The sequence below is a fragment of the Silene latifolia genome, chromosome 5 (genome assembly GCF_048544455.1).
Source record: "Silene latifolia isolate original U9 population chromosome 5, ASM4854445v1, whole genome shotgun sequence".
NCBI lineage: Eukaryota > Viridiplantae > Streptophyta > Magnoliopsida > Caryophyllales > Caryophyllaceae > Silene > Silene latifolia.
Genome location: NC_133530.1, coordinates 19043369 through 19187547, shown reverse-complemented (window position 1 = coordinate 19187547; position 144179 = coordinate 19043369). Strand labels below are relative to the sequence as shown.

Below are 144179 nucleotides of genomic sequence, written 5' to 3'. Positions count from 1 at the left end.
ACATTTGGGGGTGTCAGTATTCGATAAACCAGCATTCCTCGAACCTCGGATAATCGTGAAAAAGAGATTAATACTCGTTATTTTGGCCTTAAATCGATTTGGTTGACTCCTGAAATGACCTAGGACACGTGATTGGAAAATCGGGAGAAAAAGAAACGGGGTCCGGTATGACTTCCCGAATGGCTCAAATTGAAGTGTAGGAGTGTAATATACACGATTTCAGGGATTTATGGGTGCCGGAACAAAACTGCAAAAATCTCAGAGAAGGTTCCTTGTATTAGGTAAACTGGCCACATAAAACTTGAGGAGCAACAAAGGACATTTGGGGGTGTCGGTATGCGACAAACCAGCATTCGTTGAACCTCTGTTAATCGTGAAAAATAGATTGACACTCGTTACTTGGGGCTGGAAATGAATAGGTTAACAGAATAACAGCTTATTTGACCTCGAACACATCGTTTGATTTTAGAGATGTCAGTCATTAGATCAAAAACATGACGAGTGAGTTTTTCATTTTCAATTTTCAATTCAGATGTTGTAGCTTGAAGTTCTATAACATGTGACTCTAATTCTTTTGAAATGTAATCTTGTTCTAAAGTTATATTTGATTCAGCTATAATTTTAGAACTAAGTTTTTCATTAAGAAGCTCAAATCTCTTCCTTGTGTTGTTCTTTGGCTCCAGCTAGTTCATTAGCCATCTCTTTCAACTTCTAGGTTAAAGTAGCAATTCGACTGTTTGAACTACTTATACAAACCAAAACAGTACACTTTCCACAATGGGACCTTTTGTTTCCACAATATATACTCGACATGCATTCGTTTTATTTCCACAATTTATACTCGACTGTTTAACTGCTTACGAACCAAAACAGTACACTTCCAACAAGGCAACAAATTTCTTTCTTGTCTTTGAACAAAATTCAAAAACAAAGATAGCATTCCGTGATTCCAAAATAACCTGAATGTTCACATATGCAGATTTCGTGGAACTACTTGGACTAGCATTGCTAGTCCGAGTAGTTCTAGCAAGTAACAACAATGAACACCGGATGAACATCGGATTATTTCTACTTTGAACAAATTAAGGCGTCCTTAATCAACTCAAAAACACAGATATCACCTACTCGTAAATTGTTGTCCAATGCAAACTTTTTCCATCCTCCCCTCAACTTCTTACAGTTCATCGCCTTTATCTGTGAAGTAACTTACCCATCACTTTCAAGGCTGTATCTGTGAAGTGCAGCTGCAACGAACTCAATGTAATCGATCCACCCACTTCCATGTTGAGCACTGGAAATGTACACACAAATTCTTTTAAGAATGACCAACTTAGCTATGGCAAAAGACAACACTAAAAGAGTTACTTACAGCTTTCATTAGCGCCTCCACTTCACTTTCAGGAATCTTTAATCCAAGCCGAGCCAATCCCTCCTTCAACTCTCCATAAGTGATTGGTCCACTACCACCCGTGTCCATATTTTCAAACATTTGTTTCACCCTTGGATTACATCTTCGGAAGACTTTCAAAGAATCACCTATACCACATAAACAACAAGACAAGACTCCAAGCCATAAGTCATTAGAACACATCAACATCATTTGCGATATCTCACCTCCTTGTACGAATGGACAGTTTCACATACCTCATGTCCCAAAGAGCTTGGTCATAGCAAGTAATTTCCCCATCTTTGTGAAAATTGCACCGTCTCCGAGCAATGAGTGATCTGCAGTAAGGCAGTAGTCAACATTAAAAACTTGATATCTTTCAAAATCATACAAAGACTCTACAAACCAGGCTAATATCATCCCTAAAACAAAAGCAATTAGATGTACATACCAAAAACTTTAGAGTTCGTTGCAGCCACACTATCGGAATCAATGCTGCACAGCGAAAAAATTCAATGGAACGTTCATATAACCAGTCGATATAGGCCACTAAAGCAGCGAAGATAATAAACAACTGTCACGGTACAACAAACAACAATACGAAATGCATGAAGCGATACTAATTCTAATAGGCGAGTCCGACTGACTTGGGGTACGGCGCGCGCGCCGTACAACAACTAGTAAAAGGAAATGTAAGGAAACCAAACTAACGGAGAAAGTAATTTGTATTGCCATGTTGTTTTGCAATTAGTTTGGTGACAGACCCGTCAATAATTCCTACCCACATTCCTACTTCAAACAGATGGAAGTACTGCAAAATCGAACAGATGGTAGGCTGTTGAAGTATTGCTGTTAGGAGCTCACTCAGCTCGGATCTTCAAATGTGAGTAAAACCCCAACAGTAGAGGTAGTAATGAAAAAAAAAATACAGGAATAATCTGGAAAACCAGCTGCAAAGTACTTGCATTGAAAATCGTAGAAACTCTGAAATAGCTGCAGTAACTTACCCATCACTTTCAAGCCTGTATCTGTGATGCGTGGCTGCAATGAACTCAATGTAATCGATCGATTCACTTCCATGTTGAGCACCGAAATTTACACACAAATTCTTTTAAGAATGACCAACTTAGCTCTGGCAAAAGACAACAGTAAAAGAGTTACTTACAGCTTTCATTAGCGCCTCCACTTCACTTTCAGGAATCTTTAATCCAAGCCGAGCCAATCCCTCCTTCAACTCTCCATAAGTGATTGTTCCACTACCATCCGTGTCCATATTTTCGAACATTTGTTTCAGCCCTTGGATTACATCTTCGGGAAGACTTTCAGCAACCACCTATACCACATAAACAACAGTCCAAGACTCCAAGCCATAAGTCATTAGAACACATCAACATTATTTGTGATATCTCACCTCCTTGTACAGAATGGACAGTTTCACATACCTCATGTCCAAGCAGCTTGGTCATAGCAAGCAATTTCCCCATCTCTGTGAAAATTGCACCGTCTCCGGGCAATGAGTGATCTGCATTAAGGCGGTAGTCAACATTGAAAACTTGATATCTTGCAAAATCATACAAAGACTCTACAAACCAGGCTAATATCATCCCTAAAACAAAAGCAATTAGATATACAAACCAAAAACTTTAGAGATTTGCTTTTCATGATCAACACCGCTCAAGTCCTCTTCCATGCTTGATAGGATAATATCCACCAAAAAATTAAATCCGAAACTTTTCTCAACTACAGCTCCTTCCACCAAGTTTTTTTTATCATAGTTGGCTTAAAAAACCGTAAATCACGTCTTACTAATCGCCAGAGAAACACCGTGTTTCCTCTTCCCCTCCTCAAGTCTTCATGATTACATCTTGACAAAATGTCAGCAATAGTGTTGTCTTTTGAACGTAACCAAAAAATCTGACAAAATTCAACGCCTATCAAATGAAACCATATCGACTTAATGCAGATGGTTAAAAAACCGTGGTCGGGTCTTTGAAATAAATTTTCAGGGTTATTTGTCAGGTATCATTTAACTGTTTTGCTGTCCGTGGCAAAGTCAAAACTTGTAAGGTTGAGTTCAGCGGCAATAATCAATGCATAAGAAAAAGCGGTCAACTCGGCAGGCTGCATATCACCCTCAATTGGACGGGGAAAATTAGAAGGGACTAACGCAAAAATATTAACCACACAACTTTTAGCAACCAAGTCGATACCTTTACATTTTTGGGTATGTACAAATCAACCTCACTTTCAATAGCTTTTCGAAAGCGATTCCGGAAAACCTCCAAAAACCTACTATCTACATCAAAACCAAAAACAAACAAACAAATCAAATGGCTGAAAAATCACAAATCTAAAAAATCACAAATCTATCAAGCTAAAAAAATCACAAAATTACCTTTAGATGGTTTGTTAATCGGGGTATTGGCCTTGAATGTTACAGTTCGTAACAGAATAAAAATTTGGGGAATTTTTTGTGGCTTAAATTTAATCGGAGGAAACATGGTAAGGAAGGTGAATAACAGATGAAATCGCGGAATTAGGGTTGATAGGCGGGTGTGGCGGCTTAGGAGAATAACAGGCGAGAAATGATTGAAGGGAAGGGGGGGGGAATATAGACACTTGTTACTTGTATGACATGATTGACGTTTTAATAATACTCTCTCGCTACGGTATTTGTTTACCTTTCTCTACTTACCGTTGTCTAATGGCTTACTTGATCATTTAGTATTCTAACTAGTTTTATTATCCGTGAAATTCACGAATCTAGCTATGTTGGGACGTTAGATTGTTAATGTGTTATGCAAGCTCATGTTTGCGATCGTACTGAATACCGAGGACAAAAAGGCCTTGTAAGAAAAAAAAATCTATTAGTCAATACGTATATTTGTATAATGCCACTAATATTGCTACGTTTATTAGTGTTTTGCCACGATTATTGTTATTATTGTTGTTGTTGTCTTTGATTTTTTTTTTTGAAGTCTTTTTTTTTTATTAAACTCCCTCCATTCCAGTCATTTGTTTTATTTTATTGTTCCTTCATTAAAAACAGTTGAGTTACGTAATAAATTCAATCAAAAATAATTTTTCAAAATAAAATTTTTTATATTTTTATTTGCGTACTATTCCCTCCTATCTTCTAATATCTTCCACATTTTCTACAACGACCAATTTACTAAGATCTTTTATTTTCTTTATTAGTCTATAATTCGTCATTCTTAGGACTTATGATCCCACATTTTCTCTCTTGCTTTCCATTTCAGTAAGTGGATTATACATCTGATGTACTACCTCCAATTCTATAGTTTCTGAATATTATAATAAAAATTTTGAGTTTTGTTTTAAAGTTTCTGAGTTTTACTATAAAGTTTTTGAGTTTATTTACTTCAACATTAAACTCTACAAAATTACAATAAAACTCAAAAACATTACGTATAAATTTACTTAAATTTGAGTTTTGACGGGAAAAATATTAAAATCTAACTTAAAAACTTTAATATGCTCAAAAAAATACACATGCTCAAAAACAAATAAAGTTTGAGGTCATAAACTCAACAAAAATACATATATGCTCAAAAAAGAAAAAAGGTTGGAGGTACTACATCCGATGTATGTTCCTTTTTCTCTTTCCATTTCCTACATTTTCCACCACAAATCTCAATTCTCTTAAAAATTACTCGAAAAGCAATGTGGAACATCATAGTGAATAGGAGGGAGTACAATTCAAGGTAGATTAATCGGTCAACATTGTATTGAAAGAATATGGTGCGGATTATAAACGTTGAAAGAATAACGATTAGTTTATCCGTAAAATTTATTCTAACAATAAAATTTCAAAATTTATTTTTTATTTTTATGTTTAACGATTGTTTAATTTACTTTGAAAATGAAAAGCCAATTTTAATGATTGTGTTTAATCCTACAAACTCTTACAACAATTTATCTTTTTTTGCTAAAATAAAATAAAATAAATGCATAACGACGTGGTTTGCAAAATTTTTGTCAAAGGTAATGTGATGCTTTGTCATGCCTTTTTTTAGTATATATACTAGTTTAATTTCTCGTGAAAATCACGTAAATATTTTTTATTACTTTTGTAATGGCTTGATATTCACATAATTATGTTGAGTTTTTTTTGTGTGTGTGATTGTAACCTATCATTCTTTTATTTTTATTTTAGGTTTTGTTACAGAATTATATAAATTTTGTTCGATGACTGAATTATATTTTTCTTAGTCCAATTCTATCAAAATGATAATAAGAAGTGTTAAACTGTTAATCATAGGTATATACTTTTTTTTTTCTGTACGTTTGGAAATAACAATGATATTTTATAAAGTAAATTATTATTTTCCCTCATTTTCTATTAACCGTTGTAACGTTTAATCAAGTAAATACAATTTAAATGAGAAGTGTGTAATAGACAAAGCAAAATCAATACTCATGCAACATTTTTACATTAAAATTAAAAGGTATACTATTTATACAAAGAAAGTATAAATTTATTTTTAAGTCACTTGATAAAAACATAAGGAATACTATATTTACACTAAATTTGCTTTGGTTGATACATTTGTAATATGTTGTTAATATCAATCTCAAATTCTCAATAAATTAAATATACATTAACAGTTACGAATATATTAAAAATATCCCAAAACATTACATTGCTATTTAAAATGTGAGACTAAAATTAAAAATTATACAATTTGATCAAGTTAGGGTTTTATTCAACAAAGTTGGACCTCCATTCGGCATAATGGATGATTATATTTGATTATCGACGATCTCAAGTGTCTTTAACAACATTCGATAACGGCAATAACGAATTATACAATACAAATACGTGTCATTTTGTTCTCTTTTTTTATTCTAGTTCTCTTTTATCTCTTAATTTCTTGTCCATTAATTTGACTTCAACTCACCACAAAGTAAAAATATGATTTTTTTTTGAAAAATCAAACCAAAATAAAATATATAGGTAAAAATAGACAACCTTTTATGTCATTTTTTTTTCTAGGAATGTGTTAGATTTCTTATCATTTGATCATCTTTTTAGGCAAAATTTTATTGAATTGATCTCATAATTGTAGAATATGAAAAATTTGGCATTAAGTAGAGATATTGTGGTTATAAAGTGAAGTAATGCGTGGAAGATGATGATTTACATAATGTGGATAATTAGTATATTAATTGCTACTTTGTCCTTTCATATTTTTTTTACTTTTTTTATTATCTTTTTTAGTTAAAATTAATTTTGTAACCCGTGAAAATCACGGATTATCTCTAGGAAAACTAAAAATTTAGATAGTTCATTTTTTTTTGGTGAATATCAAATGAAATCGGAATTTATTTCATCATTGATCATATGCTTATTCTTTAATTTTGATCATCAACTAATAAAGATTCATAAATTTTAGAATTTGATTATGTACGAATTAGAAAACTTTAAAACCAAATTGAAATATTGAAATTGTTAGTTGTATAAAAAGTAATTTACTTGTGGAGTATGCATGTCATCAAGAGTTAGCCGCTAACCAAACGACTTCACCACAAGGTCTTGGAGGAAAACAAGTGAGACGTTCTTAAATAGGAGAGACTAAATAATGCTAATTTGGAAGTTAAATAATGTACACTAAAATTAGTGTTCACAAACTTTAAACAATTGGTCTCCCTTGTGACGGGTTACCATTTGTGACGGATATTTTGTGAGATAAAATGGTAACAAAGTGGGTTAGTGGAGAAAGGGGACCACATTAGAGGCGGCAAACAATGACACGACACGAAAACCCGACACGAACCCGACACGAAGTTAATGGGTTTGGGTTGAGCTTTAATGACCCATTTATGTAAGTGGGTCGACACGAACACGACACGAGATTTAATCGGGTTGGGTTTGGGTTGAGCTCTCTAAACACGAACCCGACACGAATAACCTATTTACTAAATTAATCATAATTTTTCTTGATTTTCCATCGCATAAATATACTTACACTTTCCAAATATAGACAAAACACGAAAACACGACACGAACCCGACACGAAATTAACGGGTTAGGGTTGAGGCTTGATGACCCATTTATGTAAGTGGGTCGACATGAACACGACACGAAATTTAATTGGGTCGGGTTTGGGTTAAAGGGTTCGTGACCCGTTTACATGTGACACGAACACGAACTCGACACGACCCGATCTGTTTGCCAGGTCTAGACCACATGAATAGTGTTGCAGAGAGAGAAAAAGTGGGTACATTGTGAGGTAAAATGGTATCCGTCTTCAGCTTGTGACGGATATGTCATGTCTTCAATGAGAATTTGTGAACTTTAAATGACATAAATATTTATTAGGAAAAATACAAAAGCATTCAAAATGTTGTATATAGTAGGAATTATTGCGAAATTAGTATGAGAGTTAAATGGAGTAACAGTTAGGGTAGGATATTAGAAGAGACTTGTGAGAAAATTCGACGATGCCTTTAAGAAAATCATTGAACTTATGTGAAAATTATCGTGGGTTGAACTTAAATAATGGTTGAATATAAAATGCCGTAATTTTACGTTTAAGAATATTATTAAGCTACTCATTTGTTTTTTTTTTTTTCAAGTTTGTGTAATTTGAAATAAATAAATAAATGTATAACTTTTATGAGCTTATATATTACTATGAAAAATGTTAATCAATTCACTAACATTTCTTTTTATTGTAATATGAGAATTTTAATTGTAAATTAAGAAATTTTGATGTGAATTTTGGTAAGTTACAGATTTTTTTTTTTTGGAATTTTTTAATTCAACCATGCAATATAGTTTGTAATTTGGAAGTTCATGAGTAATAGTTATTAAATGGAGGATTAGTGAATGAAAACTATTGTAGGTTTAATAGCCATTATAAACTATTGCTTTCCATCTTTTAATTGGCCTTTTTTTTTATTTTTGAGTTATGAGTATTATTAAATAAAATAATTCATTAGTGAGAAGCTCAAGAGGTAAAACAACTAGGAAAAAATGCTAATGAAAATTACTATTATTATCATTGATCTTAAATAGTGGTTGAAATAAAATGTCATACCTTTACTTTTAAGAATATTATTAAACTTCAGAATTATTTTAGTTTTAATTAAAAAGGTTTGTATAACGATCTTAAATAAATAGACGTAGGTGTAAATTTTAAGTGGTACAATTTCAGGAAAGTTAAGTTTAACTTTTTACCCAAAAAAAAAAATTACAACATTTTCAACCAATATTTCATCATATGAAAATAAACTAAAAAAAAGCCTATGAAAAAATTTAATCAATTCATTAACATGTTTTATTACAAAACATTGAATTAAAATGTTAATTTTATAAGTTAATGTTATGTTGTCAATTGTCATTAATCAAGTAATATAAATTAAAAATAATTAATATTAATCAATCTAAAAATGACACGTGGAATAAAATTAAATAGTATAAGTAGCGTTTTAACTATATAGTATATATGTCTGCGTGAAGAATGGTTTGGTAGGCGTGTGTCAATTTTAACCAAGGTGGCAATGTGAATGTCTATGTGGCTTTTCCACATCCTACGTGGCTTTATCTAGTTGGCATTTTTTAGGATGCCTTTTAATAGTATTTTATAGATTCCATAATTATTCACTTGTTATCTAATAACATTATTCTTAAAATGGTCTTATCATTTAATTAAAAGTAAAAATAAAGGTAAACTAATAATCAAGATAAAGTATAATGTTTGTACTATTATTTGGATAATCAACCCCTGATATTTCTTAATTTCATCAGATTTTCTATGGTGCTCCCATTTTAAAGAATAACAAATCTCCCTTGTGACGGGTAATCCGTCCAAGTTTGCAACGTATCAAATGATATCCATATGGGGTAAATCAGACCAAACAAAATGCTACTCCTAAACACTTTGTTTTTGTCTTATCTCTTCATGTGGGTAATATTTAACCCGTCGCAAGGACGAATATTCCGTCATAAATGACAATTTGTGTTTTAAGAATTGGCTCATGGTACTCTTGAGGTTTCATTTTTATGTGCATGGTACCCTTAGACATAACGGCTCATTATATCTTTGAGGTTAGAACATTTCTCATGATGCCCTTTACATTATTAATTTTTCCCCATATACCATAAGTTACAACAAAGAAAGCATTATGCTATGCTCACCATCCAAAATACTTCACAAGAGTTTATCTTTATCTAGAGTATAAGAGCACCCACAATAGAGAGGATGAGAGATCCTCTTAACACTCTCTTTCCTCTAAGAGCATGTACAATAGAGAGGATCACCCCTCCTCTTAGCACTCTCTCTCCACTAAGAGGAGATCCTCTCTATTGTGGGTTCTCTAGTAACCATCCTCTTAGTAAGAGGAAGATAGCTTCTTCCTCTAATTTTAGAGGAAAGCTCATCTTGGCCCTTGTGCCCACTTACTAGTTACCATTTTACATGTAGCTATCTTTCTTATTTTTTATTTTTTATAAAAAATTAAAATAATAAGAAAAGTAATGTAAGAGGATTCTCTCTATTGTAGGAGAAAAATTGAATAATAGAAGAGGAAGAGGATATAGATAGTGGAAAATGTAGTAGAGGAAAGAGATGATGAGGTGTCAAAAAATTAGAGGGAGAGATAAGAAATAAGAGGATGAAACTCTCCTCTCTATAGTACATGCTCTAAGAGGACATCCTCTATTGTGAGGCACATATAACATATCCTGTTAGCAAGAGGAAGATGCTTACTTCCTCTATTTTCCTCTAGTTTTAGAGCATCCACAATAGAGAGGATTGAACATCCTCTTAATACTCTCTCTCTTCTAAGAGGACATCCTCTCTATTGTGGAACTTATGTTAAGTGTCCTCTTAACAAGAGGAAGGTAGTCACTTCCTCTACTTTTAGAGGATTTTAGAGGAAAGCTAACTTTGGCCATTGTGCCTACTAATCAACCATTTTTTGCCAGATGGACAATAATTTTTTTACTTTTTTTCTTTAATAAAAATTGGTAGAGTAATTTAAGTAAGAGAGAAACATAAGAGGATCCTCTCTATTGTGTGAGAAATTAAAAGAAAGAGGATGAAGATGGTGAGAAATAAAATGAATAAAAGAGAAAATGAGGTGTCCAAAAATTAGAGGGAGTGAGGTAAAATAAGAGGAAGATAAGCCCCTCTCTATTGTGGATGGTCTTAGAGGAAATCTTATATTGGCCCTAGTGCCCTCAAACCAATCACTATTTGTCTTGTGCATAATAATTCTTTTATTTTTATCTTTTATAGAATTTTAAGATTATTTAAAGTAAGAGAGTTAATATGAGAGGATCCTCTCTATTGTGGAAAAAAATAATGGAAGAGGATGGTAATGGTGAGAAATGAGATTGATGAAAGAGAAAATGAGGTGTCGAAAAAATAGAGGAAAAGTGGAAAAATAGGAGGAAGATAGCATCCTCTCTATTGTGGATGCTCTAAGAGGAGCAATAGAGATGATGGTATGATCCTCTTATTTGTTCTTTCACCCTCTCATTTTTTGACATATCACTTTCTCTATGACCCACCTCCATTTCCACTATGTTTATCCTCCTCTCTATATTTTTGTCCACAATAGAGAGGTTCCTTTTATCCATCCTCTACCCATTTATGTACATTTTAACTTTTTACAAAAGAAAAAAAATAAAGGGAAATAATCCACATTGAAAAATATTATTAGATAGTTGGCACAAGTGCCAATGCTATACTTCCTCTAAAAGTAGAGGAAGTAGAGAACATCGTCTTGCTAAGAGGATGTTCTATATATCTCCACAATAGAGAGGACCTCCTTTTATAGGAGAGAGGGTGCTAGAGGGTACATCCTCTCTATTGTGGGTGCTCTAAATCACACCCTACATGGCTACGTTTAAGTTCGGTAATATCTAACATGGGTTACATGGCTATGTTAAAAAAATTGAAAGTAGATGAATATTTTGTCCACACTCGTATAATTTAGCATAAGAGCATCTCCAATGGTTACCTAAAAGGACTTGCTTGCAAATAAAAAAGATTTCAAGCTACTTGCTTAACCATTGGAGCACTCCACATCAACTAGCTTAAATTGAGCTAGTAGCTCCATGGAGCTAGTAGCTCAAATGGTCCCACAAGAAAATATAACCAATAGAAAAATAGTTGTCTCATTTATTTTTTTATTTAGTAATTAAGAATTAAATAAATTAATAGAAAAGAGGTCTCATCAAGCTAATACTAAATTGGATTCACCATTGGAGTAACTTGTAGCTTGAAATTGTTGTTACTCAAAAAAATGATGTGTCAAAGGTAAGCTAGTACCAACTAGCTTACCATTGTGGATGCTCTAGTATTAATTATGCACAATTGCACATGTTCCTATTTTACGTAATCTACTCATCTACTCACCGTCTCACCTAGTCACCTTACACTAAGGGTTCGTTTGGATTGAATGAATTAGAGAGAAGGGGAGGGGAGGGAAAGGGAGGGATTTAATTTCCTTTGTTTGGATAAAAAAATATGGGAGAAAGGAAATGGAAGGGGAGAGAAATGATAGGACTTATTTTCCCTCCTATAGAACAAACTATAATCTTTCCAATGGTGGCAAGATTTGGAAAGAAAACATTATTTGGACTCTAATTATACCACCAACATCCTTCAATCCTCCATCCATTCTTCATCTCCCTCCTTCCTCCCCTTCCATTTCCCCTCATATTTTTTGTTATCCAAACACCCACATCTCATTTGCCCTCCCCTTCTCTCCCCTCCCTTCACCTCCCCTCACTCCCCCTCCCCTCCCCTTCCCTCCTAAAATTGTATCCAAACGGACCCTAAAAGTCTCTAAGGGGTGTGTACTGTTCATATGAACAGTTTTAAACGCAGCATATGATGTCGTTTAGGCGTTGGTCTTTTCTTGCGCTGGGCTGCTTATGTGGGCTTGTTTAACGCTGCCCCATACAAAGATAACATTTAGTGGGCTTTACTTTCTGGTCATCTCCAGTCTCTCAGATTGACCGTCTTTTTTTCCCCTCTCTAAATTCTTTTTGCAGCCACACATTTTCTCCCTTCTCTCTCCAATTACCACCGCTTGAGTTTTCCAATGTGTAATTTCCTGGTTTACTACTTATGTGCATGGCAGCAGCAAAGTTTGACGGTACATTCTGCGAGACCAAATCAAAACAAATTAAACTAGAATCATTAATGTTGTTACGCAGTATTCTACTATTCTCTAGTAGTTTTACTCTTGTTTCGACATTTTAATCGCCACTGGACTGACATTATGACATGCATTACTGAATCAGATAACACAAATAACCAACCCCGAGTGTTAAAGCCTGAATCTAGCTTTGAGGAAACGCAATGACCGACCTACAGTCTTAAACATACAATTTGAGTTTATCAAGCATGCATTCAAGTTGAATTCTTACCAGAGAAAACATAAATTCCACATAAGTCGGTTGCATTCTGACTGTAAAAGAAGGGTTCTCAAAGCGCTGGGTATTAATCTTATTGATCATTTTAACGGTGAGAGTAACAAACTTCCTTCTGTATCGTCTCACCAAAGCACCCATCCCTTTTTCTGCAAAAAAGTGAAAACTTTACACATTTGATTCATCCAACAAATGATAAGAAATACTTGCAAACAACCCCATCTTCCCAAATTCTACTGGAAGTATCTGAAATGAACCCGTGACAGCGCTATCAAGTGATGGACTCAGCCATATCCTTCCGGCCTTCAATACTGTATCCAAAAGGCGAATGTGAAATGTCCAACAAAGAGACATACACTGTAATAATAAAGAGTTCATTTCGTCGTAAACCAACACATAAAAAGAAATGGAAAAAAAATGCACCTTTTGATGAAGAAATAGGTGCAGTAGATTTTATCTTGGTATTAACTTCACTCACTCTCTTCTGCAGTTCCAGTGTTCCACTGTTTCCTGAAGATCAAGAGGGTACTCAATCTCACAGGCCGTCATGTCGAAAATATACACAGTAAACTGAGACTTTCCTCCATAAGTAAACATCAAGAAATGGCCATGACATATTGAATAGAAGTTCACAACTTCAGGCCAACCATCTTTAAACCAAGCCCTGCCATTTTCTTTCAGTAACCCGACTTTCCATTTCTTACCAGTTGGAATTTTGAGGCTTACGACATCCGATAGATTGCTCCCATGATCTGCCATGAACTACTTTGGAATTCCCTGATACAATTATTAGTTTTCATTAACACCACATCAACACTTAGTACCTATGGGGTATATATTCACCATGCATGCAGTAGATAGGAATCGAAACCAATACAGCAACGCGCCAACCCCGAATGGAAAAATCGAGGATTAGTGTAGTACGTACCAATTTATGAAGGTCGTGTCTCGGCTCAAGAATAATCTTGAAGAAACTTGGAAAGTAAGTAGGATGATCATCAACAGCCATCCTAGTTTTACAATTTTACAGTGCATCTTGTTGTAGCTTGTATCTGCTTATGTGTTTTTCTTTGGACTTTTTGATTGCTTAAGTTAAACAAGTTACGTAAAATGGCCAATAGGTAATCATTGAAGTAAATAAAAAGTCTTTCGGTAATAAATTTCTGAAGTCCTGACTCCTGAGCATGTTGAGAGTTGAGAGTTGAGACTACAATCATTAAAGCTGACCTACTCTAAACACAAGCTGAAAGACGGGCTAAGTATCGCCATTTTAACGATAAATGTGACAATTTTAATGACAAACTGTTATAGCTAAGAAAATTGTCCTGCTACCTTTTTATCTAAAAATGGTTACATTTTCGTCTTAAATGGGTCACATTTTACCCCGTCTTCAGCTTGTGACAAAATGTTACCTTCAGCAAGACTTATTGTAAACCAAACTCAAAAAGAATTTTAAGGAAAATTTTAAAAATACCTTCTAATACTTCATTCTTTTTTGTTTATGTTCGATATCTCTAGGAGTATAAAATTAAAAGACCGGAAGGCATATATTCAAATAAAACGGTAATAATCAACCTTCTCTTATGTTAAAATATTTGCGAAATTCGATTCAAATTTTAAAGATGGTCCTATTTTTTCAATTCTAGTGACCGAATAAGCGAGGTCAAATGTGATAATCTTACGCTTATGTTAGCAAAGACTACAACTTTACTATAAAAAGTACTGGAATCAACAATCCTCTGGCTTTATTTAAAAATGGAGATGGAGATAACAATCTATGATTTTTGGTGATAACTATAACAATCTATGTTAAAATCTCTGTAGACAGTCTAGGATCACTTCTTAAGTTGGACAAGTCGGATTACGAACATCTTTATAGACGCCTATGGTGAACCCGTAAAATAAGTTGAACATGCAAGCTCAGCTCAGAAGCTCCCCCAATAACACTGATCCAGAACAAGTGATCCAAATTTCGACAAGTAAATAACAGTGAAGTAGGAATTTCGACAAGTGAATAAAACACGGGTTTTTGCCACAATCAAGCAAATATATTTTTATGTTAAAGATATAGTAGTGATGTTCATATAGTACCAAACAAAATAGACACAAATGGGTCTTTTATTCATGCATTGAACTTAAACAAGTTTATCATAGCTTGCTCATATAGTAGTTCTCAGCATATGGGAGATAGTCTAGACAGTGAATATAGAGCACATCACGAAAAACGAACAGACAAAGTGGCCAAGTACTAACAGTAGAAGCTCAGAAACCACCCCGGAGACGAAGGACAAGGTGGAGGGTCGATTCCTTTTGAATATTATAGTCAGCCAAGGTGCGCCCATCCTCCAACTGCTTTCCTGCAAAGATCAACCTTTGCTGATCTGGCGGGATCCCTTCCTTGTCCTGTATCTTTGTCTTGACATTATCGATAGTATCAGAGCTCTCCACTTCTAAGGTGATAGTCTTCCCAGTCAAGGTTTTCACAAAAATTTGCATTCCTCCTCTCAAACGGAGCACCAAGTGAAGGGTAGACTCCTTCTGAATGTTGTAGTCGGCCAAAGTACGACCGTCCTCCAGCTGCTTACCGGCAAAGATCAACCTTTGCTGGTCTGGGGGGATACCCTCCTTGTCTTGGATCTTTGTCTTGACATTGTCAATAGTGTCCGAGCTCTCAACTTCAAGGGTGATGGTTTTGCCAGTCAGCGTCTTCACAAAAATCTGCATACCACCTCTCAGACGGAGAACAAGGTGCAGGGTGCTCTCCTTTTGGATGTTATAGTCTGCCAAAGTACGGCCGTCCTCCAGCTGCTTACCAGCAAAGATGAGCCTTTGCTGATCTGGAGGAATACCCTCCTTATCCTGAATTTTGGTCTTGACATTGTCAATTGTGTCCGAGCTCTCGACCTCAAGGGTAATGGTCTTTCCAGTCAGGGTTTTCACAAAAATCTGCATGCCTCCCCTCAGACGAAGTACAAGATGCAGGGTAGACTCCTTCTGAATGTTATAATCCGCCAAAGTGCGGCCATCCTCCAGCTGCTTACCGGCAAAGATAAGCCTTTGCTGATCTGGTGGGATGCCTTCCTTATCCTGAATCTTAGTTTTAACATTGTCAATGGTGTCAGAGCTCTCGACTTCCAAGGTGATGGTCTTGCCAGTCAGGGTTTTGACAAAGATTTGCATCCCTCCCCTGAGACGGAGCACAAGATGGAGAGTAGACTCCTTTTGAATGTTGTAATCAGCGAGGGTTCGGCCATCCTCAAGTTGCTTTCCAGCAAAGATCAGCCTTTGCTGATCTGGAGGGATGCCCTCCTTGTCCTGAATCTTAGTTTTGACATTATCAATGGTGTCAGAACTCTCAACCTCAAGGGTGATTGTCTTTCCAGTCAGGGTTTTCACGAAAATCTGCATTCCACCCCTCAAACGAAGCACTAGGTGAAGGGTAGACTCTTTCTGAATGTTGTAATCAGCGAGGGTTCGGCCATCCTCAAGTTGTTTCCCAGCAAAGATCAGTCTTTGCTGGTCTGGAGGAATACCCTCCTTATCCTGAATCTTGGTTTTGACATTATCAACGGTGTCGGAACTCTCGACCTCGAGAGTAATGGTCTTGCCAGTAAGGGTTTTCACAAAGATTTGCATCTACACATAATTACAATCAGAATCAAAATTGAGACCTCAAACAGACAAACCAAATTCCTCTTAAACTAAGAAGCATATAATCAATATTGACCAACGATCAAGACATGGCCAAAATACAATTTTGAGGCGAAAACCGAAATACAATTACAATTTCTTACTTCCAATAGCTCGTAATATCACAACTCAATTAGTTGTTCATTCAATCATTAATAATAATCAATAATAATAAATAAAAGATCATTAAAACTCAAATTCATAACAATAATTGATCAGGAATTCAATCAATTGCTACAACTTTAGACAAAACAATCGCTGATCACAAACAGGAGGATAATCATCATCGTAAAATCAATCTCTAGCCAATTAATTAGGTAAAACACAAGATAATAATCAATCAATCAATAATCAATCTCAAAAGGATAATTCGTCACCGTAAAATCAATCTCTAGTCAATTAATTAGGTAAAACACAAGAAATACAAACCCTAACAAATTAATACTACGATCATAAATTTAAATTCGTAAACAATAATAATCAACAATTAAGAACAATAGGAGATTGATTAAAGGAAAAAAAGGAGAAAAGAAGGTTACCTTGAAGAGAGTGATTGATGTTTGAAAGAAGAATTGAGATGTTGAAGATGAATTGGGGATTTGGGAATTGATTTGGGGATTGTGAGATGAAGAACCTTAAGATTATGAGTTGGTATTTATAGAGTTTCTGGCCGACTTAATAATAATCTGATATGCAATATTATTAGGAAATAACCTAATCGCTCACGTCATCTATTCCAATTTCCGACCTTCTCCTCTAACATCGAGTCATAATAAGTTGTGTATTGTGAATAAATTATTACGAGTATAAAAATAGGGAAGCTAAATACTATTTTAATGGTATATTAGATGAGAGAAGGTTGGAGAAAATTCCCACATGTCAAAAAAAGGATAAATATTTGGTATTTTTCCTATTATTTTAGGGGAAAGTAAAAAAAATAGATTTCGTTTAATTAACTTATCTCTGGAACAAAGAAGGATTCGGAAACTTCTACAATTTGGAATCAGCTCGTGACTCCTTGAAAAACATATCTAGAAGAGTTAAAGATGGACAATTGACTAGAACTCTAGAAGAGATACATGTCGTATAATGAAAATGATCATCTCAAAAAAATTGTATAACAAAAACTTTGGAATAAAGTCGTTACCTATCGAGTAACGGTTTAATCGTGGTACAAAAATCAAATCAAAGTTGTTCTCTCATATACGAGTAGTAGTTTTGTTCTATGCTACGTAAAAAAAAAAGTACGTACTCTCTATTTAAAAATAATCGATTTCAAAGCACTTGAGTGGACGGCGTTCTAAAGTAGCAATTTTTTGAGTCAAGATCATCTCTATTTCCTTAGAGAATTCATTTCCTTTTAGCGGTCCAGATTGCATCTTAGCAACATCGAACATTTGTACATTTATGCATAGAAATAAAGAGATAATAGTGTTTAAAGGGGAAAATATTATTAAATGAGTTTGTAAGAAATTAATTGCTATTTTTTGATCAATTTTCTGTTCAAGAACAAAATCGCTAACTGAGATTGCGGCTTCCCTTCATAAGTCTCCTCCAATCATAATTCATAATACGGGCGAGGATCTGAACACGTTACTTTGATAAGTGTACAAGCCTACATGCTAGTCTTTAACTACTTGCCAACAAAAACAAAACAACTCAAATAAAGTAAACTAAGCTAAGACAAGCCACATTAGTCTTCCTTAGCATAGACCATTTTTTTTTGGCAAAGGCCTTAGCATAGACTTGATTGTTCAATTACTTACAAAACCAACACAGTACACTTCCTCCAACGGAAAATGAGATGGTGCCACCGGATGTTACCTGTTGGGTTCCTTATGTTGATGATCACATGCCCATTTGATTTGTGTCATCTTAGTTTACCTTTTCAGGATATATGATCACATCAAGCATGGATTAAGAAGTGTTGAAGTTGTTATTAATCCCATTGTAATAAGTCATGTGTCATCTAATGTACAAGTGAGAAAGTAGAGTATATTAGAGTAATAGAAACAGTCCAGACGATCATTTATTGCTTTTACAAACAACAAATTCTTGGATTGTTGCCACAACTCGAGAAACTTGAAGTCCCTTTTTATCTTTCAAAAGCCTTTCACGTGACTCATATTTTTCAAAGATAAGAATCAGATTTTTATTAAGGAGGTGGTCTTCAATAAAGAGTGGTTTGAATTATTATTTTCAAAATATTTCCTCTTTATGCAAATTCAACCCTTTGGCTCTTTAAGAAAACAAAGAATGCTTTTTGCCATTTTAGTGTTAACTTGTCATCATGTGACTTGTCTTTTCTCCCTTTGTTTTCTGATTTTGCATGAGCTTTTAAGGTTATTTTTCAAACCATCTTTCCCCATTCTTACCTTTGCAAAAGAGCCCTCTTTGGTGCAAGTTTTGGTGGTTGCTATTGCCCTTCACATGTGAGGTCTTTGACCCTTCAAAACCCTAGCAACCCCTTCACTCACCTCCTCTATATAAACCGTGTCTCACCTTTATAAATCCTTAAGACTTTTCTGAAATAATTCTTTCATGTTTGCAAATTGTTTTTAAAGCTTAAAATCGTGTTTATTTGCAAAATCCTTTAAAAGTCTTCAAGTGTCTTCAAGTTATTCTGATCGTGGCTCTTTGTTGCTTTTCTATACTAAACTCTCTTGCTTATGAATTGTTGATCTTGTAAAAGTTGTCCATCTCTATTCTTTGCTAAGAATATGTTAGTGGAAACTTGATCCTATAACATTCTAAGTGTGTTAGTAGAGTTTAGGACGGAGTAGTCTTTAACTCTTGACAACCGGAGTAGGTTGTGAGTTGGCAACCGGAGTAGGTTGCGAGTTAGCTTGTCATAAGAACGGAGTAGTTCTTGTACTAGCTTTACAACCGGAGTAGGTTGGTGTCTTTTATTACAAGGGTCTTTTAGTTGTCGGAGTAGATCACTAAAGGAAAGTAATAAAAAGGTAGATTGGACGTAGGCACTTGAGATTCTTGCCGAACCAATTCAAAAATCTCGTGTTCAAGTGTTTACTTTATTTCCGCTGCAATTTACTTTGTTTGTTTGTTTTGTTTCGCTTAACCTTAGAAGTAAGGGTTCATCATACTGTCGCATTTGGTCTGCAGTCATATTCCACAAACTGAGACAAATAGATACAGTCAGAACGATTGTTGCTTTCATACTTCAGCAAACATTCATCGTGATACTTGTTTAGTCTTTCAATATTATCCAAAGTATCTCCTAATCTCTTTTGTCCTCGTAACTCACTTTAATTCAATAAAGTTGAAGTTATAAATTTTTAAAATAGTACCTAATTCACCCCCTCCCCCTCTTAGGTACTTGAATCCATAAACTCAACATTACCCAACCCCGCTTACATTGCCCTATTCCTCAACAAAGTGACAGAAACATCACATTATTTGAAAGTTTAATCTTCACCTGAAATATTCTCAATCTTCTGTCCCGTCTTCAGAATTCATGGAACTACTCGGACTAGTAACAGCACCAGCAGCAGCAGAATCAGATGAACTTCGGATTATTTCGACTTTGAACAAACGTTTGGAGACCTTAATCAACTCAAAAACACAGATATCACCAACTTGCAAATTATGGTCCAGTGCAAACTGTTTCCATCCCATATAGAACTTCTTATACTTCAGTGTGCTGCCAATACATCTCACAGTCCATGTATCACCACTTGAATTCTCGAGTGTGTAACTTCTTCCTGGTTTTATACTCGTGTGCTCGCCAGAGTCGCCACCAAATGTTAACGGTACATTCTGTGGTACCAAATCAATTCAAATTAAACTAGAGAAATGAAATTTGCAGCAGTTTTACTTTATTTACTTCGACACCTCACTAAACTCGTAAGAAAAGTAATTGGATAGCGATTGGATGATTTGATGCTGATTGGATTTGAACCAGGTTATGAGCATCATTTCTCATAACTTTATTGACTGTCAACTGAATGACTTTACTGTACAATGAAATGCTGTTCTAACCAGTTAGAATTGCATTAGTGAGTCAGATTAACACGAATAACCGATGACTCGACTTTGAAAGCCCAAATTTTTAACATACAAATACACAGTTTGTCAAGCATGGATTCAAGCAAAGATATAAGTTGAGTGCTTACCACACAATATTTAGCGGACACATAAGATGGTTGCATTACGACTGTGAAAGACGGAATATCAAATTGATAGGAATTAATCATCTTGATATGTAATTGATTGAGAGTACCAAATTTCCTTATGTATTCTCTCACCAAAGCACCCATCCCTTTTTCTGCACCAAATATAAAACAACACACATTTGGTTCATCCAACAAACGATAAAAAATTACTGATAAAAAACCAGTATTTCTGAAATGACTCTGTCAAATGATGGACTTGGCCAAAACCCGAATACTTTACAGAATACATGAGAAGAAAAGATAAAAATGCACCTTCTGGTGAAGAAATAGGCGCATCAGAATTTATCTTAGCCTTAATTTCGCTCACTTTCTTCTGGACTTCCCTAGTTTCATGACGATCAAGAGGGTACTCAATCTCGCAAGCAGTCATGTCGAAAATATACACATTGAACTGAGACTTTCCTTCATAATTAAACATCAAGAAATGTCCATGACATATTGAACAAAAGTTCACAACTTTATTCCAACCATCATTAAACCATGCCCTGCCATTTTCTTTCAGTAACTCGACTTCCCATGTCTTGCCAGTCGGAATTTTGAGGCTTACAACATCCAATAGATCATTGCCATGGTCTGTCAAAAACTTCTTCGGAATTGCCTGATACAATTTTAGTCCCAATGTTACTATATACTGAGTATGGTATGTATGGTATGCAATAAAGATCGAAACTTTTAGGGCAGCGAACTAGTAATGAGATATAATCCTCTGTAATCTTGAAAAAATCGACAATTTCAACTAAAAGACACCACAATGATAATGAAACCGGAGAATGCAGATAAAAATACATCATATTTACACAATTCGTCATCAACATCAACGAAAATGGAAAGGGATAAAGATGTAAGACTGTAAGTATAATACGGAGTACCAATTTACGAAGGTCGTGTCGAGGCTCAAGAATTATCTTGAAGAAGCTTGGAAAATTATGAGGAAGATCATCAACAGCCATGGAGGAAATTCCGTTACTTTTGCAAACTAGACAGTTTAAACATTAAAGTGAAACGGAAGTCTATAGGCAATGAATTACTGAAGCGTTATATGTTAAGGGCTACATGCCTGCATTCATTAACAGCAGTCAGCAAGCCCAGGCCCAATAAAGTCGGACTCATATGCTGAGACGGTCTATTTTCAGAAAAATCACTAATTTATAGATAGTATAGTAATGAGATATTTTTTTTTATATAAAAAAACTGTTTCACGGTATAAGACTTCTTATTCTATAATTTGTGTTGGATAGCAGTAAAGTTTTGTTCAAAAAAATGGAAAAATGAAAATTGTTCAATTTAGGTGAATATTTCAATAATAAACAGTTAACCACTTGTCTTACATGCAAACAAATGATCTCAAGTGATACCTTCAAACAAAAAAATGATCACAAGTCAGAGTCTATGCAACATAGGAATGTACTTTCAATCCGTGATGGTACTGGAGAGGATCCTAACCTAGGTAGCACGGACACTTCTCTTAATCGGCCTTCTTGTGTCGGATACGACACTCGTGGGACACACGTCAAAACGTGTCGGACACTTGTAAAACCGTGTCTAACTTTCATCTTTTATTTGGGCACGTGTCCGACACGTGTCCATGGTATTTTGAGCCGTGTCCATGGTATTTGGACACACCTTCAAACGGAATAAAATTGAATTTAAGGTAAATGGTGTAAATTGTTATACGGTTGAATTTGGTGGGGAAATAAGTTGAATTGGGGACAAATGATGTTCTTTAGACTAGTAATGGGATGTCGAAATAGATTGATTATAAGTTGGTTTTTTGTTTTGGAAATGAGAATGAGTTATAATTAACGTCAAGTTTACCTTCACTTATTTAAATTTAATATTCAATACTTTTTCAGAAATAAAATCACACATAAATAACAATAAAATATATATTTTATTAAATTTAAATGACGTGTCCCGTATCCTAAATTTCATGGGAATTCGTGTCGTGTCCATGTCCGTTTTGGTGCTACCTAGATCCTAACTCATTACTTTAATAAGCGTTTCTGAACGGTAGTTTTTAACTCCTTACCAACGAAAATAAAAAACCACGCCTACAAGCGAAAACCACATTAGTTTTTCTTAGCACAAAATTGATCTTTCAGCTAGTTACAAGTTACAAAACAAAGTGACAGAAACACCACATTATTTTTTTTTATTTTTTTGGCAACTGGTAAAAGAGATTCCTAAGCCATTGTCATGGCCCGCCGTGCAAGCCGGTGAGCCGCTTCATTACGTTCCCTACAAACATAACTAAAACATAAACAGTGAAAGTTAGTCGACAAGAGAGTAATATCATCGAGGATGCCTGCAATTAGGTAATGTCTTGCTCCATTTCCTGCCCACTGGACCAGGAGTTGTAGGCAATCAGAAGAGACTTCCACATGAAGGAATCCGCAATCCCTCGCCCATTTAAGTGCCTTCGTAATAACCCCTAAGGCCTCTGCCTGTAATGGTGATTCAGAAAATCCCCTGCCATTGCCGTTACAAATCACATGGCCCCCCATCTCCAAAGCAATCCACCCCCACGATGCTTCACACGACTTCCACCAGCTTGCATCAACCATAAGTCTGATCATAGAGCATGAGCCCACCGTCCCCGTAACGTAAACTGGATTTCCATTACGGAGCATACTCAACTCCAGCCCCTAGTCAGTACATCCATTATCTTGTGTCTCACTAGATCCCTGACCCAAAACCTTTTTAGCTTATGTCCTAGCCTCCATGGCCACCCCAACTAGACGGTTATAAATCCTAAAGAAAACCTCAGGATAGAACCCTTCCCCCCTGAATCTAGCATTATTACGCAAGTTCCATAAAGACACTATGATAGCTAGGAATTGAATCGTTCGTACCTCCCAGTCCTCAAGAGTTCGTAAGTAATGAATCCAATTAATAATCCAGTCTCCAGCACTGATGTTTCCCGCTTGTGCAGTGTTCACTCCCAGCGGTGAGCCTGCCCATATCCTAGCTGCCACCTTACAATCTTTGAAAATATGGTCAATAGATTCAACAATATCACAGTTGCTACGGCACAGGCAACATGATGAAATCCATGTTATGTGACGCTTCTCAAATTCCTCTCCCACCGGGAGTGAATTTGAAAGAATCTTCCATACCAAAATTTTCCACGATTGTGGTCCAGGTAAATGCCATAGCCGAGAGCGGCAAAAATCCTTCCGTTTTGCATTCATTCTCGATCTATCCAACACAGAAGCTTTCCTGGTAAATAATTCACTACAAAGAATCCAATAGCCGCTTTTAACCGAGTATGCACCAGTTTGCGTGAATGGCCAAATGGGATCATCCTCAATTTGGTTAGGTCTTAGTAAAGTAGCTAAGATCCTATTGGTGGTGTTATCATCAAAAAGCAATTGTATGAATTGTGGATTCCAACCACCAGAGTTAAGCTGTAGATCCCTGATAGTGAGGTCCTTTAGGAAGATAAAATCTTGGCCTAATATTTCGTCTTTGGGATCCGGGCATTTCCCATTGACCCATTTATTGGTCCAAACGTTCAGCTTAGAAGATATCCCAGGCTGCCAACTAAGTTGTCAAGGATAAACTGTAAGCCATGTAGCACACTCTTCACCCCCCACGACGTGAGCCTTGATGGTCGTGGATTAAGATCACCAAAGATTTTTTCACGGAAAGTTAAGCTGAACAAATATTTTTCTTTCGAGACAATTCTCCATGCATGCTTAGCCAGTAAAGCTTTGTTGAGACATTCGATGTTACGAATACCTAGACCGCCCTCCCTCTTAGGCAAGCTGGTAAACATCCTGCTACACCAATGTATCGACTTCCCTGATCTAGTTCCCGCCCACCAAAAATGTAAAAGAAGAGCGTTGATCTTCTTAGTCACACTTACCGGAATTTTGAAAACCGATAGAAAGTAATTGGAAATATTTGATAGAATAGAAGAGATCAGAGTGAGCCTCCCTGCCGGTGAGTGGAAGACACCATTCCAGGAAGAAACCCGCTTGGTAACATTATCCAACAAACCCTTGAAGATTTCCTTCTTTGAACCCTGGAACTCCGCAGGCATACCTAAGTACTTCCCAATACCCTTATTGTTTTTGATGTTGAAAGTCTTAAGACATATTTGAATCTTACGTAGAGTCATATTTGGGCTAAAGAGAAATCCACATTTCTCCTCATTCAGCACTTGACCAGATGCCTTACAGTACTGACCAAAGATACCTTTAAGAACCCTCACTGCATTTCCTTTGTCCCGTAAGAAGAAAACTGAGTCATCCGCAAAGAAAAGGTGAGTGAGTGGTTTCACTCCTCTGCAGATTGGAACGCCCTTAAGGGCTCCATGAGCCTGAGCAGAAGCCACATTGGAAGATAACACCTCCATACATAAGAGAAACAAATATGGTGATAAAGGGTCTCCTTGCCTAAGGCCACATTCCGGTCTGAATTGTTTAAGTGGGGCACCATTAAAAAGGACCTCATAAGTAACTGTAGTGACACAGTTCATTACAAGTCGAATCATATTTTCGGGGAACCCGAACTTATAAAGAACAGCTTGAAGAAAGTCCCAACGAACCCGATCATATGCCTTACTCATGTCTGCCTTTAAAGCAAAGCTTCCGGATCGACACTTTTTCTGAGAATTAATCTTGTAGATGGCCTCATGGGCCAAAAGAATATTGTCAGTAATATTTCGTCCGGCAATAAATGCATTCTGAAAGTCCCCCACAAGGTATCCCATAATTTTGGTCAGGCGGGTGGTAATGCATTTTGTGACAATTCGCATAAAGACATTGCAAAGGCTTATTGGTCTATAGTCTTTCTCCTCCTCAGGATTCTCACTTTTTGGAATGAGAGCAATAAAAGTTCTTTTTACCTCACGGAGGACCATACCCGAATTGAGTATAGATAAGACCGCTTTCATGATGTCCTTTTTAATAAGATGCCAACACTTTTGGTAAAAAATTGCTGGTATACCATCAGGCCCCGGCGATTTCATAGAACCCATCTGAAAAACAGCTCGTCTAACCTCTTTGGCAGTAAAAATCCGTCCCAGCAGATCAACATCATCCTCCGCTACTTTAATATTCACATGTTGCAGGACTCCTTCGAAATCGTTTTCCGTAGTGCCATTAGAACCCCTATAGCGGTTGTGGTGTGTAGATGAGAATAATGTGACAAAATAGTTTTGGAAAGAGTTACCTCATTCGGTTCGTAAATCCAAGCACCATCACTTCCTTTGATGCCTAGAATAAAATTCCTTCCCGCTTGTCCTTTAACCCAGTTGAAAAAATACTTCGTACACGTGTCCCCATCAACCATCCATCTAATTTTTGCACGCTGCTTCCAGTAAATTGCAATCGCCTTAGCAAATTCCCGAACCTCCTCATGCACTCTCGAATATTCCTCTTCCGATCCTCCATTGATCACCTCCTCCATACCCTTCTCAAGCCTATTATAAAAATCATCCCACTTGCCCGACCATTCCTCCCGTTTATCCAAAGTCCATTTTTTGACACACTGTCTTACCCTTGATAGCTTCCTCATACTCGAAAAGCAGGTGAACCCACATCTCTTAAACACCATGTTTCCTTAATGCATGATAAACATTCCGGGTAGTCCAGGGCCCAAGCATCAAGTTTATACGGCTTTTTATTTGTATTTTTTGTAAGGTTCAAATCCACCTCAATAGGAGCATGATCAGAGATTTGTATTGGAAAGTGTTTAATACCCGTGTCCGGGAAAAGAGTGAACCAATCTTTCGACGCTAAAGCCTTATCAAGTCGTTCATAGACCCTTTTATTCCTTTGCCTGTTATTGCACCATGTAAACCGCGGCTCTTTAAACGGGATATCCAATAATTCATTTCTAAATTTCCAATTGATAAACTTATATGCCCCCGGAATTTGGCTTGAATTAGAGCTATGCTTATCACAAGCATATTCAACTTGGTTAAAATCTCCCATAATTAGAAAAGGATACGCAAGTTTCCCTAAGCTTTCCTCTAGTTTTTGTAAAATTGGGAATCGTAAGCAAAGTTGAGGTGCACCATAAAATAAAACAAGATACCAAGGAAGGCCATTATATTTCTCAACTAGAAGGATCACAAAATTAGGAGATGACTCCACTACACTCATAAGTGCCTCCTTTTTTCACCCTACCCATAGTCCACCGACCGTCCCCAAAGGATCAACACCGGCCGATTTAACGAAGCCTAAGGATCGAAACATATTACTTATACTTGCTACCTTACATTTTGTTTCAATAAGAAAAAGAAAATCATAATATTTATTATTATTAAGTGCTCTAAGTTTAGGAATTGTAGGGGCGAGCACATTGTTAAGACCCCTACAATTCCAAATTAGACCGCTCATGGTGATAGAGGAGGTTGAGAAGGGCCAACCTCCGCAAAGCCGCCATCATCATGTCCAGGGGAGGAAGCACAAGACTCCTCCATATCAAAATCAGAAATCTTAAGATGGAATCCACTCCCCACACCCTTATCCTGTTCAGCACGAATCCCCTCTCCCTTACAAGCTCGCTTACCCAACTGCCTTAAGAACTCCTTAGCATCCAGTAAAGTTGATGTTCCGGGTGTGATTACGGAGCAGATTTGTTACCACGTAAGCTTAGTTGAATGATGACTTTGCTTGAATTGTTCCTTTCGGCCTCTCCTGAAACAATGAACAAACTGAGGGCTCAGCTTGGTACCGAGCGTACTCACTCCGACGCTCAAGTCAGTAAACTTAAAGGGATTAAGTTGTGTGTAACTTGGCAAAGTATATTGTAGAGAGATAAGGGAGTTTATACCAGATTAATAGTGAGTTTAGGTTATATTTTTGGATCCTTTTCTCGTTGAGAGAAGTGGAGTATTTATAGACTTTCACCTTTTGTCACGTAGTGGCCAAGTGGCAGTGCAGGTGGAAAGACCGTTCTACCCTCGGCCGGGTGACCCATGGCAGGCCGGCTGGCCGGGTCGACTCCATGCCGAGGGGTCTTGGATATGAGTACGCGGATATGTCTCCCGGCTGGCTGATTGACCAGCCGAGACCCAAGTGACAGGTCGACAGGTTGCATCGGTTAGGCTGTCTAATACGTTGACTTGCTGTCTTTTGGCTTTGACCTTGCTCAATATGTTGACTCGGTCAGCGGTGCAGAATATGCCCCATCAATTTGCCCCCAGCGTAGTCTATGTCGTGGTATGGACCTTCGATGAGTGTTGAGCGTATTCTGCGCAAGTTGAATTTCTTCCCCGGCTTCTTCTTCCTCGGCTTGGTTCTGCTTAGGCCGTACCATATCATATCCCCCCTCCACATGGATGTGTAATGGACATCAGATGTGGAAACGAAAATGGCGCTGGCCGAGACCGAGGTTGAGAGTGCCGGAGCTTTTGATTGCCCCCCGGCCGGTGTTGCCAAGCTTGGTTGAACAGCGGGCCGTTTGGCAAGTAGATACCAAGGAGCGTGTTGAAGAAGATACGTCGATTGGCATTCTGTCAAGGAGCGTGTTGAAGAAGATACATCGATTGGCATTCTGTGGCTGCATGCTTGACACGTGGCTCGATGTTGATTGGTTGACGCTTCATGGGCTTTGCCCTGATTGGTCAGTTTCATGGGCTTTGCTCTATAAATAGAGCAGTTACCCCCGAATTTTTGGCCATCAAAAATTCATCTTCTAAAAAAAATTTCTTCTCTCTAGCTTTCTTTGACGAAACTTCTCTCTAGTTTTTTGAAGCGTTACTCGGCGTAGCACTTTTCCAAGGTAAACAAACAAATTTTTTCAACTTTCAATTGTTAAGTATTTGTTGTCATGTCTTCTGCTGGTGCTGGACCTAGTACTTCTGCGCCGGGGGGCTCCCCGTCGCGTCCTGATGAAGAGGAGGCGCTGGCCGCCACCCCGATAGGATTTGGGGGACCCCAGGTCTCCCTCTCCTGAAGTCGATCCAAAATATTTGGAGGATTTTGAGGATGATGATGATGAAGGGACCCATTCTGAGGGTACTGATGGTGAGGCGACCTCTTCTGCCGTAGAGAGGCCGCTTGTTTTGCATCACGATGATGCCTGCTCGATCAGTCCTGATCGTGCCTGGACAAATAAGTTCGCTAGCTGCTCCGGTTCTGAGCTTTTTGAACACCATTACTCCTTTGGCAGGGAGTATAAAATTGTTATTCCCGAGGAGGGTCGGTCGGTGGCATTGCCCTCCCAAGGGTCAGATCGGGCGTATACATCAGACACCTGGAGTATGGGCTCCGGTTTCCTCTGAATGAATACGTTATGGCCATAATTAAAGCCATGAATGTCGCCGTGGCCCAACTGCATCCGTTGGCCATCAGGACGATTGTTGGTTTTGCATGGTTATGTCTTTTCAAAAGGGAGGCCCCAACGGTGAACCTCTTCCGTCGGCTCCACCATCTTAGACAGACGACCCAAGCCGGCTCGGGGTGGTACAGCATACAGACTGAGCCGGGCTATATCACCGTCTCTAAGCTTACTTCTTGCAAGGACTGGAAGGGGCGGTGGGTATACGTTGAGGTTCCGGAGGATTATCCACTGCCCCAGTCCTTTCAGCACCGTGTCAACTTGCGGTGTGAGAATCGGGGGGAGCGTGAGAAATATGTCTCCCGGAGTAAGCTTAAGATGGACGCCATCATGGTCCATCTTAATGAGGACGAAAAACGGGCAATGAAGCTGTTTGAGGCTGAGAAGGATGGGACGCCGAAGGGATGGATGCCCCCGACACAGATCATTCTTCAGGATGAGCTACTCTGCCGCGTCGGCCTCATACCGCCCCTCGAACAGGGTGAGTGGGGTCGGTGTGAGGCCCATCTTTGCTTTTTAAGTTTCTGTTTTGGAACCCTGATTTATCTTCTTTTGTTTAACTCTTGCTTTGTTTCTTTTACAGACCGTTTTGGCCCGGATCTGTCTGTGGAGATCCTCGAGAAGTTGGGACTTGACCAACACGGGAAGGTTGCTGAGCTGCATCCTAAGGCTGATTCGCGTGATCGCAGACCGGCCCCCAACGAGCTAATGGACCAGCAGTTGAAGGCATTGAATGTGACGGCGGCTCAGGCGAAGATTGGCGGACGTGTGCCGCGCCGAACACCGAAGACAATTACTACGGCGGCCACGGCATCAACTCCAGCTCCATCTTCAGTCCCCGAAGTCCAAAAGGAGCAGGCGGTGGTTGTCGATATTACCGATGAGGAGGTCACCGTTGCGAAGGGTCCTCCTCCTTCAAAGAAGAGAAAAGAACCAATGCCTGCTACCACCGTCGCCGAGGCAGGGGAAAAGAAGGACTCAGCCGGCCCTTCATTTAAGAAGGTCCAGACTGGTACGGATCTAACTTGTGGCTCAGACTTAGCCGGTTCATTAGGCATTCCTGATGACAGACTTTCCGACGTGTCAATGAATGTTGACATGGATGCTCTGTCTGAGTTTTTTGCAGATCAACCGTCGTCAGTCGTTGCTCCTACTGAACGGCAAATGGGGAAGCGGCCAGTGCAGACAGGCAATCAGAACGCTGCTGTTGACTCCTCAGTCCTGAAGCCTTCCCCTGCACAGCTTGTGGCGGAAGGCACAAGGTTGTGCAAGACGCTGGCTAAGTGGAATGAACTAGCCGGCGCTCATATTATGGAGCAGGAAACGGTCATGGCTCGAGCTGCCCCTGCGCTTGAACGGCTTAGAACCGATCTTGCCGCTGCTAAGAAGGAGGCCGAGAGAGCCAAAGCTGAGGCTGCGGTGGCTGAACAAAAGCTCAGGGAGGACGCTGAAAAGGCAGTCTTAGCCGAGAGAGCCAAGGCTGAGTCTGCGATGGCTGACGCCGGTAAGCTGCGGGAAGAGCGGGACAAGCTTCAGGCGGCTTATGACGCCGCGGTTGGTAAGAGGGAGGAATGGAAGTCTCTACATTCGGCTCAGGCGAAGGCACACAGGAACACAAGGGCTATCCTCGCCCAGAGGGAGAAGGACATTGAGATGCTCAAAACTGAGGTCATCCCTAACATGTGCGCCCAATATCGGGACCAAGCCGAAGAGGCTGCCAGGGAGGCAATCAAAGAGCTCGTTCCTGAAGGCTTCCCGTGGCCGGAATTTGATCGGCTTCTGGATGAGAAGGCCGATGCTGCGGAGAAGGCAGAGGCTGCGAAGGCCGCTGAGGAGGCTGCGGAGAAGGCGGCCCATGCTGCAAAGGTGAAGGCGGCCAGGGAGGAAGCTGAGAGAGCAAAGGCAGCTGAAGCTGCCAAGTCGGCTTCTGGGTCGCCCAGTGATGGTGATGCTGCTACTGCTGCTAATAGCCAGCAGAAGCAGGCATAGGGAGACGGGCGGTCGTCGCCGGATTCACCCGGCATCTCGGACAGTTTCAGCTGTTCGGGGGCCAACTATTGAGCCTTTCCTCCCTGCCATCTTTTTTGGCGCTTTCAATTCCTATGTCTGTAACCGTTTGCTGTTCCTTCTCTTTTTGTAAACTTTGGTAGGTAGTGTTTAGGCTATCCCTACGGGGACGGCCGTCGACTTCTTTCTTGTATTACCTGTAAACATTTCAATAAGAGTTGGTTTATTTTGCCTCCGGCTTGGCCGAGGTCTTTATCTCATTTTCATCTGAGTTGTCTTCTTACGTTATTAATTGAGCGCTTCTTTTTCTGTTTCTACCATCGGCTTGGCCGTGGCAGTTAGAATGCGTAACTCAACTGTACTTAACGTTTTTAAACATGTTGGCATGTTGGTCGCGTCCTCCACCACCTCCGGTCTCAGCCGAGGCGATCATATTTGCTATCCCAACCACCGTTGTGAACATGTTAGCGTATCGGTCATTGTGTCCCCGTCACTCTCGGTCTGGCCGAGGCAATCAGGTTAACGGCCGAGGTGTTTGTATCTGTAGACGTGTTGATCGCTTCCTCTGCCACCCCCGGATACATACCGTCGGAGTGACTAGAATTGCGTCTCAACAGTGCTTATACGTTCCTAAGCATGTTGGTCGTTGTGGCGAGTAACAACTGTTGTTGGCAAATCGCGTGTTCCTCGTCACTCTCCGGCTTTGGCCGAGGCAACCGAGTTTTACGTTTCGACTGCTTTCCGTATCTATAGACATATTGATTGCTTCCTCTGCCACTCCCGGATACATACCGTCGGAGTGACCAGAATTGCGTCTCAACAGTGCTCATACGCATTTGTACTTCGGTAGTGACTGCCCGACTTAATTTGCGGCGTCTATTCTGGCATGACTTATGGAGGGGACAAGTATTTTGATGGAAAACTTGAATTATTCTTCATAAGGTGTAATCATGCGTCGGGGTGCCCACAACGGTCTTGGACACCTCCGCCGCTATACGAAGTATTTCCTTAGGTTATCCGTGTTCCAATGACTCATTAGGGGAACACCCTCCATGTCTGTCAGCCGGTATGTACCCGGCCTCATTTCTTCAACCACTTTGTAGGGTCCCTCCCAGTTGGCCGTCATCTTTCCATGGATGTTTCCTTTGTTGGTTGCGGCTGACTTTCTTAGGACTAGATCTCCTACTCTTAAGTCCCTTTTGTGGACCCTACGGTTGTATGCTCTTCTCATTCGGTTTTGATATACTGCCAAGTTAAGCCGTGCCGTGTCTCGGCTTTCTTCGACCAGGTCCAGGGAGGCTTTCATGCCTTCCTCATTTTCGATTGGGTCAAAGGTTTGCGTTCTGTATGTCGGCACCGCTGCTTCAATTGGCAGGACGGCTTCAGACCCATAGACAAGGTGAAATGGACTGTATCCCGTTGCTTCTTTCTCCGTGGTTCTAAGGGACCATAGGACGCCGGGTAGTTCATCAGCCCACCTTCCATTTAGATCTTCAACCTTCTTTTTTAGCCCGTTTAGGATTGTCTTATTAGCTGCTTCCGCCTGCCCGTTACTCTGAGGGTGGCAGACGGAGGAGTATGCAAACTTGATACCGAGCTCTTCTAGCCAGTTCATCACCATGTCACTCCAAAATTCTCGGCCGTGGTCAAATACCATGACTTGGGGTAACCCAAAACGAGTTATGATGTTTTCCCAGATTACCTTTCTTACGGCCGCCGTGGTCTTGGCAGGTACCGCGACAGCCTCGACCCATTTGGTGAAGTAGTCAACGGCAACGATTAGGTACTTCCTTCCTCCGGAGGCCGTTGGAAATGGCCCTAGTAAATCCATCCCCCACTGTGCAAATGGTAGGGGGCTAAGTACTGGTTGCAAGTCTCGGGAAGGTGCGTGTATCACCGGAGCATGCATCTGACAATTCTTGCACTTCTTGGTCTTAGCTCTGGAATCCTCAAGCATGGTGGCCCAGAAGTAGCCGGCTCGGAGAGCTTTGTGGGCTAGCGTTCTTGCCCCCATGTGATGTCCACAGATGCCTTCGTGAATCTCTGTCAGTATTAGCTCCGCGTCGGCTGGGCCGACACACTTCAAGAGTGGCCTTATTACGGACCTTCTGTATAGTTCTCCTTCGAACACCAAGTACCTTGCGGCGATCCTTCTTATCTTCTGGGAGAGACTGCGGTCCTCCGGTAACTCTTTTGTTAGTTTGTATTTCATTATCAGAGTCATCCACGTCGTCTCGGCTTCTATGTCGCCCACCATGCCGACGGTCTCAACGATGCTTTTAGCATTCCTGATATCCACCAGCACGGTTCGGCTGACATTCTTGATGCTTGAACTGGCAAGTTTTGAGAGAGCGTCGGCTCGGTTGTTCTCAGACCTGGGGATGCATTGAATTTGGAAAGATTTCAATTTTCTTTGTGTCGCTTTTACCCTTTCCAGGTATCTTACCATCCCATCGTCTCGAGCCTCATACTCTCCTCTGATTTGGTTAGTCACCAATAGTGAGTCTGTCTTTAACACAATGTGTTCCGCTCCGGCAGCTCTAGCTAGCTCGACTCCAGTTATCACCGCCTCGTATTCGGATTCGTTGTTTGAGGCCGAGAAGGTAAATTTCAAGGCATACTCAAACTCGTCCCCGTTTGGGCTGATGATAAGGATGTCGGCTCCTGAGCTGTTCGTCGTGGAGGTTCGTCGTGGAGGACCCGTCGGTGTATACTTCCCATACCCCGGGATTTGGTTCTTCTTTATATGTGCACTCGGCCAGGAAGTCTGCAAGTGCCTGCCCTTTTATCGAGGGCCTCGGCTTGTATTGAATGCCGAAGCCGGATAGCTCTACTGCCCATTTGATGAGCCTGCCGGATTTTTCGAATTTTTCCAATGCTTTCTCCAATGGTTGATCGGTTAGGACCGTCACGGGATGTGCGTCGAAGTAAGGTTTTAGTTTCCTTGTGGCAACGACGACAAAGAAAGGCGCTTTTTTCGATCGGTGGGTAATTTCTTTCGGTGCCCGGCGATGTATGGCCGATAAAGTAGATTGGTCTGCTGCTTGTCTTCTTCTTCTCGATGATTACGACACGACCGTGGCCGAGGTAATCGCTATGTATAGATACGGCGTCTCCCCAAAGATCGGCACGGACGGGGTCGGGAGAGTTTGAAGATGAGCTTTCAGTTGCCTGAAAGCTGTGCTCTGTTCCTCCCCCCAGCTGAAGTCTTTATTCCCCTTTAACACTTTGAAGAATGGGGTGCTCTTGTCGGCTGACCGGGAGATGAAACGGGCAAGAGCTGCCATCCTCCCGGTCAACATCATAACCTCTTTTCGATTCCTCGGCTCCGGTAGGTCCAGTATTGCTTGGACTTTCTCTGGATTGGCATCAATTCCCCTGGCACTGACAAGCACGCCGAGGAACTTACCTGCACGGACACCAAAGTTGCATTTCATTGGGTTAAGTTTCATCTTGTATTTCCTTAGTGAACAAAATGTTTCGCTCAAGTCGGCCAAGTGCTCGCTGTCAGATTTGCTTTTTACAATAGCGTCGTCGACGTAAGCCTCGATGTTTCGCCCTTTTTTATCTTGAAATAATTTGTCCACCAGCCTAGTGTAGGTTGCGCCAGCGTTTTTCAAACCGAACGGCATCATTTTATACATGTATGTGCCGTGTATGGTGATGAATGCGCACTTAGGCATGTCTTCTTCGGCCATGAATACCTGATGGTATCCTGAGAAGGCGTCTAGCAGGCTCAGCATAGTGTAGCCTGCCGTTGCGTCAATTAAACTATCTATTCGAGGCAAGGGATAGCAATCTTTGGGGCATGCTTTATTAAGATTTGTAAGATCAACACACATCCTCCACCCCCCTGATGACTTCTTTACCATTACAACATTTGCTAGCCACTCAGGGTAAGTACAAGGCATGATAAAGCCTGCCTCTAACAATTTATCTACCTCGGCCTTGATGGCCTCATCTTTCTCGGCCGAGGAGTTCCTCATCTTCTGCTTGACAGGGCGAGCGTTGGAGAGCACCTTTAGCTTGTGAACGATCACCTCTCGGCTCACGCCTGGCATCTCGGCGGCTGAGTACGCGAAGACGTCTTTGTTCTTCCTCAGTAGGTCTAGGAGATCGGCTCTGAATTTTGGCTCCAGGCCGACACCGACTGTTACGGTGCGTCCTGGGTCAATTTCTTTTTCTTCGGTCTCGGCTCCTTCGACCATGCCGACGGTGTTCATCGGATCACCCTCCTGTTGTAAGGATGGGCTCTTCCCCTTCTCTGATTTCTTCGCCACTTTGAGGGATTGCATGTTACACCCTCTGGCAGATATTTGGACGTTGACAATCTCGTCTCTCTCGTCCTTTGAAACGAGCTTTTGTGCCTCCCCCCGGTCCGAGACATACATCAATGTCAGGGCCCGGATGGACATTACAGCATCTGCCTCGCTCAAAGTAACCCGGCCTATTAGGACATTGTAGGCGGACGAACCATCAATGACCACGAACTCAGATAAAACATTCTTGGCCGCATCTGCTTGGCCAAACATCACCGGCAACCTGATTGACCCCAGAGGTACCAGGCCGGCCCCGGAGAAGCTGTATAGTGGGTTGGTGCAGGGGCTCAGGTCCTCAATCTTCAGGCCGAGATTGAGGAAGCATTCCCTGAACATGATGTTTGTGTAGGCGCCTGTATCAATTAGGCACCTCTTGACCAAGTGGTTGGATATGTCCAAGTGGACCACCAGCGGGTCGCTGTGCGGTGCTACGACTCCTTCGTAGTCTTTCATTCCGATGGTTATATCGGGGACGGTGGAAGCGGGGGTCACTGTGGTGGGCACAAAGTTGATGGCTTGGTAAAGCTCATTTAGGTGCCGTTTGTGCCCATTAGCTGACCCTCCGTTCTCGTTTCCGCCGATAACCACCTGGATCACTCCCATCCTCTGGAATACTGATTTCTATTCGCCCGTCGGAGCTCGATTCCGGGGCCCCACTACGTACTTGCCGAGGGCCCCCTTTCGGATCAGCTCCTCGATGGCATTCTTGAGATGCCGACAGTTGTCGGTCTTATGGCCGGACTGGCCGTGGTAATCGGAAAATTGGCTTGCGTCGCCTTCCGCCTTCATCTTTGGGGGTCTTGCCCACTTCTGCCCTTCGTTCTTGCTCAGGGCGAAGATCTCGGCCGGTGATTTGACCAGGGGGGTGAGACCGTTGTACCGCTTCTGGGTGTATGGTCCCGAACTCCCCCCGGCGCCCGCCGAGTTCTGTTTTCTATTGTATCTCTCAGGCCGTGACTTATTATTGTCACGGCGTCCTTCATCTCTGTTATCCCGGCAGCTGCTCCTCTCTGGGTGCCCAGCTTCGCTATGGCTTACCCAGGTCTTGTGGTAGTCCTCCACCTTTATGGCTCGGTCGGCCATCTTTCTGGCGGAGTCCAGGTTGAGGTCTTCACACTTGATGAGCTCATTTTTGAAATCGCCTCTCGGTAGGCCTTTCATCAGTGCGAAGGCCGCCAGTTCAGTGTTCAGCTCTCGGATCTGCTGAACCTTGGCGTCAAATCTCTTGACGTAGCTCCGGAGGGACTCGTACTCCCCCTGTCGGATAGTCAGGAGATCTGATGTTTCCACGGCCCTTCGCTTGTTGCAAGCGTACTGGGCTATGAAGTTATCTCTCAGGTCGGCATAGCAGTATACCGAGCCATTGGGTAGCCCCTTGTACCAACTCTGGGCCATGCCGTGGAGAGTCGTTGGGAAGACTCGGCACCACACTTCATCGGGTTGCTCCCACACCGACATGTACGACTCGAAAGCCTCGGCATGGTCGGTTGGGTCACTATCTCCTTTGTACGATATGGCCGGCAGCTTCAGCTTAGTTGGCACCGGGACTTCTAGGACAAAGGCGTTGAGGGGCTGTCTGACCACGTGCCGAATGACACGCGGCGATCGGCTCCTCGTAATTCTAGTCCGGCTTCTCTCCCCGTGACGGGAAGGGCTTCTTGTTGTCTGACTTTGGAAAGTCGGACTTCTTTCTTCACTTCTTCGGGGGTGGCCTCGTTGGTGCCGCGGCGACGCTATCCTCCCACGTGGTGGGGAAAGACTTTGGTCTGCCACTGACATCACGGGCACCGCCGGCGTCCTAGTATGCATGGCTCCTTGTATTGCCCCGGTCAAGTTGTTCGGGGTCACTTTATGGGCCCTGTTCACCTGTGGGTGTGCTGCCGTCACCGTCGTTGCGGCGAGGGTGATCGGCGTATTACCCATCAGGTCTAGGAATAGCTTCAGTTTGGCTGCATCGACCACATGTCCCATGACGGTGATTTGGCCGTGACGCGGTGTTCACTGTAGTATCGGCATCCCGTACGCCGGTTGAATTACTCGGCCGGTAGGGGACTGCCCAATCTCAGAATTAGGGACTGTGTCATCCTGGTAGAATGCAGTCTCGTCGCTCACAATTACTTCTGGCTGCTTTGACATCTTCTTAGCTTGTTGGGTGGGTTTTGTTTTGTGTTTTTTTTTAATAAGGGATTTAACTAGCTTTTAGTATCTAGTCCCCACAGACGGCGCCAATTGTTCCGGGTGTGATTACGGAGCAGATTTGTTACCACGTAAGCTTTGTTGAATGATGACTTTGCTTGAATTGTTCCTTTCGGCCTCTCCTGAAACAATGAACAAACTGAGGGCTCGGCTTGGTACCGAGCGTACTCACTCCGACGCTCAAGTCAGTAAACTTAAAGGGATTAAGTTGTGTGTAACTTGGCAAAGTATATTGTAGAGAGATAAGGGAGTTTATACCATATTAATAGTGAGTTTAGGTTATATTTTTGGATCCTTTTCTCGTTGAGAGAAGTGGAGTATTTATAGACTTTCACCTTTTGTCACGTAGTGGCCAAGTGGCAGTGCAGGTGGAAAGACCGTTGTACCCTCGGCCGGGTGACCCATGGCAGGCCGGCTGGCCGGGTCGACTCCATGCCGATGGGTCTTGGATATGAGTACGCGGATATGTCTCCCGGCTGGCTGATTGACCAGCCGAGACCCAAGTGACAGGCCGACAGGCTGCATCGGTTAGGCTGTCTAATACGTTGACTTGCTGTCTTTTGGCTTTGACCTTGCTCAATATGTTGACTCGGTCAGCGGTGCAGAATATGCCCCATCAGTTGAAACCTATTCTGTTGGAATCAGTACATCAGATACCTCAGTACAACATTTCCTCTTCCTCGCCCTTATAATATCATCCTTGTTCTGCTTACCAAACTCATTCTTATTGTACAAATCCATAAGCCCCATACAGCCATCTGAATTACTTTGAACTTCAATCTGAGAAAACATACGAGCCATATTGCCCACTTCTTGAATGTCAAACAATCTCACCAGTGATTTACCTTTCCCATAGCCCTTACCCTTATTCTGAGCAGCAGCAGAAGAGCACAAATCCTTATTCATCAAAGTTTCAGAGATTTTAAAAACCTCTGGCAGTGGCATCACATAGTCAGATCCCTCCTGCAACTCTTTCCCTTTGGACTCAATTGCCACTGACCTGAGATCCATAGGGACTGCAGCCTCTTCCTGTCCAACCATACATATATCCTGGTCTTGTTCTGCAGGAACAGTCAGTGGAGGCGCCATTGTCTCCCTCTGTGCACCACCAGAAGCATGACTATCACGAGCAAAAGGATTCACTTCCTCTGAAATCTCAGGAGTGATGAGATTAATAGCCTGACTAAACTCAGAGGAGTTATCATCAGTGTCCCAATTTATAGGGCTCAGAGTTGAGGAATGCTCAGGCATATCATGCTCAGATTCAGAATCACTACTTATATAGATTACCTCATTAAAATACTGGTCTATCTGACCCAAGACAGCAGTGCCATTATCAGGCACACTAGCATCACTTCCTTGAACAGCAGTTGCTTCCTGGGCTTGTACCCCAACTCCCACTTGAACAACAGTCCCATCAGGATAGTGGTGGATTACAGGCATCCCCTCAGGTGGCAAATCAAAGGTTTCATTAAAGCCCCTATTATCATCATCCAACCTAATCCATTCTATGTCCCCCTGAAGTCTTCCTAAAATTTCCTCCTGAATACGCTGGTTATGATCCAGGACCCCAACAATGCTACCATGACCAGCATATGCCAGATATGGGTCATTTTGTTGCAGATGAGCCAAATCCCCCAACTGAACTCCTCCCCTATCTCCTGCAGCACCATTTTCTTCAAAATTCTCCTTAACACTATGAAACTTTTCAGCCAGAGCATCACTCTCATCAATCCACCCTTCTGCACCCCTGACAGCATTGCTACCCCCAGGCAGATTAGCTTCCTGTACAGGATGACTCTGGTTTGGAGCATTCCCAGTCCTATGCAAGAGGTCCCCTTCCCCAACAGCTGCATTAGCATTACTGGTCCAAGCAACATCCTCCATAACCACATCCCCAGTTACAGATGGTCCTACTCCTTGGTTTTGATGTCCCTTCCCCCCCCCCCGGACTCACATGGCCTAAATGAAACAGCACAGGTCCTGCAAAAGGCTGTGCTATCACAACAAATTTCATCCCTGGCAAAACCCTTCCCCATGTGGTTAGACCCAAATCAAAATCAACAACACGCTCAGGGGACTCCCTTATTCTCCTATCATGTAGATTCCTCCCATTTCTCAGTCTCACTCTAGAATCCACATACCTAGTAGTTGGTGGAGTTGCCCTCAAGTCCAAATTAAACATTGTATGTGTACTTTGGGTTTGAAAAACCACAAAACCCCTTTCCTGGATACGGTCAAGCATTCCATTAACACTAGAGACAACAGTATTAAGGCTTTCCGATCCCGACACTGTGCACACTTGTGACCCACCTTACCACACCGAATATAGTATTTGAACACCTCCTCATACCTAAATTGGACCCACAATAAATACCCCCCTTCCATAGCCAGAAAGAACCCAGGCATCAGTGGTTCATTTAGTTTAATACAAACCCTAATCCTCAGAAAGTCATTATCAGGTACTTGGTCAAAAGGTTCAACAAAGAAGTTCTGGCTAAGAAGCTTACCAGCTACCATTGAAACGTCCATAGTGAGGTATTCAAAAGGGAGGCGGCACACTCTGACCCACACCTCCGCAAAAGGAAACCTTACTGTCCGAGGGACAATGTCCTGATACCACTTAGCAAAAACCATAACTACTCCATCTAGAGTAGCCGTACTCCTTTCCAATAACCCCTGTAAGTCCTCCATATCAGAGCAGTGCAGTACGTAGATATCCCCCATTTTAAAAGCCTTAACCTTATCTTTCGTACTCCATCTCTTCTCAATAATGTCATTAACTTTTCCGCTTCAAATAAGCGATAATCCACTAAGAACCCAAGGATACACTTACCCCAGAAATCCTGAGATTGACCAAGCTGGGCAGGGTCAATGTTGATCACCCCACCAGACCTTGGGAATCTCCATAAATTCACATGTAGAGGATTCATAGGTTGGAAAGCAGCATTTTGATGAGTTTGGTGAACATTTTGGTGATTGTGATTGACATTGTTACTGTGATGTTGCAGACTCTCCCCTTGTCCCTCAACACCATTTGCAAAACGCCCAAATTGATACTCAAAATCCATTTTTCTGGCTTTATCTTTTAGAATTTGTGAATAAATGAGAGATTTATGAGTAGATGATGAAGAGGTAACCGAAGATGATTGAGAGGAAGATGGAGTGGACTGTTCCATTTCCTCCATTTAAATAGGGAGATCACAAAGTCACAAGATTATGCAGGATGAGGCCAAACTGATGGAACTGTTGACATATGAGGCAGTTGAAAATGCTGTAAAGAGAAGAGTTGAAACGAATGCAAAAACATTTGGATTGCAGGGGCCCGTCAACCCAGATGCAATTGCCGAGTCTGAACCGGTTTACAAAATAACACCAAGCTTAGTTGCTGATCTCTATGGCGACTGGGCATCCAAGAAGGTCAAAGTCGCGTACTTGCTGAGAAGGTTGGATTGAAGTTGGTGCTACTATGTTAGTGCTTACTTGTATTGAATTCTCAATTTGTGCTTGTTTTATTTGTTTATGACTTTGAACATCATCCTTGGTTTGATTTCAAGAAATGAAGTTGTTTAGCTTCTCTATTTGGCTTAAATACTTTTTTTCTCATGTTTTCTGGACAAACTAGCATATTTATGCGACTAATCACTTTCGAAGGCCAAAGCTTTTTGATTGACCAAATGCAAGTATGCAACTCAAGTACTCAAGTTCAGTTAGAGTCGACACCAACCTACCAAAATTGATACTCATAGGCTCATAGCCCTCATAGGTATCAGTGATGGGGCTCTCATCTCTTAAGCAAAAGAGAGACTCGAATCACGATTCTTATGAATAAAAATACCAAACCTATGAGCGTCTATCCATTAAAGAATTTAAAGTGTCTTCAGTAACTTGTAGGAGATTGCTTATATGTTGGCATGGCGCACTCGAGTCTTGATCAACCAAAAAAAATGAAAAAATGAAAAAAATAAATAAATAAATAAATTGGCGATCATCTAAACCCAATTAAGATTCTCTCCATTTCCTAAAAGAAATGGAGAGGCCATTTCCTATAAATGGTCTAGATTTCATTTTGTAACGATCTAACGGACCCGATTTTAGTATGAAAAATAAAGGTAAAAGCAAGTGGAATCAAAACAACAATATTAAATTGTTTTGTGAGAGGGAAATGGACTCTCCATTTCTTTTAGGAAATGGAGAGGATCCTTGCTCATCTAAAACCTCACCTAGTTAACATGAGAATTGTGCAACACCTGAAAAAATTCCGAATGCCTTCTTGTTTTCAATCAATGCTTTGGCGATTGAAGAGATTAAGGATAGAGTCCGGAACTACACCATATAATTTCAAAAAACCCTAGGGTATCACGTAGAAATCCGAAGAACTTCCAAGATATAGACTCCCTATTGTTCTGTATCTGATAATACGAGGTAGCACCCTGAACACATATTCTTGCATACACAAATTCTCAATTGTGACGGACGATATCCGTTACAAACTTGTGACGGGTCAAATAAAATGTAACACCCCCATACTCCAAGTGCCTTACCAGGACCACTCAGGTATGAAGACATTACCATCTCGGTTACCCGAGGCAATGATAATCAAACAACAATGAAGAAACAACATTTATTATAAATAATTAGCGAATATATACAATCCTCAAAACCAAACCAAAAGTACGTTACATGTTCTCAACTGACTGTCTAACTGAAATATAAATAAACTAAAAGCTACAGCGGAAGACTCATATCATCATGTCGTGGCATCCCAGCTATCCCAGTAATCATCTCAATACCTGCTCAATATCTGCTCACCATCCCCGAATGGATCACCGCAGGTTTACAAAACAACACCGGGGTCAGTACTAATCACACAATTCAATATATATTAACAATAAGACAAACAGACAGCTTGACTATCACACACACACAATCACGCCAAATCCAACCATCTCAATCACTGACTGTCCACTGGACCAGCCCTGCCAGTGGGGGACCGCAGCCGTACCCACCAAATCCCCGCTCCACATAGTGAGCGATAACCCTGTCCATTAATGTGCACATCCCTTCTGTGGCGGGTTCCACAGAAGGCGAAACTAGGGCGTGAAGCCACTCCCGCAAGTGACCCCACTCAGCCGAGGCCACGCCTCGCGAACCATCAACAACGATCACAACCACAACCACAATACAATTATTATATCAAACAACCAAATACAATACATCAACCAATATCCCATTATGGGACTAATACTGAGTAGGAAATCCTACCTGATATGCACACAATCAGACGGTCTCTACAGCTGAATCAAAAAGCCTCTTCTATGAACCCTCCTCCTATCATACAACACATAGAGGCTACCAAATCACATACTACACATAAAACCCCCAATCTCTAAATTAGGGTTTAACCAAAACAAAGGAAAGACAATAAAAAGGGTACATAGATCTTACCCTCGACGCAAGGAACTCAACGGTATAAACAACGACAAGAACTGACCGCCTGAACTCCGGGAATTGCTAAGAATGCGATTAAGAAAATGAACTTGTTTGCTTTCTCTCTTAAACAGAAATTTAGGTTTTGCAAAAGTGTTTTAGAATAATGACGACGATGCTTAAATACCTTAATCGCATAATTAACAAAACCCGAGAAAACTTCCCGTAAAACCGGCTACTCGATCGAGTACCCAAGGATACTCGATCGAGTACCCCCTACTCGATCGAGCACCCCAGCTACTCGATCGAGTACCCAACAGGTCAGAAACTATTTTATTTCGCAACTTACCCTTACTCGACAGAGTAAGGCCTACTCGATAGAGTACCCCAAGACTTATAAATACGGAGTATTACAGTCTTCCCTCCTTAAAAGGAACTTCGTCCCCGAAGTTCAAACCACTACTAAACAAAGGTACTCCCATAACATTCCCGACTCACAACCAAAACAAAATTCAACCTAAAACATGTTACTAACCCACTCATCCCGACAACCATACTGACACAACATACAAAGAAAGGTATAAAAACTCTTAAAAACCTTAAAAACTGCTCGTGATCATCTCCTACCCCCCTAAAAGAAACAAGGTTACGTCCCCGTAACCATACATACCTGATCAAAAAGGAAAGGGTAACGCTCTTTCATGATATCCTCTGCCTCCCATGTGGCTTCCTCAGTCTCGTGGTTAGACCAAAGGATCTTGAGCAGAACTGTCTCACCACTCCTAGTCTTTCTAACCTTTCGGTCTAGGATCTGCTTAGGCACCTCAAGATATGATAAGGACTCATCTAGCTCTAAGCTCTCTGCCTCTAACACATGTGACGGGTCACTCACATACTTCCGCAGCTGCGATACATGAAACACATTATGCACTCTCTCTAAAGCAGCAGGTAAAGCCAGACGATAAGCAACCTCTCCAACTCGCTCTAAGATCTCATAAGGCCCTATAAACTTCTGACTCAGCTTGCCCTTTTTCCCAAATCTCATAACCCCACACATAGGAGACACTTTCAAAAGAACCTTGTCCCCAACTTGAAACTCTATGTCTCGGCGATGTAGATCTGCATAACTCTTTTGTCTATCCTGAGCTGCTCTCATTCGTTCCCTGATCATCTTAATCTGTTCTACCATCTCATGCACCATCTCTGGTCCTAAAACCACTGCCTCAGCACTATCGTCCCAACAGATTGGACTCCTACATATCCTCCCATACAAAGCCTCAAACGGTGCCATACCAATACTGGTGTGATAGCTGTTGTTGTAAGAAAACTCTATCAAGTCCAACCTCTGTTCCCAGCTACCACCAAAATCCATGACACAAGCTCGCAACATATCCTCAAGAGTTTTGATTGTTCTCTCGATGCCTGCCGTCGTCGTCGGGATGAAATGTTTGTACTCATCTTCAAAGTTGTTCCCAACGATTCCTGCAACTCCTTCCAAAACCTCGATATAAACCTCGCATCTCTGTCAGACACTATGTCCTTAGGGACTCCATGTAACTTAAGCACGTTCTTTCGATAGGCCATAGCCAATTGTGCCTTAGTCCATGTATCTTTCATTGGAACAAAGTGAGCTGACTTGGTTAGTCGATCCACTATTACCCAAATCATGTTGTTACCTTGTTGACTCTTTGGCAAACCCACAATGAAATCCATGGAAATGGATTCCCACTTCCACTCAGGTACCTCTAAAGACTGAATCTTACCTTGTGGTCGTCGCTGTTCCCCTTTAACTCTCTGGCATGTCAAACAACGGGACACAAACTCAGCTGTCTTTTTCTTCATCCCAGGCCACCAAAACGTTTTCTTCAAATCCTTGTATAGCTTGTCTCCACCTGGATGAACTGAATATGGTGTACAATGTGCCTCTGTCATGATAGTCTTTTTCAACACCTCGTCATTAGGGACACACCACCTACCATCAAACCTCAAACTACCATCTGTATGAATGAAAAAGCGGGACACTGTCCCTTTCTCTACTCCAGCTCTCCACTCCACTAACTTAGGGTCCAACGCCTGCTTACCTCGAATATCATCATAAAACTCAAGCTGTACTGTCGTATCACCCATGGCATCTCCTTTCTGCATCATATGTATCCCAAAACTCGCTACCTCATCTCTCAGCCTCATCAAAGATAGAGCTGTACACAGAGAATGTACACTCTTCCTACTCAAAGCATCAGCTACAACATTGGCCTTCCCTTCATGGTAGATGATTTCCATGTCATAATCGCCAATCAGCTCCATCCACCTCCTCTGTCTCATGTTCAACTCCTTCTGCGTGAAGATGTACTTGAGACTCTTGTGATCAGAAAATACCTTAAAGATTGCTCCATAAAGGTAATGTCTCCAAATCTTGAGAGCAAACACCACTGCACCCAACTCCAGATCATGAGTAGGGTAATTCTCCTCATAAGGCTTCAATTGCCTACAAGCATAGGCAATCACTTTACCATTCTGCATCAACACACATCCCAACCCATTCTTCGAGGCATCTGTATAAACCTCAAAGTTCTCGCTCCCTTCAGTAATGCTAAGACTAGAGCCGTGGTCAAACGCTCCTTTAATGTTTGGAACGCCGTCTCACAACTCTCATCCCAACGAAACCTGTTCTCTTTCCTCATCAACGCTGTCATAGGTCTAGCTATCTTGGAGAAATCTTTCACGAACCGTCTGTAGTATCCAGCTAAACCCAAGAAACTCCTAACCTCAGCAACATTCTTTGGTGCTTCCCACTTTGTCACTGCCTCTATCTTCGTCGGATCCACAGCTACCCCATCTTTAGAGATTACATGTCCCAGAAAAGCAACTTTCTCTAACCAGAACTCACACTTGGACAGCTTAGCATACAACTCATGCTCCCTCAACGTTTGCAACACGATCCTCAGATGCTCCTCTTTAGTCTTAGAGTAGACTAAGATGTCATCGATAAACACCACCACAAACTGGTCCAAGAACTGTCTAAAGATTATATTCATCAAATCCATAAACACTGTCGGTGCATTAGATAACCCAAACGGCATCACCACATACTCATAATGGCCATACCTCGACGCGAAAGCTGTCTTTGGTATGTCCACCTCTCTAATCTTCACCTGGTGGTACCCCGACCTCAAATCAATCTTAGAAAAGACTGTTGCACCACTTAACTGATCAAACAGGTCATCTATCCTTGGCAAAGGATACTTGTTCTTTATCGTCACTCGGTTCAACTCCCTGTAATCTATGCACAACCTCAAACTCCCATCTTTCTTCTTCACGATAAGAACTGGTGCTCCCCACGGCGATACACTTGGTCTAATGTATCCCTTCTCTATCAAATCATCCAACTGTTTCCTAAGCTCCTCCATCTCCTTAGGACCCATACGATACGGTGCCTTAGAGATTGGCCCCGTCCCTGGTTTCAACTCCACGGTGAAATCTATCTCCCTCCTCGGTAGTAACCCCTAATCTCATCGAAAAAACGTCAAGAAAACTCTCCCACCACTGGTATCTCATCAACTGTCGGACTCTCTATCCGGTCATCTCTCACATGGCACAAGATCAAAGGACACCCCTTCCTCAGATAAGACTTCAAGGTGACAGCTGCAATCAACTTGACTTTGGGTTTGACTAGAAACCCACGGTAAGACACACTAACTCCCTTAGGACCTCTTAAAGACACTTTCTTTTTATGACAGTCTATCTTAGCTTTATACTTTCCTAATCAATCCATCCCGACTATCATCTCAAAACCGTTAAAAGGAAACTCTAGCAAGTCTACAGAGAAATCAACTTGCCCAACTATCAAAGACACATCTCTGAACAATCTCCCACAAGATACAGACTCACCCGAAGGTATGAAAACTTGCTCACTAACAGACTCATATACTCTCAAACCCAACTGTTTAACATGACTCGAAGACACAAACGACTGAGAAGCCCCCGAATCAAACAAAACAAAGGTAGGAATACCATTAACAAGGAATGTACCGGTGATAACGTGCGCATCTTCCTCACCGCTTTCTTCTCCATCATGAATAACTTGCCATCGGTCTTCCGTCCACCTCCCGGACAAAAGATTAGGCGATGTGGTCGGCTTAGCACCCGACCCTTGATTGTTGTTGTTATTCGTTGGTGGTTTCGATAAGAATTACCGCCGTTGCGGTTGCCTCCACTGTAACTCGACCTCCCGGTTTGGCCATGATCCAGCCGGTCTGTTGCTCGAAGCTCGTGCGAGTCTCCGGAAAGATCCCGGTGCACTGGTGCACTCATGTCTCTTGTGGCCTACACCATCACAACCATAGCAGGTCACTCCCCAACTACCACTAACACTTCCCCGGCCGCGCCCAAAGGAAGCCCCCGCCTCAGAACCACGACCCCGGAAGAAAACCCCTTAGACTGATTGTGGTTGCCTTTCTTGTGATTAGATTGGCCACCACCCTCGCTCTCGGACTTCCTCTTCTCACCACCGACCTCTCCCGAGCCATCTCCACCAACCTCTCGGCTCTCCCGGCCCTCTCATAAGCTTCCTTAACATCGCAAGGATCCCCACGGGTAACTTATCCATAATCTTGGTGGTCAACCCCTCTCAAACCTCAATGCCAGATTCTCCTCACTCAAACCCATATCATACCTAGACTTCTCATTGAACTGCCTGTAGTACTCGGCCACGACATCTCGGCGGTCATCTTAAACGCGCAAACTCTTCCCTCAACTTACTCCTCACATGCTCCGTTACGAACTCCTTCCTCACAGCCCTACGAAACTTCTCCCAAGGTATAGCAGGTAGACCTTGGTTTGTATAAATCTCCTTAGCACTCACTTTCACTGTATCCCACCACTTGCCACCGCCTCCCTCGGATAGAACGCCGCTTGTTCCACTCTCATCTCATCGTCGACAAGAACCAAATCCAATATGTTCTCCATCTCTCTCAGCCAACTATCAAGAAGGTTAGGCTCCCCAACCCCCTTGTATTCTTTCGGGTTAAACCTCGCTATGTAGAGGCTGATTTTAGAATGATCAACCTCCTTCTCCTTATCCTTGTCCTTATCCTCATTCACTTTCTTTAGGGTCTCTGTAAGAGCATCTTGGTGCTCCAACATCTTAACAATGTCATCCATGGTCATAAGCTCAGCTCTCGCATACAAAGCAGTCTTCTTGGGCGGCATCTTGAAACTATATGTATATAAGAAAGGGTAGATATAAACACACGTACTAAACCTCAAAACACGAAAACACGCTGCCCAGACCCTACTCGATCGAGTGCCCAAACCTACTCGATCGAGTAACGGGCTACTCGATCGAGTGACCCTCCATACTCGATCGAGTACCCAAACATCAGACCCAAACAGACCTTCTGATCTCTAACATACTCGACCGAGTACCCCAAAACTCGATTCTGAACTCAAAATCGTCATAAACCCACCCGATCAAGTCAGTCCCACTCGATCGAGTCACGCAAATTCAGAAATGCTACCCGCATGCTATGTCATATACTAACATGCTAAACTTATAAACCACATTATATCATAATAAACATACTACGCATCTTTTCTACTATCTACGAGATCATTTCATCATGTGATTAAATGCCACATTGTAAAACATTCAACATGCTATCATTCCATCAACAAGTTTCTATATATCATCACTTTTCTTTCACATTCTCAACTTTCAACTTCGAACATCCAACAATCAACACATTTCATCACATTCTTACACAAGTTAACCAAACACGCATACGACTCGACAAACACTCCCCCATGTGACCGGTTCAAAGTTGTAGGGCGACCCCGCGACTTTAGGACGTCTCCCAAGCCTTTGCATTAGCTCCTACAACTTTTACCCCGGGTTCATTTTAATTGACTCCTTATGTTCATTAGGTTCATTGGTTACAGGTTTCAGGATCGTCACTCTGATACCATTTGTAACACCCCCATACTCCAAGTGCCTTACCAGGACCACTCAGGTATGAAGACATTACCATCTCGGTTACCCGAGGCAATGATAATCAAACAACAATGAAGAAACAACATTTATTATAAATAATTAGCGAATAGATACAATCCTCAAAACCAAACCAAAAGTACGTTACATGTTCTCAACTGACTGTCTAACTGAAATATAAATAAACTAAAAGCTACAGCGGAAGACTCCTATCATCATGTCGTGGCATCCCAGCTATCCCAGTACTCATCTCAATACCTGCTCAATATCTGCTCACCATCCCCGAATGGATCACCGCGGGTTTACAAAACAACACCGGGGTCAGTACTAATCACACAATTCAATATATATTAACAATAAGACAAACAGACGAAACCTTGACACACACACACACAATCACGCCAAATCCAACCATCTCAATCATCGATCGTCCACCACCCGACCATGACTTCCCCGATGGGGGACCGCAGCCGTACCCACCAAATCCCCGCTCCACATAGTGAGCGATAACCCCGTCCATTAATGTGCACATCCCTTCGTGGCGGGTTCCACGTAAGCGAAACTAGGGCGTGAAGCCACTCCCGCAAGTGACCCCACTCAGCCGAGGTCACGCCTCGCGAACCATCAACAACGATCACAACCACAACCACAATACAATTATTATATCAAACAACCAAATACAATACATCAACCAATATCCCATTATGGGACTAATACTGAGTAGGAAATCCTACCTGATATACACACAATCAGACGGTCTCTACAGCTGAATCAAAAAGCCTCTTCTATGAACCCTCCTCCTATCATACAACACATAGAGGCTACCAAATCACATACTACACATAAAACCCCCAATCTCTAAATTAGGGTTTAACCAAAACAAAGGAAAGACAATAAAAAGGGTACATAGATCTTACCCTCGACGCAAGGAACTCAACGGTATAAACAACGACAAGAACTGACCGCCTGAACTCCGAGAATTGCTAAGAATGCGATTAAGAAGATGAACTTGTTTGCTTTCTCTCTTAAACAGAAATTTAGGTTTTGCAAAAGTGTTTTAGAATAATGACGACGATGCTTAAATACCTTAATCGCATAATTAACAAAACCCGGGAAAACTTCCCGTAAAACCGGCTACTCGATCGAGTACCCAAGGTTACTCGATCGAGTACCCCCTACTCGATCGAGCACCCCAGCTACTCGATCGAGTACCCAACAGGTCAGAAACTATTTTATTTCGCAACTTACCCTTACTCGACAGAGTAAGGCCTACTCGATAGAGTACCCCAAGACTTATAAATACGGAGTATTACATAAAACCCACTTGGGAAGATAAGGACAAGCCTTTTGTGATTACCTAGGCACTCTTACTTTTGTTTTATCTACCCATGTGGGTGATACTTGACCCGTCACAAACTTATGACGGATAATCCGTCACAATGGAGACTTATTGGCAAACAAATTACAACTTCATTTCCTCAATATCTCCCATCTAAAAGTTTCACATTCAAATTTTGGCGTCTTTTGATTCTCGCACCCTGGTGCGTGCGCCATTACGTACAACGCATGTTGAGGTAACATGTAAGCAGAATTTCACCACTTCTTCTCTTTCCACCCAAAGTAATCTTAGAGAACAGTGTTACGCTCAGAAACACTTCATCAGAGCAACTACCACTGCAACCGTCTCTCAACCGCATCCTTTTGAAGTGAATAATAATCTAGCAGATTAAAGTTGAAACCAAAACTAGCGCTACAACATCTATTAAACACCCAAGTTTCCTGGCATACTAACTAGTAACTCCCCTGAAAATCGACATAAAAACATAACCATGTCTGATATCCTTCGACACATCTACTATGTACTGAGGAATGAGGATAGTGGTCACGAGCAGGACTAGTTATTGGCAACCAGTGCCTCTTCAACAGCGCTGTTGTCAAGTTTTTTGATGACCAGCTTGTTTTGTGGAGGAAGGTCTTTACCCGAGGGTGCTGTTCCCACATCGACAATTATAGTGTCCTCTTCCACGAAATCTCCCCTCAACACTCCCATAGCAACTTCGTTCTCAACCATCTGTTGTATCACCCGCTTCACTGGCCGGGCCCCATAGTTAGGGTCAAACCCTAATGTTGCAAGGAGTTCAACCGCTTCCCTTGTGTACTGGAGATCAATCTTCTTTTGCTTCAGCCTACCTTTCACTCTCTCCATCTGCAAGTAAGACGTCCACAATATGGATCAAAGTACATCTTCATTGATAACAACTAGGTTTACCCTAATTTAACTATACGTAGACCTTCGGGCCTAGCAAAAGGGTTTTCTGGAATTAGTTTAGATCTGTCATTATGAGTAGGATCATTGCGGATGCACCTCATTGGATCGGACGGGTCACCATCGTCTTCGGGTCAATGGATACGTGTCTGGTCAAAGGGTCACTGACTCATTGTGGTAATTATATTTTTGTTTTGTTTCAGGTTAGTCATTCAGACCCATATCGAGATATTGTTTTGATAGGGTCTATGCACGCCCAAGTCTACTCCTGGTTGTTCTTTTTGGGTTCGGGTAGACTCAGCTAGATCTACTCTCACAAACCTAGCGCAAAGTTTGGAAACTCTTATATCCCAATTCCCGGCCCATATGGATAATTAGATTAGTCTACCAGAAATGGTCCCATAAGGAATGAGCAATGACAAAATAAACAGTTTGATAGATGATAAACACTACTCCATAATGGTAACTGGTTTTGTTTTTTTACCTGTAACTCGACAATTCTGCTGATTTCCCTGGAATCCAGAGGCTGGAAAACTATGTATTCGTCAACACGATTCATGAACTCTGGTCGGAATGTCTGCCTAGCCAACTCTATAACCTGCCTCTTCATCATATCATAAACTGCATCCTTAGAATTCTGTGTATCCCTTAATGTTTCCAAGATATAGTGGGAACCAATATTAGAGGTCATAATCACCACACAATTGGTAAAACTAACGGTTCTTCCCTGAGCATCAGTTATGCGCCCATCATCCAATAGTTGTAACAAGATGTTAAACACATCATGATGAGCTTTCTCAATCTCATCAAATAGGACGACTGAGTAAGGTCTTCGCCTAACCACCTCAGTGAGCTGTCCACCTTCCTCATATCCAACATAGCCAGGTGGCGCACCAACTAGTCTGGAAACTGCATGCTTCTCCATGTACTCGCTCATGTCTATTCGGACAAGAGCATTTTCAGTATTAAACAGGTAACTAGCCAAAGCTTTCCCGAGCTCGGTCTTTCCTACGCCAGTTGGGCCCATAAACATGAAGCTTGCAATGGGCCGATTCGGATCCGACAGTCCGGCTCGTGAACGGCGAATGGCATCAGCCACAGACTTGACAGCCATGTCCTGTCCAATAACCCTTTTGTGAAGCACATCTTCTAAAAAGACCAGTTTCTCTCTCTCTGACTGCTGTAGGTTTGATAAGGGTATTCCAGTCCACTTGCTCACAATTTCGGCAATGTCTACATCAGTTACTTCTTCTCGAAGTAACGATTTACCAGACTCACGATATTCAGAAAGGTTCTTTTCAGCTTCTTCCAACTGGCGTTGAAGGGTCGTCAAGGTTCCATATTTTAGCTCGGCAGCACGACTGAGGTTATACTCACGTTCGGCAGCTTCCATTTCAAGATTGACTCTGTCAATCTGAAAAGTAATAGCACCAATAGTAAAGATACATCACACGATTCTACACCCAACAACAAGAAGTCTCTCTTGTAAGGTAGTTTTGCCTAAAAAATTCTAATACAATACGGAATAATTACTTGCCAACAACTCCCTCCTTTTTTCCGTTTAACCCCATTTGCTATTTTTTGTGAGCGATATAGTATACGGTATACATTATAAACTTAAAAACTAGCATATCCAGAACAAACAATATAAAAATTGAAGGCAAAAGTAGATACCTCTTCTTTGATGGATCGAATCCGATTCATGAGAACCTTCTCACTTTCCCATTGGTCATTCAGCTCTTTCTGTTTCTCCTTGAACGAATTTAGATCACTTTCCAACTTGTGGAGCCGCTCTTTAGATGCTTTGTCAGTGTCGTTTTTCAGAGAGAGTTTCTCCATCTCTAACTTTAACACTGCTCTATCAACCTCATCTAGCTCTGTAGGCTTAGAAGTGATCTCCATCTTCAACTTTGCAGCAGCTTCATCAACAAGATCAATGGCTGCCACGTACCAGAAATAAATTGAGATAAAGCTGAACATAACCTAAAAAGTTTTTTAATAAGACGATTTAAGCAAGTATCTTTTTTTTTTTTTTTTTTTTTCTGAAACCGCTCCTTTAAGCGGGGCTTATTACCCCATTGATTGCACTCTCTTTAAACCTTATATCATATTTCTCACTACTTATATATGCAAAACTCTCTTACATGAGACTAAAAAAGTTATGCGTTAGAACATTGTTGGAGATCAGCATAGGCACAGAATAAAATGAACCTTTATCGGGTAAGAACCTCTCGGTTATGTAACGATCTGAAAGCACAGCAGCAGAGACAAGAGCACCGTCAGATATCTTAACACCATGATGCAGTTCATAGCGCTCACGTAACCCACGGAGAATTGAAACTGTGTCCTCCACAGAAGGCTGGCCACAAAACACTTGCTGAAACCTACGTTCAAGAGCAGGATCCTTTTCTATGTATTTCCTGTACTCATTTAAAGTAGTTGCTCCTATACAACGGAGCTCTCCCCTACCAAGCATTGGCTTCAACAAGTTACCAGCATCCATTGCACCGCCAGTAGCTCCTGCAGATAAGTTCTACATAATAAGGTGTATTTTACATAATAAGATATAGTATTAATTTAGGAACACCAAGGGAGTGATGCCCATGTACAAAAGATATTATAGAGATGGCGCCCATCTACAAAACGACACATTGGGTGAGGGACATAGACAAATAGACACCCTAAATGGGATCAGACTGAGAGATGGATAAATACACGCTCAAACTATCATACAAAATCTTATAAAAAAAAAGGCAAGATATGGCTCCAAATATATAATGTAACAACTACAAAATTGAAACCAGAACGTTTGGGAAGCCCAAGTTTGAAACCATGTCATTCTTAGTCATCAGAAGTTGGAAAAAAACATTGAAACCTGCACACAGCAATTTATTTTCAGCTATCAAGATTCCACATGGAATTTCCCATCTACTGCTAGAAAGAGAAGTATACATTGGCACTCGACCAAAAACACGCAAGAGTATCTTGTGCACAAGGCATTCTAGGCAGGGGATTTGAATCTCCAAAATATATATTATTCTCACAGAAACCATTATAAATCCGATCTTCGTATTGATATGAAGAGGCAATATAATCAAAAATACAGTTTTACTGTTCAATCTATGTAGAGGAACACATTTAACATTAAAACCCTCTACCCGAATACCAAATACCCATCAACCCACTAATTTAGACATGGTGAAATTCAGTGTATTTCGCGGCTCCTCCAAACAGGATCAAAACAGAAATGCAAATCGATAGAGGAAACTTATTAAAAAAATAAATGTGGACACATAACAAATGCAGATTTTATTTGAAAAGTATCAAAATTAAACGCCTTAAACATAATGCTACCAAGCTAGAAACAAACCTGCTCCCACAACAGTATGAATCTCATCTATAAACAGAATGATTTGCCCATTAGAAGCACTGACTTCTTTAAGTACAGCTTTAAGCCTTTCCTCAAAATCACCACGAAATTTAGCCCCAGCCAGTAGCGCGCCCATGTCCAAAGAAATTAACTGAACTCAAATTGACAAAAATAACCATTAACATCCCAAAAAGTATAGAGTAAACGAATTAACAAAACAGTACAATTAAGAACTTCAAGGGCAAGCCTAAGTAAAGCAGACACTAATGTTACTTGTGAAAGTGCAGTAGAAACACACCTTTCGATTCATCAAGGGCTCAGGGACATCCCCACGAATAATACGTTGTGCTAACCTGCAAACCAGAAGTAACATCAAATCACCAGTTGCTAGAAAGGGTACAGACAAATGCATCCATATATATCCAACCATCAACGAAAATAGTGTCACAACGAGAAAATTAATTAACTAGCGTACTCGAAAGTCTAAGAGCAACTAGCTATTAATATCACACAGAGCCTCAGTTACAGACCATTAACTCATCTAACCGTGTCAGATTAGCAGACGTTCATCCTGCTATAGACAAAGATCAGAACAGAAGGATAAATACTCAGATGACATGGTTATCAGGCCATGAAGTGTCAAAAAATGATAATATACTCTCAACACGATCTAAAATTTTTCATTTAATCAATCTGTATAGAAAGTAGCACAAAGGACTGGGAAACAGGTCACTGAAATGGAACTAGAATTAGTCTTCCGAAGAATCTCAGATAATTTACCAAGCAAAAAGACTACATGATGCATAGTAGTCCATATAACCAAGTCTCAGTGACCTTACCCTTCAGCAATAGCTGTTTTGCCAACTCCGGGCTCGCCAATAATAACAGGATTGTTCTTGGTTCTTCTTGACAAAATTTGAATGCAACGTCGTATTTCATCATCTCTCCCAATAACAGGATCAAGTTTACCACGTCTAGCTAACTCAGTTAGGTCACTTCCATACTTCTCCAGAGCTTGATATTTCCCTTCCGGGTCTATTAAGCAAGAAAGAGACAATTAAGACAGCCAGTTACTTCTCTTAACTCATGCAAAAAATGGCCCTATTAGTGCCGACGAAGATCACAGAAACAAGAAATTTAAGCAATAGCCAAGAGTCCAAGACATACCTAAAACATGTCATTCTAAGTCATCGAAAAGTTATGAAAAATTTGAAACCACTGGATCCAACAAATATAAAACATGCATACAGCAATTACATTTCAGCCATCAAGATTCCACAGGGAATCGCCTAGCACTTGAAAGAGGAGTATGACACATAAGCCTGTCCTGTGAACAAGGCGTTGAATAGCCAAAATACACGCAAATTTTGATTTAAAGAATGGGAATACAGTATAATAGAAAAACTTACTCTGATCTGTTACTCTCTGGCTTCCACGAACAGCTTGAATGGCATCCTTGAGATCCTTCTCAGTAAGGTTGAATTTTTGGAACAGCTGTCCGCCAAACCTTGGATCTGAATGCGATGCCAACACCAAGTGCTCCACTGACAAAAAATCATCTCGCATTTCCTTTTTGTGCTTCCGAGCTCTTTCTATTAGAGAGCTGAAGTTTGAGCCAAGGACAGGTCCACTAGTGTCACTTACCTGCAATACCGAAAGTAACCTTGTTCTCTCAATCATGGGAGCAATAATTATAGTGATAGTACATAAAAACAAAGAAGCCAGATAGCATCACTCCTGGACATAAGAGAAAACCGGTGGACCACCATGCTCCTGGGTATAAAATCCTATCCACTGAGTGTAAGCAACATAGCTCATACGTACTGTGCTTCCTTTTCACATGAAATAAGTGTTGTTTGATGCAATTTTCAACATAATTTTAGTTAGGTTCTCAATCAGCCTCTGTGTCAAGGTCAGGCTGCATACTTCTGACTCCTTACATTTCGCCATATACGAGTTGTCCTTCAGGCCAGGGCAACATTGTGTTCTTACTGACCATAAGTCTACAATAATATCATTTTTTCTGGAGCAGTTGTATCATACCTTGGGCTGCTTTGAAATAAAATCATCTACAGCTTGCAAAACTGATGAATTGTCAAGTCCAGCCTGTGTTAAGATTCTTCGAGCTAAACCATCCTTCTGCTCCAAAAGGGCCTTCATCAGGTGTTCAGTTTCTACAATTTGCTGTTTGCTCTCCCGGGCAGCTTCTACAGCCCCGACAATACCCTCAAATGCCATTTCAGTATATTCTGTTTGGTTAATCTGGCAGAAATAAACATTTGAAAGAAATTACAAGAAGCACAAACAAACATTTTCATCAATCTTCAAACTTGGAAATTATTGAACAAAATGATAAGAGTAGTGAAGAATGGCTGAGGGGGTCATGAGGGAAATTATCGATATATTACTCCCAAATGAGGGCAACTGATACGAGTAAGATATTTCCTTCCTCTAGCCACCACCACCGCCACACCTCCCACTTTATTGGTATGTTTCCTCTATTACCTCATAGGTTCGTATAATAGTTACCCACTTACCCCAAATCCAAACAAACCCCTAGCTATTAGGCGTATACCCTACAAAATTGCAAAGTACTGGGGACCTCGTTCAAAATATTTTGTACACACTTACGAAATAATTCACTTTCCGCAAGCACTAGCCCAATTATAAGAACTCTCATGGCAAACAAATATGGACTCACCTGAAAGTATACCATCATTGCTCTCCTGCTTTAAATTAGTTTTAGGAACGCACTCAAGCATCAAAAACATAAAGAATACTAAGATCTATTCAACAAAATGCAACCACCACATAAATACATCTCCCGTATTGTTTGGTCAATTGCTTGACTACACTAGCACAACCCTCAAGAAAACAAGTCTATACACTGAAATCCCACATGGTCGAATATTGCAAGTGTTTAACCACATTAAGCACCCAAAAATCTAGTATAACATACCTCATTTTGTAACACTCAGCCATCATTGACTAAACTTATCTTAAAAGGAAGCTCAACCATTTCACATACAAAAGGTCGATGACTTAACGGAATTGTTTTTCTTTCTAAAACGCTACCAATCTTCTTCATTTGCACCAAGAGCTTCATCATCGAAACAAACATACCAAACAACAGGTTACTACCTTCTCCCTAATAGATTACCACCTAAGTTCAAGTTAAGACGAGCATAAATCCCTTTAAAAAATGCAGTCCTACTAGTACTACATAAGATTGCATATCAGCGTAATGCCGATATAGAGCACTCGAATCCAAACATAATTCAACACAAACTACAAAAACTGTCAACTTTACAGGTTCATACTACAGAATCAGGCTGCTGTATTACTTATTATGCATACTACAGAATCAGGCTGCTGTATTACTTATTATGCGGAAGGTATATGTCAACATAAAAGAATATCATGATCATTTCACAACTAGCTCAATTCAACTTGTAATACTTCAGCCATCGACTATACTTACTTCCCTATGTACTGAGCAAAATACTCCTCCTCCTTGCTCCTTCCGTCCCGCTCAATTGTTGTTCGTTGGTTTTGACACAAAGACCAATAAAAGAGGAGGAAGCCAATTATTAGATGACAAATGGACCAAATTGAGTGAGAATGATCAAATTGCTCATCAAATACATTCCTAAAATAGAAAGGACAATAATTGAATAAGCCCACTAAAATGAAAAAGGACAACAAATGACCGGGACACAAAGAGTATTATTTTCTTCCCAATTCTCCTCCCGGAATTTGAACAGAGGGCAGAAAACAAGTCGGACAGCATACATAGTTAACAACTTCGTCTTCCTTCATTCTAAAAAACCCTCGTTAGCGTACTAGTCCGCCCCTTAGAATTTTCGATCAATTGTTTACATTTGCTTAAAATACCGCTCAAAAATACTCCCTCCGTCTTAATCATTTCTTTACCTTTTATTTTCGGGTCGAGTAACCAAATATAGCAGATAAACAAATAATTGAGACGGAAAAGATAAACAAATAATTGAGACGAAAGAGATATAACGAACCGGGCCGGAACTGGGAGTGGCGGAGTGAGCGGAGAAAAACCGGCGGCTCATCAACGAGGACGCCGGCCATAGGCCCAGCCCAACACCATTGACGGAAGCGGACGCATTGGGCATATATAAAGGCCCATTAGGGGTCCGGCCTACCGCGGGGGAGGAGAAAGAAGGTGCGGTGGTGGAGGAAGAGAAAGATCTGACGGTGGTAGTGAAGGCGGCGTAGGCTGATCGTGTGAGTCGTCTGGTGGTTGCTGTGGCGGCACGTGCGATGGCCATTGGAGTGTGTTAATTAGTTTGTTTTTTATCAAATGAGGCACAATGCCAGTAGGACATATCGGGGAAGAGGATTTAAACCCGAGACGATATCTCCGTCTTAACCACTAGTGAAACGGCTTTTAGGGTGGAGTGTGTGGATTGATGAGAGTGAAGAGATTGTGTGTACCGACTACCGAGTATGTGTGCGTATGTTTGTGTTTGAAGTTGAAGGAAGTAGAAGGAAGCTTGGAGAAGGGGAAATAAAAATGAACCCCTTGTGGTAGCTTTTAGTGCAGTTTATGGACTATACAACTGGATGTATATATTCAAGGTTATTTTAATCTTAGACTACGTAATTCAATTCAACTCCTCTTCTCTCTCTAACTGCTTCTATATTTTGATCTCCATCTTCCTCCATTATGTAGTTAATTAATCTTCTTCTTTTAAATTATTTTAACAACTATTATATCTCTCATTCTTCAATCAGAATCAATATGAATTTAATTGAATTTTACCATCACGGTGAGAGGGCAGATGAAACATCAAAAGGTATCATCATCAATGGAAAAAAAAAACTTTGAAGGAGCATGAAATAATCAATAGAGTTTTTATCGGGATTTAGATTATATAAATAATGGAATCTCATCTTACAAATCTGTTTGAATTAGCTCGTGTTTTTTTTAAACTATATTTCCTATAAATTTAAGCTCGAATTCTTTTCATAATAACTCATATTCTTTTCTTAATAACTCGTATTCTTTTCATACATTACAATTTAGTTCAAACTCGTGTTCTTTTTATAATAACTCACATTCTTCTCATAATAGCTCGTATTCTTATTAGCTCATTTTTTTTAAAAAAATAGCTCGTATTCTTCATGTGCGTACAATTTATGAGTTCATAGACATTTAGTTATGAAATACGATAACATCTGAAACATTATTTGGTCGTGTTTTTTTGAAAGCACATTACATAAAATTTAACTCGAATTCTTTTTATAATAACTCATGCTCTTTTCTTAATAACTCGTAGCTTTTCCATACATTACAATTTAGTTCAAGCCCGTGTTCTTTTCAAAGTAGCTCGTATTCTTCTCATAATAGCTCGTATTCTTTTTAACTTGAATTTTTAAGCTCGTGTTTTTTGTATATAATAATAACTCATATTATTCATGTGCGTACTATTTATGAGTTTATAGACATCTATAAATATTATTAAAAGGCTAGCCTAAAAATGTCACGTAGATAATGCCAAATAGGATGAAAAAAAGCCACGTACACAATAACAATGTGACTTGGCAAACTAATATAATATGGATTATCCAATTTATTATTATATTGCATTAATTTAAAATACTTATTCCCTTTAAAAATCCATCCATATTCCATTAGCTTTAAATTTAATTAACTAAAAAAACAACAATAAAAAACACGCATTAATTATAGGTTAATAATTTCAAGATATTTCATATGGAGTAGTATTATATGTATTCGAAATTAAAAAAAAAATTGAATACATAAGAAACTAATTCACTACTTTTTTTAAAGACATTAATTCACTATTGTCGCCACTATAACTTTGTTGTATATAGAAGATGTTTTACATAACTACTTAATCGACAAATGAGTATTAAAGATCATATAAAATATTTTTTTAGGAAAATATAAAATATATGAAAAAGAGAATATTTAATTAATTTAAGTTATTTACAAACAAATTCTGTAAATACTTAAGTGAAATTGAACACTAATAATAGAATTTTAAAAGGGTAGTAATATTGTGTATTTAGTTCATGAAATTATTTCACGTAATGGATAAGGTTTTGGAAAATATAAAATATATGAAAAAGAAAATATTTATTTAATTTAAGTAATTTACAAACAAATTCTGTAAATACGTAAGTAAATCTATACAATATAGTTAAAAGGTTAGATTAAAGCATTTAATTTAATTTCACATGGCATTAGCATTTAATATTTTATACCCCATTAATTTCTATTAATTTTTATTGATTATTTAATTATTTATTAATTATTATTAGATTATTGGTTATTTGATCTAATTCTTATAAAAAATGAATGATTACTAAAAGTCCTTACAAAAATGTCATTACATATTGTGTAACATAAAAATAAAGAAAATCAAAAGACATCATTAATATTCTTAAATTAAATGTATATATTAAAGATTTGATGAGCTAAAAAAACCAAAAAAAGATGTAACTTACCAAAATTCACATAAAAGTTTCATAATTTACAATTATATTTCACATTTTAATTGAAACTTTTGGAAGAGAACATAGATGTTAGTGAATCGGTTAAATTTTTTCATATTAACACAGCTCATAAAATTAAAGTATACATTTATTTATTTCTTTAAAATATATATAATAAATAGTATAAAAAGGCTAACATTGAGTACATTTTTAAATGACGTGTGATATAACCACATGATTTCAAGAAGTCATATTACAAGTCTCATCATCATAATTATTTTCTTTTATGTCCCCTAATATTTATTCTTACAATTACAATATTAGAAATTAAATAAGACAATAAACTTTTTATCTTCTTCCACTTCAATACTTTATTCAATTCACCACAAGCATTTAACCATACTTTTCATCTTCTTTCTCCATAACTCATTTCTCAAGTTTCTTTATAATGATTCATATTTTTAGTTTACCTTAAAACTTTTGATAATATTATGACTTCTTAATTGCTACTTTTTTTTTTCTTGATATGATAATGTTTATTCCATTAGCACAACAATAGACAAGCATTTTTATTATAGTTTTTTTATCAACCTACAACTCATTAGTTTTTCTCATGTTCTCTTTTCAATTATAAGATTTTACTATATTGGTCAAACTCATTTGATAATATTTTAAATATACTCGGTATATCTTATGCAATTTTGTATTTCATGTACAATTGATTTTGGCATAATACTAATTTGTACAATTGATTGAATTTTCAGGACCATGATATACTTGGAGATCAATACGTGCAAATGACAATCGATAGGTATGTGGATTTTTTAAGAGGATGATGTTTCTATTTTTTTTTTGGGGGAGATTTTCCTATTTTAATTATTAATACAAAACTCATTTGATAATATTTTACATATACTCGGTATATCTTATGCAATTTTGTATTTCATGTACAATTGATTTTGGCATAATACTAATTTGTACAATTGATTGAATTTTCAGGAGCATGACATGCTTGGAGATCAATACGTGCAAATGACAATCGACAAATATGTGGATTTTTTAAGAGGTAGCATGATGTTTCTCATTTTTTTTCTTGGAATTTCTTTTTTTTTTTTGGAGATTTTCCTATTTTAATTATTAATACATGACAATCGGTGAGTACAGAACACAATTTAAGAATTATCAATTTTTTTATTTCAGATATTAGTTCAATATCAGTTAACATGATAGTTGATGTTGGAGGATGTGTTCATATGGATGATCAAATCTGAAGGTCTTGAATGGAGTAATCACCATTATGAGGACGTATTTTTATGTCGTTGACCATTTTAATTGATATTAACCTATCTATTTTTGTTCCAATAATTTTGCTAAGGTTTTTAGCCTATTAGTTATTCTTGGCCTTTTAGTTGTAGTGATAGTATCGACACAATATTGACGGATAATTCTTACAAGAGAAAAAAAAAACCATCAAATGATAATTAAATTTGAAATGGAGAGACATGTATTCAATGTACTCAATTACTATATTAGTCTTACTTCATTCACTTTGTTAGGCTATTTTTCTTTTAGCTATTGAAGGACAAAAACTTGACCGCTTTTGGTAAATTGGCGGTTAAGAAACTCCTCAATCTTCGGAGCATCAATATCTTGAAGTTACATAATACATAACCCATGTATAAGTATTAATCATTGATTTCTATATAAACAACTTATGTCTATATACATGTAATTAGACTATTTAATTTGAGTATAATGAATTGAGAATGCAAATCATTACTGAATTTACGAGTTAGCATAAATAATGAATCATCAGAGCAATGAGCAACGTCATCCGTTCAACATATACATTCAAAAAAAAACTCTCTATTAAATGACTAAATCCCATTAATTTACTATGTTGTTAATAGAGGAGAAGAAGAGTTACTCATGATTAGATTTTTTTTGTGTCTTTTACAAAGACTTACATTTTAACAACAAATACAATGCCTCTATTCCCCACTAATCTCATATTATTATTATTGTTTATATTACCGTGTTATCATTTTCAATCTCATAATTTACATCCTATTTTATCGTCTGCAATGTTTTCAAATCAAAATATATTTTATACAAGTAGTATTAATAAAAAAAGGAAATTTGTATAGGACCCGTGATTTTTCACGGGTTTCAAAACTAGTTGAAATATTATATAAGATCAAATTTGGAGGAAAGGAGTACTTTTGCTAAAGAGAGAACTACACTACGTTAAGTTTTAGTTGTTGAAGTAAAATTTTTAAATTTTTTTTAATGGGCTATAGATTGTTAATTATATATTATATGGGCCTGATGTACAATGCTTCTGTACAACAGGATGTATAATCCTATTTGTGCTTCTAGTGTGAGGTTGCTCCGGTTTTTCTTTTCTTTTTAAAAAATAATGCATATTTTCTACTACCCCTTAACTTTTTCATTTTCTAAAATGTACCTCTTTTTTTTCAAAAAAAAATTTGACGGTCAATAAGTCTTGGCTACAAGTTCAAAGTACGATAATTTTTTTTCCTAAATTGACCGTTTTTGAGAAGTCTTCTATTTGAAAAAAAATTCACCGATGTCTCAACTCGTAATCGGGAATTTTGGTCGGTCAGAGTTTATTCGTTAAAAAAACTTTGACTAACCATAACTACCGGGTACAAGTTCAAAATGCGGTGAATTTTTTTTTTTCAAATTCAAGGCCTTAGGCCTTGACGAGATAATTGGTTTGAAAAAAAAATTACTGTTTTCTGAACTCGTAACAGATAATTATTGTCGGTCAAAGTTTTTGTGCGAAAAACAAGGAGTACACCTTAGGAAACGAAAAAGTTCAGGGATACCCGAGAGAACACCCCAAAAAATAAATATTGAAATAACAATTAGTCTCATTTAAGACTGATATATCCGTCTAAAGTGAAAGACGGGCCAAATATGATTAAAGTGGTGATATTTTTGGGCTCATCATGCAATTTGTTGCTTGTTTTATGCTTGAAGTGGGTAGATATTTGGCTCGTCTATAACTATAGACGGATATCTCCCGTCTATAATGAGAATTTGTGTTGAAATAAATTGTTAAAGCTGAAGGATTAATGTCCCGTACTTTTGTATGAAATTGGCTTGAATTAAATGGACATAACTGAAACGGACTGAATTGAATTGCTGAACTCAACTTATAAAAACTGAAATTAATTCTAAAAAAACAGGGTTTAATAGTATATAATTAACGAAATTTATTTTATTGTTGCCTACTTGTTTAATATCGGTTAAGAATAACCTTTTTTCAAACATAATAATTTAAATGGAAAAATTAAATTCATGGCCTATGAACTCTACATGTGTTGATTTGTTATAATTACGCGATTGTCCATTTGAGAGGGTGTACTCTCGCATTAATCAAGAAATGACACTCGTCGGACACACGTCAAAACGTGTCGGACACTTGTAAAGCCGTGTCTAACTTTCATCTTTTATTTGGGCACGTGTCCGACACGTGTCCATGGTATTTTGAGCCGTGTTTATGGTATTTGGACACACCTTCAATCGAATAAAATTGAATTTAAGGTAAATGGCGTGAATTGTTATACGGTTGAATTTGGTGGGGAAATAAGTTGAATTGGGGGCAAATGATGTTCTTTAGACTAGTAATGGGATGTCGAAATAGATTGATTATAAGTTGGTTTTTTGGTTTTGGAAATAAGAATGAGTTATAATTAACGTCAAGTTTACCTTCACTTATTTAAATTTAATATTCAATACTTTTTCAGAAATAAAATCACACATAAATAACAATAAAATATACTCCCTCCTATTCACTCAATTTGTCCCTTTCATTTTGTGCACAAGAATTAAGGGACGGATTAAAGAACGGTGTTGCTCTTTCACATACGCCTTTTACTCTTTCACATACTTTTTTTCATAAAATTTCCATACTCTACCCTTTTCCTAAATCTAAACAAATTAGGTTTTTTATATACCATTCTCCTAAAATTAAAACCTAATCTTCTAAAACTTGAACATGGATTACAATTCTTCTGTAATACCCGTCCTTTTTAGGGACCCTTTGACCATCGTTGACCGACCTTGGGAGCGGAAATAGTCTTAGGAAGGTATACCAAAACCTGTTTGAGCTGCGTGTAAGAGTGGTACTCGATAGAGTAGAGGCTACTCGATCGAGTAGCTAGGGTACTCGATCGAGTAGGGGGTTACTCGATCGAGTATGTTGGGTACTCGATCGAGTGCCCAGTTTCCAGCGAGGGTTATATATCGCGTTTTGTTAAATCCGCAAATCACTTCCGCCACTTTCCTCCTATCCTTCAGTCGCCCCTTTCCTTTCCCTTTCTCCTCAAAACCTCCATGGATGCCCCTTGAAGATCCTTATGCCTTAGGAGAGCGTCTCTTGAGTCGGGTAGCGGTCTTTTGCCTTGTCTCTCCCTTATAGGTATGTCATAATCATCATCCGTGCCTTTGTTCCTATAGCTAGGGTTTGTTCGTTAGTAATAGATGTTTGTATGTCGGTAATAGGCTTTGCTTGGTCGCTGGAGATGTTGTCTGTCGGCGTGGATTGGTTGCGGTTGCATAAAGGTAGGTTCGCCTACTCAGTTTCTGTTGACGGTCTAGTGTGTCGGTCGTTGTGGTAGTGGTGTGCTTGTTTGTTGTAGTATTTGTTTGTGTTGTGACTGTGATGGAGATCGTTGTTGATGGTTCTCGAGATGCGTTCTCGGCTGAGTGGGGTCACTTGCGGGAGTGATCTCACGCCCTAGTTTCGCCCTTCGTGGAACCCGCCACGGAAGGGGATGTGCACATTAATGAGCAGGGTTATCGCTCGTACGATGAGCGGGGCTTAGGTGGGAATGGCTGCGGTCCCCCACTGGCAGGGCTGGTCCAGTGGACAGTCAGTGACAGGTTTGGTTGGATTATTGTCATTGTGGTTGGGACTGGTGTCGTTGTTGGTATTGTTAATTGTAGTCGTCGTCGTCTTGCCTTGTCTCAGTACTGACCTTGTTTGGTTGTTTGTTTGTTATGTGTCTGCCGTGATCCCTTATGGTGAGCAGTCGGTCTTAGCAGGTGTTGGTGTTGATGATAGCTGGAGTCCGGGCAGGGATGAGTCTCCTCGACATACGATGGTCATAGCGAGTAGTCCTGAGTGGTACCTTGTATTGTATTTTGGTTTAAATCACTTGTAACACACTTAATAGTTCTTTTATTGACGTTTGATAATTACTTACCTCGGGCAACCGAGATGGTAACGCCCTTATATGCTAAGGAAGGCCTAGTTAAGGCTCCTCTGAATATCGGGGTGTTACAAAGTGGTATCAGAGCGACGATTTTGGAACCTGTAACAAATGAACATAATGAACGTAGAGAGTCTAATAAAATGAACCTGGTGTATGTAAGATGGGAGCCCCAGCTGATGCTAGATTTTGGGTGAGTAGGCGCCCTCATTTCAAAATCTTGGCCCCATGATACTTAAGCCAGTCACATGGGATGGGGAATGTGGAGTTCGTGTGTCTCTGTGTGCTCTGTATGATAATTGTACCGGAGCTACCTCCGGTTAAGTTTTGTTAGAATTAATAGCGGTGTGATAGTAATGCTTGGATCGAATATAGTAATTGTTGATGAAGTTATGGAGTTCTTTGAATAATTAGTGAGCCTATATGATAGCTATGTGATGCGTGACGAAATTTCTCGTCATGGAGATGCGTGAAAGCGTGAATTTGAATGTGTAATAGGGATAGTGAACACGTAGGTGTTTGTTATAAAATTTATTAGCAAAGTTGAAATTTTTCCGCTGCGATATATTTGAAGAATGCAAAATAGATTGCTTAGAATAACATATAAACATAATTGATTAAGTGATTTGTATATATATAAGTGTGTGATAAGTAAATATGGGGAATTAGTGTTAATTATACGTTTCAATTCGGTGTAAACGCGAATTTAGTAATAGCATGTAAAGTAAGTAGGTAAATGTAACAAAATGGCACGGCTAGGTTTGTGCATAACTCGGTGACAGGTAGACCGAGTTGAGTAATTTGTATAACGTAACGTGAAATGTCTCTTAGTTGTTGAAGAATTGTATTTTGTGTGACAAAGGTTATGAAACATGATTGAATGCGATAATTAGTGTCGAATTCCGAACTTAGTTGGACTCGACACGTGGTGTTGTTTTGCAGGTATTCTCGACTTACTTCGTACCTATGATCAAGCACTTAATTTTACTTGACCGAGTGTAAGTGCGTATTGGACCGAGTAGACCTCACTCGATCTAGTTAGGAGGCTATAACGTCGGAATATGGGAATATTCCTGCAGATACTCGATGATTTAGCTCCTACTCGATCGAGTAGGGTGGTACTCGATCGAGTACCCCAGGCACTCGATCGAGTAGGTTACTGTGCAGTAATTCCTACGGCTTTTCTTAAAACCCTTCACCCTTCTATTCCTACTTCTTATTCCTCCATATTTCGACACAACCATACTACCAGCCTATAACACTCTCAAATCCCTTAATCTCTCCCAAATCCTCTCTTTCTCTTAGGTTAGTAGTGATTCTTGGGGTTGATTTTTCTTGTTTAATTCGTTTCTTTATCTTACAAATCAATCAAGGTATGTAATTCTTCTTAATGTATGTGATATGTTACTTTGAATGTGTAAGAATGAGGAGATAATCTGAAATTTTCGATTCACATGATGTAATAGTTGCTGTAGATAGTTGAAACATGATTCATATGCCTCTTTTCCATGTTTGTTGGTGATTAATTGCTGTAGATTAGATTAGAAAAGTTGCAAAGGTGAAATCGAAATTTCTAGGGTTACAAATTTGAAATTGATTTCTGATTGTTCTACATTGATTAGATGATGGAATTAAGTACTATACATTGTTTATATCATGTGGAAAGGTGAATTCTGATGATTATTACCTTAGAAAATTGCCTTAAAACTCCGTCTTAAAAGTGCCTTATGGGAAATTCGTGACTTAGAATTGGAAAATTGATGTGGTAATTGACAATATAAGCATAAGTTGAACTTCAATATGACAATAGCAACAATGATTGATGAATACATGCCACAATTTTCACAGCTGTAAAGACCGTCTGAAAATTTTGATTGAGTTATTTTACATAATAGTGAAGAGTGATATTGATTTGTCATAAATTATTCTTTCTCTTGCATTAGTGACGTGTAGTTTGCAATGTAAATGGAACGACCTTTAGAAGCATGCTAGGATATTCAAATTGCCGAGTATATGTGTCCACATGCCAAACTTTCGTAATTATGGTTTATAAGTGGCTACAAACTGAGTTCATAGGATAAAATTGAGGAAACTATTGATGATATATGACTACCTAGCGAAACATCTAAGTTTAATGACATTAACTATGAGCCTCGACTATGGAATTGGTTAGCAAGTTAGTGAAGTTGCCAATTATATAAAACTCGAATTGTATGAAGTGTATGCCTACATGTTTTATACAAATTGCTTGAACTTGTATGTCAAAAATTGGGAACTGTTGATAAACATGTACACTTATCTTAATATTCAAGTTTAATAACATGAATTATGTGCTTCACATGTCAAAATTGTTGAAAAAAAAAAAAAAAAAATTTTTGTGTTTAGCTGGATATGTGAATTCAAGTTACATGAAATAAGTGTTTGGATGTTTATACAAGTTGTTTGGACTTATGCCTAAAACAGATGCCGATACTAAACCTTGGAAACCGTCAGAGTAAACGGGGAAGGGTTGATCCACTTGAGAGGGGGGAGGCTAGTGGACCGGTAGTACCCGCAGTCTCTGAGTACCCTTCTGTTGTCTTTGTTAACTTTAAGCAAAGAGAGCGTTTTGTAGCTTTACAAAAACGCAAGATGAGACCCACAAAGTGTATAGACACCGGTGTGCTAGAGGAGTTGGAAATAGAGACGGATGTCCGTCATATATTCGAGACCTTGGGTTTTATGGGTTTGTACCGGCTGAGGAAGCACACTTACCCTTTTCTTACCCTAGAATTCATGAGTTCCTTTAACTATGACCCAGCGGGTCAGACTGTGGAGTTCAGACTGATGAATACCAGTTTCCTTTTGACCATGGATTTGTTTGCCTCTCACCTTGGGTTGGCCAAGCCTCCCAAGGACTCCATCACCGACATCCCAGCTGAGTGCGGCGTCTGCCGCCTAATGCCTTGCTTGACTGGGAAGCAAGCTCCCACCGCGAGCAATATGCTGATTAATGACGTTCAGCACATCACCTTGAGAATCTTTCTCCGTTCCCTTTCAAACCTCCTCTATGACCGGAAAGATATCAGTAAGTTGAATAACCATGAGGTTTTACTTTTGATGTCGTACCTCAATCCGGAGCGGGCCAAGAAAGTGGTCTTTAATGCTCCTTCCATAGTTTGTCTTGGCTCTTGCCCGATGGCTTCCTCTACTTCTCGGTACCTGAGCTGTGGTGCCATTGCCACTCGGTTAGCTGAAAAGCTAACCTCCTTTGAGGCTTCTTCAGCGTACGTGCCTCTAGCTACCCCTGTGCCTACCATGGATCGTGAGTACTATCTCGACCTGAAATGGTTGAGAACCTTGGCTGACGGTAGCCTAGCGTGGAGGGTGCTTGGCATGAGTTGGATGAAGATTCCAGCTCTTGAGCACCTCCCAGCCACAGAGCCCTTGGAGCCGGCAGTGATGACTGTGGATGGGGACGACGAGGAGGAGGAGGAAGAGGATGAGGACACACCCCGCCAGCTGCAGACCTATCTCATTGATGGCACGATCCTCCAGGAGATGTCGGAGCCGACGAAGGGCGAGAATGCGGAAGTTCGGAGGGCGGAGAGACCCGAGTGGTGAGGGGACCCCGTCGAGTGAGGAGAGGGCCCCGGAGGCTAGGCCACGGCCCGGTAGCACCACCGCAGCAGCAGCGGCCCCTTCCCGTTCTACCCTTACCTCGACACCCCGGAGACGCGATCCAATTACCTAGCGGAGAGAGTGTCATCTACCTTGACACTCCGGAACATGCATGAGATGGCGTATACTCGGGGATAGGGACCGAGGGACCGCATCCGATCCTGTGGAGTGGCGTGGGAATTACTCGGGGTTTTCCATTCCTACGGGGTGGAACAATCGACATGGGGAGCACCTCAGTCCTTTCCTTATGGAGGCTTGACGCCTTGGTACGTGGGCCCGGGAGCGGGAGCGGGGGTGATGCGGGAATAGGTTCATCCGGAGGTGGTGGCGGTGATGATGAGGTGATGTTCGAGCGGCGGCGGGAGTGATACTCCTTGTTTTTATCTTCGTTCGTGATTGTTGATAGTAGCTGATGTTAGATGGTGGTATTGTTGTTAGACTTTGATAGTTGTTTCCTTTTGTTTTGAGACTTAGTTGGATCTGTATGATCGGCCATAAGGCCGAATTTGATATTCTAACTGTGTGCAGGGTATTAGAAGTCGGGGAGTCGTCCCGACTCGATTTTATATGTCAAGTATGCGCATGGGTGTTAGCTCGTGACAGATTTATGAGGAGTTGGCCTGTAGGTACTCGATAGAGTGCCCCGTACTCTATCGAGTAGCTGCAGGATGACATAAGAAAAAGCATTCTGATCTAGGGCTACTCGATCGAGTAGCCAACACACTCGATCGAGTAGCATGGCACTCGATCGAGTACCGATACTTACTCGATCGAGTGTCACTGTTACAGGGGGTTTTTGAAAATTCAAAATGTTCAATTGTTTTATAATTGCATGTCTAACGTTTAAAGTTGTTGCGAGCGCATAGTAACGCCCTTGAGCCGTTAATTTCACACATTACAAGTCATGATTGAAGTTTTATAAGCGTATTTGTCACAATTAGTAAGACGGTAATAATTTCTTGTTACTTTTAGTTTGCATACGCCTCCTTACGATCTATCTGTCGGCATTGTAACTTCACCTATGTTTGTGCGTATCATTTTAATGTGTGTGTCAACGGTAACTAGTTATTCCGGTGACTCGTATATGACTTTTAGTCTAACGAGTGTACAATTAGTGAATAATGTCCGTAATAATGTGGTTTTCTTTCATGTTTTGATGCCTATAATAAGTAATACGTGTTGATATTTGGGTGGTGAACTTCGGGGACGAAGTTCCTTTTTAGAGGGGAAGAGTAATGTCGCGGAATATAATAAAAAAAAAAAAATAATAATTTTATTGTATTATTGTAAAGTTACGGTGTGATAAATTGTGCTCGAGTCACGTTGCCAATTAACGTGGTGGCATTGGTTGTACCATATGATAATTTATATGAAACATGTTTCAGATGGATGGTTGAATAGTAATTATTGTATGTTGGGAGATCGTGAGCGACGGTTCGCATTGCGAGTTGGATGCTTTATATATGTGTAAGATAACGGTTGACTGTGATAGAGGTCGCATGATAGTGACAAGAATCGATAGGTATAAATGTGGTCGGTGATGATAATGACACGGGGGAAATCGTATTTTCAGGAGGTAATGGTTTGACCGGGAAGTTGGTAAGGTTGTGTGAGTTCCGTGTTGTGAGCAGGAGAGGTGAGTGAACTTCGGGGACGAAGTTCTTTTTAAGGGGGGAAGATTGTAATACCCGTCCTTTTTAGGGACCCTTTGACCATCGTTGACCGACCTTGGGAGCGGAAATAGTCTTAGGAAGGTATACCAAAACCTGTTTGAGCTGCGTGTAAGAGTGGTACTCGATAGAGTAGAGGCTACTCGATCGAGTAGCTAGGGTACTCGATCGAGTAGGGGTTACTCGATCGAGTATGTTTTAGGGTACTCGATCGAGTGCCCGTTTCAGCGAGGGTTATATATCGCGTTTTGTTAAATCCGCAAATCACTTCCGCCACTTTCCTCCTATCCTTCAGTCGCCCCTTTCCTTTCCCTTTCTCCTCAAAACCTCCATGGATGCCCCTTGAAGATCCTTATGCCTTAGGAGAGCGTCTCTTGAGTCGGGTAGCGGTCTTTTGCCTTGTCTCTCCCTTATAGGTATGTCATAATCATCATCCGTGCCTTTGTTCCTATAGCTAGGGTTTGTTCGTTAGTAATAGATGTTTGTATGTCGGTAATAGGCTTTGCTTGGTCGCTGGAGATGTTGTCTGTCGGCGTGGATTGGTTGCGGTTGCATAAAGGTAGGTTCGCCTACTCAGTTTCTGTTGACGGTCTAGTGTGTCGGTCGTTGTGGTAGTGGTGTGCTTGTTTGTTGTAGTATTTGTTTGTGTTGTGACTGTGATGGAGATCGTTGTTGATGGTTCTCGAGATGCGTTCTCGGCTGAGTGGGGTCACTTGCGGGAGTGATCTCACGCCCTAGTTTCGCCCTTCGTGGAACCCGCCACGGAAGGGGATGTGCACATTAATGAGCAGGGTTATCGCTCGTACGATGAGCGGGGCTTAGGTGGAAACGGCTGCGGTCCCCCACCGCGCGGTCTGGTCCAAAGGGACGATCGATGTGAGTTTGGTTGGATTATTGTCATTGTGGTTGGGACTGGTGTCGTTGTTGGTATTGTTAATTGTAGTCGTCGTCGTCTTGCCTTGTCTCAGTCCTGACCTTGTTTGGTTGTTTGTTTGTTATGTGTCTGCCGTGATCCCTTATGGTGAGCAATCGGTCTTAGCAGTGTTGGTGTTGATGATAGGCGAGTCCGGGCGGGGATGAGTCTCCCTCGACATACGATGGTCATAGCGAGTAGTCCTGAGTGGTACCTTGTATTGTATTTTGGTTTAAATCACTTGTAACACACTTAATAGTTCTTTTATTGACGTTTGATAATTACTTACCTCGGGCAACCGAGATGGTAACGCCCTTATATGCTAAGGAAGGCCTAGTTAAGGCTCCTCTGAATATCGGGGTGTTACATCTTCAATTAATGAAGTAATACTAATTTATTTAGCAATTATGTTGGTTATTTCTTATTAATTATTTTGATCTAAAATTGGGTTTATAATCAATTATGTTAGTGATTTGTGCGGTGGATTGTGGTGTTCAGAGCAGGTAGTATGGTGGACGACGGCGGTCGGAGAGCGGAGTCTGGTGGTGGTCGGTGGTCGGGCAAGAAAGGGCGGTGGGGGGAGGTGGAGTGCGGGGAGGGTCGGAATGATGAAGAAGGGATGCAGGGTGGTGGTCGGTGGTCGACCGGCCTCATCATATGGGGCGGTGGTCGGAGTTGCAAGGGTGGGTGAGGGTGGCGGAGTTGCAGGGGAGGGGGAATGTCGGGAAAGGGAGTGCAGGGGAAGGGGAATGTCGTTCTGTTCAGTCTTTTTTTTTTTTTTTTTTTTTTTTTTTTTTTTTTTTCGAAAATCATTATTAGTTTTTTTTTTTTAGAAATTCATAATTTTGTTTTTTTAATAGTTATTTATTGATTATTTTTATTTTGATCTTTGTGTTAATTAAGTAGATTAATTTACTTCTTTTTATTTATTCGAAATTGTAGGACGGTGATGATTTTGAACATTTTGCAGACGATACGGTACGGTTGAAACTTCGCATGTATAACCTGTCTAGAATTTTATTTTCGTAAAATCATAATTAGTTTGTTCTTTTTTGAATAATAATATTTCTTTTTTTATTGATTATTTTTAGTTTTCGTTTGATTTTTTTACTTTTTAAGTAGATTAATTTATTTATGTAGTTTATTTGGAAACTGTAGGACGCTGATGATTTTGAGCATTTTGCCGATGATATGGTTGACACTTCACATGTTTTCACTCTTGATCATACCTTCAAATCATGTGCCGAACTAGTAACAGAAACTAAAAGAATTGGTCTTTTACATAATGTTCATATCCGTTTACAAGTTTATCACGAAGAGCGAAGTGGTGGTTTTGGTGAACAACGACTTTTTTGTGACCGATCTAGACCATATCAGTACCGATCGAATATAAACGCTTCATCTAGCAAACGTTTAACTGGCACAAAAAGTTGTCTATGTCCATTTAGATTGAAAGGTATTGGGCAACCAGACGGTACGTGGAAGTTATCTGTTCTTAATGGGATGCATAATCACAAGCTTGTAGAAAAGGATGAAATTTTAAATCCTAAAGTCAAAGAAATTATTATGAGAATGACTGCAAGTCAAGTTCCCGTGGCGAATATATTGATTGAGTTACGTAAAAGTTACGCAAAAACAAGTATACAATGTACGGGCCAGAGAGAAGAAAAGGGTGAGAGGAAATCGCACATCATCGGAACAATTACGAACACTTGCCGATGCTCATGGTTATCTACACTTTCATCAAACGATTCCCGGGAAGAAAAAAGGTACATCTGAGCTAACTGATCTCTTATTCGCTCATCCAGATTCAATAAATCTGTTGAAACATTATCCATTTGTCCTTATTGCTGATTGTACGTACAACACGAACAAGTATAAGATGCCGCTATTGGAAATTGTTGGTATTACACCAAGAATAAAAATTTCTCTGTATTTTATGGGTTCCTGGAAAATGAAAGGGGGACGGCATATGATTGGGCGTTTAAGTGTATCAGGGAAGTATTAGATACAGATGAGGAGATAGTTTTTGTGACTGATAAAGAAAAAGCGTTAATGAATGCCATTCAGAAATATTTTCCAAATGCTAGACACTTGCTATGTAGACGTCACATAGAAAAAGACGTGGAGGCTTGGGTAAAGAGAGTAACAAAAAATGGTTCAAGGGGTGAAGCATTCGCAAAAGGGAGATGGAAAAATTTGGTAAATTCTGCAACTGAGGCTGAATATTTGGAAAATGAGAGGATATGTTTCGAAAAATACCGGTTAGTCCCGGGATTGAAAAAATATTTGAAAGAGACATGGCTTGATTTATATAAAGAGAGATTCGTGTCCGCTTGGATTAACAACATCCTACATTTTGGGAATGTTACCACAAACAGGTAATATGTAAATACATTATTATGTTAAATACGCACTATTATTATTATTTGTTTCAATTTTTTAAACTTGCATTGTGTTGTTTACGAGTTGAGGGTGCGCATGCGTCGCTTAGCGATTGCTAAAAACGTCCAATGGTGGTTTCGACACGCTTTTGAAACAATTCATAATTCTCAGTAAAACTTGATTGGAGAAATAGTTAGAGAATTAGGCCGCTCAAGAATTATTCGTCTTCATATTGGCGTGGCTTTGAATGTTTATCAAAGATTGAATTTAAATGTTAGCCACCACGCGATTAATGCTATAGACCTTGCACTACAAAAGGCAGAATGTAATAATTGTGTTAAGAAGGTGACACATGGTCTACCTTGCGCATGCGAGGTTATTAAGCTACTCGACACAGGTATTTGCAAATAATATACAAAAAGTTAGTTAATGATACTTGTTACTTGTTACTCGTGATGATAATTGTTGTTTTCTACTTGTAGATGGCTGTATTGAACTAGACTCTATTCACCAATTTTGGAAAACTTTAGATGTCAAGACAGTTGTTGGAGAAGGAGTTGCTGAAAAGGAGGTTGAGGAGGAAAGAAGGTTACGCAAACTAGTTGATGAAGTGATAAAGGGTGGTGCACAATCGATGAAAAAATTTAAATACATTGAGAATATGTTGCATCCTCCTAACATTGTTGACCACGAAGTTAAAAAGACAAGAGGGCGCCCCAAAAAAACCTCGGTTTCAAGAACACCATCACAATGGGAATACGTTGAAAAAGAGTTTCCACTGAGAGCTATGAAAGAGGGAGATCAACGAACACAGTCGGAAAGGACAAAGAGGTTCCTAAAAAGGGTCGTAAAAGAGGGAGAAGTAATGGTTCGGTCGCAAAGGAGAAAGAGATTCCTACAAAGAGTAGTACACCATTTCAAAGGTGGCGGGAAGATTTATGTGATGTCATGGTAAGTTGGATAACGGACTGGGTGAATGTCATAGGTGATGGAAATTGCGGGTACATTTGTATTGCTTTAGATATTTATGGCGATGAAAATGAATGGCTAAAGGTAAGACGTGATTTATTGGATGAGCTAGAGAGTAACAAGGAGTTCTATACTGATATTTTTGCGGGTGTGGATAATTTTGTTGCCCTTTGCGATAGGGTTTCTTTTTCGGGGGGACAATGTTTGCGACCATATTGGTTTGACACTGAGTTATTGCTTGTTGCTGCCAATCGTTATAATGCAATTTTTGTGAGTTTGTCACGCCGTCAGAGTATGACTTGTTTACCAACGAAAGCAACAAATGTAGATGAACATGGTCCAAGAAGAATTTTCTCAATGGTCTACCTTCGAGCCGCGGAACATTTTGTATGGGTAAGTTTATGTAATTATTTTTGTATTCTTGAATGTTTTTATAATTGTGTTACACCGTCTTAAAATACTATATTAATGATTTTTGTAGGTACGACTTGGAAGTAGGAGTCCATTACCAAAGGTTTACTCGCTTGGTAATGTTCGATATCTGAATCAGATTCAAGATAGATTAACGCTTTATCAAAAACAAGTTCCAACCAAATCGAACAATGGGACAACAACCATTGAATTAGATGACTTGTAATAGTTTAGTTTAGTACTATCATGTATTATTTTAGAAAAATATTTAGATACTCATTTGTTATTTATATTTATATTTATATTTTCATTTCATATTCACTGTGAAAATATTCAATTTCATTTTACTAATGGGTATTGTTTTTCGTATTTAATTGATTATTTAGATACGCTTTGACTTTGACTTGATTATTTCTCAGTTGAGGATCCATAAAGGATGACTTCACCTGTATAAATCACTGAATTACAAAAAAGTTGACTTTCACTCTTTACTTCAAAAATTGAAGTACCAAAGTATAAATCACTGAATTACATGTCATAGACATCTCTGAATGATTTGTCCAGAACCATGATCCTTCATAAAAGTTGTCTAGATTACACGTGAAAACGATCTGATTTTGTATAAGTTGATCATATCTGATAACAAGATCCTTGAATTTGGGTGCGCAGGGTTGGTAGTCTAATGCTCATATACATGCCAACTGAATTCATACAGACATGGTCCTATGCTCCTGTCACCTCTTATCTCCCTGCACCTACTTGCAGTCGGCAGTTATCGACAGTAGCTTATTTGACTTTTCTTGACTGCAGACTCGACAGTACAAATTTTACGCCACATGCCCAAGTCTGAACGGAGTCTCCTGTTAACCATTTAAAGGAAGTTTGCGAGACGAGTTTTAATGTTGACGGGTTTTGAAACCGAGTAGAGATTAATGATTACGAAATTTACCATCTCTCAATAACAACTGCAAAATGTTACTGTACTTCTTTCTGTAAAAGTCAACTTGGAATCTGGGAACAAAAAAGACGCATGAAACACAAGAGGATTAGAAAAACATGAACACAAAGGCAACTTCCACTTTATTCTAATCCTCCAACTAACATTTATCCTCTCACTACTCTTTACAATTAATTCTCATTATTTTCTATGTTTATTGATTCATCCATGGCTGCCCATTTACTTTCTTCCTCCTCTATTACTTAGTTTCTTATGTTGAGCTTATATTTTTCGATACATTACTCCCTCCGTTTCAGTCAATAGTTTAAGTTTCACTCGCGTAATAAATTAAATGTAAACTATTCACTGGAACAGGTGGAACTTTATAATTTGAATTAATTTGGCTGTATCTTTTGCTGATTGTGTTCAGATTGTCATCCAATATGGAGTTCAGATGATGTTATTGGAATCAATTTTGCATGCATTCTGAACTGTAAACCACCCCTGCACCGACTTCTTCCCTTTCGTACAGATGACTTCTTTAACTCAGAATTTCCCATTTCAGAAACTTCGTGTGTGGTGTCGACTCTCATCCGGACAGTCGTATACAGCTTACAACGTATGGCAAGGACTCTCGTATACAGCTTACATCTACCAATATAAGCGAAATGATCCCATGTAAATGGTTTTGTTGAGTACTGCTATCTTGGAATTAATATATTTAATGTTTTATAATAATAATAATAATAATAATAATAATAATAATAATGGTGGCGGTGGTCAGAACGACCGTGGGCTGGGGAAGGAGGGTTGTGCGGTGGTAGCCGGACTCGGAATCGCAGGGGGATGGGAGGGGGAGTGCGGCAGTCGCAGGGGGAAGGGAGACCGGTGCAGGGGTGGCTGGCCGAGGTCGGAGCAGAGACTGGTGTCGGCCGAGTGCCGGCGAGATGGTGGTTAATGGAGGTGTGTGGTGGTTAATGGAGATGGGTGAAGGGGATTAGGGAAGGGAGAGAAATAATTGATTTGTTGGGGAAAAGGATGAAGAAATGAGAAGGGTAACCTTGTAAATTACGTATGTGAAAGAGTAAAAGGCGTATGTGAAAAAACAATACCCTTAAAGAATGAATAAAGGACATGGTGGACCAAGGTGAATAGAGAGAGGAAAGTAAGATTAAGGAAATTTAAGTGGGCATGCTTATGCTAAGCTTTCCCTCCAAAAGATTAAGACTTGAGATTACATTGATAATTTCCCATTGGAGTACTTGATAAAAAAAGAGTACAAATACAGTACAATACAAGTTTTTTGTTCTACATACGATTACAGTACTTGATAATTTTTTTTTGTTCTACATCTGCCATAAAAAAATTACACTTCATAAGAATATTACACAGTAATTGAATTCTAAAATTAATAAAACAAGTTTGCTAAAAAAAAAAAAAAAAAATTGACAAAATATTGTTGTTGGATTTGGACTTCAGATTTCAACAAGGATCTTCTTATACCTTCATTCTCATTCTGGACGTCCATATTGAATAAGCAAACTGCCAAACTAAAGGACACCAAGTGCATTATTGATTCAAATTTGGCACCAAATTCATTTAAGGAGCCAAAATAAAAATGGTTCTAAAATTTGCGCCCAAATTTTTCACCAAATTTAAACTTGTGCAAAGTTCAAGTTAGCTATATAGAATAGTGGCAACTAAATTGATCATTTATACACGAACAACCAAAAAAACACTTTCCTACAATAATAAATCCACATCAAACAGCCAAAAAATCTGATTCATCCACATTTATTTCTCACAAACAGCAATAAATGAAGACTAAAAACTTGACAAACTTAGAAAGAAGTAAGATTTCTCAAATCTTATTGTTAAAAAGCAATAATGGAAAGATCAAAAGGGGTGTAATGCTAGAGGTGGCAGACCAGTTCAGTGTTTGCAGGAAGAGTATCACAAGGATCTGGAATGAAACAAAGAAGCAGTTGGATGCAGGCCAAGCAGTAAATGTTAACAGCAAACTGAAAGGCAAAAAATGTCATACAAGGCAGGTGTTTGATGTTGAGATCAAAAGGGGTGTAATGTTTATGTGTGCTGTTGCCAGACCAAGGTATGTGTCAAATGGTGAAGTTCTTTTTGATGGTAAGATAGGTATATGGCCCTTCATAGTTGAAGTACCAGTTAAGAGAAATTCCAGGAATAGAGTTGCAGGTACAATGGAAATGCATAGAATCAATTAACAAACAGGTTGTTAAAGATATGATACTCAAAATTGTTATTCCAGCAATTAAGGCAAAATGGCCTGAAAGTGAAAATAAGCATATTATCATACAACAAGATAATGCACGTCCACACATAAAGAATTCAGATCCGATTTCAAAGTCAAAGCAAACAAGGATGGGTGGAATATTGAGTTAAGTTGTCAACCACCAAACTCACCAGATTTGAATGTCTTAGATTTGGGTTTTTTCAGAGCTATTCAGTCACTTCAGCAAAGAAAAAATGCTTACAAGTTGGATAAACTTGTTGTGGAAGTTAATAATGCTTTTGAAAAGTTGGAGGTAATTAAACTCAATTATGTCTTCATAACACTACAAGCATGCATGATAGAGGTTTTGAAAAGGAAAGGAGGAAATGATTACCCCTTACCACACATGCACAAATCCAAATTAGCAGCTGCAGGCTTATTGCCTGACTATCTAACTGCTGATTTGAACTTGGTGCAAGAGTGTATAACATACCTGAACAATGTGGGTGATGCTTCTAGCATAAAAAATTTGGTTGATGTAGTGAAAGCACATTATGATGATATAAATGAACCTGTTGGCAACATTACTGAACCTGTTGAGTCCAGTAATGAACCAACAGGAGCATTCTTCAGTGATATGACATATGAACAGGTTGAAACATGGATACAGGCTAATGCATTTGTTGATGCAAATGTTAATGCAAATGTTAATGCAGATGCTACTGCAGATGCTGAACTTGTTGGTAACATTACTGAACCACCTGGGTGCAGTAATGAACCAACAGGATCATTATGTATTGACCTCACCGAAGATCAGGTTCTAACCAATGAACCTGTTGAGATGGTTCAGTAATGCAATGCTGTGGTTTATTTGTTTTTTGCTAACAGTTATGCACCATATTATGAACATAAATGCTAGATCAGATTGGTCCATATTTTGTCAAAAGCAGAAGAACATGTGTTTGCAGTTAAGAAGACCAAGCTCAGAATACAAGCAGATTCTAAACATCAGCAGATCAGCATATTTTGAAGATCAGTCAAGCAACAGAAGACATGTTTCATAATTTGTGTATTTTGATGCTTATTTATGAACTTTGCACAATGTTTAAATGTAAACTGGGAGACAAATATTATGAACATCACATTTGACTGCAATTCACTTGGCGTACAACTTTAAAATTCAGTAGCTTAACGAATTCAAGATCCCAAGCACTTAATGCTTGCATAGCCTCATCACTTTGAGTTGTGGTGGCTTTATGCATGCAGTAAGTGATTTAGGGTCAGATTTTGCCCTCAATAACAGATCATTGGGCATTAGTCCATTTTAACAAAGGAAATATACCCAAACTGTAATAAAGAATCATCACTAGTCCATTTTGACGAACCCAACCAACAAAAACATAAAAAAAAAAACAATAAAATTATGGATCTAAAGAAATTAACCTCCCTTATTCTTCAAGGAGCACCTTCATAGCAGGTAAAAAATTGCACATCTCCAATAAAGCCATTCTTTTATACTCCGGTGTCTCATATCTTGCCAATTTCTTCCTAGTCCTCTCCTCAACATCTTCCTTAAACCAAATGTTAAAACCATCTTGCTCAGTCAAGCACGTATGGTAAACAAGTTCAGGTTCAGGCTCCATGCATGTCTCAGGAACAACATCAACATCAGATTCAGGAACAACTTCAGATTCAGGGACAACTTCATAAGTTGATGAATAGTCATCATACGAAGCAGGAACGATCTTCATTGACATGCCTTCAACATGTGCAATACTCTTCTCCCTATCGCCATAGTCATCAACGTCAACATCAACAAAAGGAGGTTCATAGATGTTGAATAGGCAAGGACCATCTTCAATATCGGAGAAAAGATGAGTCAGATCTGGAGATTTAGAGTCAAATCGTGAGGATTCATTGTGAATTTGAAGATGCGACATGTTGATGATCGGGTTTTAAGAGATTGGAGATCACAGATGAGAAGCGTGTCTCAGATTATGATAGAGACGATTTAGGGATTCTAGAAAGATGAGAGGAAGGAGGCGATGACAGAGACGATTTAGGGTTTTCTGGGTTGGAGATAAAGAGATGAACGGTTCTAGAAAGATGAAGATCTTTCAAATAGGCTGCTAGGGTTTGGGGAAGGATGAGGGAATTATATGGCGGGAGTTGGGTTGATAATTGGGTTGTTAATTGTTTTGGGCTGGATTAGTTAGTGTTAGGTGGGCTTAATTAGGTTTGGGTTATGTTAAGTAAGTGGGTTAGTGAATGGCAAATGTTGTAATATGCAAAAATAGACAAGGATAAGATGGTAAATTCACAGCTTAAAAACTTACCAAAAAAGGAAAGAGGGACAAAAACCCGACTAGCTTCAATAAGGAAAGAGGGACAAAATGAGTGAATAAGAGGGAGTATATTTTATTAAATTTAAATGACCTGTTCCGTATCCTAAATTTCATGGGAAGTCGTGTCGTGTCCATGTCCGTTTTGGTGCTACCTAAATCCTAACTCATTACTTTAATAAGCATTTCTGAACGGTAGTTTTTAACTCCTTACCAACGAAAATAAAAAACCACGCCTACAAGCGAAAACCACATTAGTTTTTCTTAGCACAAAATTGATTGTTCAGCTAGTTACAAGTTACAAAACAAAGTGACAGAAACACCACATTATTTGAAAGTTTAATCTTCAGTTGAAATAACCTCAATCTTCTGTCACGTCTTCAGATTTCATGGAACTACTCGGACTAGCAACAGCAGCATCATCAGCAGCAGCAGATGAACATTGAATTATTTCGACTTTTATCAAACGTTTGGAGGCCTTATTCAACTCAAAAACACATATATCACCTACGCGTAAATTGTTGTCCACTGCAAAGTCTTTCCATCTCATATAGAACTTCTGATACTTGAGTGTGCTGCCAAAACATCTCACCGGCCATGTATCGCCACTTGCATTCTCGAGTGTGTAACTTCCTGGTTTAATGCTTCTGTGCTCGCCAACAAATGTTAATGGTACATTCTGTGGCACCAAATCAATTCAAAATTAAGCTCGCGAAATGAAATTTGCAGTAGTTTTACTAGCATACAATTTCAGTTTGCCAAACACGCATTCAAGACAACATATAAGTTGAGTCCTTACCATACAATATTTAAGCGCCACATAAGATGGTTGCATTACGACTGTGAAAGACGGAATCTCAAATTGATAGGAATTAATCTTCTTGACTTGCATTTGAGTGAGAGTACCAAACTTCCTTATGTATTGTCTCACCAAAGCACTCATTCCTTTTCCTGCAACAAAAAAAAACATTACGCATTTGATTCATCCAACAAACGATAAAAAGAATACTGATAAACAACCAATGTTTCTGAAATGACCGTGTCAAATGATGAAATTGGCCTTCTCGACTTTAAATGAATCGTTCAGGTGTCATACCCATATTCAAAAGTCGATACATGACAGAATACACGAGAACTGAGAAGAAAGAAAAGATAAAATAGCACCTTGTAATCTAGAAACGGGCGCAGTAGAGTTTATCTTGGTCCTATTTTTACTCACTCTCTTCCGAACTTCCCTGGTTTCATGACGATCAAGAGGGTACTCAATCTCGCACGCAGTCATGTCGAAAATATACATATTGAACTGAGACTTTCCTCCATAAGTAAACATCAAGAAATGACCATGACATATTGAACAAAAGTTCACAACTTTATTCCAACCATCAGTAAACCATGCCCTGCCGTTTTCTTTCAGTAACTCGACTTCCCATGTCTTACCAGTCGGAATTTTGAGGCTTACAACATCCAATAGATCATTCCCATGGTCTGTCATAAACTTCTTCGGAATTGCCTGATACAATTTTTGTCCCAATGTTACTATATACTGAGTATGCTATGCAATAAAGATCGAAAATTTTAGTCCCAATGTTTAATATACGGAGTATGTTAGAGGTGTTCAAATGCGGGCTTGTGGGCCGGGCACACATTGGCCCATGGACAAGCGGGTTAGCGGGTTCAGGATGGGTTAGTGAGTTGGGCCTTTGTATTTTTCTTAAAATGCCTTATCCATACCCGCTTTTTTAGCGGGCAGGATGGGCAGGTTTTATGGACAGACGACCCATGAACAGCTCTAGAGTATGGTATACAATAAAGAACTAAAATTTTAGGGCAGCGAACTGGTAACGAGATGTATTCCACCCGTAATCTTGAAAAATCGACAATTTCAACTAAAAGATAACAAAACCGAAGAATGAAGATGAAAATACATCATATTTACCTAATTCGTCATTAACAACAACGGAAATGAAAAGGGGTAAAGATGTAAATAAAGTATAGTACCAATTTACGAAGGTCGTGTCGAGGCTCGAGAATTATCTTGAAGAAGCTTGGAAAGTTATTAAGGAGGCGATTATCAACAGCCATGGAGGAGATTACCTTAGTTTAATAAAGTCTAGCAGAAGTCTATTAGGTAATAAATTACTGAAGCTTTAGCATATTGAGGGCTACATGCCTAATTTCATTAACAGTAGGTCAAGGCCCAATAAAAAATAAACTTACCGGATAGCCGCCAGTAGTTATTGTGTGAGACGGACTATTTTCATAAAAATCAGTGATTTATTGAATATTTTTTTTTATATAAAAGGACCGTGTCACCGAGTGAAATCAACAGATCTTCTCATTCTATATTTTGTAAAGTTTTTTAATGTGAAAATGAAAATTGTTCAATTTAGGTGCATATTTCAATAATAACCAGTTAACCACTTGTCTTACATGCAGTTGATGCAAAAATGATCTCAAGTGGTACCTTGAAACAAAAAATGGTCACAGGTTTATAGTTTGTTTCAAGGAAATGTTAAACCTTAATTCTAAATAACATTGTTGTTAACGTATATGGAGAGATGGTCTAGATTATCTCGTGATCCGTCAAACAGGTTGGGCATGTCGAATTTAGGTTAATTTTATAGAACCCAACATTACTCCGTCAAATGGGTTGGACAAATTAAATTCAGCTTCACATGTCACTAACCCGAAATCAAGATTTGATTAATCCTTTTGGTTATGGTCGTTTGGGGTTATAATGTCGAAACAGGTTTCGGCTCACAAGTCGAGTGATTTTTGAATAAAAACAGGGGAACAGATCTGGAAGCAGCTGTGATATTCTGTACAGCAAAGAATACCAGTAAATGGAGTTTGATGGATATACCAACACACAGGATTGACATAATTGGGACTTTTATTCATGTAGTTACTTAATAAAAGCAACGGAATAGTTGTTAAATGGACGGGAAATAATATTAAAAAGCGAACATGAACAACCAATCCAATATGGTTTTAATGACATAAAACGGACATGGTCAAGGACCCCCAGAGCTCAGAAACCACCACGGAGGCGGAGGACAAGGTGGAGGGTGGATTCCTTTTGGATATTGTAGTCGGCCAAAGTGCGGCCATCCTCCAATTGCTTCCCTGCAAAGATCAACCTCTGCTGATCTGGCGGGATCCCTTCCTTGTCCTGTATCTTAGTTTTGACATTGTCAATGGTGTCTGAACTCTCGACCTCTAGAGTAATGGTCTTGCCAGTAAGAGTCTTGACAAAGATTTGCATCCCTCCCCTGAGACGAAGCACAAGGTGAAGCGTAGACTCCTTTTGGATGTTATAATCTGCAAGAGTGCGGCCATCTTCAAGCTGCTTTCCCGCAAAGATCGGTCTCTGCGATCCGGAGGAATGCCCTCCTTGTCCTGAATCTTAGTCTTGACATTGTCAATGGTGTCTGAACTCTCGACCTCGAGAGTAATGGTCTTGCCGGTAAGGGTCTTGACAAATATTTGCATCCTACACAATCAAAAGCACCAATTAAGATCAGATCTAAGCCCTCAGAAACTCGAAGCAAACATGCTACACTTTCAAATAAGAATTTGAAAATGTACTCAGGGGGTGTTTGGTTCACGCGTAGGTATGGGTTTGGAATCGAGAATCATACCTGGGTGGTATCGGGTTGGAACTTGATACCTCATACCTTGTGTTTGGTTCAATTTTGGGGGTATGTCAATCAAAGCTAAAAAAATCTTCAAAATACAATTTTTTTAATAATAATTTTTATACTATTAAATTATGTAGATAAAATTTAATCCTTAACACCTTAAAAAGTTTATACTTGAAATAACTGTAGCTATGAATAGTTTTGCCTCATATTTCCCTTTTGCCATTGGATTTTCACCTTCTGATCACAGCCCTCCATTTCTCTTTTACTTCCTAACCACTCCTTTACGACATACCACTCTCATCCACTACTTTCCAGCTTACTCCTCCTCACTCCTCAATAATTCATCAATGCCTATGGCTTTTGATCGTTCCTTTTATGATGGTAACAACTCGAGCAAGGAGATCTCTCCATGGAGTTTCTCACCAGAGATATTTGCTTCTTCATATCTTATTCTTATTATGAGATGTGCGTTGCTTTTTTGATGTTGTTTGGATTTGATGTCATCATTGTTAGGTATTATGATCAGCTTTGTCTTTCAAGGTATGTTTTCTAATTGTGTTCTGATTGATTTGAACGATGATTTAGATATTATACTGATCATATTTTATGTTGCTAATTATGTTGTGATCTGGTTTGAACATCAAGTTAGTTGTTTATTTGTCTATTTCATTTCATTAACTGTATTGATTTGTCCTTACTTTACATTTAGGGTGATTTTTTTTTTTGATTTTTAATTTTGTAGTGTGCTTGGACTTCTGAGGATGTGACCACCTGGGTTGGGATGTGGATGATAGATCACGGGTCTCATCGTTCTGACCTCCTCTAAAAGGTTATTGGCAGGTACGGCAACAGGTCTGTTGATATTTGGTGATAGCAACTGTATTTTGGGGTTAATGTGATTTTTATATTGTTGGGTACTTACAGGCTCGGATTGTTGGTTTGGTGGTTCTCACCCTACCTCTCCTTGAAGGCGCCTTCTTTGTTATTGTTTTCATGTAAACATTAGATAAGGTATATTTTTTATTGATGTTTCTATTTGCTTTCACCATTGAACTGCGTGTATATTTTGTCCTTTCAATTCAGAGTTCATGTGTTTTTGTTCATTGTATAATTTAATTGCGTTGACAGAGTGACAGGTTGTTTTATTTTCCTTTTGTGATTTAAATGTGCTCTGAATTACTAGGAGGATACAAACTAGGCTTGGATTTTTAAACGCGAGTTGGCTCTGCGGTTGATTTCACCCTCCTCTTAAAGGTTATTAGTGGTTCTGCTAACAACTTTGTTGATGGTTTTACCTATGCTTGCTGTATTCCATGGCTAATGTGAGTGTTGTAATTGTTGGCATTTTTCAGGGCTCAACTTTAGTCGGCCATATTCAAACATGCCTCTCCTTGAAGGTGCTTTATGCTTACCGTCCGTGATTTGGGTTTGGGCGTAACTGGTTTCCTACCTATTGATGTTTGGAATGGTACAGGTACATCGTTTGTGTGGTTGTTGTTTTTCAAACCTCCGCTTGTTTGGCCTGTCACATCGGTCTATGCCTGCAGTTGTTTTGCTTGTGTCAGAAAGGTTCTTTATGGTAGCAACACTGTCTTCGTTTGTGGTTACCTTTGGACTATTAGGTACGTGTTTAATTGTACAATTAAACCTAGGGCTCATGTTGAATTGTTTATTGGGTTACTTGATTACGTGGCAAAACTCATTTTAAAACCTGTTGTTGTTTCGATTTCTGTTGGCATTGTTAGGTTTCATGATTTCGAAGTTTACGTTTTGGGTTTATGATCGGCCTTGTCTTCGAAGGTATGCCTTCTAATTATGTTCTGATTGATTTGAACGATGATTTAGGTATTTATTTGTCCATTTCGTTTCATTGTCCGTGTTGATTTGTACATTTGATTTTTTGGGTAATTAGTTTTTTAATTTTTTAGGGGGTTGAAGTTCTGAGGATACAACTACCTGGGATTGAATTTTGGATAAAGGCCTACGACTTCAGTTGATTTGGCTTTTTCCGAAAGGTTAGTCACGGTTACAGGAATGCCTTTGTTGATATTTTAATGATTCTTTCTGTGATTTTGGATTGATGAGATTGTTGGATGTTTGCAGGCTTGCGGCTTTGGTTGGGGAGGGTGGTCTCATGCTGCCTCTCCTTGGAGATGCTTTCCGTTTTATTGTTTTCACTTAGGGCTTACAGAAGGGGGTTTTTTTTTTTTTTTTTTCCTCTGACCAAACGGATACGTGTTTGTTTGGTCCTTTCAGTTTATCGTCGTATTGATTTGTTATACTGTGATTTGAGGTTGATGTGATTGTTGGATGTTTTCAGGCTCACGCCTTTGGGGGGAGGGGGCGGTTCATGCTGCCTTTCCTTGGCGGCGCCTTCCGTTTTATTGTTTTCGTTTGAGGCTTACGGAAGGTATACTTTCTATTTATGTTTAAATTTACTTTGGCCGATCAGCTACGTGTTTATTTGGTCCTTTCAATTCATAGTTGTGTTGATTTGATATACTGTGGTGTTTAATTGACGTGATTGTTGGGTGGTTTCAGGCTCATGACTTGGGTTGAGAGGGTTCATGCTGCCTTTCTTTGGAGGCACCTTCCGTTTAATTGTTTTCGTTTAGGGCTTTACGGCAGGTATATCTTCTATTTATGTTTTTATTTGCTTTGAGCATTAGGCTACGTGTAAATCTGGTTCTCTCAAATTGTCGTCGTGCTGATTTGTTGTACTGTGATTTTCGAATGATGTGGTTGTTGGATGTTTTCAGGGTCGCGCATCTGGTTGGGGAGGGAGGTTCACGCTGCTTTTTTTTGGAAGCGCTTTCCGTTTTATTAATTTCGTTTAGGGCTTACAGAAGGTATATCTTCTATTTATGTTTAAATTTGTTTTGAACGATCAGCTACGTGTTCATTTGGATCTTTTAATCCATCGTCGTGTTCATTTGTTCATTTGGCAATTTACAAACGTGGACGGGTATCACTTTGGAATTTATTTTAGAAACAAAAGTGCTTTGAATTACCAGTATGCTACTACCTGGGGTTGCGATCTTGATCATGAATTAGATTTAAGAAAAAAAACAAATGGTTTACGGGGTATGTCCTGTGTTTTATTCTGTTGGGTAATGTCTAATCTTTTATTTTTCTTTATTGCGTCCTTAGTGAATTATGGGTTTTCATGTTATGTTGTTTCGGCTTAACAGTTGTTAGAGAATTCTCCTTGCTTAATCAGATTACTACTTCAATTGAGAAACTTTAGGGTTTTAATTGTGTGAGGTCACTGTAGGAGTAGTTTATAATTATTCATCTGCTATTGTGGATGGTTAATGTGTACCTTCCGATCTTCTAAATTATTTTTTGTTGTATGCGCTTGTATTTTTGGGTTTGCTGCTTGCCTCTATTAGGGGTTAAAGACTTAAAGTAACAGACTACAATCCTATAATAGGCTAGCTGTTGTTTACGCTACTTAGCGAGCACGCCTACATTTGGTGATTTTTACCTCCGTATTTAGGTCGCTAGCAGTACTAACAATGGTCAGATTATGGTTACAAAGTGCTTGTTGTGTATTGTGATACTTGTTGTAGGTGGTATTGCAAATTGTCTAGGGAGTTGTGACTTAAGACTGGCTTATTGCACTCTTCTGGTGACTTGTACTTTGTTTGTTCTATTTCTTTGGAATGAATTTGGATTTCAAGATTAATTAAAGTGGGGCAAAGCCTCGTTTGGGGAAAAAAAAAAAAAAAAAAAAAAAAAAAAAACAGAGAAACAGCCAGACATTACAGGTGCATCAACACCAGACATTATGGTGGCCTGCTCCAATTTGAAACAAATAACATAACTGTGTATTTGTTAATCTGGAACAGGACACAAAACATAGTGTGCTAGAAGTTTTAGTGTCTGAAATAGTTTAGCATTATTTGTTTCTTTTGCTAAATGCCTATTTGAGTGTTTGTGTTGGTGATCATAAGTTATCTGTGAATAAATCTATGCCATTGGTGAAGTATTTGTGTGTTGGGATTTTGTTTTTGTGGGTTTGAAACCTCTAGGAACTGAGGGTACTGACAGGTGTCTAGGTCATTAACACTTTCTGTTATTTTATCTTTAAAATTATCGCTGTTACAAGCGATGATGGTGTTGGCCTTAATGTTCAAGCATATGTTTTTTATTAGATCTTAATTTGTCAAGGTTATTGAGGACGTTAACGTCAAGATGTTTTTTTCTTTTGTAGAAACTTTGAACTTGGTTATGCACGCTCTCTTGCTTGTGGTTGTTCCACCCTGAAGCTCTGCATGCTTAAAGTGCTCCCATTTTGCGGATTACCTGACGCACCTCCTTTGTATACGTGTGTCCTTCTTTTAACCGTTTGTTTTTTTTTCTCTTAGCTTTTGCGGATTGAACCACAGGAATGCTAGCCTGTACGGCTTACACGCAGCTACAGATTAAACTGTTGATATCATTTTTGTTACGGTTGTGATTGTTGTTTCTGTTGTTATTGTTATTTTTGAACTTTTGTTGATTTACATAGAGGGCTAGAGAGACAAAGATGGCCTTCCGAATACCCAAGTATCTTTTCTATTTAGAAATGATAGTGACTGGTAGTCGCCTGCACGTTATGCTGTTTGTGGGTACATTTTTGAGGGGGAAATTTAGTGACAAACAGATTTCCTGAATTTTCAGGGGTTTCTTAACCTCTTTCTGTATGTTATTCCTCAGTATTACAACTTACCTGGACATTTTGAGATCTAGGCATGATTTCTGTGTGGTCACTCCTGCCAAGAATTGACTGCCTGTTACTTTTCGAGATCCTGTCTGTTTGGCAACAACTGTTATTTGTGAATAGAATTAGACAGCTGTTTATAAACTAACAACGGTAAACCCAAACTGCACTATCTAACAGCCTTTGTTTGCTGATCCCAAAACCAATAAAGTTTCTACATTTTTTGGGGGGTGGGGTCTTTAAAGGAAATTTTTTTTTGGGAACTAATGAATTTACCTGCTCTTTGACCTCTGTAGTGTTTTGAAATAGATGTTTTTCTGGTGTTTACCAGTTCGGGTGAAAGTGGTACTAGAACAGGCCGCTAAACCTCATATGTTTACAGCACGATGCATAAGCGATACCTTGATGAGTTTGACTAACAGATTTGAGTCTGTGACTGCAGGTATGCACTCTATCGAAGTATACACCGCCCAGCTGTAAACCGTAGTTTACGTTCTCACAATTCTTCTGACGCTAACATTCAGAAGTGTGGCATGCAGATAAAGTCACCAAAAAAAAAAAAAAACTCATGTTGTCTAAGCAAAACACTGTGCAACTTATCTTGTAAATTTGGAACTCGTTGTGATATGTCGGCTTTATTAGACAGGTACTTATGGTGCCCCCAAAAAGGGGGTCAATGTGTATTAATCGTGCTTTTTTAATTTTATTATAAACACACATAAATGGAGTTATTTTCCATATTTCTAATGGAGCCAAAGACTCATTACTCTTTGGTTATGGAATATAATGGAATAAATCATAATAGCTCACCAAAGTGGTTGTGTTTCTTTCTTTTGTGAAGTAGCGGTCCTTCAATGTAGTTTTCGATGCAATTTTCGTCTTGGGTCATTTGGAAACTACCTCTTTGTGTTATTAACACAGGGGTAAACTATAATTGAAGTTTTGTTCTTTGCTGTTAATTGTTCTTTGTGAATAGCCAATTTTTTAAAGACTTTTTTTACACACTTCTCTTCATCCTGCAATTTTTTTAAAAGATGTTAAATGAAAAATCGTGTTTTACTGACACTTTTACTAATAAATGGTGTCCTCTGCTTATGGTTAAGTTCAAGTCATTATCAAGCAGGTATGTAATGCGAATAATGATATACTATTTATTGTGACCTTTATGGTGGGTGTGCATTGGCTTTTGGAGTGGTTGGATTTGTTGTAAGGAACTATTGATTCCCACCAAGAAAACCTCGGTTACTTGTTTCATTACAACCTGGCCGTTTGTAAAATCACGAGCCGGGTGGCGGATGGAAGAAAGTTAATAAGAGCTAACTCTTGGATGTGCTGCACCTTAAGAGTACCCCGGCCTTCTTGGTGAGCTTTCAATAGTTCGTAAACATTTCTTACCACGGCATTGCTTGAAATACTTGATGGTTGCATTTGTAATTTGAACTATGTATTACAATTTGGAGACCTGTATAAGCTTCAAATAGAATTCAACCTCTACCTCGTACTGCTTAGATTGCTTAAGAACTGACATCTAGAGTATGCAGGAATTCCTGGTGGCTTATTTTCTAATTGTTTTACGCTCTTTTTTACTCTTCTTTTACTGTTGTCTTGAACGTTCCGTTGAGACAACAAATGTTTGGGTGGGTGGGTATGCCATATTACTGCTGTTCCGTGAACGCATGGCTGCATTATATGTGTATGCTTATCAATGAAGACCTGGTTCCTAATAATAGACCATTCATCTGCTACAGTGTAAGTTTGACTCTTTATTCCTCATCTATTGTACTTGCAATGGCCGTACATTCTTTTGTCTGTGCACACATTGCTGGTGACCATCTATGTATGGCAAGTCATTTTATTTTACCGTAAAATTTATGATAGGCCGCCTCAACGATCAACACTGAAGAGGTACATTTGGAGATCAACATTTGCAAGCCATGACCTACGGCTTACTATGTGTGGTACGAGCAAGTGAAGAATGTATTACCTGATTTATGAACAACGGCGCAATATTTTGACATGGAAAGCTGTCGCATCTTATATTATTCTGCACAACTGGTATCCGTGGTTTGTGACTCCTGTAAACTCTTGTAAATAACTGTAATGCACCAACTACTGTATGTACTTTAAACATATCGCTATGACACCATTGAAGTTTAAGCTTGAATTACTAAGAAATTGATCCGAAAAAAAAACCCTTGTATGTGTACATTAAATATGTGTTCCATCACTAATGGTTGCTCGTTTTGGGCAATCACCTTCTAATGATTAGATCCCAAATAAGTAGTTTTAAGAGCATTTGTAAAGGAGGGAAATGAACTAAGCTTTTGACTTCTGCTTTCTCGAATGGGCGACACCATTGTTGCGCTTGACTCCCCATTTTCTAGAGCTCTGCTGTCTCTAGGGCAGACTCCCAACCAAGACTATTTATGCATGCCATCCGGCTTAGAAACAATCCTAATTGTACTGTTTTAAAATTCCTCAGGTTAAACGTTTTTAACTTGTCTTCCTTTTTTTTTAAAAAAAAAAAAAAAAAAAAAAGAATATAAAAAAAAAAAAAAAAAAAAAAGAGAGGGATTCATTTACAAATGGGGAATATGGTCTGACAAAGATTAAATGCTTAAAAAAATACCTGGCCATCTATAATTACCAGTTACAAAATTTATAAAATAGTTGATTTAATTCCTGAGTTGAGATGTTAAACAAATTAATAAGCTTAAATTGGAAACCAAAAAAAAAATGCTCAATTAGACATCAAGCATTCCATGTTCTATTATTACTTTTTAACAAACCCCCAAAAAACGGAGAAAGAAAAAAGAACAAACTAAGGGACATCCCTCGAAAAATTAAAACAATTTTATATGTAATCTGGATGAAACAAACCCTAATTTCTTCTCTATTTAAAGTGAGCTTTACCAATCCAGAGTTTGCACACACCCCCCCTTCTCTTCTTTATTCACTTTAAAATCTCTCTTATCAATTTCTTTATTTTTCATTATGCCTATGAATAATGTTGAAGAGGTTCATTATTTACAAAATAAAATTGATGAAATTGTTAATGGATTCAAGGGATTATTCCACCGTCTAACGATAGTGCTGAATAATGACGTTATTTGGAACTTCTTGAAGCAGGGAGAACCTCGTCTCACGTCATTAGCATTAATTATGGGACCTCGTTACATGCTCAATAATCCACCCGTTCCTGATGAAAACATAACGGGAGGTACAAATATGTGTTATAATTAAATTGTTATAATATATAGTTTAACTCTCACTTTTCTTAACTTTATATGTTTATGTTCTTATTCAGAAATTGTTATATTGAAAAGGAATGAATTAAGTAATCTAGAGGCTGAAATTATTGAGTTATTCAAGAGGTGTGAAACAATCATCCCTCCCATGACTATACATCACCTCTGCTCGGCCACTGGTGAGATATTCGCAGGCCCGCTTGAGAAGATCGATTTATACGAGATTTATTTCAGTTATCTTGAAGAGGAGTTATGGAAGCCAAAAGATTCTTCATCAGAAGGTTATTCCACTGGTTAAGAAGTTAATTAGTGGCGTGATTATGTTAATGGTTGAATTTCAAGTTTGATATATGTTGTTGCCATGAGTTGTCACCTTTATTTATGTGTTATCTTTATTTCCGTCAACTTTAATTAAGTGTAAGCTTTATTAATTGGCAGTATTATTTATGTATTGTTGGTTACTAATGTAATCGTTTTTTATCAATGAAAACTTTTATATCAATGTAATCATTCCCATCAATTGGTTTTTTCAGCTGAGATTAAAAAATTGCTGATTCTTAAACATCAATTAACAAAGTGAATTTTTAAGAGAGTTAAGAAAAAGTTAAAAAAGGAAGAGAGGAAAAAATGAGGATATATGTCAATATTACTACCTTTTTGGAGAAAATATAGGAATACGAACTATGGTGTAATTATTTTTTTCAAAAAAAATTATTACATATTAAATATTACAAAAAAAATATAAAATAGGTGTAAAATTAATTAATTAAGTAAATGTGTATGAAAAATGCAACACAAATACACTTCATATTTGTAGAATAAAAACTAGGAAAATGCAGTAAAAAAAAAAGGGGTCCACAAATGATATAATTAAAAGAAGTATTATATAATAAATTAAACTATTATATAACACTGCATATTCATTTAAATTATTTCTGTACAACTAAAAGAACTATTGTATAATAAAGACAAAAACCATAAAAATAATAGGGTGCTGAAAATTATATTAAATCGTTAAGCTTAAAAAATAAAGCACGTCCTAATATACCATATTAATAAGCCATTTTAAGAACCATATGATCGAGAAGAGATCCTCTTCATTTCCTTTCTCTCCATTACCTCTCACAATCTCCTTAAATAATAATTTCCACTTTCACCCTCATTTTCCTTTATTTTTATGTGAAAATTTTGAACCGTTAGATGTTGTCAATATACGATCCGAACCATTAATAGGTAGTTGCCTCTCCATTTCTTTTGAGGCATTCAACTTCCCACTACCATTATCTATCTAATAAACTATTCATAGTCAACCATACAAGAAAACTTCTCACACAATATATAAGTGTAAATATATTCTTGTGGGATCTTATTTTATTCGTCATTACCAGTACATTACGAATATTTAAATTTGGGTTGCTTTTCAAATATGTAGCTAATGATATTTAACGCGTAAGAGCCGTGTTGGCAAACATAAACACACACACACACACACAAAAAAAAAAGGTACTGTCGAGTTGGATGGAAGGAGTCATAGTTACTTTGCCAGCTATAATTGTTTCTGATGATTAAATTTTTAAAATGAGTTAACTATATGAAAAGAAGTACCAATTGAGTATGAATGAACAAATTAAACCTCAGATAATATCTTTAAATAGAAAGAATAACAAAGCAACAAGACACCCAAAAATAGAAAAAGACAACAAATGATTAGAACAGAAGGAGTAAAAGTTAGCATGAATATTTGATCACCCTAGATTATGTACAAAACACAAAGCACAGCGACATTAATTTGATGTGCCGCAACTGTTCATACGAATGACTAATGAGCTTTCAAATCCCAACTAACCACAAGAAAGGATAGAATTTTGCATTTCTCTGCCGTCTTGGACATCAAAAGTCACTATTTAACATGCAAATATGCTAGATTTCATCATTACTAATTAATAGCTCATCCATCTAAACTTCTTTTTTAACAAAAAATTTACAAATCACAAGATAATCAATTAATTCTATTCTAAATAATTTATATTTGTTGGTGTTTTTTTTCAAATCTTTTTTTTTAAAAAAAAAAAAAATAAATAAATTAAAAAGAGGAAGAGACATGCCGAGATTCAAATGCCCAAGGCCTGTTTACGTAAATAAAGCGGACAAGGATGCGTTCGTCAAAGATTACAAAAAATGGAAGAAAGGTAGGTTTGCTGGTAAAGATATCTTTTCAACTAACGAGGTAAAAAAGGAGATCACAAGTGGTAATGAAGAGGCACATGAATTTCTAAGTTTAGAGCATGTGGTTTCTGATGTTTTTAATAAGCTTGACAATCCGGGCAAAAAAAACATGGCTGAGGTTTGCAGATGTTGGGCTAAGTGGTTCATAATTGGCACTGACACATCGAAGGTCGATCGTGATTATAACTCGCAATTGGCAAGGGAAAATGATGGGAGAATGGTTTGGCTGTTCAGGGAAGGCAGGTTAGTCCAAAGATTCTCGTGCATGTAACTACCGCGACACTCGTGAAGGAAAAGCGAGCATTTCACGGAGGTTGGAGAAGATACGAGCGGCCGAAGAGAGTATGCTCTTGATGTTTCGAATCATCGAGAGTGAAGAGTACTACGACTCTGCCTAAGTGTGAAGATGTTGCGTAAACAGGTCTGATTTTCAGTGTATTACTTGTTTAAATATCCTAACCTCCAGTGTCGACAGTTTGCATGTAAAATCTGTGATTATGTGGGGTGATTGCAGGTAGTTATGCAATACTATGCAGATTAAAACTTGCCAAATCTCCTAGGCTTGTTTTTGTTTTCGACATTGGCTATTTTGAACTTGGATTATGATGTTTAATAAGTGTATGTCTAAGGTTGTTTCTTAAAACAATGTTAATTAGTAAGTCTGTAATTTCAGTGTATATAAGCATCTGGCCTGCAAGCTTTTATGCAGGTGTAGTATTAGCAACTGTTTGTCGCTTTTTGAATAATATGCAGCAAACTTTCAGCTAAATGCGATTAGTTACATTACATGTCACAGTGTTCGTTTTGCTGTATCGACGGTAGTGCACAGAATACCCTTGGAAATAACGATTGGCGTCTACTTAGCAGTAAGGATATAATATACTGTATATTTTCGACAATAACCTATAGTTACCAATACAACCTATGTTGACAATCCAAATAGTATATACTAAATTTTTTAGGAATCATTGATGTGCCAAAATTATAGGGGTAAGCTGGTCACTTTTGTCGTTAATGAGTGATTGAGTAATGAGTTTATTGTCTAACAACTTCTGTTAAACTACAATAAGTTTACGATAACTTTTTGGGGGGATTAATTCTAATAAGGATCAATGGAAGTTGATGAATTAAACTACCTTGACTGTTTCAATAGGAACTTGGACTATGATTGATTTCTAGGCAATAATTGGATACAGATGAAGAGTCAGTTTATAGACATGGTAAGTGAAGTTTTCAGTTCTAAACACAATTAAAACAAAGCTATCTTAAAATGGTAGTGATTTATAGACAAAGTCTTTGAATTCAGATCACAATTCAGTTACAGCAAAGTAGTTGTTTAATTGCAGAACATTAGCTTAGGCAGATTATAATGCTTAAAATTGAATAATTGAATTCAGAGTGTAATATTAAATAATTAAGTCGATTTTATCATTATCTATCACAGTTACTTTCGATATTATTTTTTGTTAAGATGTATGTTAACATATACAAAATGCTATTTGTGGAATTAAAGGTACATCTAACTGGTTTGTTTAGAGAAATACTTGAGGTATGATATTAGGTCAAACAAAGCTATATAGTTGGGTAGTCACTGTTATTGTTTTTGTGGTTAGCAGAACGCAATAGCATAGTATGGCCAACGCCAATTGGTGATGTTATTTGGTATTAGTAAGCCCTTTAAAATTGTTACGTTAAGAGATACTTGCTATAGGGAAGATGTTATTATCCATAAGGAATTGGTGCTTTTAAGGTTGTATTTACTATTTCAGATGTTTGCATAACGATGTTGTATTCATGTCTTTCTTCGAATGCATTGCTAGAAGTCTGCGTTTCCATTTTTTAAAAGGGGATTGTCTTTAGCGCCATTTACATTCTATTTAAATGCTGTGATAATCCAACTCACCTTCAGAAACGTTTCATGTGCGCTCAATTGTTTGGGACAAATCGTTTAAGGTGTCTTGATTATGTTGTGTTCATCTAAGGTTAATATCATTTAGAACTATGTCACTTGGGTTTGAATTATTACAGTTATCTGCGTTGTTTTGACTCGTATTTGGATTGTGATAAAATATAACGAGCATTTCCAGTAGGTGATTTATGACGATCAAATGCAGCCAAACTAGGTATTAAACTGCCGTATTACTGAATTAAAAACAAACATATATATTGAAATGTCAGTGTATTCACTAGCCAGTAACAATATCTCTACTAATTATCTTCTGCATTGTATTCTGTCAAGTTAAAACAACAGCTCTAAACATTTGCTTCTGGGAGAACTTTTATATTTGCGATCTCAGATATATAAGCCTCCATATATTTTATGGGTAGCAGGTCAAAGGGACTTAGTTGTTATTATTATTAGGAAAAATGCACGTGATGCCCTTGCAGTTTCAATTCTTGCCCGAGAAACACAATTTTATGTTTCGGAAATCTTTAAGAGGCTATAATTCGTGACTACGATTTCACATTTTTTGTTTTTGAAAAAAAAATAAAAATAAACATCCTTTCGAGAAGTACAATTTCAAAAAAAAAAAAAAATTTAAAAAAAAAAAAAAAAAAAGGAAAAAAAAAGGTCGGATCCCGTGTCTAGGAGTTTTTGTACATCACAATTATTTTTACCAAACGAACTTTGCGTGACCATATCTCTTGTTCACGAAATCGACATTGACAATTTTTTTTATTCAGGTCGTAGTCCTCGAAAAGATAATCTATTTAGAAAGAAAAAAAAAAAAAAAAAAAAAAAAAAAAAAAAAAAAAAATCTTAAAAACACAAGCTATAGTCTCTTAAAGTAATTTGAATTTTAAAAAAAGGGTATTTTGGGCAAAACATCAAGGTAAAAGGACACCCCGTGCATTCTCCTTTATTAAAATTATTATTATTATTATTGTTATTATCAATAATATTATGTTTCTTATTATTATTCATATTACTATTATTATGATTATTATTATTACTATTATTGTTATTATTATTATTATAATTATTATTGCTTTTACTATAATTATTACTGTTATTTCTATTATTATTGTTATTATTCGTAACATTATTATAAAGTAAAAATGTTGACGATAGTCTTTCTAAATACTATGGTAATCATAATATTTTTTTTTTTTCAAAATTAGTCTAACATTCAACAAAGTCTCACGAATTACAACAAAGAAAATAACTCGCGCTTTCGGATATCTAAGAAAGAACTATTAATCTAAATAAAAATACGCGACTAATATTAATCAGACCACAAAAATGAAGTCAGAAAAACAAAATATAGACCATTCAGATTAAACTCAATATTAATCAGGCAACACAGGACTAATAGAAGAACAATGAATAAGTAATCTAAATTATACAATATTCAATGGCTACAAAATAAGATTGAATAAATATTAAGGATTGAGATTAAGAGGGAATAGTAACAGTCAACCAAACCAACATAAATAATGAATCTGCCTGGAAGTTGGAAAGATAAGGTATGAACATAGCAGTACAGAGAATTGGGTGAAAAAGTGATTGCCTAGATTTCAAGCGTAAGGGTATATATACCATTCAGATTAAACTCAATCAAAAGGCAAAAAAACAACAAGAAAACAACTACGGAAAAAAAAAAGAGGAGGAAATGGGAGATCAATTTGTATACCCATACACATGCATCCTTGCTAATGTGTCAGGGAAAATGGAGGGGGATCGATATGTACCAAGAAATTTAGAAGCATTACCCAAAATTCTCGACGACCATGGGTATACTATAGAAGGATTAACCATTGTCAATTGCACAAAGGCAGAACATTTCAGTGGTATAGTTCGGATTGAATTTGGAAGTGAAGATGACTCATGCAGACTAGCATTCAAATTGCAAGAGAAATTTGAATCAGTAGGACGTGGCAAACAAGATTTCTTTGCCGAATACAAACCAAGACACGGACCATATCTATGGGTGGCAACAAAAAGGGATGAATACTACTTTCCCTGCACACCAATGTGTAAGAAGGTCCCTTACATATTGCGACAACAAGGAAGGCAACTCGCTGATATGGACCAAGTTTGCATCTACAATTGCATTAATCTGAAACTTTAAGATATTAATTTATACTATTATTGTAAGCACTTTAAAGCAGTGCAATTCGTGGCGTTATATATATCGTTTATCAATTAGTGGTTGTTTAACTATGGTTTAAATATGATAGTTAAAGTGCAGGTTAATGACCTGTTATGTTTATATTTCACATTCCAAATTTACTTTAGATTAGATTAGATGCGCGTAGTAGTGCACGTGTATGGTAGTTCTACTTAAATATTTTGTCTTTTAACAGACACCTGTGCTACCCCTTGACGCCATGAATGTTGGAACATACATCCATATCGCTGTTTTTGAAGCCCGCGTATACTTAACATATTATTCGTAACGCCCTTAACCCATCCTTAAATTATTTGGAACTGTTTCTTGTGAATGTTAGAGTTGTACGAAACTCACAGACTGTTAGATTAGGTTTATTGATTCGCAGGGAATACAGTTAAATTGTTGAAAATATATTTTCGCAATTGGTGCATCGTACTTGCTTGCTTTACATTGATTCTGTTGTTCTACATTAATTCTATTGTACATTATGAGTGTATAAAAAAACGCAGTCAAAACTATTTAAAAAGTATATGAGAATATACTAATTAAGTATCCTTCACTTAAATTAGCAATCTATGTATATAAAACACACACACGAAAACCAAAAACAACGACAAATAATAATAATAATAGAAAAAAAAAAAAAAAAAAAAAGACAGCTAAGTAGGTGATTAGATTTAAAATGGAATTATATTAGTCAGTTACAAAGGAAAAGTGATGCAATTTTCAAAGTTTTAAATTATGCTAACATCCTAAACTTTCAGTATTTTCCAATTTGCAACTTTTTTATGTTTTTTTAATATTCTGCTTGTAAAGATGAAAATAGGTCAAGGTTAATAAGGTGGGATTAAGAGAAAAATCGGACGTAACCTAATTAGCGCGATCATTACTTAGCGATGGTCTTAGAAAATTAGTTGATCGAAGCAACGAATTTTCAAGAACTAATACTCCGTACATTCCTTTTAGCAGTTTTGCAACTTGAGCTATCCCACAAAAGCAAGGTTATCCAAAATCAGCTTGCTTGTGTCACCAAATCAACCAAACAAAGAAAAGTCTTACAATAACCCCACACAACGCCATCAGACAATCATACACAAAGAGATACAATTGCCATTACCTATCAGACTATCACTAGACCACTTAACAGTGCTCATGGAAAACACAAATCCCAAAATTGTGCAAAACAAATTGTGGACTGCAATAAGTAATTAAGATCACCATGAATTAAGGGTGGAAATTGTACAACAGACGTGACGCCATGCTAACAAATCTTTAGCCACCAACAGCCAGTTACTACAATAACCTTACATTCTAACTAACTCTTTCCATAAGAAATATGCCTATATGTTTAAAGTCATTCACAAGTAGTCTCGTTAAAGACAAGTCGGACCAAGTGATGGGTAGTGCCACTCACAAAATGAATAGGATAAACTAGGTGGGGGTACCTCCATGTGCTCTTCTCTCTCGTCTATTTAGGTCATTTGTTTGAGAACATGGTATCCATCGCTCCAAAGCGACGAATACGTGTCGTCATAACTAAGGTCTTGTGATTCATTAATAAGAACACTTATATTGTATATATAATTACATACATTAACACATATAGGATCATTGTAATTACTGTGAACTCTAAATTAAAAGAAAAAAATGTAAAGTTCTTAATGACACAATTCATTCAAAACACAGAAAAAAAAAAATAATAGGTTAATCATACAACCACCCAAAAGTAAAAAATATAAATAAAGAACGATAAAAAGAAACACACAAAACGGTAATTGTCATTGGCCTAAATTGATTCACTTTGCTCAACTGCAACAAGGCCAGCGTTAAACAAAACACTTCGAGCAGATATTCCTTTACAAAGGGCTTGTTAGTAATCCATAATGATCAAAAGCTCAAGTTTCATATATTAAGATCTAAAAAGGAAAACAGCAACCCGACCCCCCTAAAAAAAAAAGCAACACACAAAAAAAAAAACAAAAAAAACACGAAGAAATAAAATTGTAAAACACGCACACATACGCGTCCAAAAGAGAAGTAAACAGATAGTAACTTAACATTAAGTAGATACTTTGTTACTACTAGCCATGCGTTTAGCTTAAACGCAAACCTAACTGATCTAAAGTATTTCTTAAACATAGATTGTTCGAATAAAGTAATTGTTATAAACTGATTAACTTGAAAGTTGCACCTGTACTTGGTTAAATTTACTTAGAAACGACTAATATGTTCTTGTGTTATCTATATATATAGAGAGAGTGAGTAAGAGAGAGGGACAAAGAGATGTGTGCATACTTATTAAAGTAGTAGAACCTTAGTGAACAAACACACAAAAAAAAAAAAAAAAAAAAAAAGAAAACTATGAGTGAAACCAACCCAACAGAGAGTGTATTGGATAATGCATCAGAATATACACCACCATCTCACTCAGGCTTAACAAAGGTAATTTCTGTACGTGTTATTACATCTAAATTTTTAACGTTTGTGTGTATTCATTAGTAGCAGCTGCATTCTATAGGTTAACCTCGATTGTTCTTTAATTGCACTCCTCTAAACTTATATGGTTATGTTATGATGTTCAATTTCCCTGCCTGTTTTTGTAATAACGTGCATCTTTACTACTGAGCGATAACATTATGCGTAAGATTACTGTATGTGGCTTGCTATGCATAGTGCAGACCAAATGAAATAAACTATATGAAATGACCAAGGCAAACAAGGAATAATGAGCTTTGATGTGGGCAACTTTGGACATTCAAATTTAGTTTGAGAGAAATTTGCAGTTTTGTTAGCATACACGAGATAATTTGTTATGTACGATAAATTTATAGGTATGTGTATGAGAGTTCAACTGATCAATCAAATTATTAAAAATAGACAACACGATTAAAAACGCCTAGAAATATATTCATTTTAGGTTTGAAATAATAGATTCTAACTGTTTAAATTTAAGTAGTATACTACCATACTTTTAAAATAGTTCTAGTTTTAATTTAGAAACATAGTAGTTGCTGTGTTTGGTTATGTATCAAGTGCATTGAAACGTGCAAAACCCAGCTGATGGGTTGTGTTGTAAAATAACTCGCATATACGAAAAAAGTTTTTAAAATATATGCGTAAATCTTACATCTAAACTCTTCAATTTGGACCTACTTGTTTATCTTGGACCCCATTACCAGTGACATGCTTGCAATAACCTTAGATCCACTCATCACATACTTTAGGTAAGTTACTTCAAAAAACAGCCTACATATTCCGTTTCCCAACAGATAGAACAGCTGCTATTTTAACAACATTGGCAACAACCCTTATTAACAAAAGATTTAATCAAATTACAGGGTTTAGCTCCTGCACCTACACAAGTAATAGTACCTTTCCAACCCTTGATTGAACAAATAGCCGAATGTCTAAGCTTCTCAAGTCCTGAGTATCGGTATGTTAATAGGACCAGTAATAGTGTCTACCTTTCACTCCGCACAGAAAGTGCGCCAAAGAGCTTTAATCTACACCGGTGCTCCAAAGATTAACTCCCGAAGAATCCTGTGAGCATGCAAAGAATGCACAGCTGTTCGTGATATCATGACCAAGTATAATGTTACGCTTAAGGATTTTACCTATGCCAAGAGAAAATCGATGCAAAGAATGGGTGGGTCAGTATAGATTGAAAAAGCTAGAGTTAGAACAACTTACAAAAGGCCATAGAAACACCCCACTAAATGAAGAGCCCTTGAGGCCAAATCAGAACTCCCAAGATTGAACTCTTGATTACGTTTCCCTATTGAGCTTCTAACCAAAAATTCCCAATCCATCGCACGACACCGCATACTCTCAGGCATGCGAAAGAAAGGTATACTGCATTTATAACTGTGTCCATTCCAGGAATGGTAACTGGAAAGAAAGACTTTGTGAGTGAATGCTTCAAATTTCCTGAAGTCGCAAGATACGACGTAGCCGAGAAGGCAATTGACTACATTGTGCCAATTTTAAACCTTGAGATTATAGATGCAAACTACGATACTCCTGACACCAATCGTATTGCCCTCGACTCAGCCCTAGAGCGAGAAACTTATCTTGCTACAAAAGCGCGTCTCACAGGCGTAGAAGAGGAATTTGAACCATCATGCTTGTTTCTTGAGGAAGGGGCCACAACTCCACGTGCTGCTGACTTTCGGATCCCTCATCCCAAAGGGCCTCCACCTCCGCCTAAAAAACTGAAGTTGTGTCAGACTTGCACGCATAAGGCACATGTACGCCCTGCACGAGCCAAGCCTCCTCGCTATTTTAGAGTTTCAAAAAATGTGGAGGCAATGTTTGACCGTTTCAAAAAGGCATAAGTACACGGTCTACTAAGAATCTCGCTAATAATAAAGACCAAAAATGTTTGGTTGAAGTTCTATTTTGGCACCAAGTGTTTAATGTGCAGGTTAACAATCGCACAAGCCTTGAAAATTCGAAATCCTGCTATATAGGATTATTTCGTAACCTTTTGACACTAAGACAGTGTTTATGTATATATGTTGTACTTATGTTTCCATATGCTTGTACTGTATTTAGGATGAACGGTTATGTTCCACAAACCTTGAAATTTCGAAATCCTGCTAAATAGGATTATTTTGTAACCTTTTGGCACTAAGACAGTGTTTATGTATAAATGTTATACTTATGTTCCCATATGCTTGTACTGTATTTAAGATGAACGGTTCTGTTCCCTACTACTTGTTATTTGTAAATTTATATTTGCATTTCTTATCTAGAAATAATGCATTCATCAACACTACTGAACTGACTGAAACATCCTTTCAACATATATTTACAAACTGAAACTGGTAACCACCCAGTTTATCAGAGCCCCTACTCCTACTTAAACAAAACGTCTATAAATAAACTTATGACTGCATAATACAAATAGGAGATACAACCACATTTAATTGTTGAATTAACACAGATCGTATATAAAATGACCAACCGAGTGAATGAATTTTGTAATTCTGAACTACATATTTAAACCGAATTCTAATATATTATGTGTTTTGCTTTAAATAGGTGATATGTATATCTACATGAAAGGGAAGATACCTTCTTTAAAAGTAGTAAAGCCCTAAATACTTGAATGCCATTGTTACAGTCGCGTTTTATCAAAGTCCGTGCTTTGAACTATCTCCCAATCTAAACCAGTTTACCAACAAACTCTCTCTGTTTTACAGTTTTGATTGGAAATGTGATTCGAGTCAACCCCCCCTAACACTTTCATTTGCAAACTTACATTCTCTAACTTATGTCGTTACAGAGGCAAATAGGTAGGATGTCAAAGAGCCGTGGCACAAAGACAACCTGTGCCATGGCTATAACGTCTCCTGCACCAATTAGACACTCAAAACGGGCCAGAGCGGCATTCATAAATGGCGACCATTCAGGAACAAGGTACGATTTACAGCGGACAATCCTTTATGGGTGGAACTTAATAAACAATATATTTAACTCTATGCAATGTCCAACGCAACAGTGTAGATGGAACGCCTCTACAACCGCAACAAAAGAGGCAAAGAAAAACCCGAGCCCGTCGACAAACAGGTGAATAACATTTCGATGCTGCTTTTCATGTTACTGGTGTATCGTTATAAGATAGTGTTAAGATAACTCCTTTCAAGCTACTGTTCGCACAGACTTACCTGTGGCCCACGTTGCACACCCCTTGCCTACAAACCAGTTGAAACTTCCACAAAGTAAAGTTTGCACTAAATGCAATGCCCTAAAGATTGCATATGAATCCCCATTATTCTGCTGTGGTGATGGAACAATCCACTTGCCTACAAATGCATTCCCTCCTGCCTTAGCACGGCTGTACACTTCGCCTGACGAGGATGCAGTTCATTTCCGTGCATACGCAAGAATGTATAACAACTTATTTGCCTTTAGCTCATTTGGTGGAGATTATATAGCATCCACTCAGAAAGGTATTTATGTCTTTCAACTTCATGGCCAGATATATCATAATGTACCTAAATTGCTTCCCGATAATTGTAAACCCAAATATTTGCAGCTATATTTCTATGATGGTCAACATGAAGCATTGAATCGCATTGGATGCTTCCCCGAAGTCAGAGGGGATATCATTAACACCCTTATACAAATTACAACTGTCAATCCCTATGCACGTTTTTTTCGCTCCCTAAGAGAACTACCCATTAATGAAAATACCCAAATAAAAATTCACAGAAATCCTGTCCTAGACCAACGAGTGTATAATGCGCCCACATCTGATGAGGTCGCTGTTATTTGGACAGATAACTCATCATCTAGCGAATCTAGCACTCCACATATAATTGTGACTGCGAAGAATAACCAAACCCATAGAATAATGCATTACTATGGGTGCTACGATCCTTTGCAGTACCCATTACTTTTCCCATACGGAGAATGTGGGTGGGTGCAAGGGCTTCAAAAGTTAAACTCAAATGCAGCCCGAGAGGGGGCCAATGTTCATAGTAGAATATCTTCTGAACTTAGCCAAACCGTCGAGTGCCTGTTAGAAGATGAATCGAACCGTATGTGACGTTACCAGTAAAACTTACTTACATGTTCATAGATTTTAAAAAAGTAGAAAGAAGTGTGGTATTTGCATTAGCTAATTGTTTATACATGTCAACGACAGGTGCCGTACAAATATATGGGCCAAAGTCGAAGTTCATTTCATGCCGCCGGTATTATTGTTACAAATTGCAGAACCGTCCAGGGAATATGTTACTTAGAACAGGACGGTGTTTTCAGCAGTATGTGGTTGACATGTATGTTAAGATCGAAAATACAAGGCTTGATTATTTTCGGAACAATCAAGAAACAATAAGGGCTAACTTATACCAGGGAATTCTTGATACTGTTGGTGCAGGCGAGCATCGCGCGGCGAACATTGGCAAGCGAGTTATTTTGCCACCAACTTTCTTGGGAGGACCCCGGGACATGAAAAAAAGATATCTGAACTCAATGGCTCTTGTTCATAGGTTTGGAAAACCAGATCTGTTTGTCACCATGACATGCAATGCTAACTGGCCTGAGATAAAAGATCAACTAGCTTCAGGAGAGGAGGCTCAGAATAGACCGGACTTAGTAGCTAGAGTCTTCCGTGCTAAGCTTTTGGCGCTGAAGAAACAAATTGTTGAAAAGCAAATCTTTGGCGAAGTGGCTGCGTACGTATATGTAGTTGAATTCCAGAAAAGGGGTCTCCCTCATGTGCACTTCCTTATCATTTTGAAAGATGGGTATAGGCTGAAATGCCCAGCTGATTTTGACAAATTTGTTTCTGCTGAAATACCGTCTATGGCAAACCCATCCCTTCGTAAGACTGTGCTTAAGCACATGATGCACGGTCCTTGTGGCAATCTTAATCCTGCATGTTCGTGTATGAAGCATCCCAACACACTAGGGCGCTGTAAATTTAATTACCCAAAGCCCTACACACCTGATACTATAATTAATGGTTCTGGGTATCCGGACTATAGGAGACGCAACACAGGCGAAGTGGTTGTTATACGGAAGCACAATCTCGACAACATATGGGTTATCCCTTATAACCCATACTTATTGTCACTGTTCGACTGTCATCTGAATGTTGAAGTATGTTCAACAATGCACGCAGTGAAATATTTATATAAGTATATATACAAAGGCCATGACAGGGTATCCTTTAGTTTAGCTGAAGGTGAAGAACCTCAAGCAGTAGATGAAATCTTGCAATACCAAACAGGCCGGTGGGTATCTCCATGTGAAGCAGCTTGGCGAATATTTGGCTTTGATCTATTTGAGACACAACCACCGGTGATGCCCCTCCAGGTGCACCTTCCAAACATGCAGACAATACGCCTCAGGCCAACAGATAATTTAGCTGATCTCATTGCTGATGAAAAAAAGAGTCGCACACCTCTAACTGAGTTTTTCAGGACAAGTGCAACCGAAGGATGCCCCAAATTGTTGTATGGTGAAATCACAGAGCATTACCGTTGGGATACGGGGTCTAGAACTTGGGAAAAGAGGAAAAACAAAGTTATTGCAATTGGCAGACTGGTTTTTGTAGCACCAGCCGAAGGTGAGAGGTTTTTCCTAAGGCTGTTGTTACTACACATTCGAGGTCCCACCTCATTTGAGTATCTGAAAACGGTGGATGGATACGTGTGTGCAACATTCCAAGAGGCGGCCTTGCGACACAAAGTTGGTTGAAGAAGAGGATGCTTTGCCGAATTATGTATGGCGGAAGCGTGTGCAATACAGATGCCTATTGTACTTCGTCGCCTTTTCTCAACATTACTAATTTTCGCCCAACCAAAGGACCCGTCCTTGTTATGGAGTACACACTACGAATCGTTGTCAGATGATTTTAGATTTCAATTTCCTGACGACCCACTGAAAATTAGTCAGCTAACAAAGACGTGCGCAAAGAGGTATTTAGAAGCCATGGGAAAGACAATGGCGAGTTTGGGTTGGATCATCTAGATACCCGACCGATGACGACGCCGACGTAATAGAGATATAGTTGATGCCCGGATGCAAAGAATACCCGAAGATTGCAGATTGTGTAAATCTCTGTTAAATCCAGCTCAAAAAGACGCATTTACAACAATTATGGGACACATACAGTCGTCGAAACCAGGGGCATTCTTTATAGACGGACCGGGGGGCACCGGTAAAACTTTCTTATACAAAGCATTGTACGCTGAGGTGCGCATGATGGGAGAAATTGTCTTACCTACAGCGTCTTCAGAATAGTCATAGCCTAACATACCCTTGGGCGAACAACACATTCGCAGCTTCAAAATACCCTTAGAATGTGACATATCTCTGGCATGTGACGTCCCCAAACAAAGTAGCCTGGCTGCATTGATCCGTTCAAAGACGTTTGATAATTTGGGATGAGGCTTCAATGTCAAAACGCCAAAATATTGAGTCTCTAGACCATCTTCTTCGAGACTTGTGTGACCCAAACCAGCTTTTTGGAGGAAAAGTGGTTGTCTTCGAGGTGACTTTCGCAAACACTTCCTATTCTACCTCGAAAATCCCAAAGATGAAGTTGTAGAAGCAAGTTTGTTCACTCACACCTCTGGCCAAGGCTTATTAAATTTAGCCTGACTGAAAACCTACGTGCTAAAGATGATCCGGAATTTGCAAAGTTTTTACTTGCACTTGGCAATGGCGAGTTACAAACGAAAGAATGTGAGAACATAGAACTTCCTGATGGTATTGTCGAGTTCGGACTGATAAGTCCAAATCCAATTGCTGATTTAGCGGCACTTGCATTTCCAGAATTAACATTTGGGACCTTTGATCCTAACTTATTTACAGATCGAGCTATTTTAACACCCTTAAACGACGATGTTGATGCGATTAATGACGCTCTAATTGACCAGTTCCCAGGACAATCTGTAACGTACACAAGTCACGATTCAATGTTAGATGACACCTGTGCAGTCTATCCTGCTGAGTTCATCAACAAATTGAATCCGAGGGGAATGAGTCCTCACAAACTTGTACTTAAAGAAAATTGCCCCGTTATTTTGATTCGGAACCTCCAACCATCATTTGGCTTGTGCAATGGTACACGACTAATATGTAAGAAGTTTTTACCGAACACAATTGAATGTGTAATTATGACTGGGCAAAACAGAGGAGACACCGTGCTGATACCACGGATCAAACTCCGCCCAGCTCCTTCAGCTAACTATCCTTTTCAATTCCAGAGAAACCAGTTTCCATTGAAGCTTAGCTTTGCAATGACAATCAACAAATGTCAAGGTCAAACTTTAAGTCAGGTTGCTGTGTACCTACCTCGCCCGTGTTTCTCTCATGGACAGCTATACATGTCACTATCCAGAGCACGGAGAGCAACAGACGTTACAGTTGTCGCAGCACCGGGGCCGGAAACAGTTCCCGCTACCTTCGTCAGAAACGTTGTATCATATGAAGCTCTAACCCTTGCAGGAATTGTACCACTTTCTACCATTTAAAGGTAAACTATCACATCGTTTTCTTCCTAAACATTACATCTCTTGACGGATTATTGTTAGGAATTTAATCACAACTAATATTAACGAATTTTACTTGTATTGTAGAATAGGCTCTGAATAGACAAGTAGTGCTAATTCTGTACACCTGGAGCTACAAACTTCCTGAACATTATCTACGACTTACTATGCACAGCACTGCCATGTGAAAAAAGGCGCCACCTTAGCTTTGATTGGACCAGCGCTATTTGATGATAACATCCCAGCTCAAGTGTTCAGTTGCTAGATATGTCAGCTGCTATAAACTATAGTCCAATGGACGATGAATTAGCTTTTGGAAATATGTATGCGTAACCAACAACTTAAAATCACAGTGGTCTACTAAATATTTGTGTGCTGAAAAAATTGAACGATTAGGCTGACCACTAAATAGAAGTTCGATTCCATAGAATGCTTATATGAACAATGAACTTCTCTTCTATGTAAACCAAATATTAGGCATAATATTAAGGGTGATATTTTATGAAGATGTAGATTTTAGTGATTCGATTCCCAAAAAAAAAAAACTCCCTCCAATTTCGTTTATTATTCCCCTTTCCCTTTCTATCCATTTTTCTTATTATTCCCTCTCTCCTTTTTGGGTCAACTTTGTATGGCGCAAAATCAGTTTAATGCGCGATAATGTGTACTGTATACTCCAAATTGTTTCACTCATTTCTCATACCGAAAAAAAAGGGGGACAATAAATGAAATTGGAGGGAGCATTTATAACCAAACCTCCTAAAAGGGTATTTTAATCCTAGACAGATGATACATCAAAATCAAAAAAGTAAAACGTAATTGCGCATGTATATGTGTACAACTACTTACTAATCATACTCACAATATCTAATGTATTAATGCCATTATAACCTATATATTGCCATTCAAACATAGAATTACTAATATCCATCCTACCACAACAAGACATAGAACTGCAATATTTTGTAAAAAAAAAAAAGTTATATTAAAAAAAAAAAACACGCAAAAAAAAATGTGGAAACTGGACCAATCAATATACAGGAAAACAACTTTATTATACATATTAAAAACGAAGCAACACACACAAAAAACAAAAAAAAAGAAAAAAGATTTTCAAAAACTAACAAACCAACAACTAAATAGGTATTAATTGTTAATCATATATGCCTTGTTAATTGTGAGTAATTGTTAATCATATATGCCTTGTTACTAAAAACCTAACAAACCAACTAACAAACTAACAAAACAACAACAAAACCACGAAAAAAAAAAGAAATATGCTTTGTTAATTGTTAATCATATACTAAAATTAATAAACTACTTAGTCTAAATACAATATTATCCGAATATGACTGTTTACAGTACAATCAACTATTCTTACTAATTGACAATTCCACCCAAATAGCCCACCTTACCACAAAAAATAATTGTTTTTAAAAGTACAATAGCTCTACATACCACATATATACAACTACCCTCACTAAAATTCTTCCTTTAATATACTCCAACACTCCATAGGTCATAGGCATAAAGCTAATGTCAGTAACATAGTCCAATAATGTGCCCCTCTGTCAGTCAAACAATATACTAACAGTATAAACCACACCACTCCTCAATACTGATGTCCATAAAAACAAGTTAAGCAAAGCTTACAAAACAAGTCTGACTGGAAGAATTAACTGTGATTTTACGCTCTTCCTTCGACAGGAAACAATTCTAATTACCAACCGTAACGAGGTAATCTCTTTAAAACTGCTTTTGCTTGCAATTATGTGTATTAGAAAGTAATCAAGTTTCAACTTTCAAAACTGTAATAACATGCATGATTATAATGGTAAATTCACAATGATTAGATTTGTAATATGTTGTAGTTATGCTAAAGAATGTCCTGCATCAATGGCGTTAATGCTATTTATATACAAACATTTAGCCTTTTTAAAATTTAGGGCTTCTAAATTCTAATGGTGTTAGAGGTTAAATCAAGTTACCCTTGTTGTTCTGTTTAATACCTTCCAGTGTACAATTGTCAATCTGCTTAACAAAGTTTTCTTTCAAACCAACAGCAGTAATATACAAGTTCAAATATAAACTTATCAGAAATAAAAGACAATTCCACTGTCAACACATTCATTACATTTACAGTGTACATACTATATTGTTCTGTGTTTTACGTGCTATTAGAATCTATGAAACTTTCAGATAAAATTGTGCCTTCATATAACTAGAACTTGAACATTGTTGTTATATTTCAATTTGCAATCAAAACCTTTAAAAAACAGTACTGTTCTTCAGAAAATTCCAGCAATTGTGCATCTAATTTACCTGAACACTTGCTTACATTCTCGCGATGATGCTTTATATACAGTGCACCGTTTATCATGACTGAAGGCAGAGTATATTTAGATGAGTTGAACACCAATAGCACAAATTACAGGGTCAAGGTTAAGGTTTTGCAAAAAGGGAAAGCCCAAAGATCTGCAAAGGATGTCCTCTATCGATCGAAGTGGTACCGCAAGATGATAAGGCAAATAACATGTCTATTATATTTTGTATATCTTGCATACCAAGTTTATAGAAATGCCACTGTGTGTTATTAATTACCAGTCATCAATTTGTTATTTCTGTACTTAAGTCGTCTATATAGCTTTGTTGGATTTTGTCTACACTGAGTTGGTTATGTAAAACTTTTAATCTCAGCTTACTTACATTTAATGAGTACTTTCATGCAGATGTCACTGCGTTTCACGTGCTGTATTTACAGAAACACAAATAATAGCCATCACTTCTTTTCGTTTTGGCAACGTCAACTATGAAAACTACTTGCCGTGTTTCAAAAACCGACCCTTTTTTTAACAAAATAAAACCCAAAAAAAAAACAAATATCTTACTGAGTTTGAGATATCTCTGTACAGGGACATAAAATGCGGGGAATTCTATTTGGGGATCAAGTTGCAGCTCATGAAGAAGCAATTATGTGCAACGGAGTATATGAAATTGCAAATGCCCCAATCGAAAGCCAATGCAAGACCAATATAGGCGAGATCCTGCGCAAGTTCCATACACAATGGGTTTTGGGAAGCGTACACTAATCCGCCCGCTTGCAACTACACCTGAGGCCTTACTTCCAGAATACCAGAATGTTTCCCAAGTACCCAAAACAGCAACACCTTACGACATTTTTGGTAAAAAACAAATGTGCAGAATGACTTCACTTACTTACATAATGTTTCTGTTTATTAACCCTAAAAAAAATGATGCTACCAGACGTTGCTGGAATCCTATTGTATGTCGAACCGGTTGCGCGCGAAGTTCCCTCCAAGCAAGGACGCAAAAGCACTGTTAGGGAGATGGTTATTACTGACCCCAGGTAACGCTTGTTGCATTTTTAAAAACATACTGGACATACCGACCTCCCAACTAACTAACACTACCACTTATGACCCAGTTCTGAACAACCAATAGTAGTCTCGGCTTGGAATGATCTTTCAGAAGATGAATGTGATAAGCTGACTTCGATAGTCGAAAAATTACCTGTAATTGGCTTCACAGCTTTACGAGTTTCCAGCTATAAAGGTATAACCTATAACAGTGTCAAAAGGCTAATCATGTTCCAATATATCTGCTGTATTAATCTAACAATCATGCAGGCTTCTCATTAACATGCACCACGTCAACCATAATCAATACGGATCCTACAGTCCTAAAATTATCGCCCGGATAGAATGGTATAATCTCTTGACTCTAAACCTAAAACATTATTTGCCAACTTCATTTTCAATGCTTAGTTAAACACCACCGACTTACTAATCACGGTTATCTTCTCGTAGGGGGACCGGAACAAAACTCCCTGAAAGATTTACAAAAAAATTACCACCACTCGAGACCCCGGACACACCTACACCTCTGATTACGTTGGGTAATCTCACTAAAAAAAAGGTAAAAACAAATGGCTTGCAAGTGGTCATCTTAGGAAAACAATATGTTATATGTACACACTTAATATTAAGTTGCCCTTACGTCCACTGTCTTACATTCAATATCTAATGTGTAATTCGCAACAGGCAAGCAAGACGCTTCAGGACGAGAAGTACAAATTGAACATCACAGTGCCAAAACCAGACCTGCAGAAAATTAATGCGTACTTAGGCTGTTCAAACTGTGGTAAACGTACTGACTATGCTTCTGGAGAATCTTTCAAATGTGAAACATGCACTAAAGAAGGAGTGCTGTCAGAACCAAGGTAGACTACATGCACATTTCCTGTAAATGACACACTCAAAGTGTTTAATGATCAGACTCTTCTATATTAGTAACTTATACAATTTACACGCAGGATTACATTCAATTGTGAAGTCTCAGACGGAACTGGACAGATAGAAATAACAGCATTCACAACAGATGCAGTTGCAATGTTCCAGATGTCGGCTGCAGATATATTCCATATGAAACATACAGTACGTTATCGCATTTAAATAGTGTCTGCACTTATAACACCACAGAGCAGTATCTGACATTCATACCAGCTGACCTCTAAACGTGAATAGCAAACAAATGAACAACACCATTTAGGACCCAAAAATTACAACTTTAGTTATGTCTTCTCAAACAAAACTGTAACAAACATTTTGAATATCAAAAAAATACCATGTGCCATTGTGGTAAAGCGACTAAATCAGATAAACAAGTAGGCTGGTTCAGCCAGATTACTGAATTAACATCAAAACATCATAAAACATAAATGCTTACTTTAAAAAACATTAAAGATTCAATTCAAGAAAATGTCCTATTTGTAATATCTAAGTTGAGCTATTGTCCTCTCTTTCAGAATGACGGTATAACCTTCACGAAAGCTTGTGAACCTTTAAAGACTGGGCCCTTGGTAATTGAAGTATCGCCAAAGATTGCGCTATCAAGAAACAATATTTTGCAATGGGCTCTTCGTAAAATTGTTGCAGTTCCATCGCAACACAGAGATGCGTCAGAACAATCAGAAGCAAACACAGACGATCAAAACAGAGATCACAGTTCAAATACTGTACCGATCATGGTCAGTTCAGATCAGCCAGAATCAGTAGCCAGAAAATTACAATTTGAAGAAACAGGACAGGCCTCTACAAACCTAACCCTGGTTGATATTGCAGTAACTTCCGACTATACTACATTACGAAAGCTTCCTGCGTCAGTCGTTACAAGTCCTGAAAACATCCAGTTGCAGTCTGAAGCTCCTACTGAAACTGACGATAATGAAATTACTGATCCACCTGATGTCTCTACTAATACGACTAAAGCGCTTTCCATTCCCACAACCCCATTGCTGAAAACACCCAAAGCTGAAAAAGCTGCTTCATGCACTCCAGAAACCCCAGCGCAGGGCACTCCAAAGCGCAACACTACCAAGCAGGGTTCTGGATCGCCTACTAAGAAAAAGAAAAACACCAGCAGCTCAGCTGCAACCCAGTAGTCCGAGATTCAAACACTTCCAAGCTGTACGTCTGCAGCATATATGTAAATAGTAACTAAGACTGCTTGCTCTACTTATAAAACCTTGACAGTACCCCTCCTATCCATTTCTAGAAAACGAAATGGTTATGTAGAGGCTATAGGGCGCCTCTAACATTTTGGGAACACTTTTGCATACATAGCATTGTGTTCCGACCAAAAGCATTTTGATTTATGCTTTTGGGGTTTAATGTATTATTTTGGACCTATGCTTCCGAAAAATGTCAAAATCAAAAAAAAATATTGTGTTTAAGTAACTAATTAACGAACCAGTCCAAGTTTCTTTTATGAATTAATCATGTATATTATTCCACTTAAATAATCATCTATGCCTAATAATTACAAGCTGAAATTTCATAGATAAGCCCTATGAAAATAATGGTTTCATTTAACGTGTAATTTACTTTCTGAACGTCTGCCAACAAAAACATTTGACAGAACTTTCTAAATTGGTATGCCCTTTCACTGGTATACATTCATACGCTTTACAAACAGGCACAAGAAAGTTAGCATTGTAGCCAGACAAGAAAAAAAAAAAAAGTAAGAAAACAGAAACAATGGCACCAAAAATAATTAAAACATTTGACACTGCACAAACCAAATGATTCGATTGACAGTTGCACGTACATCTAACCAGTCAGTTGGAGACAAACTATATATCTTACCTTCAAAACACAATCCCCTGAATTAAGCAAAAGAAATGTACAACTCAAAAGATAATATTCTCCACAATATCTAAAGAGTGTATGATTAGACCTTATAGAACACACATACATACAACATAAATAATGCATTAAACAGTATTAAAAAAAGATTAAACATATTACATATTACATAGTACAATATTACAATGTTCTACAACAACAAAAGAAAAAACAATAATATAGATTCTAATCTCGTTTACTAAACATAAAAGCTCAAATATTGTTCTCAGCTCACCACATACTACACACCCACACCCCCACCCAAAAAAATAACATAAAAGCACTATCATCAAATTCAAAGATCTAACCACATATTGTAGAGGCAGTCTTAAACATCTTGCTCCAATTTATCCAAGGTACATACATTTTTTCCCTGCTATTCTTCAAATCAAATTGATAACGCTAGCAGTCAGTCACAAACAAACTTTTACGTAGTTTATTGCAAAAATACTTAATCTAAAATCCATCTAAACTTTTCCACTTTTTTTTACTAGATATAGCTGAATAGTATCTACATTATATGTGCTATATATTGTATCTGTACATCAAAGGATTCATACCAGTATTACTGCTCCAATACTGAAACAAAGCAGATCATTATGAGACCTTTGAGGAAACACATTAAGGAACTCTCTGGCACAACTGGTCCGTACACTATTAAAGCACGGGTCATTGATATAACAAATGTGCGTTCAGCAACACCTGGAAGCCCCTTAGAGTACCAAGAAATCACCTTCCAAGATGACGAGGTAAATTTCAGATAATTTAACAAGGTTTCCTGATTAACAAAACTATCCTTGATCGCTAAACTATAAGCAATTGTTTGCTAAACGTCTAAAAATCAAAATAAAATATTGCCTGAATTATATTTTTTGGTTATTATTTTGTTGAACTGCATCCTCTTAAAACTTATACTGTTATGCTGTATGCTGAACAAAATTGCGTTTAATTGTTGGTCCTTTACCTTTTCCCTGTGCATGACCAATTGTCCCTAGATTTACCTAATCAGAAGCAAGGGTTCTAAAATCAAAGCTTTCATGTAATGCATACTCATAGGTACTTTAACTTAACCACATCCAACTACAGTAATAGGAAACATTCCTATCCGTGCAGGGTACTATTATGAAGACCTACCTCTTCAATGAATCCTTAGAAGCATTTGAGGATATTATGCAAGAAGGCAACGAATACGACATTGCTAACGCTAGAGTCGAACCAATACGTACAGACAACTCAGGAAGGTCGGGAAATCAAATTTATGAAATAGATTTCAACATCGACACGATTATCCAACGTGTGCCCGAACTAGAAGTTCCTAATATGCCTAATTATGTGTTAATTGGAACTATCCCTAGAGTAGTATCCCTCGATGTTCGCTACGGTAAGTTACAGTACCATTAAATATACAAACCTGTTCCAACTAATAATACACATACAATAATATGTGAAAGAAAAAAAGAATAAACAGGATAATACAAACACCCAATCCGCCATTTAACTATATCTACAATCCCAGATGTCTTAGGAGTTCTTATATATGTGGACCGACGTTGCAACAATATCAACTACAACTGTAGAACCTCAGATGCTTGTGAGGTTGTAATTGTTGATCACAGGTAAACTTTTAATTGATGATACCAAACTATGTATACAAAGGCCTATACAAAGTCAAAACTTTACAAACGTCTCTTCCTACATGTAGTCATCAGCAGGTGATGATGATAATGTGACTTGACAGACTTAGCCATACAAGAATGTGCGATTACACTCTGTTGCAAAGAACCTTTCCAAAGAGTTGGCTTTACGGCTCTAATGCCCTCATACCGTAAAGGTTCAATCTGAAACTTGACACGTAAGTATATAGCAACAAAAAATATTGAAACTTACTTACAACAAATTATGAATTCATATATTGCAGGCTTCTCACTCATAACAACTCATGCATCGTTCATTATCTTAAATCCACAAGTAGAAAAAGCCAACTCACTTAAGACTTGGTAAGTACGCATTGAATGATTTGGATGACTATATGATATATTTACTTGCTATATATATACATCTATTTACATTAATACAGGGCTAAGGAAAACGAACACATGCTTAATGCAAAGAGACAACAGATCTTCGAGTGCCGCCATCCAACGCTCACACGCAAGATAACAACAATTGAAAATCTTCTCCAAAAGAATGTAAGTTCCATAAAAATGTTACCTACATATTACACCGAAACACACTATTAAATGCAACAACCATACTTTATGACATCAACACTCATCACCAACCCCATGAGTGTACACAAGATATCAATACCGTTTTGAAAGGTATTTATTTTACGGAATATTAGCATTTCTCTCACAAACACGAATAGATAGAAAGTATTGATTAAGAATTGGTACAAACTACAGGCTTACAACACTTTACAAGAGGAATCCCACTGGTTGCACGTAAAGCTGAACAATTTCAACAAATACGATGTACACCTGTACCTTGGTTGTAGCTTTTGCGGCACAAGCAGCAGTCAACCTAAGGACTCTGTATATACATGTGCCTCATGTTTAACAGCAAATGTCATCTCAATTCCACGGTAATAATTCAACAATGTAGATTACCCCCCCCCCTACACACACAAACAACCAAGTAACAACACTATAAACAAAACTATTATGGCTTATTGACTATACTCTGGTTTGCATATACAGAATGAGAACGACATTTGAAGCAGCAGATGCATCTGGAAAATACACTCTAACAGCAGCCACTACCAATTCAGAAAAACTTGTACAAATGGAAGCATCGAACTTGTATGACATGACTGTGCAGGTAACAACATTACTATACATAGTACCTTGTATGTTTGCTATCTACCAAGACCAACTACAAGCCCATAATAAGTGGATTATATTATAAGAGACCTCATACCTCACTTTCTAAAAAAATTGAACGGCTTACAATTTATGCATACGTTTTGTGATCTGCAGGAACGGGGAAACTACCTTGAGTACATCGAAGACAAAATTCTGAAAACCCATCTGTATGTACAGGTCATCCCCACAACAGCTCTTTCTAGAACACAAAAACTAGAGTGGGTGCTGCAACAAGTTTGTTTGAACTAAAAAAGCAAGACGTTTCAAAGCTGCCTTGGCAAATTTTGGCGCACTTTTGGAACTGTTTCTTTTAGGATTAATGACAACCGTCTAATATTAACGTTGCACTTTATAAACTGTAAAGACTTAAAACTAATTAGCTTTTGACAATTACAGTTTTTTACAAATCAATAGCTGCTAGAGGCGCAATGTCTAAAATGTATAAATAACTAATCTTTCTAACAATAGCAAGGTGTTTCATCCTTAGAAGCTAATTACACTAACAGTAAACCTTAAGTAAACGGAAGAACGTTCACACGAATTGGGGCTCCGCGCCCGGTAGGGCGCGGCGCAACAACTAGTCAAATAAAAATATAAAAAGATTTTTTTACAATTGTTTTTATCATTTTTTAATATTTCTAATTTGATAACATAAGTATCAATCTCATACCCACCCCCCTCCATGGGTATGAGAAATCCATACCTCATGGGTTTGAGGTATGGGTATGAAACTTTCATTTCCGTCAAACAAACACATGGTATGGGTTTGGTTCATTCCAAACCCATACCTCATACCTATAATGGGTGAACCAAACACCCCCTCAAAGTTGACATCAATTCAGTATCGACTGGCGATCAATACTAATTAGAGTTATGCAGGAAAATAATAATCAGTCAGTATATGATTTAACACAACAGAAAGCAACGCACAATCATCAGTCAGTATATGACCATCAAATAGAACAGTTATACGACAACATGGTTCGCTTAATGATAGCTAATGTAACTATGCTTTAAACTTAAAGACGGTATTAAACAAGACTCGCTAATGAATTAGAACTCTAATAAGCAGACGAGAAATTATTATACAAACTAATTGGAGAACTAAATCAAACCCTAGTTAATCAAATTTGAACAGAAATTTGAGGAATTAATACCCAATTAATGAAAATCAAACACAGAATATGATAAAATCAAAACCCTACTCGTTGTACTAAGATCAACCCAATATATGAATACAATCATCAAATTCCAATTGAAATTGAAACAAATTAAAAAATAAACTAAGAATTAAAAGAATACAAAAAGTAAATGAGATTATTAGGAAGAAATTATACCTTTCGGTTGTGAAATTCGAAGGAAATTGCGAGAATTTGGTGATTGATTGTGAGATGAAAGAAGGTTGGATTATAAGAGTGGTATTTATAGGGTTTGTTGTTGACCGACTTATTAATTAGGATTAGGAAATAATTAGCCCTAATTATTTTAGAAATCCCCGGATGTAACCGTTTCATAAGACAGAATTGTGTCGGATTCGAGTAGCTTATGAACATTGTTGGTGTGTCATTTATTCTGTGTCGGATTCGAGATGAAAGAAGGTTGGATTAAAAGGTAGGTTATTCTGTTCGGTTTTGATATTGTGAATACTTGTTGGTGTGTCATTTATCACCGTTTTCATTGCGTGGGTCGCATTGCATCTTATGATAATATTTGGAGATTGTTGTGAATCTCATATAGTGTCGGAAATGCATTATAACATGATATTGAGTTATGGCGACTCTATGAGTCGGGATAATGGAGGATTTGAAGTTCATAGCATATTTGGGAATGTATCTTATAATGATTCATGTATTTGGCATGAAATTTTGTTTATTACATATTGTGGTTATTGTGTATGTCGGAGGTTGGTGATGATGCTTGGTTGTTTAGGAGACGTAAGGCGGTTGGGAGACCGTCTTACACTTGGGTCGTCTCTTGGAGCTTCCCACTCCAAGAGGGATGTGCACATTAATGATTTGAGTTATCGAGGGACGCGTGTGGTTGAGGCACGACGTCTGGCAGGGGATCCGGTTAGCGCTTGGGCCCGATACCACGGGTTTGTCCCGAGTATCTTGTTACGGACCGAGTATCTTGTTACGGACTGTGGTCTGGCTATTTGGTGGGCGATGTTGCGGTGCCATCACCGGGTTGTGGGTACGTCTGGATGTGTCCCGGTACCAGTATAGTGGTTGTATAGTCATGTCTTGTGCATTTTGAACGGCATGTTGCATGTTTACATACCGTGTCATGTCTATGTATTTATATTATTGAAACTGACCGTGTGTGTAACACCCCCATACACCAAGGTGCCTTACCAAGACCACCTAATGCATGGAAGTGCTACCATCTCGGTTACTCGAGACAATGTATATCAAATTGACCATAAAGGAACATAATTAAGTAAATGATTTTAAGTGATTACAAACATCAAAATCCCAAAACTGTAAAGTAAATACAAATGTTCCAAAACCAAAACCAACTAAATGAAAACGAGTTCAAAGACACGGCGGAAGACTCTAGTGACACGTGGTGACTTCATCCCAACTATCCCTCGCGCAATCCATCTCATACCTGCTCAATAACTGCTCACCATCCCCGAATGGATCACCACAGTTTTCAAAACATTTAAACGGAGTCAGTTACTGATTACACAAAACAAGATACACAAGATACAACACACAGATCACCTAACTACGTCACATCTCCACACACCTCACTACACACTAAAGTATGTAGTCCTACCAGAATACCCATTGTAACAGATATTCCACGCCGCCAGTGAGGGACCTTTGCCATACCCACCAAATCCCCGCTCTTCTATTCCGAGCGAAAACCTAAGTTCCTTAATGTGCACATCCCCTCCCCTGTGGCGGGTTCTACAGAGGGCGAATCAAGGGCGTGAAGCCACTCCCGCAAGTGACTCCACTTTCAATGTAGGACAAATAACATACTAAGTACCCTTTTTTTTCGCACCTACTTTGACATCAACCCGATTTAATAATGAGAAAATACAATACAATCTACACTCTAATGATAGCATTTTTTTGTCACAATTTAATTTTATAATTTTCATATGATACTTTTTTGTCAAATGAAATATAAAGTTTTTATATCAAAATTATAAACATCACTTTAAATATAGAAAATGTATATATATGGGACAGTTCTATTATTTATACATAATATATTCACCACACCTATATTATTTTCAATGTGCGACATATAACGACTCATTAACACTCTATAACTGCATTCAGAAGACAACCATTAGTAAAATCTTTAGTTTTGTACTGTGTCAGGAGACTACCATTAGTAAAACCTTTAGTTTTATATTTTTTGGTTTTCTTGTTCATGTTCTTAACTCTTTCCCGGGTAGTTCACAACGATTTATTTAAAAAAAATTTGGGTTAATACCTAAGTTTCAAGGATGCCTCCTATTTATATTTATAGAATCACTCTATCGTATACTATTCTTTCGATGTGCGATACATAATTTAATTATTTAGGCGTAGTATGTTTATCATGCCTACATTATTTTTCAATGTAAAAGATATAACTTACCAAGAAGTACTAGATGTCTCTTCTTAAAAAAACCCCACTATTGTATACATATTATTGTTCTTTTAAAGTAAAACCACTTAGTCTCGATCATTAGATATGGATCTCTACATCGTACATATAACGACTCATTAACGCTCTATTACTGTATTCAGAAGACAACCATTATTAAAATGTTTAGTTTTGTACTGTGTCAGGAGACTACCATTAGTAAAACCTTTAGTTTTGTCTTTTTTGATTTTCTTATTCATGTTCTTAACTCTTTCCCGGGTAGTTCCCAACGATTTCCACTTTATTTTTTATATCATATCGTAGATAATGATAGGAAATCTTAAGAGCTCTTTAAAACAATATTTATGAGACTCAAAATTTTTTGGGTGGATACATAAGTTCTAAATATGAGTATATTCACCACACCTACGTTATTTTTCAATGTGGGACAAAACATAATAAAAATTACACAATTTTACATATTAATAAATTTTAATATGTGCAAATAATATGAAATCTATACTCTAATGATAGCATTTTTTTTACCACGAAGCTAATTAAATTATTTTAATAATTTTTTTAACGATACTTTTTTGCCAAGTGAAATGTAAAAATTTTATATAAAAATTGGAAATATCACCTGAATATAATTTCGGAAATACATATATATATTATAATAATTAAAAGATTCTCCACTTTATTTTTTACATCAAAAATTATTATTTATGATACTTTCCTAAATTATTTTTTGATGATGTGGATGCTCTCAGATCGATCGAGAAAACTCTCTTATATATATATATACTAGATTTAATGCCCGTGCGATGCACGGGCCTATATGTAATAATTTTCTATAGGATGTGCTTGTATATAATTGACATCTATTGTATGAAAACTTTGAACCATCTATCCTAACTCTTTCTCATTAAATTGAAATAAACAAATAAAATATATTAGATGGATTGTTTTTAGAGTAATCACATCAAAATTGGGGGTCACTCGTTATTTCGATAGAATTTTGGAAGAATAGGAAATCTACTTAATATGAGTTATATTAATTAAGGTAAGGGTGTCGAAGGATGATCGAAGATCAGGTTAACCACAAATACATACCTTACCGCGCACATTTTCAATCAATCTGTACACGAGGTTGTCGAAGGATGATCGAAGATCAGGTTTCAGCATATTCATGGTTTGATTACCTAAAGCTAGTATGTCGGGTTTGATTACCTAGAGCTAATGAAACTTCATACTCTCGTTGCTAATTATAAGATTGAGTTAACAAGGAAAACTCGAGGACAAAGACAGTCCAATAACATGAGTACATGACTAACAAAATGGTTTGGGGTTGGGTGAAATGAATCATCCACACTTAAAAGCCTTGGTCACATTAGTTACATATTCTATTAACACACTACTACAGATACAGGCTATAACAATGGGTAAAAACCGTTGTAAAAACAAAAAGCGGACGTTGTTAAAGCGGCCGTTGTAAAAGGTATTTACAACGGTTAGGTTATTTACTAAAACCGTTGTCGAAAGTATTCACCACGGTTAAAAGCCGTTGTTGTTGCGAGTAAGCCGTTGTGGAAAGTGTTTCAAAAATTTGGTGGGAATAATATAACAACGGTTATCATATAGATAACCGTTGTTGTATCTTTCCCCCCAAAATTGTGAAGACTTTTAACAGCGGGTATACGCTAAATAACCGTTGTTGAAAGAGGTAGTAACAACGGTTCTTCGTTTAAAACCTGTTGTTGAATATTATGCGCGGGTATTTGTGAAAGGTATTTACAACGGTTCTTATTTTAAAACTGTTGTTGAATATTATGGCGGGTATTTGTGAAAGGTATTTACAACGGTTTTTGTTTTAGTAACCGTTTTTATTACGAACTCCTAATTTTTTTAAAAATTAAATTTGTTTTATGCCATTCAAAAACCCGCATATATCAAGAAAGACCATATATCAAGACTAAAGATAAATCACAAATGGGTTCATCGAACTCAATAGATTCAATTCAACCACAACAAGAAGATCATCATATATATATATATATATATATATATATATATATATATATATATATATATATATATATATAGAGAGAGAGAGAGAGAGAGAGAGATTGAATCATGTGAGGCACCCTTCTTAGGGTGAGGCGGCTGAACACCTTCTAAACCGTCAGATTAAAAAAAATACAGATGTACTAGATGATGCCACGTGTCCCCAAACAAAACCCCCATCAAACACACATTTCGTCCTTTCCATTTCACTCATTTACTCGACATCCTTCACTCGCACAAACAAGATCTCTCTCTTTACTCTTCTTCTTCAACTCGTGTTCTTCAGCTCGTCTTCGCCGTTCACTCGCATTTCGATCTCCATTTTACCACTCAGATCTTGATCGTCATCATCATGCTAATTTCTTTTCGGATCTAGGTATTTTTGATCCCCTAATTTTCATTCGATTTCATTCCGCTTCAATCAAACTTCGATCAACTTATTTAATTTGTTCAATCTTCTATCAACTCATTTAGTTAGTGATTCTCGCTAATGTTTGTGCTGGTTTTGATCGATTTCTTCGCTTCTCGTATGTTTCTTTCCTTTTCTTTACTAGATTTCGATTTTTTGTTGCTTAATCTATTAAATTTTGGTTAGAATCTTATTTAATTAGTTTAATTACTGAGTTTTGCTCTTGTTTTACTATTTTCGTTCACTTGACTTCATCGATTTCTTTGCGTTTCTATTCTGCTCGATTACGCCCGCAGTTTAAGTTTCAGTGTTATTGTTCACGGTTAGTTATGATCGATTTTATGTAACCTAGGTTTTTGATTTAAACACTCATTATGAAATGCTTATCATAATGCCTAGGTTTGTGAACATATACCTCTTACTCTGACTTTTGCTGTTGCCGTTTCTTTAGAACGTGTTTCATATTCAGAGATTTGATGAAATTTCAGTAGCTATTTCGTCTTTTATTAGTTTGTGTTGTATCAATTAGTTTGTGTTGAATCAATTTACTGTCTTCTAGGCTAATCTACTTGATTTGTTAGTCATTTCAGAGGTTAATTCCGTTATTGTAGCTTTGTTTCTGATGTTTATTACATTAATATGTGAATGTTGGAGCTAAAATTGTGAATGTTGGAGCTAATGTTGTGAATCTTGGAGCTAATGTTGTGAATCTTGGAGTAGAAAGGCTGTTATGAAGCGACATTCTGTAATATTCCTGTAGAGTTTTGGTGATAATACTGTTGTAGCAACTTTGGACTCCTTTTACTTCAACCTTCACCATAGTGGTTAGTCAGTTAGCTAGACGTAATGTGCTTTTTTTCTGATGCTTGTTTCATTTCCTCAGTCTTTGATATGTTTTCTGCCTTTTTATCACAAAGAATCCGATTCTGTTCTTCTATGGGTTGTTATTGAGTTGTTTGAATCAGTTTGTTTCATGTATTTAAAACTCATTATGGTCAAAAAATAGTTACCATTGAAACTCATTATTAAATCTTAATTTTCCAGGCAAATAAAAAATTAGAAGATGCTAAGCTTGCTCGAGATTTTCAAGCAATTTTACAAGAATTCCAGAAAGTTCAACATCTTGCTAGTGAGCGTGAATCAACGTACATGCCATCTGGGCCTCCTCCTGGTGCTACAACTATGTATGTTGAAGCACGGTAGCTGAAACTTCCACACAGGTAGCATAAACTATCACTTTCGATTCAATTGAAGCACGGTAGCTGAAAAATTGAAGCACGGTAGCTGAAAAACTGAGAAGCGTAAAAAAAAAGGGATGACAAAAATCAGGAAGACTTTTTTGAGTGAGAGATAGGAAGAGACATAAACAATTGTGTTATCTGGATTGATAAGTCTTAAAAATTATCGTAGTATGTAGTGTTGCACTGTCGTGAATTAGAGAAGAAATCAATGTTGCATTTCTTGAGCGTGGTTGGATAGTTTTAATCGTGATGTTCAACACCATGATGATGAGTGATGACCATTCATAACTTTTTTCTTTTTCTTTTTCTTACAAAGAAAAATGTATTAAGAAGATTATATTATGATTACTATTTCCATCGCCAAGAAAACCTTTGGCGCGCTGATGCTCTCAAGACTTTGCCAGTCCTCCTTGATTCATCAGATATGCTTGCATGTGGTGAAGATCTTGGACTAATTCCTTCTTGTGTTCACCCTGTGAGTTGTTTTTATTTAAACCTGCTCAGTTGAAATCTTCTCTCTTTCAGCTTTTATCGAGGTATTGATCAACCTCTAATGCTGCAGGTTATGCAAGAGCTTGGCTTAATAGGCTTACGAATTCAACGTATGCCAAATGAATCTGATCTGGAATTCGGTATCCCTTCTCAGGTAGCATAAACTATCAGTCTTGCTCCTGTTTTAGATGATGAAGGTGATACGTCTCGGTATTTATTTACAGAGTCAAGGGTACACCCGTAAGTGGACTAAGCTGTTGGAAAGGTGTTCGATATATTTTTTACTCCTAAAATAAGAGGGTTTCTTATTATGCACTCCATGTATGAGAATTACTTGATCTGTCCGGTGAATAATCTGCTAGCGAGTTTTTGAGGAAAATAAAGAAAACCCATCTGAGCTAGTGAGTTTTTACTAACAATGAGAGTTCGTCAAAAGCTAGTTGTCTACAACAGTTTTTAAGGCATTTACATATGTAATTTAACATTGGACTAACCCGAATGCAGTAGAGGTTTTCTACTATACCGAAAAGGGCTACACATGCACTGACTCACTGAGCCTTGTTAGTGCTAGTTTGGGTTGAAAAATTCTTATCTACGAGTATAAGTTGTTATTTGTCTACTTTCATATCGGATTTGGCCATTGTCGTCTATTAGCTCAAAAGGTAGAGCAATGTGTTATTGCACATGGTGTGGGTTCGAGCCCCACATAGACGAACATATATAAAGCACTAGTTACACTTTGTAGTAACATTAGTTGTTCTATGTGGTAACAATAATTATCGAACAAAGTGATGCTTTTTTTGGTGAAATGTTAATTTCTTTATTAGATTTTTTAGGACAATTAAGTACAGCACCATTGTTTTACAAGGAAGCACAACCACATCACATGGATGTCAGTCAGCTATAACTCACTACTGCATTCTAATATCAACTTTAGTACACCATTCACTATCTACTCTATGCTTAGTATTCCATAATTTACGATTACCCACGGAACGGATGAGCTGTTGAACCTGCCCTATGACAGCCTGCGGGTGAGGTAGCACCATTTCCTTCCTGCATTTATTCCTGACCCACCAGACGTGGTAGTACAGAGCCAAGATTGCAGCTATGATCAGCTGCTTCTTCATCAAGGATTTCATTTTAAGCTTCCTGCACCAGTCCAGAGTACCATGCTCAGGTATGTCCACACCCAGCCAGTCCCCTATCCCCTGCAAGCATCTGTTACTGAAAGAGCATAAGAAGAACAGATGTTCACTTGTCTCAATAGCGTTACTACAGATATCACGCTTCCGTCAATAAGTAGCCCATGCTTGATCAATCTATCCTTAGTCAAGAGTCTATCCTTAGCATATAACCAGGCAATGAAATTGTGCTTAGGTAAAGCCAACCTATTCCAGACCACATGGTACCAGATCTTCTTCTCAGGGTCTCCCATGAGCCATTGATATCCTATAGCCGTAGTATATCTCCCATTATTAGATCCCCAGGTCCCATTCACATACCCCCCTTTAATCTGATCTTTGACTTTGCAAATTTGTCTCCATGTCCAGCTTGAGTTCATAGTAGGTTAGTAGCTATTCCAATCCTCATTGATATAAACGTGGCTAACCCATTTTATCCATAGATGGTCAGCCTTACAGGCTAACCACCATGTATATTTAGCAATCATGGCCACGTTCCTGCACTGGCATTAACAATGCCTAGCCCACCTGCAGTTTTATCAGTGCACACAGTTTCCCACGCCACAGGGGGAGCGAACAAAGTGATGCTAGCTAAGAATAACACTAGTTATTTGATAATGTAACATTGTTTCGTATATATAATAACACTGTTTATTTGATAAAGTAACACTTATGTTACATATATTGATAATAGAAGCTCATGTAGGAATTGAACCTACATCCTTTATGCAATTGCACAAACGCTCTACCAATTGAGCTAATGAGCTAGTTTAGTAGAAACTGAATATTCCACCAACACACTACAGTTGATGTAATGGCCACAATATAAGTTTATAAGTCACCACTTCACCTGAGTATTCGAGTCATATGTTTCTCATGTTATTCCAAAGAGCATGTAGTGTTATTCCAAAGAGCAAAAAAGGTGATTTTAAGACCAAGTTTCACAAAACAAGCTCTAAGATTCACCGAACAAAATCCGAGATTCACAAAACAAAGTCGGAGATTCACCGAATAAAGAAAAGAGCAAAAAAGGTGATTTTAACCACTTATGATGACCAAGTTTCACAAAACAAGCCCTAAGATTCACTAAATAAAGTATGAGATTCACAAAATAAGGTCTGAGATTCACCAAATAAGGAAAAGAGCAAAAAAACGTGATTTTAACCACTTATGATGACCAAGTTTCACATAACAACCTCTAAGATTCATCGAACAAGTCCGAGATTCACAAAACAAAGTCTGAGATTCACCTAATAAAGAAAAGAGCAAAATAGGTTATTTTAACCAATTATGATGATCAAGTTTCACAAAACAAGCCTTAAGATTCACCGTATAAGATATGAGATTCACAAAATAAGGTCCGAGATTCACCAAATAAGGAAAAGAGCAAAAACGTGATTTTAACCACTTATGATGACCAAGTTTCACAAAACAAGCTCTAAGATTCACTTAACAAGGTCTGAGATTCACAAAACAAAGTCTGAGATTCACCTAATAAAGAAAAGAGCAAAATAGGTGATTTTAACCACTTATGATGATCAAGTTTCACAAAACAAGCCTTAAGATTCACTAAATAAGGAATGAGATTCACAAAATAAGGACTGAGATTCACAAAATAAGGCAAAGAACAAAATAGGTGATTTTAACCACTTATGATGACCAAGTTTCACAAAACAAGCTCCCAGATTCACCGTACAAGGTCTGAGATTCACAAAACAAAGTCTGAGATTCACCTAATAAAGAAAAGAGCAAAATAGGTGATTTTAACCACTTATGATGATCAAGTTTCACAAAACAAGCCTTAAGATTCACTAAATAAGGTATGAGATTCACAAAATAAGGACTGAGATTCACAAAATAAGGCAAAGAACAAAATAGGTGATTTTAACCACTTATGATGACCAAGTTTCACAAAACAAGCTCTCAGATTCACTGAACAAGGTCTGAGATTCACAAAATAAGGTCTGAGATTCACCAAATAAGGAAAAAATATGCCCACAGGACACAATTGTGACTGAATTGAGACATTAATGCTCTCTAGATTGTAGACTAATTACATCACAAAATTTTCGCATCAAAATCAGGGCTTTCTCCCTACTAAAAGCCTCGTGTATTCTACCACAACACAAACGATTATCAACGACTCGACAACTATATAGAGCCCAAGCAGCAGACTTACAAAGCTGATCTTGCATTTTAATCACCATTTCTTCCTTGCCCACACAGTCATTTTCACAAGTCGAAAGTTGATCCTGAATTTTTGAGGACTCTAGTTGATCATTTGATGCTTGTACTTGAAGATAAACTAAAGAAAGTTCATCTTGTGCTTTTCTGAAATTCGTTTCCATTTCTTGATTTTCTTTGTTTCGAGAAGAAAGGTTATGTTCGACACTATTTCTTATGCATTCTAATTCAACCTTAGTTGAATTTAACTTGTAATTAACACAGCAAAATTCAGAGTTTACCCTTTGTAGTTCTATTTCAAAGTTTCGATTTTCGTTCTTGAAGATGCATGAGAAATAGTGTCTCAGGAAGTTGTTGAGAGACAGTTTAATCAGTACCCTTGATGTGTTTTTCGTAACCTTTCATTATTGTTCGTGAATCAAAGCGACTCTTCCATTTGATACATGTTTTCATAATGAATGCACTCCTTTTTGGGTGACAATGATATCGGATTCAGTGCACTTGTTGGTATCTCCCCAGAAACGAGCTGGCTTGTCAACTGGTCTTTTTGGAGCTATTACACAAAAGAAGATAAAGGGGAAAAGGTTGTTTAGTGAAATGAGGAAAGGAAATACTGGTCAATTAAAGGCATACAGAGAACATTAAACTAATTAAAAGAATGATGCAGCCAATGTCTTTTACACGGTCAATAGAAGGATTCTTCAGACACAATTAGCATTTTCAGTGAGAAAAACAGGAAAAGCAAAGCCAATAGAAAGCAATGTGCTGAAGTTAGATACTGCAACATGTTCATCAGCACACCAAATTCGACAAATTTCAGTGTCGTTTCCTTCAATTATACAAATAAATATCATGATTAAACTAATAGTAACAATGAACATCAAACTAACAAGTACAGTAACAAATCTCAAACACGAATCACAAACAACGATGATCACATTTCAAATCATCGCTCTTTGAATCACGATTCTAAACTCGCGAATAAAACGATCATCAAACAAGCAAAAATCAACACAGTAACAAAAATCAATGCAAAATTAATTACGAAATCGCTCAATTTGATCAAATTCTAACCTTATATCATCACTTTATTATTGAATTAACAAAATTATATGAATATATTCAATTTTTATCAAAAACATGAAATTACCTTCAAATTAATCAAATAAAATCTTCTGAAACTGATCAAATCACGATATTATTGTTGTAACTTGTTGATCGGCAAATCGTCAGTAATTGGAATCTACAGACAATCGCTAAAATTGATTAGTTTATGGAGCATATTTGGGTTTGATGGCTAAAATTGATGAATCGTTGTAGCTTGTCGATGTAGAATATTTGAGTCGTTGTGTTTGTGTGTTTATTTTAAATATATAAAATATTTGGGCCAAATTTTCAGCCCAAATTTAATGACTGCGCACTAACAGTCCGCCCCAATCTAATGAAGGAATTTGGTGAGGCCGGCCGCCTCGCCATAATGAGGTGCCTCACCGGATCTTCCCTCTATATATATATATATATATATATATATATATATATATATATATATATATATATATATATATATATATATATATACTTACAAGGAGTTAACTTTACATGAACTAAGATCATTCCCTAACTTCAACAAAAAATTTACTAAGCTGATCTAAGCTCTGAGTATCATGCATTTAGCCTTCAGCATTGCTATGTTCTAAGACGTATTTGCCCAACATGTCCCTTACCTCGTCTATATGTTGCCATTTGTACTGCTGAAGGTCTTGTGGCGCGTTGATTACATACTGCGGAAAAAACAAAGACAAGACATTATTGTAACAACATACATCATTCAGCATAACAACATCATGGTATAGCAGCAATCAAGACAACATCAGCTCTAATTTAAAAAAAGTAATAAACACATTATTAAATTACTAACCTTTTCTGGAATAAGGATATATCTTCGCATAATAATCTCCAACATGAACCGACAAACGTAATATCCACATTGTATGCTATTCGGCTGGAGAGGGACCTATTATAACATAAAAACAAAGAGACGAGAGAAGGCTCACATCAGAATCTTGAACTTTAGGTATTGTATTAGTATTAAACACAGATTTTTGCACTTAAGGTATTGTATTTGAGCACGTACCCCTGTTATCGTAATAAAAGTAGGGCCATCATCAAAATCTTTCGTGGGTTGATCCTGCTCGTTAGCTCTTTTCTTCTCAAAGGCCTTTTTTTTAAAAAAAAAAAGGAGGCAGAAACTCATTTTTTTAGGGGCAAAAATGAGCTTTTTGCTAAAATAAAAATTGAAACTTAATGTTATTATAAATAAATCAGTATTATAAACTTACTTAATAATCAAGCGCTTAAAAGTCTCGCTTGGTTGATTATGCAGAGAGTCCAACCAAAAACTTTCTTCTTCGTCGGCATGATGGCTGCTAGCACCCAATGAGTCCTACATCAAGAGACATCATCATTATTAACAAGTACATATATTAGTTATGAAAATGCAATTGTAGGGGGAAACGTAATATTAATTTGTTTATTACCCGTTTTCATTATAAGGGACAAAAACCAGCTTCTTGGTTGTCGCCAATTGCTGAGCAATATAATCTACCCGATCTTCGAACGAAAAAATCGTGATAAACATAGATAAAACATAGGGGCACAAGAATCCGTATTGATCACATGGAATCTTGTTCTCGGGGATCACTCTCAATTTCAATATCCTACATTATTATGGTATTAATTCCGGTATTTAAAACACTATCTAGTAGTCAGAATATTAGAATATGAAATTATTTATTAAGAAACTTACTTCATCCAAACAAATAGGTGTTGGACATCAATCTCGTCTAGGCCAGCCCAAATGGCTAGCATCTCCCATGACATAATTGCTTCGCGCTCAATCCCTACAATATGCTCCTCGAGCGGAATAATTATCAATTGCTCGTTTGCTATGCGATTGCAAGCCTCCTCATGCAGTTTCCTCATCGTCACCGTTCTTACTTTTAGCATGTAATCCTTCCCAGAATATTTTGTGGTGTTTAAACTCCTAACATCTTTCAGTTCGGGGAAATAATGATTCTCTGATTTTCTGCTACTACCACCAGCCTACACATGTAGATAATTAAAATAATAAAAAATCCAAAGGTAACATATCCTATCTAGCTAGTTGGAGTAATAAAAATAAAAGAGTACTTAACTAAATATCTCATCAACCCGCTCTTTCAATGATGAGGTAGTAGTAGCAGGTATGACTGGGGACTTAGGCTTATCCGTCTTTTTTGTCCCCTACACAAAATTTCCATGCTTTTTAGAAATACAGAAAAAATATAAATAAAGGAAGGTTTTTAAAAAAATGGAGAAGTTAATTAAATACCTCATCAAGTTGTTGTCTGGACGAGGTAGTTGGCATGTCTGGGGACTTAGGCTTATCCGCCTTAGCCGTCTTTTTTGTTCCCAACAAAAAATTTCCATGCTTTTTAGAAATACAGAAAAAATATAAATAAAGGGAGATTTTCAAAAAAATGGAGAAGTTAATTAAATACCTCATCAAGTTATTGTCTCGACGAGGTAGTTGACATGTCTGGGGACTTAGGCTTATCCGCCTTAGCCGGCTTTTTTGTTCCCTATAAAAAATTTCCATGCTTTTTAGAAATACAGAAAAAATATAAATAAAGGGAGGTTTTCAAAAAAATGGAGAAGTTAATTAAATACCTCATCAAGTTGTTGTCTCGACGAGGTAGTTGGCATGTCTGTGGACTTAGGCTTATCCGCCTTAGCCGGCTTTTTTGTTCCCTACAAAAAAAAAACATATAAATTTAACATATAAAAACATTCAACAATTAAAAATTTAACATATAAAGGTATTTTTTCTAACCCCCACTGCTTTGGTGAGGCGGAGACGAACGAGCCAGAAGATGTGAGATTCAACCATTGGATGAAACTTCCAACCGCATATCCTAGAATGGTAATGTCGTCACGAATCGGGACGAAAGGTTGAAAGTTTTCATGGCCTGGAAAGACTTCAATTATCTCCACTTTTCTATGATTCGGCAAAAGTTTTTCGCCATGAACAACCACTACGGTTTCGCTTCGCGCGATTTGGTGGGCACTTCTACGAGAGCCCGCCAACACGCACAATTGGTTTCTCGAATTTAGGTTCAAGAAGAATAACTACCCTCCTGTTTACGGCCTGAAGAATACACATACATTATTATATCCCAAAATTTAATAGAATTCATATAAATTTAACTAATTAAACACTTCATGCATACCTTCGAAAACAGTGAACTGACTTGAAGGGGATGTATCTTCTTTTTTTCCATCACCGTCTTCTCAAGTTGCATCTCCTTTTCAGACTCATTATTTACCTAATAAAATTAACCAATGGCATGATGGCAGAAGTTATAGCATTAGAGCTGGCAGGGAACACACCCCCTGATCTTACCCAAAAAAGAAAAAAGAAAAATAAGGAAGTATTAGGTACCTGATCGGCTTTAGTTGTTACAACTTCAGAAGCATTAGGTACCTGATCTTTCTGAATCTCGTTGACCGATACTTCCTTCTCATGTATTGCCAAGGTAGTAGTGTTCTCGGCCTCTTGACCAATCTATTGTACCTTATTACCCCCTTTAATGACATCCTCCATCATCTTCACTTCTTCTTCGGAAGGCTTGCCTCCAGCATTCATCTTTAGTAGTACGAATGCCAATAACTGAACCTGCATGCCAAGAATGTAATGTTTCAGCAATTTGTATCCCAACAATAACATGTGAATTGAACTTAAATGAAAATAATAGAATAAATGGTACCATGTCAGCCTTCTCAGCCTTAGTCTTCCTTTTCTTCTTTTTCGGGGCAGTTGTCCCATAATATTTCATTACTCCAACCTGTAACGGGACGTCCCTCAATCGACCTGGATGTTCGGGTCGGCCGATCGCTCTAGCAAGAACGTCATCACGACCATTGGGAGTGAATTTCCCTTCTTCTACCTCCTTCAATACCTTGTCCTATAATATATTAAATAAACTTCAAATTATATTTGTGACTAAAATAATAAAGTTAGTAATGAGCTCGTCTTAATAAAATAATGCTTACTATGTTGGCCAACACTTCCTCATCATATTTGTCACGCGACCGGGATCCTTTAGGCGTGTGCCCTTCTTTATAAGTTACATGCCGATCCAAGTCGGTCACTCCCTTTGCCACCTACACATTAACATGGTAACAATTATACATGTAAATGTGTATCAAGTCCAAGTGTGATTAAAAAAATCAAATCTCACAGAGGAATGCATGCTACTTACGAGGTTGTCTTCTATCAATCTGTAACCGCCTCGAGAACCATATCATTTTCCCTTCTTGCATGAAATGTTAGCACGATTTCTTCTGCTAACGGCCTTCAAATTATATAAAAGCGCAAGTAGATGAGATAATAAAAAGATTATATAAAGAACTCATTAATTAAAAAAATGACTTATTATGGCATTCATCGGCAATATCAAAGGCTTCCTTTATACGAGCCAAGTATAACTCCGCCAATTTTGGATTCAAATTTCTAACATCATCTAAATGGATAGGCACAAACTGTCTTGTGCAACATCCAATCCAACTGGATAAAAAACCCGCATTTGGACCAGTAGGGAAACCTTTCGAGCTCCATGTTATTTTAAGCGGCTCTTTAGCGGCTATAGCTGCAAGGGCTGCAGGGCACTTCGTAGCACCCCTCTCACCAGGCTTATTATCATCCCCACGCTTATTATTCTTTTGACTTCTTTTTCGTTTTTCACCCATGATAATCCTAAAACCCAAATATGAATGAAATAGTAAATGAACAACTTAACAACGTCATGCAGAGTATTATCTAAAACCCTAAAGAGGAATGAAAATTTAAAACAACAGTTTGAGCTTCTAAAATCCTAAACCCTAATAAGAGGAATGAAGTAGATGATGCGGGATGATAAAGATAACAAAGAAGACGAAAAACAAACAGATGCATGAAAAACAAACAGATGATCGTCTTAAAATCCTAATGACGAAACACAAAATTAAAGTGAACATACCTGATGATGATGATGATGATGATAAAGAGAACGAGCAGGATGATAAGGGAAGGCAACGGAATCTGGGCGTCGGAAACTGGGCGACGGCCGACAACGAGAATGTAGAAAGCGGGGGAGAGAGAATAATAAACTCAGGATACCAACGGTTGAACTGATGTTGTGTGTGTTTGTGTGGTATGTTGTATGTGTTTGTAAATTAGTTTTTTATTAAGACAAACTATTGACAACGGGTCCTCAAAACAAAACCGTTGTTATATGTTAATAACAACGGGTCAATAAAAGTCAACCGTTGTCATAACTTTATTACAACGGTTAAAATATACCCGTTGTAATATATTTTCACCAAATTTGCGCCAAAATGAAACATGTCTAAAAAATCATTGACAACGGGTAGAGGTACTACACCCGTTGTTGATAGTAATAACAACGGGTAATGTAAATATAACCGTTGTTGAAAGTATTAACAACGGGTAATTTAAATATAACCGTTGTTATTGTTGAACCCTTTTTTTAAAAAAAAAATTATTGTAATTCCATTACAGTCCAAACCTGTAACAATACATACTTATAATGTTATGAAGCACTATATCTTTGCAACATTATTCAGCAATTTCAACAACAGCATCCACATCTAATAATAAGATCAAGAAAATAAGACAACACCAGAATGCATGCATACTGCATATCTACAGGATTTACCATACCATGCAAATTTGGGAATCTTTAACAATGACCATTGATTCTATTGGCTTTTTAAAGCTACCAAAAGCTAAAGACATACAAGACATCTCAAACTTGCTATAAATTCAGAAAAGAGGCATCCCTCTAGCTCCCCACAACTCACAAATAAATTAAACCATCAAATTACTGGTCTGAAAATGACTCAAAATGTTGGTCGTCCATATCACTGTGTCTTGATGAATGCCCCAGGCCACATAGATATAAACAATGGAGGCCATGGGGATACTCGGTCAGCAAAGTTAAGCCACAATGGAGGCCATGGGGATTCAAAGGGAGTCTACTCATTCAGTTTGGAACATCACCTGTACATGCAGAATTAGCATTTAAGCTTGACATGATGTTTCAACTCAGAGGCCATGGCAGGAACGACTGGAATGCTCCGAATAGGTCAACACTCGAACCATACCTCTGGGTAGCCACAGACTCGGATCTTTGAGCTTCAAGAATACCGTGGACTATGTCCAAGTGCCGTATCGACCATCATTGATGGGCGCGATCGGCCAGTCGAAAAGCGTCGATGCCTACAACCAGATTGTGGCTGTTTTCCAAGCAATGTACACCTAAAACCCCTACAAAATGTGTCCGTGTCTGTGGCTGAAACTTCCAAGCAACGTCGTGTGTTATTTGTTGAGTGTCAAACTGTATGTGTCTGTATCCGCCTATCATAAGCAGTGTCGTGGGCCTGTATGAAAAGACAACTTAAATAAAGATAATGTGTAACCCTGTGGTCTTGTAAGATTTCCAGTACGTTTGTATTAAATATGCAGTTCCTTCTACTAATCTGTTCAGTGGAGATAGTTATTTAAAAAAAAAAACTAAAAGGAAGATATATATATATTTAAAAAATAAAAATAAAAATAAAAACTACTATTTCATTATAAGATACAGTGGGTAGATCATATGAAAACGGAGGAAGTAATAACTTACATTATGGACCATCTCAGGATCGGGGACGTTTCTTGGATGTCATAGTTTCTTCGTTAACCCAAATACTTTCACCATGGTCATCACGTATATATATGCTTTCAGTGTCCTCATGATCAGTGTCAACATCGTCGAAATAAGATACAGTGGTAGAGTGATCCATTCCCTCAAAAACGACATCCTGATCATCATCACCATTATCGGATGGACTACTCCTTCTACTCCTTATAAACAGTACAACAGACCACTTCTTATCCATAGGATCGGTGACATAGAACACTTGTTTAGCTTGGGATGCCATTATGAAAGGATCATCCTTATTATTGCCAGCCTTACCCAGATTGACCAACGTAAATCCCATCTTATCCTTTCGGACACAATGGATGTTGTTATCAACCCAGTTACATCGAAATAAAGGCATTGTGAAATCAATGTAATTTAGTACCAATTGTTTTAGCCGATTTTTACGCAGCCTGGAATCCGGCCAGGCATTCCAGGATATTCCGGCCAGGGTAGATTATGGTGAGGTTAACTAGTATCATCCTATTATGATAGTATTGTGGTTGTACCTTTGCAGGGTTGATTATAAAGTAAAAAGAGATAAATTAAAAGTAAAGAATAATAAAAGAAGACATGACACAAAGATTTATACGTGGAAAAACCCTTGAATGGGAAAAAACCACGGGCACCAAGCCAGGAGAGGATTTCACTATGTATTTCGTATAATATGAATATAATTGTACAATGCTAGGTAATTATGTGACATTCATGTAGTAGTGATGTTGGATAGTGATGGAGTGATTGATATTAGCCTTTGTTGCTTCGTATTTATAGTGAAATAGGTAGAAGGAGTAGTCGCTTATTAGTAGGAGGTAGCTCCACTTTTGTAGGATCTTCTCCTCAAATGTAGTTGACTTCTTCCCTGGTTGTTATTCAGCATCCTACCTTTTATGAAGATGACCTTGAAAGTAGGAACTAACTTTGACTCAATCTAATTAACATGTGCTAATTAGAAAGTATCCAATGCTTGTTAAATATCTTCTCCATATTGTATGTTGGTCGTCCCCTACATCCCTGCATACCTCTTCTGGTCTGTACCAATGCCTATCAGGCTAAACTGCTTTGTACGCATGCCTGACTATGTCTGCTGTACCCTGACAATGCATGTTGTACTACTGTACCCTGACAATGCCTGCTGTACTACTGTACTGTGCTGACTTATAATAATGCCTGACCTGAGTTGTACCCTAGTCAGTATTTTCAGTATGATGTCCTGTCCGTTTGATATAGTCTTCTAGCCTGTCTCCTTACCTAAACTGTTATGGAGAACTAGCCTGAATAGTACTTCTGAGGCTGAGTTCTAGCCTGACGGTAGTATATAATATCAGGCTCAACAATTGCCCCTTATCTCCTTGTTATTTGTGATTCAAGCCAATAATGAGGAGATAACTTCATTCCAATCATAGATAAAACTTGATCATGCAGTTGTACACATTCCTGAGTTATTGTTTCTTCACTACTGGTCGGTCGGGCCGATATGAAAAAATAACCGCTTTCTTATGCGTCTAAGGATTCTTTCTAACCTGCATACAGTTGGTAGGGCTTGTTTTTGCCCCACTATATGATAGAAAAAATTAGAGTAAAGTCCAGATTGACAATGTTTGTATGTTGATCAAATGTATTTACCAAATGTGTATGAATCAATATCCCTGCAATATTTTTTGTACTAGCATTTATATAGTCATAAACAAAATTTTAGATTAGTCATGCACTCTGTGTCTTGGACGTGAATGATAGCTCCTTATAGGTGGAGATTATATAGAAAAAACAGGAGAGTGAAATATTAAGTATAGGAAAGAGTAAACCTGGTGGCAATAATCAAGCAATCGCTGATATATTGCTTGTTGTAAGTGTATTGGAATCACGCCTGAAGCTTTTGCCAAGTCAGGAAAGATATAGCTTGATGATGTATACCCCCACTTTCATTAGAAGCCTGGCGATGAAGTTCAGGTGAAGTCTTCTCTTTTAGGACATGATGATGAGTATACGACAACCTTTGAGCAATATGTTATGTAGGATGCCCCAGTGTTGATGAAGATAAATAATGCTACAACTTTTCAGGACACCTTTTGAGTGAAGACGTTAGTTCTGGAACATTCCTGGGATCCTAAGCTGATGGAGGCTGATGTCCTTCATGAGAAAAGAAGAATTCTGGTGCTCGGTCAGGCGAGCAACAATTTCTGATTGGTGATAGTGTTTGACTCGGCGGGAGGGACGTTATTGGCGAAAAATGTTAAATAGTTTCTTGTGGTGTTTTGCTCAACCAAGGAGAATGTCATTGGTAGAACAATTAACCTTTTGTGCCTTTGCCCCAAGGGGGTAAGGGTTAGTAAATATGAATCATGTCCAGGGGACATTTATCGTATTCTGTTGGTTTATGAATGTTGTTCCTGTCCTGGGGACGAATTTGTTTTTTTATATCATGTACGATTTGTATTATGTATATTTCATAACCTGCAAAAATTTGAAAAATGGCTGCAAAGGTTACACCTGTTTTTGTTTGTTTTTCGATAGTTGTACTTTTGAAAGGATATTTGCCTGTCTGGAGGGCTTATTATCCTTAGCCTGACTGGAGGGCTTTGATTATGCCTGTCTGGAGGGCTTTGTACGAGTTGTCAGGATCTTTCACCTTCGTCCTCGTATAAAAAGATTTTTGCCTAGCTGGAGGGTTTATTATCCTTAGCCTGACTGGAGGTCTTTGATTATGCCGTTTTGGTGTTGGTAACCAGTTACATTCAGGCACGATTGAGTGCTATACAGGCTAAGGGAGTGGCCCTCAATCCTGAACATTTATTTATGCATATTATAGAAAATTGATAAATGAATATATTGAGCAGAAATAATTTTTCAGGATTCAAGTAGAGTAGTTTTTATTAGAATAGTAGGCATGTGAATTTACAGACAGGTAGGCAGGAAAAGAATGCACATTGTCACGTATCATGTTCAGGAAAGGCATATTGATCATTCACGAATTGTATATGATACATTCAGATGAGTAAGTTTGGGTTTTTACCTTGAATATGCAGGATAAAATTTACCACGAGTATGATTATGGTTTAGGCGTGGTACATTTTTGGATGGGTGACATTCCAAGATATTGGAATAATGTACCCTTGTAGTGTTTGTGGCCTGTAAGTGCCTTGTTCAATAATTGAATCAATTGGGTAGAAGCCTTCTATTGTAAGAGCTAGTTATGCCTGATAACATATCTCTAGTATTTGGAAGACTTTTCGCAAGATAAGGTGCTCTATCTTTGAAAACTTTATTCCTGACATTCTTGCTTTAACTCTTGGCTGCTGCATGGTGTAAGGATGTTATCTTGATTATGTCTGAATCTCTTAGTTATTCCTTCAAGGTCAGGCTTGTCATTTGTTTTAATGGTGTTCAGGCCGTATCTTGGTGTTAGTATGTAGACCTCTCTTTTGCCCATCTACCCTGCTTCCTGATCAGCTTCTTTTTCAAATAGTTTTATAACCACTTTGTTGTTTGATTGTGCCTAACATTTTGCTTTTGGATAGCCTGACATCCTGCGGATAAAGAAAAAGGAGACAAGTAATCATGTTAGATTATTGGAGCATGTTTGTGTCAAGCTTCACATTTTGTGTTGTAGTCCAGGCAATTGGCCCTCAGCGTTGGCCAATAGTAGTCAGTGAGCATTTTGCTGGCCAGGCTTCTTCCTCTTTGTGTTTGACACAACATCCATCATGTATGCCCTGGAGATCTTGCTTAGCTTTGTGTGGTTCAAGACATCTCAAGTATGGTTCAGCCCTGAGCCCTGCTATGACAACTTTGAATAAACAGCTTACAACATGTGCTATTATGTCCCCTTGTGGTGATTTTAGTACTAAACCTAATCATGTCCCCTGCATATTGGTTGCCCCATATATAAACATGGTTCATCCCTGACCGGAGGTCTAGGTGTCTAATTGGTTTAAAGTTTGATTCTGGGTTAGGATTGAAATCAGCCACAAAGTATGATAGGGCATAAGAGTTGTTTGCTGGCCTGGGTTCAAAGGTGATATCTTATGTGTGAGGCTAGACTGACTTCTTGGTCATCTTATTGCCTGACAGTGCAGGCTTCCTCATGACAGGTTTGATGGGAGGTTAGTACTGACTATAATATTGCGACATTCATAGTAGGGACGAAACTTAGTACATGAAATAATTATATCTAAAACATATTTGTCAAGAAAGTCATACCTCATGTCCGCATCTAGTAGACTTTTACTTACTGAATAGGCTGGGTGTTGCTGATCGTTATCTTTCCTGACCAGGACTATCGACGATTGTCTCGATCCACAGGAATGAGTAAACTGATAGTGGTTTCCTTTTGCCTGGCCAGGCCAATAACAGAGGAGTAGACAAATAGTTTGGAGTGTTGTCTCATGATCAGGAGTTCACACAAATAATTGTATTTTCCTTTCAGGGAGGTTATAGAAAGCTTTGCATGTTTCTAAGGGCCTGGATAAGAATCTGTCCAGGGTTGCAACTTTTCCTGCCAGGCGAGAGCTTTTGGATGCCCCTGACTGACTTTGATGATTGGAGCTCCAGTTTGCTTTAATCTGTTCAGGACAGGCTTCTAGGTCTCTTTTGGTTTCCTTGTAACTTATAAACTTACCACATGGCACACAATGTTGTATTTGATAGGACTAAAATTATATCATATCTTCCAAAATAGTCACAAGTAGTTTCTAAATGATTCACATAAATTATTCAATTACAACCATGTTGACTAGCTGGTCAGGATAGATTGTGTCTTTAATTGTCCAGGCATCGTCAACCATTAATACTAACTATTTTATTGGTGCAAAGTTTTTAGTTTTATGGTACACAAGTTTGAAACATAATAAGGAAAAGTTAATGAGTAATCATGTGAGAATTCATTAAGGTAGTGTGATGATAGATCTAAGCATATTGGGACTAATCGGTCAGGCCAGGCCAATTTATCTTTCCAAAACAGTCAGGTCAGGCTAATTTTCTCTCCAAAAACAGTCAGGTCGGGCTAATTTTCTTTCCAAAAACAGTCAGGTCAGGCTGATTTTCTGTCCAAAAACAGTCGGAGTCGGGCTAATTTTGTCCAAAAACACTCGGGTCATGCTAATTTTCTCTCAAAAAGAGTCAGGTCAGGCTTGACTAACAGTAGTGTATCAGAACTGACTAAGAATATCATATGTAAGATGGTTATTTTTGGAAAAATATTTGATCCATAGTTGTTTTTGAATTTGTCTTTGCAATGACATATATATTTAAATGTTATAGAAAGGATAAGGACTTATCTATGTAGAAATATTTCAACACCTTTGTTGGGCCGGGATAAATTATATTCGACCAAACTTTGTGCGACTTGAAACATTTGGTCAGGGCGTTCTAGCCAGGCTAGCGATGACGACCAGACATCAGCCAAGAGAGGGAATGAAGGACAGGCCTATTATGATAGATTAATAGCCCTGCATAATAATTCCTGGTAGAACTTTTTCCCCTGATAAGACTGGACTGTCCTGTACCGATACTATCCAGGGCTGACTTTTAAGCTTGTTCCGGTCAGGACTAAGTTTTCTAGCCAGACTTGGATTTTGAGGTTCAAAGTTGCATTTCCTAAGAACATCAAATTATTAGAATTAACAAAATCTAAAATTTAAAGGTAGAAGTAAGATCAAAGTACCAAAATTTTAAGATATATTGCTTAGAGTTTGCGAAACTTGTATTGGATCTAAGAAAGACTTATCTTTGAATTTCCTTAGTGACAAATTTGCACTTGAACTCCGTATTCTTTTAGACAATGTTGTACTTATGGTTATTTCAAGGACTTCTGGCTTGCCTTGGCAATATTTCCCTTAGATATAACATTTCTTCATTCCAAGTGTAAATTTGTAGAAACTTTTGTATTAATTTTTCCCAAGTCTTTCAAAACTTGTTGTGGATTAGAAAAGATTTTGTGAATAATTTGTGGGATTGATAAACTAGTTGCCCCACGGTGGGCGCCAATTGTTTTAGCCGATTTTTACGCAGCCTGGAATCCGGCCAGGCATTCCAGGATATTCTGGCCAGGGTAGATTATGGTGAGGTTAACTAGTATCATCCTATTATGATAGTATTGTGGTTATACCTTTGCAGGGTTGATTATAATGTAAAGAGATAAATTTAAAGTAAAGAATAATAAAAGAAGACATGATACAAAGATTTATACGTGGAAAAACCCTTGAATGGGAAAAAACCACGGGCACCAAGCCAGGAGAGGATTTCACTATGTATTTCGCATAATATGAATATAATTGTACAATGCTAGGTAATTATGTGACATTCATGTAGTAGTGATGTTGGATGGTGATGGAGTGAGTGATATTAGCCTTTGTTGCTTCGTATTTATAGTGAAATAGGTAGAAGGAGTAGTCGCTT

General features: G+C 38.2%; 5 protein-coding genes and 1 long non-coding RNA gene across 8 annotated transcripts; 1 reads left to right on the top strand and 5 right to left on the bottom strand.

The window, feature by feature from the left end:
• Positions 1-14900: 14900 nt before the first annotated feature.
• Positions 14901-17243, bottom strand: LOC141656955 (polyubiquitin). The gene is made up of 2 exons (XM_074464051.1): positions 17030-17243; positions 14901-16436 (listed from the first exon to the last, which is right to left on the bottom strand). Exon 2 carries the CDS (start codon positions 16434-16436, stop codon positions 15063-15065), a length of 1374 nt encoding a protein of 457 aa, XP_074320152.1. The 5' UTR covers positions 17030-17243; the 3' UTR covers positions 14901-15062.
• An 890-nt stretch (positions 17244-18133) lies between these two features.
• On the bottom strand, positions 18134-21764 carry LOC141656959 (B3 domain-containing transcription factor VRN1-like). Its single transcript, XM_074464055.1, has 5 exons — positions 21553-21764; positions 20936-21281; positions 20624-20775; positions 19852-20267; positions 18134-18314 (listed from the first exon to the last, which is right to left on the bottom strand). The coding sequence occupies exons 1-4, from the start codon at positions 21631-21633 to the stop codon at positions 19938-19940; spliced, it is 909 nt and encodes a 302-aa protein (XP_074320156.1). The 5' UTR covers positions 21634-21764; the 3' UTR covers positions 18134-18314; positions 19852-19937.
• Positions 21765-41758: 19994 nt separating this feature from the next.
• On the bottom strand, positions 41759-59161 carry LOC141656954 (chaperone protein ClpB4, mitochondrial-like). Of its 2 annotated transcripts, XM_074464049.1 has the most exons (11): positions 58584-59161; positions 56596-56814; positions 55962-56196; positions 55392-55587; positions 54851-54905; positions 54553-54703; positions 53394-53702; positions 52857-53122; positions 51667-52596; positions 50330-51122; positions 41759-41993 (listed from the first exon to the last, which is right to left on the bottom strand). In XM_074464049.1, exons 1-10 carry the CDS (start codon positions 58851-58853, stop codon positions 50811-50813), a joined length of 2943 nt encoding a protein of 980 aa, XP_074320150.1. In that variant the 5' UTR covers positions 58854-59161; the 3' UTR covers positions 41759-41993; positions 50330-50810. The 2 variants fall into 2 exon arrangements, with proteins under 2 accessions (XP_074320150.1, XP_074320151.1); XM_074464050.1 differs by lacking the exons at positions 41759-41993; positions 58584-59161 and adding an exon at positions 58034-58136 and having other exon boundaries at positions 50367-51122.
• Positions 59162-82066: 22905 nt separating this feature from the next.
• On the bottom strand, positions 82067-84004 carry LOC141656960 (B3 domain-containing transcription factor VRN1-like). The gene is made up of 4 exons (XM_074464056.1): positions 83824-84004; positions 82990-83335; positions 82625-82776; positions 82067-82504 (listed from the first exon to the last, which is right to left on the bottom strand). The coding sequence occupies exons 1-4, from the start codon at positions 83905-83907 to the stop codon at positions 82187-82189; spliced, it is 900 nt and encodes a 299-aa protein (XP_074320157.1). The 5' UTR covers positions 83908-84004; the 3' UTR covers positions 82067-82186.
• A 696-nt stretch (positions 84005-84700) lies between these two features.
• Positions 84701-120389, bottom strand: LOC141656965 (uncharacterized). Its single transcript, XR_012548622.1, has 2 exons — positions 120178-120389; positions 84701-85318 (listed from the first exon to the last, which is right to left on the bottom strand). It is a non-coding gene; the product is annotated as an uncharacterized LOC141656965 (long non-coding RNA).
• On the top strand, positions 85962-90896 carry LOC141655965 (uncharacterized). Of its 2 annotated transcripts, none has more exons than XM_074462943.1 (11): positions 85962-86309; positions 86394-86480; positions 86653-86723; positions 86822-86866; positions 87017-87091; positions 87215-87269; positions 87408-87879; positions 88011-88097; positions 88229-88318; positions 89686-89799; positions 90617-90896. In XM_074462943.1, exons 8-11 carry the CDS (start codon positions 88015-88017, stop codon positions 90873-90875), a joined length of 546 nt encoding a protein of 181 aa, XP_074319044.1. In that variant the 5' UTR covers positions 85962-86309; positions 86394-86480; positions 86653-86723; positions 86822-86866; positions 87017-87091; positions 87215-87269; positions 87408-87879; positions 88011-88014; the 3' UTR covers positions 90876-90896. The 2 variants fall into 2 exon arrangements, with proteins under 2 accessions (XP_074319044.1, XP_074319043.1); XM_074462942.1 differs by having other exon boundaries at positions 86822-86943.
• Positions 120390-144179: the final 23790 nt, after the last annotated feature.

Excerpts from the sequence above, each read along its gene's own strand:
- LOC141656959 (XM_074464055.1), bottom strand. The coding sequence starts at position 21,633 with ATGGCTGTTGATGATCTTCCTCATAATTTTCCAAGCTTCTTCAAGATA. Across the intron at positions 21,282-21,552 it reads GACACGACCTTCGTAAATTG|GCAATTCCGAAGAAGTTTTT; the intron begins GTACTCCGTATT and ends AAATTGTATCAG. Across the intron at positions 20,776-20,935 it reads GCCTATTTCTTCACCAGAAG|AAAAAGGGATGGGTGCTTTG; the intron begins GTGCATTTTTAT and ends TATTTGGTGCAG.
- LOC141655965 (XM_074462943.1), top strand. The coding sequence starts at position 88,015 with ATGACTTGGGTTGAGAGGGTTCATGCTGCCTTTCTTTGGAGGCACCTT. Across the intron at positions 88,098-88,228 it reads CGTTTAGGGCTTTACGGCAG|GGTCGCGCATCTGGTTGGGG; the intron begins GTATATCTTCTA and ends GGATGTTTTCAG. Across the intron at positions 89,800-90,616 it reads GACGCACCTCCTTTGTATAC|GTATGCACTCTATCGAAGTA; the intron begins GTGTGTCCTTCT and ends CTGTGACTGCAG.
- LOC141656960 (XM_074464056.1), bottom strand. The coding sequence starts at position 83,907 with ATGGCTGTTGATAATCGCCTCCTTAATAACTTTCCAAGCTTCTTCAAG. Across the intron at positions 82,777-82,989 it reads GCCCGTTTCTAGATTACAAG|GAAAAGGAATGAGTGCTTTG; the intron begins GTGCTATTTTAT and ends TTTTTGTTGCAG. Across the intron at positions 82,505-82,624 it reads TGGCGCTTAAATATTGTATG|AATGTACCATTAACATTTGT; the intron begins GTAAGGACTCAA and ends TTGGTGCCACAG.
- LOC141656954 (XM_074464049.1), bottom strand. The coding sequence starts at position 58,853 with ATGGCCATCGCACGTGCCGCCACAGCAACCACCAGACGACTCACACGA. Across the intron at positions 53,123-53,393 it reads GAGGTTCTTACCCGATAAAG|CCATTGATCTTGTTGATGAA; the intron begins GTTCATTTTATT and ends GGTACGTGGCAG. Across the intron at positions 51,123-51,666 it reads GCAGAATTGTCGAGTTACAG|ATGGAGAGAGTGAAAGGTAG; the intron begins GTAAAAAAACAA and ends TCTTACTTGCAG.
- LOC141656955 (XM_074464051.1), bottom strand. The coding sequence starts at position 16,436 with ATGCAAATCTTTGTGAAAACCCTTACTGGCAAGACCATTACTCTCGAG.